The 144,179-nt window shown below is 40.6% G+C and overlaps 1 protein-coding gene across 1 annotated transcript; it reads left to right on the forward strand.

Annotated features, from left to right (window-relative positions):
* The first annotated feature begins 80,552 nt into the window (after positions 1-80,552).
* LOC126459744 (major facilitator superfamily domain-containing protein 9-like) lies at positions 80,553-120,423 on the forward strand. Its single transcript, XM_050095881.1, has 5 exons — positions 80,553-80,854; positions 80,981-81,112; positions 93,628-93,757; positions 108,196-108,405; positions 118,728-120,423. The coding sequence occupies exons 1-5, from the start codon at positions 80,807-80,809 to the stop codon at positions 119,426-119,428; spliced, it is 1,221 nt and encodes a 406-aa protein (XP_049951838.1). The 5' UTR covers positions 80,553-80,806; the 3' UTR covers positions 119,429-120,423.
* Positions 120,424-144,179: the final 23,756 nt, after the last annotated feature.

Genomic DNA, 144,179 nt, shown 5'->3' on the forward strand with positions numbered 1-144,179 from the left:
CAGTATTTGCAAGATTGTGTCCTGTCATTTCGGATTCCTGAGGCGAGCTGTTGCCGACCGATCGATCGATAATGCTTCCCTGTTCACTAATTGTTTCACTGTCTACACCATTGTTTGCAGCTCGCTCCATTTCCCTATGTACAATTACCAAATTACTACTTTGAACATTAGTTAATTCATTACTCGGTGGCGCTAACACACTGCTTTCTTCACTGTCATTTCTCAGTTTACTTTGGAGCCTAGTATTACGTTTTTCACGCGCCATTATTGTCACAATATTTCACACAACAACACAGAAAAACACAATTTGAAGATCAAAAATAAGAGAACACATTAACATAGCACTGAAAATAATATCTAGTTAATTGCAGCTGCGAAATACTTGGTGCAAATCTACATGCATACCACAACTGTTTTACTGTACAACAATGAAAGACTGCAACTACAAAGGAGATTTTCTCTACAATTACGCACTAGCAATAAACAAAATCTACACTAATTACACAAACTACAACAAAAAATCAGAAGATTCCAGTGAGGTATCCTCGGCTAAGGGTCGACATATGAAACGTCCCCTTTGAACAATTATACACGACTGTGCTTAACCTGACACACAATATTTTGTTAGCGCAACGCAATCTGACTTTCAAAATTCCCTACAAAAGAATGGACCTGACTAACATTAAACTATACCTTTCACAAATCACTTACCTCACAAAAATCTTCGCTGCTCAAGCTACTGCAATACAGCGAGCGCCACTACTGCCAGCTAAATAAAAGATTCAAACTATGGAAGGCACTAACTACTGATAGGGATAGTTAGCAAATGAAAGATATTAATAGAGAACAAACAATGTATTTACCTTGATATCATCATACATAAATATAGCAGTTCATGACAAATTTCAAAACTCCGCCATCTCTCTCCCCACATCCACCACTGCTGGCGGCTCACCTCCAACTGCGCAACGCTACGCGCTGTTCACAGCCAGCTGCCTAACACTACAATGGCGAGTATTACAACAATGCAAAGCAGCCACAGACTGCACACAGCACAGCCAGTGATTTTCATACAGAGGTGGCGTTACCAATAAAAAAACCTAAACAGCCTACTTACACAGTAAACAGAACTTGGATTCATCCGGAAAAATGACGTTTTGCCATTCGTGCACCCAGGTTCGTCGTTGAGTACACTATCGCAGTCTGATCCCAGAACAACCACCTCTGGCCGTAATAACGGCCTTGATACGCCAGGGCATTGAGTCAAACAGAGCTTGGATGGCATGTACAGGTACAGCTGCCCATGCAGCTTCAACACGATACCACAGTTCATCAAGATTAGTGACTGGTGTATTGTGACGAGCCAGTTGCTCGGCCACCATTGACCAAACGTTTTCAATTGGTGAGAGATCTGGAGAATGTGCTGGCCAGGGCAGCAGTCCATCATTTACTGTATCCAGAAAGGCCCGTACAGGACCTGTAACATGCGGTCGTGCATTATCCTGCTCAAATGTAGGGTTTCGCAGGGGATCGAATGAAGGGTAGAGCCACGGGTCGTGACATATGTGAAATGTAACGTCCACTGTTCAAAGTGTCATCAATGCGTACAAGAGGTGACCGAGACATGTAACCAATGGCACCCGATACCATCACGCCGGGTCATACGCCAGTATGACGATGACGAATACAAGCTTCCAATGTGCGTTCACCGCAATGTCACCAAACACGGATGAGACAATCATGATGCTGTAAACAGAACTTGGATTCATCCGAAAAAATGACGTTTTGCCATTCGTGCACCCAGGTTCGTCGTTGAGTACACCATCACAGGCGCACCTTTCTGTGATGCAGCGTCAAGGATAACCGCAGCCATGGTCTCCGAGCTGGTAGTCCATGCTGCTGCAAACGTCGTCGAATTGTTCGTGCAGATGGTTGTTGTCTTGCAAACGTCCCCATCGAGACGTGGCTGCACGATCCGTCACAACCATGCGGATAAGATGCCTGTCATCTCGACTGATAGTGATACGAGGCCTTTGGGATCCAGCACGTCGTTCCGTATTACCCTCCTGAACCCACCGATTCCATATTCTGCTAATAGTCATTGAATCTCGACTAACGCGAGCAGCAATGTCGCGATACCATAAACCGCAATAGCGATAGGGTACAATCCGACCTTTATCAAAGTCTGAAACGTGATGGTATACATTTCTCCTACTTACACGAAAATTTAAAATGGGAAATGGAAAGGTTAAAGTTAGATATAGTGGGAATTACTGAAGTTCGGTGGCAGGAGGAACAAGACTTTTTGTCAGGTGGTTACAGGGTTATAAATACAAAATCAAATAGGGGTAATGCAGGAGTAGGTTTAATAATGAATAAAAAATAGGAGTGCGGGTTAGCTACTACAAACAGCATAGTGAACGCATTATTGTGGCCAAGATAGACACAAAGCCCATGCCTACTACAGTAGTACAAGTTTATATGCCAACTAGCTCTGCAGATGATGAAGAAATTGATGAAATGTATGACGAGATAAAAGAAATTATTCAGGTAGTGAAGGGAGACGAAAATTTAATAGTCATGGGTGACTGGGATTCGTCAGTAGGAAAAGGGAGAGAAGGAAACATAGTAGGTGAATATGGATTGGGGGGAAGAAATGAAAGAGGAAGCCGCCTTGTAGAATTTTGCACAGAGCATGACTTAATCATAGCTAACACTTGGTTCAAGAATCATAAACGAAGGTTGTATACCTGGAAGAATCCTGGAGATACTAAAAGGTATCAGATAGATCATATAATGGTAAGACAGAGATTTAGGAACCAGGTTTTAAATTGTCAGACATTTCCAAGGGCAGGTGTGGATTCTGACCACAATCTATTGGTTATGAACTGCAGATTGAAACTGAAGAAACTGCAAAAAGGTGGGAATTTAAGGAGATGGGACCTGGATAAACTGAAAGAACCAGAGGTTGTACAAAGATTCAGGGAGAGCATAAGGGAACAATTGACAGGAATTGGGGAAAGAAATACAGCAGAAGAAGAATGGATAGCTTTGAGGAATGAAAGAGTGAAGGCAGAAGAGGATCAAGTAGGTAAAATGACGAGGGCTAGTAGAAATCCATGGGTAAGAGAAGAGATACTGAATTTAATTGATGAAAGGAGAAAATACAAAAATGCAGTAACTGAAGCAGGCAAAAAGGAATACAAACGTCTCAAAAATGAGATCGACAGGAAGTGCAAAATGGCTAAGCAGGGATGGCTAGAGGACAAATGTAAGGATGTAGAGGCCTGTCTCACTAGGGGTAAGATAGATACTGCCTACAGGAAAATTAAAGAGACCTTTGGAGAGAAGAGAACCACTTGTATGAATATCAAGAGCTCAGATGGAAACCCAGTTCTAAGCAAAGAAGGGAAGGCAGAAAGGAGGAAGGAGTATATAGAGGGTCTATACAAGGGCGATGTACTTGAGGACAATATTATGGAAATGGAAGAGGATGTAGATGAAGATGAAATGGGAGATAAGATACTGCGTGAAGAGTTTGACAAAGCACTGAAAGACCTGAGTCGAAACAAGGCCCCGGAAGTAGACAGCATTCCATTAGAACTACTGACGGCCTTGGGAGAGCCAGTCATGACAAAACTCTACCATCTGGTGAGCAAGATGTATGAGACAGGCTAAATACCCTCAGACTTCAAGAAGAATATAATAACTCCAATCCCAAAGAAAGCAGGTGTTGACAGATGTGAAAATTACCGAACTATCAGTTTAATAAGTCACAGCTGCAAAATACTAACGCGAATTCTTTACTGACGAATGGAAAAACTGTTAGACGCGGACCTCGGGGAAGATCAGTTTGGATTCCGTAGAAATGTTGGAACACGTGAGGCAATACTAACCTTACGACTTATCTTAGAAGAAAGATTAAGAAAAGGCAAACCTACGTTTCTAGCATTTGACAGTGTTAACTGGAATACTCTCTTTCAAATTCTGAAGGTGGCAGGGGTAAAATACAGGGAGCGAAAGGCTATTTACAATTTGTACAGAAACCAGATGGCAGTTATAAGAGTCGAGGGGCATGAAAGGGAAGCAGTGCTTGGGAAAGGAGTGAGACAGGGTTGTAGCCTCTCCCCGATGTTATTCAATCTATATATTGAGCAAGCAGTAAAGGAAACAAAAGAAAAATTCGGAGTAGGTATTAAAATTCATGGAGAAGAAGTAAAAACTTTGAGGTTCGCCGATGACATTGTAATTCTGTCAGAGACAGCAAAGGACTTGGGAGAGCAGTTGAACGGAATGGACAGTGTCTTGAAAGGAGGATATAAGATGAACATCAACAAAAGCAATACGAGGATAATGGAATGTAGTCAAATTAAATCGGGTGATGCTGAGGGAATTAGATTAGGAAATGAGACACTTAAAGTAGTAAAGGGGTTTTGCTATTTGGGGAGCAAAATAACTGATGATGGTCGGAGTAGAGAGGATACAAAATGTAGACTGGCAATGGCAAGGAAATCGTTTCTGAAGAAGAGAAATTTGTTAACATCGAGTATAGATTTAAGTGTCAGGAAGTCGTTTCTGAAAGTATTTGTATGGAGTGTAGCCATGTATGGAAGTGAAACATGGACGATAAATAGTTTGGACAAGAAGAGAGTAGAAGGTTTCGAAATGTGGTGCTACAGAAGAATGCTGAAGATAAGGTGGGTAGATCACGTAACTAATGAGGAGGTATTGAATAGGATTGGGGAGAAGAGAAGTTTGTGGCACAACTTGACTAGAAGAAGGGATCGGTTGGTAGGACATGTTTTGAGGCATCAAGGGATCACAAATTTAGCATTGGAGGGCAGCGTGGAGGGTAAAAATCGTAGAGGGAGACCAAGAGATGAATACACTAAGCAGATTCAGAAGGATGTAGGTTGCAGTAGGTACTGGGAGATGAAGAAGCTTGCACATGATAGAGTAGCATGGAGAGCTGCATCAAACCAGTCTCAGGACTGAAGACCACAACAACACGAGGCATCACAATAACGTTTCACCAGGCAACGCCGGTCAACTGCTGTTTGTGTATGAGAAATCGATTGGAAACCTTCCTCATGTCAGGTGTCGCCACCGGCGCCAACTTTGTGTGAATGCTCTGCAAAGCTAATCATTTGCATATCACAGCATCTTCTTCCTGTCGGTTAAATTTCTCGTCTGTAGCACGTCATCTTCGTGGTGTAGCAATTTTAATGGCCAATAGTGTAGCTCTTACTACCGATGTGAGCACCACGGACGGAAATGCGTGTTCTGCGACGTACTCTCATGCTGGTGGCACGATGGTAACGAGTTATAGGGACAGGGCTTCCCATTCCTTCTCCAGCACGGTCAAAAACTTCTGCGAAGTCGTTGTTGCATGCGGGCATGTTGCAATACGTTTCCCCAAAGCATTCCACACGCGCTCGGTGGATTTAAGTCTTGGGAACGGGCGGGCCAGTCCATTCGCCGAAATCCTCTCGTTCCGTGAGCTCCTCCACTTGCACTGTTCGATGCGGTCACTCACTGTCTTCGATGAAAATGAAGTTGGGGCAGAATGCATCCGTGGAAAGCCGCACATGAGGAAGGAGTGCAGTGTCAAAACAACAACGTTCACTGTTGGGTGTACCGCCTTCATAGATTTGGAGCTCAGTACGCCCATGCTGCAAAGTATCTCCCCGCACCATAACTCCTGGACCACCAAAACAATCAGCGTTTCTGGGGCGATTGCGTGTCTCCACCTCTCGCCATATAAGAGTACGTGTGGACCCCATTATTTGGTGGTCCAGTCCATATGCTGCCTTGCAGCCCTGTTAAATGCGGTTGCAATTGCGCCCGCCGTTTGACATGGGCCCCTTTTTGCCTGTTGCACAACCTAGCATTCATCCGCTGCCGCAGTTGACCGTGGTGGACCACCTCTTCTCCATTGGGCAACAGTACTTATGGTTCGGAACGCTCCATGTGCAAGAGAAACAATGATGTGAGCATGTTCCCCATAAACTATGTAAGAGAGTTAATCCAACAGCAATAGAGAGTTTTTTAAACATTGTCAAGGAACAAAAGTGATAGGCTGTTTATAGTGCCGATAACATAGATGATAAATTCAATGCTTTCCTTAACACATTTCTCATTCTCTTTGAGAGTTGCTTTCCATTAGAACGTTTTAAACGGGGTACTATCAGTAATAGGCAGCCCGGGTGGCTGACTAGTGGGATAAGGATATCTTGTAGAACAAAGCGGGAATTATAGCAAAATATTAGAATTAGTCACAATCAAGCTACAGTAGCCCATTGCAAACAGTATTGTAAGGTCCTTAAAAATATTATTAGGAAGGCAAAGAATATGTGGTATGCAAATAGAATAACTAATTCACAGGATAAAATTAAAACCATATGGTCAGTTGTGAAGGAATTGTCTGGTCAGCAGCACAAGGTCGACGATATAAAGTCAGTTCGCAGTAAAAATATTTCTGTTACTGATAAATCAGATATATGTACAGTATTTAACAATCATTTTCTGAGCATTGCTGGTGATTTAAATAAAAATTTAATTTCTACAGGGAATCATAAAACTTTCTTGGCAAATGTCTTTCCGAGACTGATGTCTGCAATACTCCTCTGTAATACAGACAAGAGGGAGATTGAGTCAATAATTAAATCACTGAAGATTAAGGACTCTCATGGTCATGATGGAGTGTCTAGCAGAATATTAAAGTACTGTGCTGCACATGTTAGCCCTGTATTTAGCCATATTTGTAATTTTTCCTTTAGGAATGGTCAGTTTCCTGAGAGATTAAAGCACTCAGTAGTAAATCCGCTGTATAAAAATGGAGAAAGGGATAATGTAGATAATTTTAGACCTATTTGTATGCCATCAGTGTTTGCAAAAATTATTGAGAAGGCTGTGTATGTAAGGATAATTTATTATTTTATATCACACGATTTGCTACCATATGTACAGTTCGGCTTTAGAAGTCCTTTAACAACTGAAAATGCGATATTCTCTTTTCTCTGTGTGGTACTGGATGGATTAAACAAAAGGTTTCGAACTTTAGGCAAATGTTTTGATTGAACTAACGCATTTGATAGTGTTGATCACAAAATATTGCTCCAGAAGTTGGATCATTAGGGAATACGAGGAATAACTCACAATTGGTTCACCTCTTACTTTGGCAACAGGCACCAAAAGCTCATTATTCGTAATGTTGATAACGGCTGTGATATGAGGGCTGGGTGGGGTGCTGTCAAGTGGAGGGGGGGGGGGGGTGCCCCAGAGATCAGTGTTGGGACCACTCCTGTTCCTTATTTACATAAATGATATGCCCTATGGTACTACAGGTAACTATAAAATATTTCTGTTTGCTGATGACACTAGCTTGGTAGTAAAGGCTGTTGTGTGCAACATTAGCTCGGTTTCAACCCTAGCTTGTAGAAAATAAACTAACGCTAAACCACAGTAAGACTAAGTTTTTATAGTTTCTAACACACAATACAACTAAACCTGACGTTTTAATTTCACAGAAAAGGCATATGATTAGTGAAACTGAACAGCTCAAATTTCTGGGTGTTCAGATAGATAGTAAATTGTCGTGGAAAGCCCACATTCAGGATCTTGTTCAAAGACTTAATACTGCCATTTTTACTATTCAAACGGTATCTGAAGTGAGTGATCATTCGACACGTAAATTATTCTACTTTGCTTATTTTCATTCGCTTATGTCGTATGGTATTATATTTTGGGGTAACACTTCACATTCTAAAAGGATATTTTTGGCTCAGAAACGGGCGGTTCGGGCAATAAGTGGTGTAAGTTCACGAACCTCGGTCGACCCTTTCTCACGAGTCTGGGTAATTTGACATTGGCCTCTCATTCCTTACAGTTTTCCTTGTTAACAATATTATCTTATTCCCAAGAATAAGCAGCTTTCACTCGGTTAATACTCAGCAGAAATCAAACCTACATTTGGGTCGGACTTCCTCAACTCTTGTACAGAAAGGTGTGCACTATACTGCTGCATCCATTTTCGATAAGCTACCGCTCAAATTCAAAAATCTTAGCAGTAATCCATGTGCTTTCAAATCGAAACTGAAGAGTTTTCTCATGGGCCACTCCTTCTTTTCTGTCGAGGAGTTCTTGAAAAATTAAGCTGATTCTTATTGTATTGTTGATTGCGTTTACTTAAACTTATGGATTGACTTTTTTCGGGTTCATAAACATTTATTTTTATCTGTTACTATTTTTATGTTGTAATTTCATGTACTGGCACGTTTCACGACCTTGGAGATTTGCTCCTTAATTTGGTCCCACGGAACTTGGCGTGTAAATAAAAAATAAATAAAATAAATACCAAACTCCTGGGCTACATCTTTACACCTAGCCCTCCTTCCAGTTTCCTGATGATTCTTCCCCATGTGAAGTCTTCCAAATGTTGTCTCCATGCCATATTGTAATGAAGAATGCCACCACAATGAACCGTAGCTGCTCACCAGTTGACACACACTGTCTTTTTCCGTTCCTTCAGCTGCGTCGTGTTATAGTGCCAGCCCCATTTGGCGCTATAATCTGTCTGACCTCACGCGATTTGACGTCCAACGTTCTGTGCACCACAGGGAGATCTCTGGCCACAAGCTGCTACACTTTCATGCTGTTCCACTGACTTGTTAACATGTCATGTTACGTTAACTGTCTCGTCCTTAACTCTTTGGTGGGCGCGCCTGCGGCAGATAGCCGCAAGATTTAGATTTCTGTTAGGATCACAGATAGCGTTACGGTTCCGTCCTCGTCCAGATGAATATCACCACTTACTACATTTGCGCTATTCATGCTTTCAGCAGTTTTGGTCGCTATTGTTGTTTGAAACGTGTGTTGCGTTTGCGGTGTGTTTGCCGCTACGCGCCTTGTGATGTAACCATTTTCTATAATTGTGCGTTTCTTTCGCCTCAAGGCAATCTTTCTTTTTTATTAGTATATAATGAATATTCGAATCGAATCAAAGTTCCTATATGCAATTTTCATTACTTTTTACAGTCTTGGATACTGATTTGCTGCAATATATTACTTTTACAAAAACATGTGTTTCGTTAGGTCCCATAAAAGCGTGGAAATGGAGAAAAAGAAGGTATTTGACAGGCACCGTCTAATTGCACGTCCTGAAGAATATGAGAAAGTACTACGAGAATTGTCAGAAAAAGAAATACAAGAATTGTCAGATTCGTGTGAATCTGAGTCGGAAGAGGAAGTTATTGAAGAAGAAAACCACAGCAGTGAATCCGAACAATCAACAGAGGAAACAGATGACCACCTGGTTGAAGAGGGGAGACAACAAACAGAGGATTACTGATTTTACGTGGGAAAAGATAAAGAAACTATTTGGATAAGTAAACCGCTTCCTTCTTCTCCTAAAACCAAAGCCAAGAACATCCTAAAAGTTTTGCCAGGTCCAAAAGCAAGTGCAGAAATCACGGTAAAAGAAATTGATACATTTTACCTATGGGATGATTATTTTTCGTTTGGTTAAAAATGTAAAACTAATTGCGGTGCAAAAGCAAAGTATGAAAGCCGCGCCCACCGATGGTCTAAGTTAGTAGCGTACGAGTATGTACACCATAAAATTGGATGGTGTATGTATAAGGATAACTTACTTTTGTTTTGTCGCTGTCGTGTTGTTGTTTTGGCCTTCGGGCCGAAGAGTGGTATAATGCAGCTCTACACGGTAGTCAATCTTTTGCAAGGCTCTTCATCACTGAATAACTGCTACAACCTACATCTATTTTAAACTGCTTACTCTAACCATCCCTTGCTCTCCCTCTTCAGTTTTTATCCAACACACTTCCCTTCATTACGAAACTGGCGATGCCTTGTTGATACCTTGTCATGTGTCCTACGAACCAATCCCTTTTTTTACTTAGTCTGTGTCATTAATTCATTAGTTTCTGTTTTTCCCCAATTCTATTCAGTACCTCCTCATTAGTTACTTGAGCCATCCATCTAATCTTCAGCATTCTTGTCTAGCACCGCATTTCAAAATCTTGTATTCTCTTATTGTCTGAACTGCTTCTTGTCCACATTTCGTACAAGGCTACACTGTAGACAAATCCCTTCAAAACGACTTCCTAACACTTAAATTGATATTAGATGTTAACAAACTTTATTTTTCAGAAATACTTTTCTTGCTACAGCCAATCTGTATTTTATATGCTTTCCGTTCCTGTCATCATCAATTACTTTGCTTCCAAAATATTAAAAGTCATCTACTACCTTTAGTGCCTCATTTGCTGAAAAAATTCCCTCAGCATCAACAGGCTTAATTTCTACTATATTCCAGTACCTTTGTTTTCCTTTTGTAGATGTTCATTTCATAACCTCTTTTCAAGACACTGTCCATTCAAGCACAGGATTTTCGAAACCTTTTCCTGTCTCTGATAGAATTGCGGTGTTGTCAGTAAAAACTTTTTCAATACGCATATTGGATAATATCAAGGAGAGGTTATAATCCTACCCCACTCCCTTCTCTACCACTGCTTACCATTCATGTCCTTCGACTCCTATAACTTCCAACTGGTTTCAGTACAAGTTCTAAATTACGTTTCGCTCCCTGCAATTTATCCCTGCTACTTTCGCAATTTCAAAGGGTCTATTCATGTCAACTTTGTCAAAAGCTTTCTGTAAATCTACAAACGCTATTATTATCGAAACACCAGAGCTAGTTGCCGGCCGCTGTGGCCGAGCGGTTCTAGGCGCTTCAGTCGGAAACCGTGCTGCTGCTACGGTCGCAGGTTCGAGTCCTGCCTCGGGCATGGATGTGTGTGATATCCTTAGGTTAGTTAGGTTTACGTATTTCTAAGTCTAGGGGACTGATGACCTCATATGTTAAGTCCCATAGTGCTTGGAACCATTTGAAGCAGAGCTAGTCAACAAGTGTAGCCAATTTTGTTTCATCTCCAGAAGTTGAGAGCACTGTCTCAACAATGACATGCATGAACCTCACTGGCATTTTTGTGCGTTAGCTGCGTTGATGCAGTGAATACGTCTACATGTACTCACACTGAAAACCACAGCGAAGTGCGTGACAGAGGTTACTAACCATGATGTTCTGGTTTTAAAAAAAATGGTTCAAATGGCTCTGAGCACTATAGGACTTAACATCTGAGGTCATCAGTCCCCTAGAACTTAGAACTACTTAAACCTAACTAACCTAAGGACATCACACACATCCATTCCCGAGGCAGGATTCGAACCTGCGACCGGAACGGTCGTGCGGTTCCAGACTGAATCGCCTAGAACCGCTCGGCCACACCGGCCGGCGTTCTGGTTTCTTTCTGTTACAATCGCGTATGGGGTGCAATTTAACCATCCAGGTTAATGCCGTTAGGGAATGTTAAAAGAAGCAGTATCGTTGGCAGAGGGTAAAAACTTGTGCAGGAGCGCTTTATTTGAATGCGAGTGTGACGTCAGAGCAGAGCATGCAGTATACTTACTTGGTTGTGAGACGTAAGAGAGAACACACGCAACTGACGTGCACTGCCGCACCTATGTAACGCGCAGTTGTTTCTGGCGAGGCACCAAGAGCATGACGAATGTGGGCAGATGTAAGAGGCTCCAACAGCATCAAGATCTTGACCCATAATTGGTCACTGCGAATCGAGGTGTGTCCCCAATATTACGTGGAGCAATGGGAGCATTGTAGACGACACGAAGACGTCGGCTTAACATCTGCAACGAGCTGTAAGATTGTTTCATTTTCGCTCACGTTGAAATTTTTGTGAGGCGTTACCCAGTGACATTCTCAGTGAGTTTTATTTCAATAATAAGTGTATGAGACAGGCGAAACACCCTCAGACTTCAAGAAGAATACAGTAATTCCAATCCCAAAGAAAGCAGGTGTTGACAGATGTGAAAATTACTGAACTATCAGTTTAATAAGTCACGGCTGCAAAATATTAACACGAATTCTTTACAGACGAATGGAAAAACTGGTAGAAGCCGACCTGGGGGAAGATCAGTTTGGATTCCACAGAAATGTTGGAACACGTCAGGCAATACTGACCCTACCACTTATCTTAGAAAATAGAGTAACAGAAGGCAAACCTACGTTTCTAGCATTTGTAGACTCAGAGAAAGCTTTTTACAATGTTGACTGGAATACTCTCTTTCAAATTCTGAAGGTGGCAGGGGTAAAATACAGGGAGTGAAAGTCTATTTACAATTTGGACAGAAACCAGATGGCAGTTATAAAAGTCGAGGGGCATGAAAGGGAAGCAGTGGTTGAGAAGGGAGTGAGATAGGGTTTTAGCCTATCCCCGATGTTATTCAATTTGTATATTGAGCAAGCAGGAAAGGAAACAAAAGAAAAATTCGGAGTAAGAATTAAAATCCACCGAGAAAAAATAAAAACTTTGAGGTTCGCCGATGACATTGTAATTCTGTCAGAGACAGTAAAGGACCTGAAAGAGCAGTTGAACGGAATGGACAGTGTCTTGATATAGGATGAACATCAACAAAAGCAAAACGAGGATAACGGAATGAGTCGAATTAAATCGGGCGATGCTGAGGGAATTAGATTATGAAATAAGACACTTAAAGTTGTAAAGCAGGTTTGCTATTTGGGGAGCAAAATAACTGATGATGGTCGAAGTAGAGAGGATATAAAATGTAGACTGGCAATGGCAAGGAAAGCGTTTTTGAAGAAGAGAAATTTCTTAACATCGAGTATAGATTTAAGTGTCAGGAAGTCTTTTCCGAAAGTATTTGTATGGAGTGTAGCCATGTATGGAAGTGAAACGTGGACGATAAATAGTTTAGATAAAAAGAGAATAGAAGCTTTCGAAATGTGGTGCTACAGAAGAATTCTGAAGATTAGATGGGTAGATCACATAACTAATGAGGAGGAATAGAATTGGAGAGAAGAGGAGTTTGTGGCACAACTTGACTAGAAGAAGGGATCGGTTGGTAGGACATGTTCTGAGGCATCAAGGGATAACCAATTTATTATTGGAGGGCAGCGTGGAGGCTAAAAATCGTAGATGGAGACCAAGAGATGAACACACTAAACAGATTCAGAAGGATGTAGGTTGCAGTAGGTACTGTGAGATGATGAAGCTTGCACAGGATAGAGTAGCATGGAGAGCTGCATCAAACCAGTCTCCGGGTTGAAGACCACAACAACAAATAAGTGTTGTATGTAAAATCTGTAGGTACCTGATCTTGTCATTATCCTGTCATGATTACCTACTAAAGGTTCCATTCCTCTCCAGGCATTGAATACCCGAGTGTCGTTGTTCAAACAACCAAGAGAAAAGCAACAAAAGACTGTCATCGCCAGTTTTGTTTGTTTGCTAAAGATAATTGAAAGTAGTTAATAATGAAGACTCAATAAGTTAATAGTGTTGTTCAATAATATTGAGAGACAATGCCATTCTTGCTAACTGAGTGAAGACAAAGTAAATTAAAGCAATTCTGGCAATGTCAAATCTAAGAAAAGAATAAATTAAATTCACATATTTCATATTTGTATCTATTGTAATAATGCTATTGTGTACTGGTTTGGTTGGTATTTCGGCGTTGTCAATCTGTCGATAGCCGACAGCTGCTTATTTGATCCTGTAAATTTTGATAGTAATTATAGTCGATTCGAAGTATTTAGCTTGCCACGTCCAAGAATCTCGTACTCGTTAAGTAAACGTTAGTCTTAGGTTACGTGAACTAATGGCATAACAGAAGAGCTACCTCCAGTCGATCACTTACTTTACAGTAACGAGTTGAAATTTCCTTTTTCCAAATTAACGCATCTGAGTTCTAACGATATTAAGACAATTGCTTTCTTTGTCCATTATTGTTTCGTAACGTGTTCATTGCTGTCCTCTTTACTTTTCAGATATTGGGCAGAGAGTGTTCAGTTAGACTGGCGACCTTATTAGTTAATTTCTGTATTATTTCAATTAGATATTTCTTAAAAGACATCACAGTCGCCGTTGACTGTATGAAATATTTATTATTACGATTGCAATTTCGGCCTTAGGTTCATTTTCAAGTAACACTGCAAAAGTTACCTAAAAACAAAAAACACAAAAATGAAGCACAGGGTGTATATACATAATTAAACAAACTTTCGTTAAGATAGTAGCGTAATTATAAAAATTGGTGAGAAACGTACATAACTTACATTTTATCAGAATATAAGACTATCTGACAAGAGTACATGTCGTCGTCAAAATACAGCCTTTTGACTGCGAGAGTCCCACAAGTATGACACTTATTACATCGTAAAATGTTGTTAAATATGTACTGTATTGTCAGTGTTACCATCGTTCAGATAATCTATCACAAATAAAAGCTCAGGTGCACTGACGACACGTTGAGCTATGTCTGTCGGCGCGATAATACATTTTCTAAAGATACTGCCTGTGCAGGTAGCAAAGATAATGCACACCAAGGATACAACTTATAAGCTTTATATCGTAAAGTCTTTCCAATCGGTCGACATCATACAGCTTTCTATATAGTGCTATGATTTTAAGGAGCAGCAAGACAGGATGGAAATATTTATTTATGACATAATAGAGGATAATACATGCGTTACCTGTTAAAAGGCTCTCACATTGACTTGAGCGCTCGTAAATGAGATGAAGACAGAGCTCTGATATACTGTAATACTTCGTGTGCGTATACACTTTACGAATATGAAGGCGTAAAACGCTCGCCAGCAATCCAGTTCACTGTGTGGGACTCTCGCAGCCAAAAGGTACTCATGTCAGATAGTCTTATGTTCTGACAGGATGTAAGTTATGTACATTTCTCGCCAATTTTTCTAATTACGCTAGTATCTTAATTAAATGTTTGTTTCATTTTGTGTATACACCCTGTGCTTCATTTTTGTGTTTTTTGTGTTTAGGTAACTTTTGCAGTGTTACTTGAAAATGACCCTAAGGCCGAAATTTCAATCATAATACTAAATATTTCATATAGTCAACGGCGACTTGATGTCTTTTATGAAATATTGTATGACGTGAATCCCAACCATGAGAAGTTAATCAATTAGATATGTTGTGCACTCTTTGAGTCATGTGGTACCCCTTTTCGTTTCGGGATATATGTGGGTGATGGCACTGTTTCAAGTATTAAACTAAATGAAAAAAGGTTAAAAGTGCAGGAGAGGAACAGGTTTTTCATTAGAATAACTTGTTGTACACTTCCCTCCACTAACCGATCAAAAATTGTTTCGGAGACGAAAACCTTGTACAAAATAAAATTCAATAGACGTACGCGATCACGGTCATATTATCGCAGTAACCGATTAGTAAGGGGGGAGGTGCGAGCTCTTCCTGCGGCTCCATCGCGTCTCTCACGTGCAGCCTATTTAGGCGTTCACAACAAGCAGCATCGCATTCCTGGACTGTTGCGTGTGGCGCACAGACTCGTGCGTGTTATTCGTGATTCACTCGGGCTGTGTCACCAGCAGCTGGGATCAGACCTGTTTCTGCCGACGGCTGTGTTGCTCGATCGTAAGCGTTGTTACAAGCCATTTCGAGGTATTACCAGTCCAGCAGTTGTGAATTTTCTGTCAAACAACTGATAATGGTATTTAGTGCGCCATATATCCAATAATACTCTCGTCGCTATGGAGTGGAAAGAAAGGAAATTTGAAGTGTAATAGCATTAGTCCAAGAGGTGGACTTGTGGGTAATTAAAATCACGCTCAGAGGGCAAAGAAAATCGGATTACATTGGTAGGTGCTTCCTCACTCATACGGGAACGCAGGTACATCTTCCAATGTTATTTAAATACTCAAATCCTGTGATATGTTTGTTGTTATGTGGGTAAGCAACTAAGAGACAGAGACGGATGAGAATAATCTGGTTTTTATTTCGTTCTCGATCCTCGTATTTATTGCCACCTATCTGAACTGTAGCATATAGGCGAAGCAATTTTTGCAACAGCTCGAATCCACGAACATGCCTATTCGACTTATTGTGCTGTATTAGCATCCTTATGGACGTGCAGGATGTTTTCCAAACATATCATTTCGTTAATAGAATGAGATTTTCACTCTGCAGCGGAGTGTGCGCTGATATGAAACTTCCTGGCAGATTAAAGCTGTGTGCCGGACCGAGACTGTGTCCCGAGTTAGAGTCTCGGTCCAGCACACAGTTTTAATCTGCCAGGAAGTTTCATATCATTTCGTTGCTTTCGCAAGTCTTCAAATTTTCTTCTTCCGTGTGTTTAACGTTTCTTTCATAACTGTTCTGGTGTTTTCAGTATTGATTTCTCAGTACATGATTAATATATTCACGAAATCATACCTTCGTTTTTCATACTAAACCACATATAATATCTATGTTATGTATTGCAAAATTTTCTTAAGAGAATACAATACAACGAAATGAAGCTCAGCAAAAGCAACACTTGTGTAAAGAAACGACAAAGATTAAATAACTTCCTTTTTCCAGTGGTTTGTTATTAATTGTAATTGGTCTTAAGTACAGCTACCTCATTTATTCATACTTATTTATACCTTTCAAAACACTTACCATACTTTACGAAACGCCTGATCTGTTAAAGAGAGATTAAAGATGCAAGCTAGTTGCCTACCTAGATCTCTGCCCAAGGAACCACGCTAGTTAAACTGTGTGAAACGGAATCAATAAACCAAAATTTTAGGTCTAGCATTGGCTCAATGAGTGGAAGGATTCACAAATTTTCACTAATTATGCAAAGGGATGACTAACTATGAAAGGAGACTCAAAGGTAAAATAGATCCCTGAGTTACTAACAATAATTGATTTTCAAACGTTGTCAAATTTTTGTAAAAGCTTATTGCTGATATGACGAACATGAATAATAAGATGAAGAAGAAAATTCTGAATGAATTCTGATCGGCAAAGTTTACGATGGTGAAGTTCGAATGGTTCAGATGGCTCCAAGCACTATGGGACTTAACATCTGAGGTCATCAGTACCTAGACTTAGAACTACTTAAACCTAACCTAAGGACATCACACACATCCATGCCCGAGGCAGAATTCGAACCTGCGACTGTAGTAGCATCGCGGTTCCGGACTGAAGCGCCTAGAACCACTCGGCCACAGCGGCCGGCGATGGGGAAGTATGTGATAGTAAATTCAGATTCCAAACATATTAAAACTGAATGACTAAAATCTGTGACTCGACAACAGTGATTGCTTATCATGCCCGAAACAGAAGTGAAGTTATTGTGCAATTGTGCCTCCCTAGCTGCCAGGTTACATCTAATCATCAAATCAGGGAAGGTTACTCAATTCAACACGACTTATACTGCTGGTGCCGCACCATCAATGAAGAAAATGTGTGTTGGATGTGGGTGGTGCCCCTGGCTTGCTAAGTGCGCCTGTTGGTTGCAGATGCTGCGCTGTCTTCAGACGAGGTCTGAACCAGAAGTCTGCTGCCTGAGGCCTCTGCCAGAAGCGCCCTGACTAAAGTCTAAAATCGAAACAAGTTTACTGGACTCTAAAAACTAAGAGTCTCAGATAAAAGCAGAACGCAAAGAGTATGAAGAGTGAGTCTGTTCTACAAAAGCTTTTTTGCGACTCAAGTAGCAACTGCCAGTCACAAAGATACTTTAGTGTCCCACCAATGAAAAAATTAAGCTGATACAGCTGTACTCCCTCCACAAGCAGGGCAAAAGCGACCATCCAAATCAACTATAGTACTGCCCCATTTCGAAAAACTAGCATCTAAAAAATTTACGTGGCGATGCTCCAGTCAACCCTAGTGTCTTATTTTTGGTACCTCTGGTGTGTGCCGTTTTCTGCTGCGGAAACACAAAAAGAAGCAAACATGATGGGTTAGGTGCTGAACTGGAGGCTGAACTACGAGGGTTGGAACTTAAATAGTGGCAACTATTTATTCACAACCGATACAAAAGAGTTACATGTTTGCACCTGTTACTGTCCTTCAGAGTAGTCACCAGCGTTGTGTAGAACCCGTTGCCAGCGATGTGGAAGGCGTTTTATACCGTTAGCAGAGCCTGTTCTGTTGATGGTGCGAATGGAGCGGTCTAAAGTTAAGGTGATTCCCGTGTACGACTCTGATGGTATTGTCCTAACGCATTACGTTCCTCCACGGCAGACCGTCAATGCACAGTATTACTGTTCGTTTATGTAGCATCACCTGCGACCAGCTTGGCAATAGAAGCGGCTCCACTTTCTGCGTAATCCACCCATCATTTTGCACGACAACGCGCGGGCGCATACAGCGCAAGCTGTAGCTGCTCTGTTCGGTCGATGGGAGTACTTTACCATCCAACATACCCCCCGGACTTAAGTCCTTGTGACTTTGATGTGATTCCGAAGATGAAGGAACCACTTCGTGCCATTCGCTTCAGAACTGTTCCAGAGATTCGACTGGCAGTAGACCGCTCCATTCGCACCATCAACCGAACAGGCTCTGCTAACAGTATACTACGCCTTCCACATCGCTGGCAACGGGTTCTACACAACGCTGGTGACTACTTTAAAGGACAGTAACAGGTGCAAACATGTAACTCTTTTGTATCGGTTATGAAGGCATAGTTGCCACTATTTAGGTTCCAACCCTCGTATTTGGCCTTTATTTGCAGAGACTGCAAGTGTCTTTTGTTCCAAGAACTATGTCTCCCCTAAAAAGTTCCTCTTATGAATGGCTCAAAAAGCCACACTTGCTGTTTAAGAATCCTACTTCCACCAGGGAAGCGTTTTGTGAATGTCCAGAGCAGTAAAACTTTTGGCTGATCCGCTTAACAGGCATTGTCTGCCGACTCACGAGTGTGGCCCAGCTTCTCCATCACACACTCCACCCTTTCCCTTTCTGTTTCGGCCTGGTGAAAACTGCCACGCGACTGAGCATAGGCAGGGTTTGGCATGCAGTCGCAGTGTGCCCACACACGGTCAGACGGGTTGCTGACCCGCTCAGTAGGGCATTGACCGACTCGTTGGCCTATGGATGGGTGGCTTAACTATTTAACTCTGAATGAAGAAGTGAAAAAGAGAAAATAAATCTCCCACGCAATCAATGTCGTTATAATTCAAATAGAAATAAACATGTATTTAAACAACATCCTCAATTTCGACTGGATTTAATTGAGATGTTATTACTTTGCATATCAAACTCTCTTTGATTTGCATATCGAAATTGTCCCTAATTTACATATTAAAGTAATGCAGAATTAAAAGAGATAAAGCACACGTCAACACTTTTTAACATTCGTTTGGTGGAGACAGAAATACATAAAACAGTAAACAATGAACCAGCTATAGCCGGCCGGAGTGGCCGAGAAGTTCTAGGCGCTACAGTCTGAACCGCGTGACCGCTACAGTCGCAGGTTCGAATCCTGCCTTGAGCATGGATGTGTGTGATGTCCTTAGGTTTAAGTAGTTCTAAGTTCTAGGGGACTGATGACCTCAGAAGTTAAGTCCCCTAGTGCTCAGAGCCATTTGAACCATTTCTGAACCAGCTATGTTGGTTATAAACAACTTAAAACACAAGTTGACTATAAAAAAATTGGCACATATCAGCCACAATCAAGTCCAAATCTGAAATCGTGTTGCTCTATGAAGTACAGCACTTAGCACTGAAAGCACATTTGTTACAATCACCACTGTACAGTCAGAACAGAACACAACTCCTGGACAGAGAGTGCTGCAATTTATACAAACAACGAATATTCCTGAATTTACAAACGGTCAATTTTGTAGATCATCCAGAAATGATACTGAATAAAAATTATTTACTGGCAGTCGGGTATGAACTGGCGACATTCAGCACACCAGCCAGCGACACTAACCGCCACGCCGCACTGCACGCATGACATTGCTCCTTATCCTGGAGAGACAGCGACCAATCGTTTCAGAAGTTCTCACTGGAGCCGACTACAGCGCCCTGGATCTTGTCTGTGGTCGTCTGCATGGCAACAGAAGCAGATCCTTGCGTTCTGGTCGTGTTGTCACACCCCCTTCTCATCCAAGCCTCACGATCGCGAGCTGGTCTTCAGTTTCTTTGAACTAAAAGCCTCGCCTCAGGACTGTAGCAGGATTTCACACTGTTCTTCCGCCTTCTCGATGAAGGGTCACCATTCTCGACTTCATATGTGACGGATGACAAGTGATGAAGAGGACAATATGGCCCAAAGTAGCGCTTCAGTAACTTTTCCGATCGTCCCACTTTGCAGACAGGCGTAAAATTGCATACCAAATCTGCAGGGCAGTCTCTCACCGCCCTGTCTACATCTACATCTACATGGATACTCTGCAAATCACATTTAAGTGCCTGGCAGAGGGTTCATCGAACCACCTTCACAATTCTCTATTATTGCAATCTAGTATAGCGCGCGGAAAGAATGAACACCTTTATCTTTCCGTACGAGCTCTGATTTCCCTTATTTTATCGTGGTGATCGTCCCTCCCTATGCAGGTCGGTGTCAACAAAATATTTTCGCATTCGGAGGAGGAAGATGGTGATTGGAATTTCGTGAGAAGACTCCGTCGCAACGAAATACGCCTTTCTTTTAATGATGTCCAGCCCAATTCCTGTATCATTTCTGTGACACTCTCTCCAATACTTCGCGATAATACAAAACGTGCTACCTTTTTTGAACTCTTTCGATGTACTCCTTCATTCTTATCTGGTAAGGATCCCACACCGCGCAGCAGTATTCTAAAAGAGGACGCACAAGTGTAGTGTATGCAGTCTCCGTAGTAGGTCTGTTGCATTTTCTAAGTGTCCTGCCAACAAAACGCAGTCTTTGGTCAGCCTTCCCCACAACATTTTCTATGTGTTCCTTCCAAATTAAGTTGTTCGTAATTGTAATACCTAGGTATTTAGTTGAATTTTTAGATTAGACTGATTTATCGTGTAACCGAAGTTTAACGAATTCCTTTTAGCACTCATGTGGATGACCTCACACTTTTCGTTATTCAGGGTCAACTGCCACTTTTCGCACCATTCAGATATTTTTTCTAAATCGTTTTGCAGTTCGTTTTGATCTTCTGATGACTTTATTAGTCGATAAACGACAGCGTCATCTGCAAACAACCGAAGACGGCTACTCAGATTCTCTCCCAAATCGTTTATATAGATAAGGGACAACAAAGGGCCTATAACACCACCTTGGGAAACGCCAGGCATTATAGCGCTCTTGGTCCCTCTCCAGGGCATGCAGTGTCTGCATTTGAGCCAGGTCATGCTACTTTGACGCTGGTGATGTTTCATGTAGTGATCTTGAGTATCGCTCCGATGAAATATGTATCCACTGTCTTTTTGGCCTTGTGGCAGTGGAGCAGAGACAACGGTGTAAAACCTGTAGTGTCTTGTTTCGCTGCATTATATACAAAAGTCACGATGGCTAATATAGTATCCCAATCTCTCTATTCAGCATCAACATACATTGAGAGCAGATCTGCCAATGTTTTCTGAAATCAATGAAAATGATCAGTTGTGATCGAAAATGATGTTTTATTTCATCACCGTTTGACCGATTCAGGTCACCAGAGGGTGACACCATTGGCGACCTGCATAGAGGTTGAGCAGAGTTGAGGTATATGCCGAGAGGCATATACCACAGTTCTACTTGTCGTCTACGTCGGTCACCAGTGGTGTCACCATTAGAAAAAGTCCAGTCCTTTCATGTGTACCGTTAATGTTATGCTGCTACTTATGAGTTCATGATAGAATCAGTCTCTGTAACGTGCCTCTAGTAAATATCCGTAGGAAAGATTGGATGATTTGTAAACTGTGCAATATTTCCACAAGGCATCTGCTCGTCGTCTCCATCTGCTCGTCACACTACTGTCGTATTGCTGTTGTGGTTAGCCAATTTATGCACTGGTTTGATAGATAAGTGGGCGCGGCTGTAAGGTCGCCGCCGATATCCAGAGCCATCTACCAGAAAATCGAGCCACAGTCTCTGAAACCGCGTGGCACAGCAAAACACTTGCCTCCGCACTCCTTGAGTCTACGCATACCGTGTGGCTGGCCATAGCATTCTTTCTTTTCTTTTTACGAGAGTAAGTCAATTATTATCCGCAATTTAGTTATATTTTTGTTTATTTTGGTAGTATTATCGGTTTCCGTTGATGACACATGCTTTGTTCGTTTGTTGTTATATCTTTGCAATTTTCAAGCTGCTAGGTTAGTTTCGTTATCGCTGTCATGCTGTTAATCATGGCTGCTCCGCTGTCCATTTTCACCAAAGAAGAGCAACGTTCAATGATCCGTTCTTTGTGGTCGGAAGGCGTATAAGGGGCCGAAATTCATCTAAGACTTTCGGTACAGTACGGGAACAGTGTTTTGCCACAACGGAGTTCAAATGGCTCTGAGCACAATGGGACTTAACTTCTGCGGTCGTTAGTCCCCTAGACCTTAGAACTACTTAAACCTAACTAGCCTAAGGACATCACACACATCCATGCCCGAGGCAGGATTAGAACCTGCGACCGGAGCAAGGCTTGGGAACCAGCGATCGGGTTAATCAAGAGTAAATCGAGCAGACGTATAGTTGTGACGACCACGGCGGACAGAGCCATCACACCGACGTCATCTCAGACGCCGTCGCAATCTGTTCCACCGCACGACCGTGGCGCTGGGCGCGGACGGCGGAGGGAGCGCGCCGCGGGCGGAGGGTATTTAAATCGGCCGCCGCCGCGACCGAACCCAGTTCCCTCTGAGCAGCCATAGCGTACGGATCTCCGTGCCGGCACGTTCACAGGAGCTCAGTCCGTCAGTTCACCTGATGATGGCGACATGTTTGATCGCCGAAATATTGTGCCCGTTGGACACTATAGACCGGCAGCATACCCGTGGATATTTTGATTATCAAATACGCCGGGAGAAACTCAAGCATCACAAAAAAAAAAATTGTCAACAGCATCAACAAGATCGTCCACGAGATGGTTGGTTGGTTGATTCGGGGGAGGGGACCAAACAGCGAGGTCATCAGTCCGATTGGATTGGGGAAGGATGGGGGAGGAAGTCTACCGTGCTGTTTCGCAGGATCCAAGAGACGATTCCAGGGGCAGAGAAAATTTACGTTATTCGATACTGTAACTCATGAAAATGAACTGTTTCCTACCGAATTTTTCAATTTTTTGGATGTTCCAGGAATGCCATTACACTGCCTCAAATTGAAATTAGGTTCGCCGGTCATTTTAATGGGGAATCTGAATTCGCTGAAGCTGTGTAAACGGTGTAAGACCCTGTACCAACGGTTCAAGACCCTGCACCAAATAATTGTAGAATAACATAGTCGAAGCCAGTTTAATGACTGGCAAAGAAAAAGGACAGACGGTATTTATACCGCGAAAGATTGCCTTTCAGTTTAAGGTGTTTGCAGTTTCCTCTCAAGTTGGCTAACAGTATGAGTATCAACTAAGCACAGGCCCAAAAAATTCGAAATTGTGGTGTTAACTTAAAGGAATCATGTTTTTTACGTGGCCAGTTGTAAATCGCGTGCTCAAAATTTGTTCATTTGTAGCCCGAACAGTAAAACTACAAATATTATGTACAAGCAAGCGTCGTGAAAAAATGAAACTATAAATATGTATATACAATAAAAATTAAATTTCTTATTAAATTAAATAACTTTTGAATCTGACCTGTTTTATTCCAATAATACTTCATCGCTTCGCTGATTAATTAATTTAATTTGCACTACATACTTCGTACTTTTGATAGAATATACTTTTGTATAGATCTGATAGGTTGAATGGTCATCATGCCATCAACTGTGCGATATATTCTGATCCAGGCAATGCAGTGTATTACAGCTAATACATACATAAAGCACTTGGTAAGCGCTATGCAAGTGATTTACACACTCCTTTTAACACTCTGGCAGAGGAGCAAATAGCCAGAGGCAGACTGTACTGCCACGATACAGATCAATTGTCTTTGGTAGTCTGCTGGCAGTACAGTGGACGAAGGCTCAATAGGAGCAGCTAGCCTTGGTCTGTCACTAGCCCGACACTTCGGAATTTTCAATTCAATTCAATTCTCAGATGCTCCATTTTTCAAGGTAGCGAGAGAGACTGCAGACAACTAGACTGCGATCGGCAAATAACTGTAAGAGATCAAGATTTGTGGACTTTAAGTCACTATGATAGCACGTCGGATATCTAAGGGACAACTGCTTAACTTTCATTCTATAAGATCGGGCGGACGCTCTGAATATCCAACTAATGTCAACAGGTCACAAGAAGCGTGTCCTCAGTTATAGATAGTGATAGGCACATACACATTTAATTAAGGGAAACTCCAAAGAGAAAAAATAACTAAATAAAATACGAGGGTAAGTCAATTATTATCCGCAAAGTAGTTATAAAACTTAACTGTAATCAAATAAGAAACTTACAAGAACATCACTTTTCGACATAGTCTATTTGCGTTTCAACGCACTTGGTCCATTTTTGTACAAGCTTCCTGATACCCTCATGAAAGAAGGTTCTCGGTTGAGCTGCGAGCCAGGAATGCACCGCTTCTTTCACTGCTTCGTTCGAGGCAAATCGATGGCCCCTCAACGACTGATTGAGTGGACCAAACAATTGATAGTGAGAAGGGGCAAGGTCGGGACTATATGGAGGATGATCCGGTAATTCAAATTTGAGTTTCTGGAGCGTTTCAGCATTGTGGGCAGCAGTATGCGGACGGGCATTGTCGTGCAACAACACAACACCTTTTGACAGCAATCCTCGACATTTGTTTCGAATCGCAGGCTTTAGCCTGGCAGTAAGCATCTCACTGTAACGTACACTGTTTATTGTTGTGACCCTTTCCCCATAATGTTCCAGTACTGGACCTTGAGCGTCCCAAAAAATCACGCCATGGAGTATGACCGCACGAGGATTCTGGTACAGACGTCGAGATACTGGGACAGCGTTGTTAGAGAGGCCATCGAAATTCGCACCAATGACGACCTCATAAACCGTGACTGTGGCTATAATCTTAGCAAGGCTTGGGAACCAGCGATCGGGTTAATCAAGAGTAAATCGAGCAGACGTATAGTTGTGACGACCACGGCGGACAGAGCCATCACACCGACGTCATCTCAGACGCCGTCGCAATCTGTTCCACCGCACGACCGTGGCGCTGGGCGCCGACGGCGGAGGGAGCGCGCCGCGGGCGGAGGGTATTTAAATCGGCCGCCGCCGCGACCGAACCCAGTTCCCTCTGAGCAGCCATAGCGTACGGATCTCCGTGCCGGCACGTTCACAGGAGCTCAGTCCGTCAGTTCACCTGATGATGGCGACATGTTTGATCGCCGAAATATTGTGCCCGTTGGACACTATAGACCGGCAGCATACCCGTGGATATTTTGATAATTTTTTTTTTTTGTTAGCTAGAATAACTCTCTTGGGTAACCGTTCTGAATTGGTGACACAATTCATTTGTCAGTATGACTTGACAAGAATTTTGTTCTATTGGATAGGTGCCTTCTCCTATTTGTGTAAGGTTTTCGTCTCCCTAGATTAGTGTTCTCATATTTGTTATTAGCTTGATTATTTTAACGTGCTGCAATATCAACGACTTTTTTAAACAGGCGTTTGCTTCATCCGCTGACGTCGATTTCGGAATGACAAGTAGCTTTTGACGAAAATCGCCTAACAATATTTCCCATTTCCCTTCCCCATTAAAGTCGTGTTACCTCGTAAGTCCTGGAGTGTTGTATTCAATGCATACAAACACTTTCTGTGGTCAATTGTGCTTTCGTTCCATATGATGACCTTCCAATGTTTCAACATTTCTCCACATGCTGATGATTTTGTTATGTCACGAACCGGAAGTTCATGTGTAGCTACATTTAAAGGTAATTTTAGCACAAAATGTGCTGTTCGTCCGCGATCCGTAACTGTATCAACTGTTCATAAACACAATGCGTGAGAAAACTATTTTTGCCATCCACACTCACCCACTTCCGCCCACCGCGACCAAACTCCCTTAGTAACAGCAGGTGTCCAAGGACCAACCACAACCACAACCATATAGTGCTTTCATATCAACGTTCCCTGTTGAATGGTTCTTGAATGTGAATGGTTCTTCCACGTAATATTAGCAGATATTCAGTAATGTTTATTCAGAGCTCTGAGGATTACTTTTGTTTCTTGTGTAATCTGCAGAAATCTGTTCTCATACTTTTATTATTGCTAATCGATTTCCAAGTTTAACGAAAATTGCCTTTCAGGTGTTCTATTGATCATTTACGGCCAGTTACTGTGTGAAACTGTCAAGTTTGCTAGGCAAAGTGCGCGTCCAGTGTCGGTGACAAAGAGCTTCCGACTGTAAATTGCCGGCATCAGAATAATTATTTATATACATGTGAGGTATGTGATTAATTCCTTGCATTTATTCTTAAGCCCCAAGGCTATAAATCTGCCCATAGTTCATTGTTTTGGTGCAGTACTAGCTTTCAAAATAAAATAAATTGTTTCTTAGGCTTCAATATTTTCTTTGTCTGGCATTTCCATTCCCAAATCCTCGCTTTCAGCCTTTCACCAGACAGTAAATACTTACTCGCGCACATACTCTGTGAGCCACAACTTGCTGCCGCACTTTTTCACATTGCACATACGTACACCATGGCTTATTTTCCGGCATGCGCCCCTAGATTTCGACGCTAACGTTACAGCTCCGTCCCTTGGCACCTGCACTTTTCTAGCAAACCAGCGCATAAATTGGCAAGCCACAGCAGCAGTTCGTCAATATTACCTGAAGATGACAAGCAACTGCCTTGTGGAAATATTGTACAACTAACACACCACCATCTGACAAAACGCCCATGAACCATACACGCAGTTAATACATCAGGAAAGATTAAAACAATACATTCAAAGGGAAGCTGCTTGGCTTTTAAGCAGATGTTCAGTGCCACATGATATAGAAAAAAGCAATGGTAAAAATAACAAATCTTATTGTATCACAGTGCTGCTGTTGTTAATCAACTGATGAGTCCTTATAATTCAAGCGACAGGAACTGCAAATCATCTTGCAGTGGTACACACTGTACGTGGTCAACCTGTTAGGTGGAATAAGGGGACGTTACAGTGTGGCGACCATGACAGGACCCCGACTCCATCCAATCTCTGAATATGGCTGTATGCGAAATCAATGAGTGGTAAGTGTATCAGCATTTGCATAACTGCACCTCATGTATGAAGTGGCACGATGTTGATTAGGAGTGATTCAAAATGGTTCTGAGCACTATGGGACTTAACTTCTGCGGTCGTTAGTCCCCTAGACCTTAGAACTACTTAAACCTAACTAACCTAAGGACATCACACACATCCATGCCCGAGGCAGGATTCGAACCCGCGACAGTAGCGGTCGCGCGGTTCCAGAAGGAGGCGCCTAGATCCGCTCGGCCACACCGGCCGGCGATTAGGAGTGAACTTGGAAAGGTGATAAGCACAGTATTTTTTTATGTAAACATAATGTCTGTGAAAAATAAAATAGACAGCGTAATGGCATCATAGAGTCAACAGTCAGTGAAGATGAAATAGTTAGCATGGCAGAAGACAACTGAAAACATTTTAATAAATTCTGAATTTGTTGGCCAGGTAAGGAATCAAGAATAGGAAATGATAATGTAATTAGTGAAGTGTTGAAGGTTAAAACCTCGACAATCACGAGTCAGAACTTCTGATGCAAATCTGTGGGCTGTTGAAGATAGTAACTGCAACTTGAACCAGAAATTTGAAAGTTGTTATCACAAAGTTATCCAAAGTCATTACGAATTAAAAGATTTCGTTGCGACAAGTGAGAAAAAGTCAGGGCTTGACACATGCAACTTCTTAAGAGTAGTAACAAAGTACTTTAAGAAGAATTAAGTGGAAAAAAACCAAAAGTAATCGATGACAAGGTTCAAGGACTAAAACGGTAATTTGTAGAACACAAAGTCTGTTGCGAAAAAGTAACAACAAATCTCCACATGCAGAATAACAAAAAGGCCTTCCAGGCAAAAAAAGAATCATAGCTAAAATGACCAGCGGAATGCGATGTCATTGTTGCGAGTTACAGCATTAAATTGGTCAAATTCAAGCAACCTCTGAAAACAATGTAACTACCGATTTTGCGAGGGACAAAGAGAAACTGTGCGAAGAAATTGTCATGATGCATGAATCTTAGCAGCAACACGTTACTATTACCACCACCAGAGTAGCCAGCGAAAGTTATCTAAGTGTGTGCAAATTTCGATCATTCCAAACAGCGGGCAGTACACAGGGTGGTCTATTGATAGTGACTGGGCCAAATATCTCACGAAATAAGCATCAAACGAAAAAACTACAAAGAACGAAACTCGTCTAGCTTTAAGGGGGAAACCAGATGGCGCTATGGTTGGCCGACTACATGGCGCTGCCATATGTCAATCGGATATCAACTGCGTTTCTTTAAATAGGAACACCCATTTTTATTACATATTCGTGTAGTACGTAAAGAAATATGAATGTTTTAGTTGGACCACTTTTTTCGCTTTTTAGGACGGATCCTCAAAATTACAGACCAATATCCTTAACATCGGTTTGTTGCAGGATTCTCGAAAATATTCTCATTTCGAATATAATTAATTTCCTTGAGACAGAGAAATTGCTGTCCATGCATCAGCACGGCTTTAGAAAGCATCGCTGCTGCGAAACGCAACTCGCCCCTTTTTCACATGATATCTTGCGAACCATGGATGAAGGGTATCAGACGGATGCCATATTCCTTGACTTCCGGAAAGCGTTTGACTCGGTGCCCCACTGCAGACTCCTAACTAAGGTACGAGCACATGGGATTGGTTCCCAAGTATGTGAGTGGTTAGAAGACTTCTTAAGTAATAAAACCCAGCACGTTGTCCTCGATGGTGAGTGTTCACCGGAGGTGAGGGTATCATCTGGAGTGCCCCAGGGAAGTGTGGTAGGTCCGCTGATGTTTTCTATCTACATAAATGATCTTTTGGATAGGGTGGATAGCAATGTGTGGCTGTTTGCCCATGATGCTGTGATGTACAGGAAGGTGTGGTCGTTGAGTGATACAAGATGACTTGGACAGGCTTTAGGATTGGTGTAAAGAATGGCACCTAACTCTAAATATAGATAAATGTAAATTAATGCAGATGAATAGGAAAAAGAATCCTGTGATGTTTGAATACTCCATTAGAAGTGTAGCGCTTGATACAGTCACGTCGATTAAATATTTGGGCGTAACACTGCAGAGCGATATGAAGTGGGACAAGCATGTAATGGCAGTTGTGGGGAAGGCGGATAGTCGTCTTGGGTTCAATGGTAGAATTTTGGGAAGATGTGGTTCATCTGTAAAGGAGACCGCTTATAAAACACTAATACGATCTATTCTTGAGTACTGCTCGAGCGTTTGGGATCCCTATCAGGTCGGATTGAGGGAGGACATAGAAGCAATTCAGAGGCAGGCTGCTAGATTTGTTACTGGTAGGTGTGATCATCAAGCGAGTGTTACGGAAATGCTTCAGGAACTCGGGTGGGAGTCTCTAGAGGGAAGAAGGCGTTCTTTTCGTGAATCGCTGCTGAGTAAATTTAGAGAACCAGCGTTTGAGGCTGACTGCAGTGCAATTTTACTGCCGCCAACTTACATTTCGCGGAAAGACCACAAAGATAGGATAAGAGAGATTAGGGCTCGTACAGAGGCATATAGGCAGTCATTTTTCCCTCGTTCTGTTTGGGAGTGGAACAGGGAGAGAAGATGCTAGTTGTGGTACGAGGTACCCTCCGCCACGCACCGTATGGTGGATTGCGGAGTATGTATGTATGTAGATGTAGATGTAGAAGTAGCGGCTCCGGTCTCGGAAACTGACATACGGCCGGGAGAGCAGTGTGCTGACCACATGCACCTCCATACACGCATCTAGTGACGCCTATGGGCTGAGGATGACGTGGCGGCCGGTCGGTAATGTTGGGCCTTCATGGCCTGTTTGGGAGGAGTTTTAGTTTTAGTTTATTCGACAGAGCAGTCCAAAATTAGTCTAGTGCGATATTTGTTTCATCGACGTTTATTAACAGGGACAATAAAATACGAAGAGTAACCAGTACTCCAGCAATGACAGCACCAGCCTGGCCCCTGTTGACTGCTGCCGCCATGCAGAAGTGCTGATGTCGCTGCTGTTCTGGTTATTCTTCGTGTTTCATTGTCCCTCCCTGTCAAAAACCACCAATAAAAAGAATATCGCGCTAGACTAATTTCAGACAGCTCTGTCGAACGGGCACCTAAAATTGCGATTTAAAAATGATTTTGCTTGTAATGTGAAATAAACCGACGCTTTCCGTCGATGCTGGGCGTCACATGAAAGACGTGATGAGTAGGATTAGTTCGGGCTAACTGCAGCAACGTGTTGTGAAAGCGAAATAGCGGAGAGAGTGTCACGGACATGATACATGATTCGGGATGGACACCATTAAAAAAAGGTGTTTTTCGTTGCGGCGAAATCTCCTCACGAAATTTCACTCACCAGCTTTCTGCTCCGAATGCGAAAATATTTTGTTAACGACGACCTACATCACAATAAAATAAGGAAAATCTGAGCTCTCACGGAAAGATATAGGTGTTCGTTTTTTCCGCGGGCTGTTCGAGAGTGGAACAATAAGGAATTATTGTAAAGGTGATTCGATGAACCCTGTGCCAGGCATTTTAGTGTGATTTGCAGAGTATCTCTGTAGATGTACACTATGCGATCAAAAGTATCCGGACACCTGGCTGAAAATGACTTAAAACTTCGCGGCGCCCTCCATCTGTAATGCTGTAATTCAGTATGGTGTTGGCCGAGCCTTAGCCTTGATTACAGCTTCCACTCTCGCAGATATACGTTCAATCAGGTGCTGGAAGGTTTCTTAGGGAATGGCAGCCTATTCTCCACGGAGTGCTGCACTGGGGAGAGATATCGATGTCGGTCGGTGAGGACTGGCACGAAGTCGGCGTTCAAAACGTCCGAAAGGTGTTCTATAGGATACAGATCAGGACTCTGTGCAGGCCAGTCCATTACAGGGATGTTATTGTCGTGTAACCACTCCGCCACAAGGTGCTCGGTCGTGTTGAAAGACGCAGTCGCCATCACCAAATTGCTCTTCAACAGTGGGAAGCAAGAATGTGCTGAAAACATCATTGTAGGCCTGTTCTGTGATAGTGCCACGCAAAACAACAAGGAATGCAAACCCCCTCCATGAAGAACACGACCACACCATAACACCACAGCCTCCGAATTTTACTGTTGGCACTGCACACGCTGGCATAAGATGTACACCGGGCATTAGCCATACCCAAACCCTGCCATCGGATCGCCACATTGTGTACCGTGATTCGCACTCCACGCAACGTTTTCCCACTGTTCAATCGTCCAATGTTTACGCTCCTTACAACAAGCGAGGCGTCGTTTGGCATTTACCGGTGTGATGTGTGGCTTATGAGCGGCCGCTCAACCTTGAAATCCAAGGTTTCTCACCTCCTGCCTAATTGTCATAGTACTTGCAGTGGATCCTGATGCAGTTTGGAATTCCTGTGTGAAGGTCTGGATAGATGTCTGCCTATGAAACGTCCCCTTTTTAACAATTATACATGACTGTGCTTAAACTGATGCACAATATTTTTTAGCGCAACGCAATCTGACTTTCAAAAATCCCTACAAAAGAATGGCCCTGACTAACATTAACATATACGTTTCACAAATCACTTACCTCACAAAAATCTTCGTTACTCGAACTACTGCAGTACAGCGAGCGCCACTGCTGCCAGCTAAATAAAAGATTCAAACTACGGAAGGCACTAACTACTGATAGGCATAGTTAGCAAATGAAAGATTTTAATAGAGAACAAACAATGTATTTACCTTAATATCATCAAAAGTCATAATATACACTCCTGGAAATGGAAAAAAGAACACATTGACACCGGTGTGTCAGACCCACCATACTTGCTCCGGACACTGCGAGAGGGCTGTACAAGCAATGATCACACGCACGGCACAGCGGACACACCAGGAACCGCGGTGTTGGCCGTCGAATGGCGCTAGCTGCGCAGCATTTGTGCACCGCCGCCGTCAGTGTCAGCCAGTTTGCCGTGGCATACGGAGCTCCATCGCAGTCTTTAACACTGGTAGCATGCCGCGACAGCGTGGACGTGAACCGTATGTGCAGTTGACGGACTTTGAGCGAGGGCGTATAGTGGGCATGCGGGAGGCCGGGTGGACGTACCGCCGAATTGCTCAACACGTGGGGCGTGAGGTCTCCACAGTACATCGATGTTGTCGCCAGTGGTCGGCGGAAGGTGCACGTGCCCGTCGACCTGGGACCGGACCGCAGCGACGCACGGATGCACGCCAAGACCGTAGGATCCTACGCAGTGCCGTAGGGGACCGCACCGCCACTTCCCAGCAAATTAGGGACACTGTTGCTCCTGGGGTATCGGCGAGGACCATTCGCAACCGTCTCCATGAAGCTGGGCTACGGTCCCGCACACCGTTAGGCCGTCTTCCGCTCACGCCCCAACATCGCGCAGCCCGCCTCCAGTGGTGTCGCGACAGGCGTGAATGGAGGGACGAATGGAGACGTGTCGTCTTCAGCGATGAGAGTCGCTTCTGCCTTGGTGCCAATGATGGTCGTATGCGTGTTTGGCGCCGTGCAGGTGAGCGCCACAATCAGGACTGCATACGACCGAGGCACACAGGGCCAACACCCGGCATCATGGTGTGGGGAGCGATCTCCTACACTGGCCGTACACTACTGGTGATCGTCGAGGGGACACTGAATAGTGCACGGTACATCCAAACCGTCATCGAACCCATCGTTCTACCATTCCTAGGCCGGCAAGGGAACTTGCTGTTCCAACAGGACAATGCACGTCCGCATGTATGCCGTGCCACCCAACGTGCTCTAGAAGGTGTAAGTCAACTACCCTGGCCAGCAAGATCTCCGGATCTGTCCCCCATTGAGCATGTTTGGGACTGGATGAAGCGTCGTCTCACGCGGTCTGCACGTCCAGCACGAACGCTGGTCCAACTGAGGCGCCAGGTGGAAATGGCATGGCAAGCCGTTCCACAGGACTACATCCAGCATCTCTACGATCGTCTCCATGGGAGAATAGCAGCCTGCATTGCTGCGAAAGGTGGATATACACTGTACTAGTGCCGACATTGTGCATGCTCTGTTGCCTGTGTCTATGTGCCTGTGATTCTGTCAGTGTGATCATGTGATGTATCTGGCCCCAGGAATGTGTCAATGAAGTTTCCCCTTCCTGGGACAATGAATTCACGGTGTTCTTATTTCAATTTCCAGAAGTGTATATAGGAGTTCATAACATCCATTCTTACAAATATCAAAACTCCGCCATTTCTCTCTCCACATCCACCACTGCTGGCGGCTCACCTCCAACTGCGCAATGCTACGCGCTGTTCACATCCAGCTGCCGCTGCCCAACACTACAATGGCAGACAACAATGCAAACTAGACACAGACTGCACACAGCACAGCCAGTGATTCTCACACAGACCGCTACGTAACGTTTCCAATAAGAAAACATAAACAGCCTACTTACACCTATTACACATTGCGACCCTCTTCAAGTGTAGGCGGTCTCTGTAAGTCAACAGACGAGGTCGGCCTGTACGTTTTTGTGCCGTACGTGTCCCTTCACGTTTCCACTTCACTATCACATCGGAAACAGTGGACCTAGCGATGTTTAGGAGTGTGGAAATCTCGCGTACAGATCTATGGCACAAGTGACATCGAATCACCGGACCACGATCGAAGACCGTGAGTTCCGCGGAGCGCCCCATTCTGCTCTCTCACGATGTCTAATGACTACTGAGGTCGCTGATATGGAGTACCTGGCAGTGGGTGGCAGCACAATGCACCTAATATGAAAGACGTATGTTTTGGGGGGTTCTGGATACTTTTGATCGCATAGTGTAGATGTAGGTGTAGTTGTAGATCTGCCGAAACACTAGAGAAAATGCGCCTGATGATCCATAAGAGAGGTATTATGATGAACGAATCATACTATTCTACATACATGCACACACATGGACGCACATACGCGTGCATGCACATACACGCACTCACATACGCGTGCATGCACACATACACACACACACACGCACACACACACACACACACACACACACACACGCACGCACACACATACAGTTATTTACAATGTACACATCCACTCTGTTTCACCCAAGTGTGTAGTGCGAATATGACAGGGTTCCGTTTCAGTCCTTGCGTATGACCTGACCTGCTTATCGTCATGATGTGACAATCAAGTCTTCTGCTGTGATACAGTGTATGTACTCTCGATTAAAAATAGACTTGACACACCATTCGCAGAGGAGGAAGGGGAGGAGGAACATCTGCACCGCGACTACCATACAGGCATGCCAAGCAATCTACGAACCTGAGTCCTTATGGCTGCATCTACACACATTAAGCCAGCCTTAGGATGGCACGTGTTTCTGTGTGGTACGCGTACAGTTTTGAACAGAGACCCACAAACTCCAGAATCTGTGGTCCATTCGCGACGTCTTTTATCACGCCAATATCCTTATTATCTGCTGGCTTTATGCCATAAGGTTTATCAGCTGCATATAGAGATGTGTCGAATACATAGGGATGACAGCTTGTCACTTCATATGAATTGCAAACCTGCACTCAATAATAAAGCTATCAGTATTCACATAAAGTTACTTTGGGTCTTCAAAATGAGTTTCAGCAAACTCATAATGAAAACGGTACACGCTAAGTTTTGATAGGTCCAATATACATGGACCTACTTAATAGGTTTTGTGAACTGAGCTGAAAATTCTTTGTTGTTTTCAGTCTGGCTTGGCGATCAACTGTGTTCAGCTGCAGTGGCCATCCCACAAATTAACTGAATGAATATCGTGACGGTCTCTAACATTTTGCGTTGTTTTCCCAAAAACTGAATTACTCATTAATTTTGTAAAAATCTTTCTGAAATGAGCACTTTGCGGAAGCCCTCTTTTTGGTATTTTTATCAATGTATGTCTTCAACCAGGGACGCTGTTTGAATGCAATGACATGGTCGGTTCTACTCAGCTTCAGCCCTAACCCTTGAGACATTGTTGGAGGCTTTTATAATGCAGTCAGAGTCTAGCTTTTGCCCTGCTCTGGACACAGGAGCAAATCGCCGGTCCTGTAATGTAAATTATTAGAATGTGTAAAGTCTACCTCCAAAACACATCCTACAGCAGAATCAGCAGCCACAGTTGAAAATCTAACGATTTCATCACGAGCTAGCCATCAGAACCCTCCAACAAACAGTCAAGTGCAGGTTCTACAATGTTTTAATAATAAGTTAAGAGGAGGACTGGATGGGGTAATTACAGAGAGAGATGACAATTTGTAAAATTCAATATATTCCATACTAAATTTTTGTCAATATTTCAATTAGCTTGCCAAAAAAGTTATCCTTTTAAAAAAACAACTAAGCCACACATAACCAATGAGTTTAAAATTTCTTGTAAGAGGAAAAGGAAAGTTTATATAGAAGTATTTTACAAAAAATACTTTCAGAGATTTTTACCTTGACCTGATTATTATCTCACTTACCATTCTTACAGCCCTTCTGTATGATAGTTCGAAAAACTGCAACGATTTTTTTTGCAGTTTAACCCCAAATAACAATGCCATAGCTACGAAATGATTGCAATGCGAACAGTATTCAACTACCAAGCACTTATCATTTTTCATTTCACTTCAACTGCCATCTATCTTTAAAAATTTTATATATGTTAAGCACTCTACAGAACTATCATATAATTTTTAACTGGGACTATGTAAACTGATTTTAATTGGCAATATTGAAACTGACATTCAAGGTTTATCTATTTTTTTATATTCAGTGCTAGTGTATTGTTTGTTGCCCAGTTGTAAAGATCCATCAGAACTTTTAATCTGAGTTTCCGTCCTACGAATCCTTTCCGTGCCTAAACGTTGATCATATCAGAAAAGATAATTATTTTCCATCTCCAAGGTTGTCTAGAAAGAAACTGATGTATGCCAAGAGCAATGGAGGGGGAGGGTGGGTGTAGTGGCCATGGCGAGTATACTTGTGACAGGCTGTTTTTCACTTTATATTTCTGCCACCAAGCAGCAAACATCTCAACTACTCTGTTAGTATGACATTAGTGCTGTGTTGAATTTAGAAGGTATTCCAGTTAACTATTTCTAAGTTATCCACAATGTTCAAGTGTTTCAACTTGGTGATATAACATAAGCATACTACGTGAACTGTTATAACCAAATATAAGCTTCTAGTGTATACTATTGATAATCACAACCGAAATCGATGTGGCTTAAGATTTAAAACATGTTTCAAAGTAAAAGCCAGTCTTAATTGCCAAATGTGTAGAATCGCATTTCTGTAATGGCTTCAAAGAGGGCAAAGTGCTCACAACTGAGCCTTTACCTGTCACTAAACAAGTTATATTTTTATGCAATTATATTTGTGAGAGCAAGACCAAGCTCATTTTCTACATTTAAATATCTTTTCAATTATCAAAATTTGGTATTTACATCTAGGTTATTTTTTAGTTATAGTTACTTAGCTTTATCTTTGCCAAACGAAAATGATATCTCTCTTTGAATTACTTGCAAGGATCCTACTTTTGTTTGGACGCAGTTAGGGTGTCCGTATACTAGAGGAAGAGGAAGTGTCCCAGTAGCGGTCTTGGGACTCTCAGGCGAAGGTATGTGCAAGCAAATAGCTTCTAAAATCAATATACCTATGAACACTCTACAACACCGTGCTTTAAACAAAAAGCAGGAAGTTACTGAAAACAAAAAATACAAGAATACTACTGTGCTGTTTTTAATGACGAAAAAGAATGATGGTTTGCACAACATCTTTTAGATATGGATATTTGTCTTTGTGGAATTACAGTTGCTGACTTATGTAGCCTTGCTTATCAACTGGCAGAACATAATAATATCCTTAATAACTTCAACCATGACAAAAAAATTAACTGGGAAAGATTGGGTTAGAGACTTAAGAAAGGACCATCCCGAAACTGCCTTTAGGAAACTGGAGCCCTAGCACTTAACAGAATAAATGTTACTAAATGCTTTGATATTGTAGAGAACGCCCAGAAAAGTCATTTATATGCACCTCATCGGGTTTACAACTTTCATGAAACGGGACTTTCGACTGTACAGTCTAAATCAGCTAAGGTTTTTGCACTGAAAGGTAGGCAGCAGGTTGGCTCCCTTACATCTGCCAAAAGAGGCGTTTTCTCTATGTTTTTAATTTGTTTGTCAGCAGAAGGAACTTTTATCCCTCGTTTTGTCATATTTCCTATACAGCAGATTAAAGTATAGCTTCAGGATGGTTCTCCACCTGGAACAACATCCGTTTGTCACCTGTCAGAGTGGACACAAAGTGAGATATTTACACAGTGGTTTGACCATTTATTGAAGTATGCTCAATCATCAAAAGACGACGGCGTACCATTAATACTTGATGGACATGCTACGCATATGAGGATCCTTGACGTCACTGAAAAGGGTAGGTATAACCAAATAATTGTAGTTTGCATTTTCCCATATTGCAGCCACAAGGTCCAGCCGCTGGACGTTTCTTTTACGGGGCCTTTCGACAGAAGCTATTGAGAGTTTCTTGTGAAATAACCCTGGTAGGCAAGTGACTGAATATCAGTCATCTCGTATGCCTGGGGAGTGTTTTTCAAGTGCAGCTACTTCTGATGTTGCCATAAATGAATTTCGAAGATGTGACATAGTATCAGTCAACAGGGATATATTTACTGAAGCGGAATTTGCTGCAGCTACAACCACAGAAGTTCCCAGTCCATCTGCCACTGCTGCATGCCCAGCAGCTGAGGACAGTCAGGACTCACAGGCCCTAGGACTAGAAGAAACTCGTTCTGCTGAGAATGATTACGGGTCTGCTGACGCTCAACCCAATACTGCAATACCTGCACTTTCTGGAGATGGCAGTACAGCGTTTGCTGCAGGTTCTGGAGATCCCAACACTGGATTTGTTCTCATCTCTCGAGACTCATCGAATCCTGGCACCTCATCCATATTTAAACCACCCATAAAGCCCAGCACATCTGTAGGCTCGCTCTCCATGGCGAGCAGGCCAATCTCACCAGTTCTAAGCCTACTTGATATTGTGCCAAATCCGTCAATAAACATTAACAAACGGCAAAATGAGCGAAACAAAAGTTTCAGCAGCTGTTTTAACTTCAACCCCTTTGTAAGATTGTCCTCGAAACTGCAAAGGCAGAAAAGGGAGAAAGAGAAAGACACAAAAATAAATATGCAATTAAAAAAGGAAGAGAAGGACAAAAATAAGAAGTTAATAAAGAAGAAGGAAGTTCAAGGAAAAAAATCGGAAATGGCAAAACGAGCTTTGTTTCAAGACTGGTAGTGATGTCAGTGGTGCTGACTGCCTGTATTGTGGGACAGGCACTCAGCCAAACAGGCCTTGGGTCAGGTATGAGTAAGAAGATAATGAGTTCATCTAAAAATTCTGCATATAAACTGAGAAAAGCAATTTCCAAAGAAATGTTGAAATGCCACTTCTGATAAACTGTTTGATTTAACTCAGTGCATAATTTTAAAACTATTGTAAATTGTTAAACCTTTGTATAGAACGATGAAGTTGATATTATTTGAGAAAAATACACTCTTCTCAAAATGCAATTGAGCTTTTTTTATTGGGCATAGTTCCCACCCAGTGACCATTTTACCCTACCCAGTAGGTTTCTATCAGTTTTCTTATGAAAAGAAAAAAATTCCCTTTGAGTGGCCATTATGCCCACCCTGCCAATAGTTGTGACTTTTTTAATTTCTGATAACATTACTTTAATATATTTATGACAATAGCTTGACACTTTCATATATAAACACTATGACAACACATCTGCTTCAAAGTAAGATGCACAATCAGTCTCAATTTGTATTTTGAAAGAGTCTTTCCACTTAACGTGCAATTTTTCAGTTCACAAATGAGATTATAGAAACATTAAGTGACTGAATACCGCCAACTGCTATTTTCTATTACTTGCCAAAAGAATTTGAAGTTTACAATATTCTCATGGAGCAATGTGAATATTACAATATCAGATATCTTGCTAACTTCTAGTTCTCATACTGTCTAGCTAAAGTAAGATTGTCACAGTATGACACCCAGGAATATGGCACAACGAAATGCATCTTCAGGGTTGAGAACAGTCACTACAAGTATACTGCAGGGTTTGATATTGGTTATCCATTTGTTCTTTTTTCATAGAATTAGCTATCATCATACATATTGCGAGTACATATTGCGAATACATAGAAAGAAGGATCCTTTATTGTATGATTATATGATAGCGGAACAAACACTGGTAGCAGTTACTTCTGTAAAATATCTGGGAGTATGCATGCGGAACGATTTGAAGTGGAATGATCATATAAAATTAATTGTTGGTAAGGCGGGTACCAGGCTGAGATTCATTGGGAGAGTGCTTAGAAAATGTAGTCCATCAACAAAGGAGGTGGCTTACAAAACACTCGTTCGACCTATACTTGAGTATTGCTCATCAGTGTGGGATCCGTACCAGATCGGTTTGACGGAGGAGATAGAGAAGATCCAAAGAAGAGCGGCGCGTTTCGTCACAGGGTTATTTGGTAACCGTGATAGCATTACGGAGATGTTTAATAAACTGAAGTGGCAGACTCTGCAAGAGAGGCGCTCTGCATCGCGGTGTAGCTTGCTCGCCAGGTTTCGAGAGGGTGCGTTTCTGGATGAGGTATCGAATATACTGCTTCCCCCTACTTATACCTCCCGAGGAGATCACGAATGTAAAATTAGAGAGATTAGAGCGCGCATGGAGGCTTTCAGACAGTCGTTCTTCCCGCGAACCATACGCGACTGGAACAGGAAAGGGAGGTAATGACAGTGGCACGTAAAGTGCCCTCCGCCACACACCGTTGGGTGGCTTGCGGAGTATAAATGTAGATGTAGATGTAGATGTAGATGAGATGTTCTAATAGTTCACTTTGTTAATGCAACTATTATAATCAAGCCTGATGAAGAAACTTGAGAATGTAAATAAACTGTCTTGAAAGTTACTAACTGCTTTGAAACTTCCTGGTGGGTTAAAGCTGTATGCCAGATTGGGACACAGACAGGCAGCCTTAGCATTTTTTGGGAAATTGTTCTACCCAGTGAGCTTTCCAGGCAAGACTCTCGACTCACACTTACAGCTATACTTCCATCAGTACCTCCCTCTTAACTTCTGTAATTTTTCCTCCTCTCTACGTAATTCTGTAGCTCTCAATTCGTTCGAGCAATCAATCATTCATGATAGGAAACACAGTCATAGCTCAGTCACTCAAAATGATTCTGAAATTTTACTTGTTAGAATGAAATCAGGCGATGATTCTTCTTCTCTGCAGGCTCGTGCTTTGCGGCAGTCTGCTAATCTGTAAAAATAAAATGCCTCGTAATTTTGGGAGCGTTGTATAATCAGTCGGGAAACCTCATATCAAGCGGATATTTGGCTTTGATGAAGTTTAACCTTCCAAAGAAGTAATGGAGCTCTTGGATTATTAAATGCAGGTTCGTATCCAGTCTTTCGGAAGTTCCCTTCTGATTAACAACTACGCAATATATCGATAAATATCATTAATTCTCAAATTTCCAATACACACCTTCTGTATAAAGGAGCAATATATATATATTTCCCTTTGAATCGTACAATTTCGTCGCCTCAGTTATCTTCTGTCATAAATCTCAATAATCAGTTTACAATTCTTCAAACCAAGCTCGGGCTAATCGGCACGAAGACAATCTCGGAAGCCCCTTTCTTTTTTTTTTCTAACAACCACTAGAGAGAGTACTACAAAGAATACTTATGCGCTCATGGCATAGCTATTGTATGAACTACTTTTCGCATGGATTCTGCGAGTATGAAGATAGAAAATTAGTAAACATCATTCAAGGGTAGAATTGTATCTGAATAATTCATCGAATATAAAGAGATATTACAATTGCCCCTCGCAGCGAGCAAAGTTAATGATAATACACTTTGCGAGCTAACTGAAAAAATTTGTTGGGTTGTTTATTCAAAAGAAGAATATTTTGAATTAGTAGAATTTTACTATAGAGAGTATGGGTAACATGTTAAGACAATAAGTTACGAGAATACCTAAGCTGTAGGTTTTACATGTACCGGGGTATACCCGCATCCCGAGTGCATAACCAGGGAAGATGTAGATTGGTGTAATTACGAAAATGGTCTACCCATTTGGGAACTGGCCTTCACAGGGAAACCCTGGAAAACCCGGAAGAATAGACCCCAGCTCAGGTTCAAAAAAAAAAAAATGGCTCTGAGCACTATGGAACTTAACATCTATGGTCATCAGTCCCCTAGAACTTAGAACTACTTAAACCTAACTAACCTAAGGACAGCACACAACACCCAGCCATCACGAGGCAGAGAAAATCCCTGACCCCGCCGGGAATCGAACCCGGGAACCCGGGCGTGGGAAGCGAGAACGCTACCGCACGACCACGAGATGCGGGCAGCTCAGGTATTAAAGAAGATAAGAAAGGCTAAATCCAGTAATTTTGAAATATATAGAGGCTCTATAGATTAGATCGAAGGAAAAGTGCCTCATAGCCAAAAAAAATTTTACAATATTGCTCAAAAAAAAAATTTTCAAAATTCTTCTTTCGACGATGTAGCCGGCGATCTCGTTGTGAAGTCGATGGAACAGGAACACTGGATACGGACACCGGGTAGGCGACGTACAGCGTTTGGTGGAGGCGGCACGGAGGACAGGTGATGGCTTATGGTACAGGATAGAAGCTGGTAACGTGCCGTAGAAACAGGAAGATGATCTCAGGAACAGATGGTCAGGGACGTGAACATGAAACAGGTTTAAAGTGGAATAAGAAAAGGCTCTGACTGAATAAATCCCTGGAAGAGAGTGGATTAAGGCAACGAAGTCCATATTTCATCGTTGAACTCAAAATCGGAGTGGATTCTTATATTCTTCCATCTGTACTAGACTGGAATATCCATCAGTCCTGACAATCACGAATTTTTTTGTAGTCCTCAATACCAAAGTTGTTTTGCATTACAACTGCTGATTGTCCAAAACATTGCCAAACAGACTGTGGGCAATTAAATTTTGTTGTAGCTCATATCGAATGTATTCCTCTCAAAAAAATTTTTAATCTAATCTTCGTTTTGTTATAGTGCAAGTGGAAGTAGAGCATTGAATCTGTCCGAGGTTTGCTTTCAATTACGAAATTATGGATAAAATTTAAGTTTACACCTGATGAAAAATTTTAAACATAGGCATATGACACTGACTCCACAAAAGGAATAATTTGAAAAATTTTCATTATTCTTATAATTAATTGATTTATAGATCCACTTGCAAATAAATATCATTAATGATGACGTATGTTCATTTAACAAATCATCCACTCGCAGAATCTTCTTCATCCTCTCATGAACATTTATGGAAATATATTTCAACAATTATGTCCATAATATAAAACACACAAACCGCTATTCTTAAAAAGTTAATTAAAATTCTTAAATTAATTCTCCTGGTAAAGAAGGCATAATGAAAAAATCTAAATATTATAATAATTTTCTCTCGCGCAACCAGGGAGTTTCTTCAATTGTTTGCAACAGTGACATTATCGACTGTTGCTTCATTTCACAGTTCATTTGTTTTCTTGCGCGAACAGCGCACATCATACACACAGCGTATTTACCTACATATCCCACACTGTTCAAGTTTCACACGCAATTCTCACATAAGTGCCATGTCTTGAGGAAATGTAGATGCACTTTCATTGTATATCACTGTGGCTTCTGCTCATAGTCCACACTTACAAACGCTAGTAATTAACAAATTCTTCTACCTATCTTAAAATTTTTGTGCTAAACTATCACAGGAGTAATCGCACTGTCTCTTAACCTATCACAGGAGTAATCTCACTGTCTCTTAACCTATCACAGGAGTAATCTCACTGTCTCTTAACCTATCACAGGAGCAATCTCACTGTCTCTTAACCTCTAGACAACATAAACTTCTTGATATTTATATACACATTCGACTCATAGTCAAATTCCACTCTAAATTCTTCTCCATATTTGGTATCACAGATCTACAATCCTTCAAAAAATTTCTTAATATCATTATGCGGGAATAATCCCTTTATTCTTTTCGATTCGGGATATGCCAACAAGTATGATCCAGGATTTGGCATATTTACAATAACATATGGTCCGGTATAAATAAGATTCCATTTCTGTATGTTCTTCATCAGTTTCGAGGAATGGATGTGTCGCCTCAATAAAACCTTTTCTCCAAGATGAAACGTCTGAATCCGGAGAATCCGTTTATCATATGTCAATTTCCGTTGTATTGCCTTTTTAGTTAAATTGACAAGTGCGAGTCGAATCTTTTCCTCCCATTTTAAATTCTGGTCTTCATACTTTGGCAGATGGTTTATCCAGAAGTTCTTTTCAATCTGACTAAACATAAGCTCTGTTGGAGTAAAGTTAGTTGAGGTATGTGTCAAATTATTAAATATTTGTTCAAATTCTGACAAATAATCAGCCAATGATGTTTGTTTAATGTGACAGTATGTACGCATAAATCGGTTTAATTCTCGGAAAACTTGTTCTATTGGACTACCTTGTGGATGGTAACATGATGTCAAAATTTGTCGAATACCAAGTTGTGTTAATGTTTGCTTCCATTTAAATCCAGTAATAATTCTGGCATTATCTGTAATTATGGATTTCGGTAAACCTACATGCGGAAGATAGTCACGCACCAATCTCACTACAACAGCTCTGGCAGTAGCACACTTTAATGGATATAGTTTTACATATTTTGTAAACACGTCAAAGAATCCAACAATGAATTTGACTCCTCCTCTTGATCGTGGGAGAGGGCCGCAGATATCACACGAAATTAATGCCCTTGGCTCTCGTGGAATAATTGAATGCAGAACATGCTTACTACCTCTATTATCCGGTTTTGCCTTTTGACAGAGTAAACAGTTTTATATTGTTTGGTGCACTTTTCTCGGAATATTCAGAAAATAACAGTATGCTCCTATTTTATTGGCACATTTAATTACACGAAAATGTCCCCATGATAAGTGGGTAAACCAAATTAATTTTTCCTTATATTCCTTCGGGAGACATACACACCACCGTGGATTGTTGTCCTTCCCACGTCTGAAGAATAATACTCCATTTACTAATTTATAATGATCTAAACTAGCCCTTGAATTTTGTTGTCCCTTTAGCTAAATTATCTTCTTCCATCGAGGGTCTTTTCGTTGTAAATTTCCCATATCTCTACAAAGATGTACATAATAAGTCTTGTAGATATTGTCCTGCAACAGTAAAACTGGAAAATCCGAATTATTTACTGATTCTATTTCCGGCGTTAAACCTTCTGGGGATCTTGACAGTGCATCTGCAATAATATTTTCTTTGCCAGACACATGAATAATTTTAAATTGGTACTGTTGTAGTGTCATTGTCCAACGTGACAGTCTAGGATGTAATAATTTACATGTTTGCAAAAAGGTTAGTGATTGATGGTCACAATACACAATCGTTTTCGAACCATATAAATAATAGTTAAACTTCTTGAATGCCCAGATAACCGCAAGTACTTCAAGTTCTGTGGTCGTATAGGCTCTTTCACAGGGCGATAACACTCGACTAGCAAATGCTATCGGACAGAATGTTGGTACCCCTTTTATTTTCCTTATTTGGAAGAGACAAGCACCTAATCCAAGATCCGATGAATCCGTGGACAGACAGAACTCACAATTCATATCAGGGTGATATAATAAGGATGCGTTAACGAGTTGGTCTTTAATGTCTCGAAAAGCTAGTTCACATTCTTCAGTCCATTGCCATGGCACATCCTTCCGTAGAAGCTGGTTTAATGCCTCAGAATTCATGGCTTGAGTCTTTATGAAACGACAGAAGAATGATGGCATACATATAAATCCCTTCAGCTGTCTTTTATTCCGTGGTGATGGAAAATTTCGAATTGCACTTATCTTCTTCTCTGTAGGCAGGATACCTTTCGCATCTATCATATGTCCTAAGAACTTAATTTGTGGTAAAGCAAAATGAGTCTTTTGTAAGTTTACTGTAATTCCGGTTTTCTTGAAAACAGCAAAAATCCTTTCCAAAATATGCAAATGCTCTTCCCATGTTTTCGTGGCTATTAATAAGTCGTCAACAAACACAGTTATACGACTATGCAATTCTGGTCCAAGAACATAATCCAACGCTGAAATAAATATTCCGGCACTAATATTGAGTCCGAACGGGACAACTCTAAATTGGTAACTTCTCCCAGCATAGATAAATGCGGTATATTTCCTAGATTCTTCATCCATTTGGACCTGCCAGTACGAACTTCTCAAATCAACACTAGTTAAGTATGAAACATCCTGGAAATTTTGAATTAATTCATGTATATTTTCCGGATGAGTTCTTACAGGTACTATTATTTTATTAATCTTTCTCGCATCCAGAACTAATCTAACGTTACCTCCAGGTTTTTGGACGACTAAGAGCGGAGAACAATATGGACTAGTTGACGGCTCAATCAAGTTCCATTCTAACATTCTATTTATCTCCCTTTGAACGGATTGTTTTAAACGCCAGGGGATCAGATGGTGCGTGTAACAGTAAGTGTGATGTGGCTTCACTTGTAGGTGACAAATATACCCTTTAATAATTCCTGGTTTCTCATCAAAAATCTCTTCATATGCCTCTAACAAATAATGAAGCTGCTGCCTTTGTTCTCTGGTAAGCTGATTTGATTCACTAGCTTTTATCATTGTTGTTTGGTTAAAGTCCTCTTGTTGTATCAAATCCTTTGAAAGCTCCTTCCAACGACCGTTTGTAGTGTCAATTAATTGAATTGTGGCACTGCGACAATATTTCTCATGCACCGTTTCCTTTCTATTTAAATCCAGTGCTATCTCTTCTCCATTTAATCTAAATTTAACTATTCCTTCCAAAAAATCAATCTGACAATCGTACTCCTGCATACTCCCAATACCAAGAATACAGTCCACTAATAACTTCTCCACTACAAGGAACGTGCATTTTATTGCTACATTCCCCATTTTCATCTCTAATTGTGTTTGTATTTTGACATTGGGAGAGCGTGCTCCAACAGCCCCGATGATTTTGCAGTTCTGTACTGGCAAAATTGGTACCTTCTTCTTCCTAATAATTCTCCGAAAAAGAGCGCCTGAGATGACATTGGCGGAAGCGGCGGTGTCCAATATCACATTCGTTGGAACTTCCTCTATTTCAACAAATACTTCCGATACCGGAACACTCGATCTGTCATTATGACACGTTATTAAATCCTTTGTTAACTCTTCAGTCAACAGCTCACCATCATTATATCTTAACAATTGTAATTTTACTGTTTCGCCCCTAACAGATCCCCTGACCGCTCCTCCGGGGCACGATGCGGTCACGTTTAGTTTGACTGATTGTTGGTCTGGTTGGTATTTGTCTCTTCAGCTACTTCAGTGATTATCGGTTGTGGTGGTGAATTCTGTGTATGTTGTCTTGACAATAAAGGATGGCAGCCAAAAACAGTTGCAGGATAGAATTTTTGTTTTTATTAAATTCTTGACCAAGGTTTCGGTACATATAAATATACCTTCATCAGAAGTACATTTCCTGAATAGAAAGACACATACATTAGAAAAGCCATATCAACGAAAGTGAGAAACAGAAGCTTAAATAACGGTGAAATTGCTAAAGTAATACAGGCACACAATCTTTAGTACTTACTAAAATTACATCATGCACTGGAGAATAATGAAACAATTATGCCAAAAGGCGTCGTCAGTAATTAAAATATCATCTCCATTTGTACGACATGTGTAATGGGTACAGGATCAAAGCGAACAGTTTAACAATGTTACTTCGCCTATGAACTGTTGAGACACGAGTGTGAAGGCACTAAGGTAGATTGTTTCGCCGAGAGAGGGCACTTGCATGTGCCAGACTCGCGCATATTACAATCCATAAATACATACATAAGCGCATCAAAATTATTAAAGGTTGTGTTAATTCAAACTTTGTCTTAATAAATAAAGCGTATCACGCCAATTAAAGACATTTATGTAAACTATAAATATAGAACCAAATTTATCTGTGTCCTAGTGTCAAACGGATAAAGCTTGCGCTTGGAACATCTAACGAGAGAGGGCACTACTGTAATGCGCGAGAGTCTCACGTAATGTAGGCAGTGAAATACATACTAGCGAAACAACCAAAATGTTCTAATAAAACGAAACCATCTGTCTGTATGAATAAAACATAGTAGTCATTTAACCACACATACACATTGAAATTCATAATTAACAAACATCACAATATGTAGATCCCAACAAGATAGGAAAAGCGCATTTCACCGGCATCATCAAGCAAGAAAATAACTCCTAGTCAGCCAGACTATATTACATTAAGGCAATGAGGGGTTTGAAACTGTCTAAAAAATTTTTGTTTCGAAGCTGCACCTGTTCATTAAGAACAAAACCATCTTTTAGAGACAGATGCTTGAAAATCTCTAATTCTTCGAGCAAGTCTAGTTTGTCACCTTTATCAGCTTCATGAAGCAGCTCTACGTCGTCCAGTTCTCTTGGCGTGTGCTGTAAGAGCCATAGATGTTCAGCAAAAGTGGAATTATATACGTTTTCCCCATTTTTACCTAACTTGTGTTCTTTATACCTAACTTTAATGGGTCTACCTGTCTGCCCTATGTAATAGTTTGGGCAGTCGTTACAAGTAATTTTGTATACACCAGACTTAGTGCTGAGTTCTTCTCGTGCTCCAATATTATGAATTACTCTACGTTTGAGGCTATTATTTACGGAAAAAGCAACTCTATAACCGTATTGTTTCTGTAAAAGTCTTTTAATCTTATATGAAACGTTCCCTAAAAATGGAATAGAAATGAAGTTATTACTCTCATAGTTCTTTGCCCTGTTATCTCCTAAAGTAGAAAATTTTACAGCTGTTTTTTTCTTAGCAATTTGGTCAATTAATTTAGGGTCGTATCCATTGTTAGTGGCTATTGATTTTAATAAAAATATTTCATTTTCAAAACAATTCTGTGCTAAAGGTGTGCTCACAGCGCGATGAACTGCAGAATGAAAAAAGGCGATCTTGTGAGTTTGAGGATGACAGGAATCTGCTGGAATAATATTATCAGAAAAAGTTTCTTTACGGAAAATGTCGAAGCTAATGGTGTTACCCGATAACTTAAGTTTCAAATCAAGAAAATTGAGTTCTCTCTCGTTATTTTGTATCTCTTTTGTAAATTTCATTTTCTCGTGGAAACTGTTGAAAACATGAAACAGTTGTTGTAGATCTTGGTCACAACCTTGAAATAGTATGAGTATATCATCAACATAACGAGCATAAAAAGAAATCTTATTGCCTAACGTAGGGTTGTTTTTGAAGAAATTTTCTTCTAGTGCATTCATAAAGATGTCAGCAAAGATGCCAGCTAACGGGCAACCCATGGCTAAGCCGAATGGTTGCTCATACATTTTACCATTAAACTGAAAGTAATTGTAATTTAGTACAACCTGCAGTAGTGACATAAGTTCCGACAACTGTAGCTCACTTAAAGTTTTATGTTGTCGAATGTTACCTTCAATAATCTTAAGAGTGATATCCACTGGAACATTGGTGTATAAACTTACGACGTCAAAAGAAACCAAACGAGAGGAAGAAGTGATCTCTATTGATTTTAGCTTGTTTATTACATCAGCACTATTTTTAACAGAGTAATTGTTTTCAAAAACAAAAGCTTCTTTAATTTTAGTGTGTAAAAATCTCGCTAATTTGTGATGTGGGCTCTTTATTCCATTAACAATGGGACGAACTGGGTGTTGACTTTTGTGTACCTTAAACTGACTTCTAAGCGTAGGTGCTCTAGGGTTCATGTTAATTAAGGTTTTCTTTTGAAACTCTTTCATAAGATGATTGCTTCTCCTTAACGTATCTCTAATTTGCTTTTGTAACGTAGGGGTATGATCTTGCTCAATTTCAAATATACCATTTTCTTCGAAAAAAGCCAAAGTTTTACCAATGTATTCACTTTTATAGGCTACAACAAGCGAATTTCCTTTGTCTGATTTAGTGATGAGAGCCTCATTATTTTTTAATTTACGGTTAATACTAGTAATAATGTTACCACCTCTCTGTTTTAAATCACTGTTTTTTACCGACTTGACCTCTCTTTCTATAATTGCGCTACATTCATGAGCTATCCTATTTTGTTGGGATTTTTCAGTTTTTACGGAGTCAAGACCAACTTTAAGGTCAACAATAAAATTATCTATCACTTTAGGATCGTTAATATCAGGCATGAAATTGTATTTAAAACCTCTCGCTAGCATGGCGCTTTCTTGAGGGGTAAAGCTTATAGAAGTTTTGTTTAGTACTCTGTCGAAAAATTGGTGTTCGCAATTGACAGTTCTTTTTGCATGAACAACATTAGATTTTGGGGTAACATTTTCCAGTTTATGAAGTTTAAAATCATGTCTACACTGAATTTCAACCTTACGATTGTGTAACCACTCATTAACACTATGCCAAACACTGTCTACGTGAAAGTTAAAATAATCTTGATGTTTGTTAATTATGAATTTCAATGTGTATGTGTGGTTAAATGACTACTATGTTTTATTCATACAGACAGATGGTTTCGTTTTATTAGAACATTTTGGTTGTTTCGCTAGTATGTATTTCACTGCCTACATTACGTGAGACTCTCGCGCATTACAGTAGTGCCCTCTCTCGTTAGATGTTCCAAGCGCAAGCTTTATCCGTTTGACACTAGGACACAGATAAATTTGATTCTATATTTATAGTTTACATAAATGTCTTTAATTGGCGTGATACGCTTTATTTATTAAGACAAAGTTTGAATTAACACAACCTTTAATAATTTTGATGCGCTTATGTATGTATTTATGGATTGTAATATGCGCGAGTCTGGCACATGCAAGTGCCCTCTCTCGGCGAAACAATCTACCTTAGTGCCTTCACACTCGTGTCTCAACAGTTCATAGGCGAAGTAACATTGTTAAACTGTTCGCTTTGATCCTGTACCCATTACACATGTCGTACAAATGGAGATGATATTTTAATTACTGACGACGCCTTTTGGCATAATTGTTTCATTATTCTCCAGTGCATGATGTAATTTTAGTAAGTACTAAAGATTGTGTGCCTGTATTACTTTAGCAATTTCACCGTTATTTAAGCTTCTGTTTCTCACTTTCGTTGATATGGCTTTTCTAATGTATGTGTCTTTCTATTCAGGAAATGTACTTCTGATGAAGGTATATTTATATGTACCGAAACCTTGGTCAAGAATTTAATAAAAACAAAAATTCTATCCTGCAACTGTTTTTGGCTGCCATCCTTCATTGTGAAGAATTTTAACAGTTGCTGCTGCAGCCATGTTTAAAATCTTGAAATATGTTGTCTTGCTTGATTCGTGTAATTATTATTGTTGTTGTTGTGCTGGTGTTGGTAGAACTGTCCTGTGTTGCCATACATTGGATTATATCGATTAAAATTCTTACTGTTCCTAAAATAGCCCCTCGCTGCACCATTACTAAAGTTTCCATTATGGTAATAATTATTGTTTGCATTTTGTCCATTGCTAAGTCTCCTCAGAGAGTGTAGTTGGTTATAATTATTGTTACTGCTACCATTACTGCCATTCCCACTCGAGTTGCAGCTCGGATTCGCTTCTATTGCTCTTCTTTGATATGACATTTCTCTTGCCCCTTTATTGTCCTCCCCAATTATATCAATGCGATCAAGCGTAGTCATAAATGAGTCTATATCCTTATCATTTATATATAACAGCTGATTCCTTATACTGGTGGGTAGTCTGGACTTGAGTATTCTAAGTATATCCAGCAAAGGAATCGGTACATCCCAATACAAAGATTTATTAATGTATGTCTCAAAATATCTCTTTAGAGATCCTCTAGAAAATGAGAAAGGCTCAGGATATAATACTTCCTGCCTAAGTCTTTCTTGTACTCCAGCAGACCAATATTTTGCTAGAAAAGCCTGCTCAAATTCTTTGTAACATTTACAAGAAGATGTTTGTTCGGATGCCCACAATGCTCCTGTTCCTTGTATATATCCAGATACAAAACTAATCTTTTGCCATTCTGTCCAAGATCGTGGAAATAGACCACTGAAACTTCGAATAAAGACTACAGGATGAACATTCCTTTTGTCAGGGTTAAAGATTTGAAATTGTCTCTGTTTAATCATCTTTTCCTCAACGGTACTACGATTCCAAAAATCATCCTGTTCGTACTCTTCCCTGTGGCTATCCGTTATATCAAATCTAACTTGTGACGTTCCAGTTCTGTTTACATTGGATCTTGACGTGGACGAAATGTCACGCGCAGATTGAGAATGTTGTTTCCTACTTCTCGCTGTTTCTAAATCCTCCTGCAAGAGATTTAGTGATCTTTCGATATTTTCTTTCCAACGCGAGAATTCTTCGCCAAGTTGTTCTCGAACTTCCTTTAACCCTTTGTTGAAAAAATTCTCCTCGGAACTCTCTGAAATTGACTGTAAAGCTACTTTCACAGTTTCTTCTATGGTTTCCAAAGGAAAATTTTGCCGCTCTAATGTCATTTCTGAAAACTTTCCCTCAAGTACATTCATTCTATGTTCCACTGTCTCCTGTTTTTCCTTCACTTCGTCAAATTGCTTCTTTAGATTGTCTTGGGATTCTATAATTTCTGGTATCATAGCTACGGAACACTGTATGTCCTCTTGAGCTTGTATTACTTCAGGAAACAGTTCTACCTGTTTTTGTATCGTGTCAATTTTGACGGATACATATTCAGTTAGTTCCGCTTTTAATTTACTATTGTTTTCTTGGCATTGTTGGCGGAGCTGCTCAATTTGAGCAATAAGATTCTGTTCGGTCCTTTCTGCCTGTTCTTTTATTTCCTGTGTCTGGGTATTTAATCTCTGATATAATTCGGTAAAGGTTGCTCTTAATTGATTTTGTAATTCTGTTTGATTTATGACTAATTGATTTTGGAGTTCATTTTGTATAATGGATAAGTCTCGTTTTACCTCTGCTTGGCCTTCGGCTAATAGAGACAACTGTTGCATAATAACAACTAATTTGTCAACAACAGTCTCATCAGCTGTTGTATGAATGTTTTCTGAACTAGCGGGATTATTTATTTTGCTACCACTAGCCACAACAGTCTCAGAATTGCTATCCATGGCCTCTGCTCCTGCGCAAACAGCTGAAGGCTGTTGCACTTCTTGTTGCTGATTCAATGACATTTTAAATGCCACTCTAGTCAATACCATTAAATAACTGTCAATATCAGGTTCAAATCACTAAATACAGTTTCAAATTTACTGTTGATGACACACTTAACTTTCAAATTACTTCACAGATGGTATAAAGTTCGATGTCCAGATACGAAAATCACACAATATACAGTTCTACAATCTAACTACTATCTGGAAAAAAGTTCTTTCTAAATTGATTTCGAACTATTTTAACTACAGGATAAAAAAATTAGATTTCTCTGGCCTTGTTCTGTAGTCTCGGTGTTGTCCAATAGTTGAAATCGTTTCTTGGTATCAGCAATCTTTTACTATGGGCACCGAATCTCTCTCCAGATTAGTTACCTCTCGTTCTCGTTGGTTTTCATGAAACAAAAATATACATATATAACAATCCAAGAGAGTCCTGTCACACTGTCGCCACTGTAATTTTTCCTCCTCTCTACATACGAGGGCAGTTCAATAAGTAATGCAACACATTTTTTTTCTGAAACAGGGGTTGTTTTATTCAGCATTGAAATACACCAGGTTATTCACCAATCTTTTAGCTACACAACACTATTTTTCAACGTAATCTCCATTCAAGGCTACGGCCTTACGCCACCTTGAAATGAGGGCCTGTATTCCTGCACGGTACCATTCCACTGGTCTATGTCGGAGCCAACGTCGTACTGCATCAATAACTTCTTCATCAACCGCGTAGTGCCTCCCACGGATTGCGTCCTTCATTGGGCCAAACATATGGTAATCCGACGGTGCGAGATCGGGGCTGTAGGGTGCATGAGGAAGAACAGTCCACTGAAGTTTTGTGAGCTCCTCTCGGGTGCAAAGACTTGTGTGAGGTCTTGCGTTGTCATGAAGAAGGAGAAGTTCGTTCAGATTTTTGTGCCTACGAACACGCTGAAGTCGTTTCTTCAATTTCCGAAGAGTAGCACAATACACTTCAGAGTTGATCGTTTGACCATGGGGAAGGACATCGAACAGAATAACCCCTTCAGCGTCCCAGAAGACTGTAACCATGACTTTACCGGCTGAGGGTATGGCTTTAAACTTTTTCTTGGTAGGGGAGTGGGTGTGGCGCCACTCCATTGATTGCCGTTTTGTTTCAGGTTCGAAGTGTTGAACCCATGTTTCATCGCCTGTAACAATCTTTGACAAGAAATTGTCACCCTCAGCCACATGACGAGCAAGCAATTCCGCACAGATGGTTCTCCTTTGCTCTTTATGGTGTTCGGTTAGACAACGAGGGACCCAGCGGGAACAAACCTTTGAATATCCCAACTGGTGAAGAATTGTGACAGCACTACCAACAGAGATGTCAAGTTGAGCACTGAGTTGTTTGATGGTGATCCGTCGATCATCTCGAGCAAGTGTGTTCGCATGCTCCGCCATTGCAGGAGTCACAGCTGTGCACGGCCGGCCCGCACGCGGGAGATCAGACAGTCTTGCTTGACCTTGCGGCGATGATGACACACGCTTTGCCCAACGACTCACCGTGCTTTTGTCCACTGTCAGATCACCGTAGACATTCTGCAAGCGCCTATGAATATCTGAGATGCCCTGGTTTTCGGCCAAAAGAAACTCGATCACTGCCCGTTGTTTGCAACGCACATCCGTTACAGACGCCATTTTAACAGCTCCGTACAGCGCTGCCACCTGTCGGAAGTCAATGAAACTATACGAGACGAAGCGGGAATGTTTGAAAATATTCCACAAGAAATTTCCGGTTTTTTCAACCAAAATTGGCCGAGAAAAAAAATGTGTTGCATTACTTATTGAACTGCCCTCGTAATTCTGTAGCTCTCAATTCGTTCGAGCAATCAATCATTCATGATAGGAAACACAATCATAGCTCAGTCACTCAAAATGATTCTGAAATTTTACTTGTTAGAATGAAATCAGGCGATGATTCTTCTTCTCTGCAGGCTCGTGCTTTGCGGCAGTCTGCTAATCTGTAAAAATAAAATGCCTCGTAATTTTGGGAGCGTTGTATAATCAGTCGGGAAACCTCATATCAAGCGGATATTTGGCTTTGATGAAGTTTAACCTTCCAAAGAAGTAATGGAGCTCTTGGATTATTAAATGCAGGTTCGTATCCAGTCTTTCGGAAGTTCCCTTCTGATTAACAACTATGCAATATATCGATAAATATCATTAATTCTCAAATTTCCAATACACACCTTCCGTATAAAGGAGCAATATATATATATATTTCCCTTTGAATCGTACAATTTCGTCGTCTCAGTTATCTTCTGTCATAAATCTCAATAATCAGATTACAGTTCTTCAAACCAAGCTCGGGCTAATCGGCACGAAGACAATCTTGGAAGCCCCTTTCTTTTTTTTTTTTTTCTGACAACCACCAGAGAGAGTACTACAAAGAATACTTATGCGCTCATGGCATAGCTATTGTATGAACTACTTTTCGCATGGATTCTGCGAGTATGAAGATAGAAAATTAGTAAACATCATTCAAGGGTAGAATTGTATCTGAATAATTCATCGATTATGAAGAGATATTACACTTCCAAACTTCACAATTCTCCTGTGCACCTTCCAGCAAACAGTTTCAATCTGCCATGAATCTTAAATCAACGAAAAATTTGATGTGCTGCAGAATGGAGATTAATTCTATGAACTGGTACTGTTAGTGGACTTAGTTAAAATGCAATGTGTGCCATTAAAACAAAGGAAGATTAGAGTTTAGCTTCCCATCAACAGTGAGGTCATTAGAGACAGAGCAAAAGCTCATATTATGAAAGTATGAGGAAGGAAATCGGCCCTGGTCTTCATCGAAGGATTTATCCCAGTATTTGTCTGGAATGATTTAGGGAGGTCACAAAAAACCTAAACATGGATGGCGAGACAGGGATTTGAACTGCCATCCTCCGAAATACAAGCTGTGCTGCCTCACTCAGTGATAGATGCAACTATAAGCTGCACAAAACCTGACCACAACACTAGGAATAGTGTCTGAGGGAAAATCAATAAACTAAACAGAATATTCTGAATTCCTGGACATTACTGATAAGAAACAGAACTGAAAATCATGTGTCTGCATTCTGCAACCTTTGTGTTATAGCTAATATCAGACTTTGGAGATGAAAATGTCAAACAAATACTTACTTTCCCCATTTGCACTCATTGCCATCTTATTTCCCGTCTCCGGCCATCCTGATTTAGGTTTTCCATGATTTCCCTAAATCGCCTCAGGCAAATGCCAGGATGGTTCCTTTGAAATGGCACGGCCGATTTCCTTCCCCATCCTTCCCTCACCCGAGCTTGCGCTCCATCTCTAATGACCTCATTGTCGACGGGACGTTAAACACTAATCTCCTCCTTCTATCTTATTCTGTCATATTCTGACACAGCTACTCGTTAATTAAGAAAGCATTCCATGTACGTAAGTGCTTAAGAACGATCATTTGTGATTCCACGCTAGAATTTTTTACAGAAAACTTTTGAGAAGTTGGGCACAGTAATAACACCTTCACAGTAAATTTCGTCCTTTATGATGTTAGTTATCAACAAACAATCACAGTTTAAAAATGAAATTTGTAAATATAATATTGAAGGAGAAGCGACTTACACTATCCACTGGTCAAAAGTAGTGTTGCATAGAAAGGAATGAGATGTTGTTGTTGTGGTCTTCAGTCCTGAGACTGGTTTGCTGCAGCTCTCCATGCTACTCTATCCCGTGCAAGCCTCTTCATCTCCCAGTACCTACTGCAACCTACATCCTTCTGAATCTGCTTAGTGTATTCATCTCTTGGTCTCCCTCTACGATTTTTACCCTCCACGCTGCCCTCCAGTACTAAATTGGTGATCCCTTGATGCCTCAGAACATGTCCTACCAACTGATCCCTTCTTCTGGTCAAGTTGTGCCACAAACTTCTCTTCTCCCCAATCCTATTCAATACTTCCTCATTAGTTATGTGATCTACCCATCTAATCTTCAGCATTCTTCTGTAGCACCACATTTCGAAAGATTCTATTCTCTTCTTGTCCAAACTATTTATCGTCCATGTTTCACTTCCATACATGGCTGCACTCCATACAAATACTTTCAGAAGAAATGAGATATGGAGCCTTAAAAATCTTTCACCACTTATCCAGTGATGTGGAGAATCAAATAGATACCAAAATTAACTTCAGACTCAAACTGAAGTACCTGCTTCAACCTTCTTCTATTCCATAGGTGAACCTCTAAATATGTAACATGATAATTCTCTTGTGTGTGTGTGTGTGTGTGTGTGTGAGAGAGAGAGAGACAGAGAGAGAGAGAGAGAGAGAGAGAGAGAGAGAGAGAGAGAGAGAGACAAGACTTCAGACAGTTAAGATCACTGTGAAAAATACATCATGCACATGGCCAGCAGAATGTCATACCTTCTATTGTGGAAGGATGCTAACTTTTTTTAAGTAACTGACATATTCCACACCATCGCAAGAGACCGTAATTGTGGCCCATAGAAGATGCAAGTAACTTAACAGTAAGATTAGGGTATGCAGGAGCTAAAATGCTCATTTACTTACAATTGAACTTTTTCTGAGAAGGAGATCATAGGGATTTATACAGAAAGAGAAATAATATGCCTCTTGTACACCTACTGTAAAAGAACACTGAAGGAGATGGGATACATGGGGGTGAATGACAATCATTTTTTTAACATGTCACTGAGGATTTTTGCCTCACAAGAAGGGACAGAGGTCGGTGGCTCGGACATTTGCCCCATAGAGCAGAAATTGATTGAAAACTTATAAGGGAAGGGTCCAATCCAGCATGTTGAAACCTGCTGTGAAATTTGTTGTACAGGAAGAATACACCAAAAGAAATACCGTGTCAAAATATTAGTTGCTAAAATACGCTACAAATATATATATATATATATATATATATATATATATATATATATATATATATATATATTGGAAATAGCTAAATTCTTAGCTTTCCAGGAAGCTGGGGAAATGTATGCTCTTGCTGTAGCTATAGCAGATAGTGCACTTGCAACATGCCAGGTACATAACCTTTATTGTTGGCACATCAGTAGACAGATATCACAGCACAATGCGATCGTAATTTGTAAGGCGAATTCCAGTTTTCGTTGATAATTTCTCTGTAAATTGTTCACAGTCACTGTCGTTCAGATTTGTAACTCATTTAATACGCTTAGTAAGTAGCAGTTCCCTTTGTGGTATCGTTAAGTGTTGATGATAGAATTGTTTGTATATGCTTGCTGACAACAACAGTCTTCATGCAGGTTCCAGAATTTCACAGTAATGTGGAATCCAATTAATGTTTTTACCCTTGTATAGATGACGTATGCAGAATGTGATATGCAATCGAAATCACTTATGGCCCCTGAAGACCTACATATACTTTATTTATTAGTTAATTTCTTGGACATTCATTTGAATGATGTCGATATTTCATTACAAATTGTGGGAACATTCGAATAAACAGGAAATAACTTGGACAATTCCTTTAATTGTGATTTCAACAATAATTATCGGCTGATTAAGTCCAGAACAAAAATAGAATTTCCAATGCCAAAGAAAACATTTACAGTAATAGCTCTAGGTAATGAAGACAAAGCTGTAAATCTTTTCTTTAACAATGGACGGACAAATTGTTTAAAGTTAAGCAATGAGCAAAGCTGGTTCGTTTCATGATATCTAATCGAGAAGTATAAACAGAAGAGAGATTCACATAAAGTACTAAATAAGTGCCAAAATGAAACTAGCAAAAGTGTGAAACAAAAATGTTTGAAAGGTTTAGAACCACTAGTAAGGGTCAATGCACAACTACTGAGAGAAATATACAAGACTAGGCCCTCTGAACATCAGATGGGGCCAGCCGAAGTGGCCGTGCGGTTAAAGGCGCTGCAGTCTGGAACCGCAAGACCGCTACGGTCGCAGGTTCGAATCCTACCTCGGGCATGGATGTTTGTGATGTCCTTAGGTTAGTTAGGTTTAACTAGTTCTAAGTTCTAGGGGACTAATGACCTCAGCAGTTGAGTCCCATAGTGCTCAGAGCCATTTGAACCATTTTGAACCATCAAGTGGGTTGAACATAACTGATTTCCAGGCTTATTTGACCTGTGTAAACAGATTCAGAAAACTTTATGGGAAAGGAAGTTGTAAAATGTAAACATGTAGAGGAGATCTCACAAATAATAATAATACTAAGTAGAAATTAGTAGCTGACATGAATACAAAGCTTCTTGTTATCCCCTAAAATGCTGTGAATGAAGCTAATCAGTCAGGTTTCGAGCAAGAACTGTGTGCACACCTCACTTCATCATTTTGATCGAAAAAAAGACAAGAGTTGCTTGTGCAGTCGATGAATGCTATGACTCATTCATATACAACAATGCAGTTTTATATCTATCTTCAGGAACATCACATCAAATTAAGCCTAAAAGTAAGAAAAGGAGTTATTTACTTCCAAAAATCTTGTAACTGACGTAGCAAAATCCCGAAAAATGAAAAGGATGTGCCTGGGGCAAGGAAAACGTTTGTTTTCATCATCCAGTAACACTCCACACTTTTGTGATAACTACATGGAAAAAACAAGAAACTTTCATTGTTATTCGATTATATATTATTCAAATATTATCGTAAGAAATGTGCTACATGAATTGTTACGAAATATGTAATGTCAACAGATTACAGTTCCAGTTGATAGAAGTCGTCTGTAATGTAACATCATACACTGCCTTGATTTGCTTTCCTTTGCTAGTCGCTTACGTCAAAATTACAGCTGCAGCAGTTTAGGTGTCGACATAAACTGCACGTCATTTAAAAAATTAATACTGGAGATATTTTTGGTACGGTTTAAGTGCTTAAAATTAGCGTCTGTCACTTCGGCGCACTATGCGGCGCTACATCCTCTTGTCACAGCTGCATCTGCTTATTCACCGAGTCGTCTGCTGGTCAGGAAGGCCTATACAAACTGCTGTTACAACCAGTTCTTCGTGCGACAAAAGTGAATAGTTTCAACACCTTTTTAAAAAAATACATGCAGTTCACCTTAGCAGCCAAAATTTTGACAGTGCATTTCTTTCAGTGTATTCATCCTGTGTGAAACATTTCAGGGTGGGTTTCGATATGTCGGACTGGATCATTTCCTTTTAAGTAAAGTCATGTTACAGGTTATTATATTACAGAAATAATACATGATTAAAAGCGATATCATTTTTGATATTAATATAAGGATTGTCCAAGGTCATTCAGATCATCATAAAAAGAAATCTTATCTTAAAAATATCCAGAAATGCATTGTCTGAAGTGTTCTCTACTAAAATATGGCCAAGTAGCCATCATTCAGGTGATCTGCCACTTTCTGCATCTAGATCTACATCGATAGTCGGCAATCCACCTAACGGCGCTACAGTGCGTGGTGGAGGATACCCTGTACCACTAATAGTCATTTCCTTTCCTGCTCTATTCGAAAACAGAACAAGGGAAAACTGATGGTCTGCATGCCTCTGTATGAACTCTAATTGCTAATATATTATTCTCGTGGTACTTTGAAGCAATGTGTGTTGGAGGCAACAGAATCGTTCTGCACTCAGCTTCAAATGCTGGTTCTCTGAATTTTTTCAGTATTCTTAATCGAAAAGAATGTCGCCTTCCATCCAGGGATTCCTATTTGAGTTCTCGAAGCATCTCTGTAACATTGGTGTGTTGTTCGAACCTACCAGTAACAAATCTAGAACCCAGCCACTGAACTGCTTCGATGTATACCTTTAATCTGACCAGGTACGGATCCCAAACGCTCGAGCAGAGCTGAAGAATAGGTCACACTAGCGTCCTATATGCAGCTTCCTTTACACATGAACTACACTTTCTTATAATTCCACCAATAAACCGAAGTCTACCATTCACCTTTCCTACAACAATCCTCACATGCTCATCATTTCATTTCAGTTATTTAAATGATGTGACTGTGACAGGCAGGTCATTACAAATGCTGTATCTTAGCATTAATGGTTTGTTTTTCCTACTCGTCTGTATTAACTTACGTTTTCCTATATTTATAGCTAGGTGCTATTCATCATACCAGCTACAAATTTTGTCTAAGTCATCTTGTATCCTCCCCATCATCACTCAACTTCGACGCCTTGCTGTACACCACAGCATCATCAGCAAACAACCACACCTTGCTGCCGACACTGTCTGCCAAATAATTTATGTATATAGAAAGTAATAGCAGTCCTATCACAAATGGTTCAAATGGCTCTGAGCACTATGGGACTTAACAGCTATGGTCATCAGTCCCCTAGAACTTAGAACTACTTAAACCTAACTAACCTAAGGACAGCACACAACACCCAGCCATCACGAGGCAGAGAAAATCCCTGACCCCGCCGGGAATCGAACCCGGGAACCCGGGCGTGGGAAGCGAGAACGCTACCGCACGACCACGAGATGCGGGCGGTCCTATCACACTTCCCTGGAACTCTCCCATCAATACCTTTGTCTCTGATGAACGTTCGCCCTCAGGGACAAACTACTGGGATCTGTAACTTAAGAAGTCTTCAAGCCACTCACATATCTGGGAATCTATTTCATATTCTTGTACTTTCGTTAATAGCCTGTAGTGGGCACCATCTCAAACGCTTTCTGGAAATCTAATAATACGGAATCTTCCTGTTGCCTTTAACCCATCGTTCACAGTATATCACGTGACGAAAGAGCAAGCTGAGTTTCACAGAAGCGATGCTTTCTAAAACCATGCTGATTCGTGGACATAAGCTTCTCAGTCTCAAGAGAAGTTATTAAATTCGAAATGAGAATATGCTAAAGGATTCTGCAGTAAACCTATGTTAGGGATATTGGTCTGTAATTTTGTGGATCTGTTTTTTCAACCTTCTTATGCACAGGAGTCACTTGCACCTTTTTCCAGTCACTTGAGACTTAGCACTGGCTGAGAGATTCACGATAAATACAAGCTAGGTAATGGGCCTATGCTGTGGAGTACTCTTTGTAAAAGCGAACTGGAATTTCATCAGGAGCTGGTGATTCATTTGCTTTCAAATCTTTAATTTGTTTTTCTAAACCAGGGATGCTTATTACTATGTCGTCCATATGGAAGTCCATCTGTTGCTCAAATTGCAATACGTTTATGTGATTTTCATGTTCGAATGATTTCTTAAGCGCGAAATTTAAAACTGCAGCTTTCATTTTTTTATCTTCTACTACCTCACCTTAGTGATGTAGAGATGGAATGTGTTTTTAGTTTATCCACAGATTTTAACCAGGGCAAAGTCACCACCCTGGAGATCTGTGTGTGTGTGTGTGTGTGTGTGTGTGTGTGTGTGTGTGTGTGTAGTGTCACTGTTTGTTTCATATTAGAACAAGTTTCATGGATAGTCAATGATTTCATCAAGTGACATTCTGGACTCTCACTAGAGGACTCGACTTCCACAGCAGTTTTTTTAGGACCACACATTTGGTCACAAAATATCTCAGCTTTCTTCCTACTGTCTCATCTTTTCGATTGCTCTCTTCCTTTGCCTCTACCTCAAGTCTCTCTTTATTTGGTGTGGATTTGAGGAGAGCTGATTTGAGACTCCTGCCAATACATTTAACTTGAAGTTTTGAAACTGGAATGATATCACATGGTGAAATTGTGTTGAATATCATTTGAAGGCCTACCACGAGAAAGCTTAAGTTGGTCATTGAAAGGGAAAGAGGCAGCTTCAGGGATTTCTGCAGTTGGTCCATCCTGATCACTTTCTGGATCAGAAACTCCATCACTTTCTTCAGGGAGAGTGTCATTATCATTAGCCCTTGGCCTGTCTTCATGTACAATTAGTCGTTGTACAGCGCGATCATTCATGTCAGTTACATCTGCTTTCCCTTGGTCTGTCACTTCAAGAGGCAAGAAATATTCTTCAGTGGAGATACTGGCATCAAGTGGTAAAATTCCTGTCACTCTGAACACTTCAGTGGCCTCTTCTACAACTGCAGACTTCTGAAAGCTTGATTTACCAGACCAACAACATGACAGTAAGTACCTGACCAGGGTGTGATACTATCCAGCGATCACACAAGACATCATAATAACTCTTAAAAGGTATGAAAAAGTTCGAGTCAAGTGCCTTCAGATTGTGATTGCTTTGTGGTGGTAGACTGAGCATGTAAATGTTGTATCTTGTCGAGGTGACTGCTTGCAGGGAAACATTTGAGATATGTTTGTATAATATCAGCAAGACTTTGCTGTCTTGGGTTGGATTGGTGTGCTTTCTGAAGTACTCCAGATACACAAGAAATGTATCTGTGCCCATGTAAGCTGAATCAGGCACAGTCATCCCAGATCCGGATTCTTTACTCAAAATTAGATTCTGTTTTTTCTGAGCAAATATGAAGATTGGTGTAACAAGATGTACTGTGGCAGTCATACAGCATGCAACAGTCACTGTTTTACCTTGCTCAGCTAAAACATTTTTTGACCTCTCTCTCGCCTATAGCAGCAACATGTTTAGTCATATTCTTTGGGAATGTCTGAACATCTGTTTCATCCATATGTTGTTGTTGTGGTCTTCAGTCCTGAGACTGGTTTGATCCAGCTCTCCATGCTACTCTATCCTGTGCAAGCTCCTTCATCACCCAGTACCTACTGCAGCCTACATCCTTCTGAATCTGCTTAGTGTATTCATTTCTTGGTCTCCCTCTACGATTTTTAACCTACACACTGCCCTCCAGTACTAAACTGGTGATCCCTTGATGCCTCAGAACATGTCCTACCAACCGATCCCTACTTCTGGTCAAGTTGTGCCACAAGCTCCTCTTCTCCCCAATTCTATTCAATACCTCCTCATTAGTTATGTTCTCTACCCATCTAATCTTCAGCATTCTTCTGTAGCACCACATTTCGAAAGCTTCTATTCTCTTCTTGTCCAAACTATTTATCGTCCATGTTTCACTTCCATACATGGCTACCCTCCATACAAATACTTTCAGAAACGACTTCCTGACACTTAAATCTATACTCGAGGTTAACAAATTTCTCTTCTTCAGAAACGCTTTCCTTCCCATTGCCAGTCTACATTTTATATCCTCTCTACTTCGACCATCATCAGTCATTTTGCTCCCCAAATAGCAAAACTCCTTTACTACTTTAAGTGTCTCATTTCCTAATCTTATACCCTCAGCATCACCCGACTTCATTCGACTACATTCCATTATCCTTGTTTTGCTTTTGTTGATGTTCATCTTATATCCTCCTTTCAAGACACTATCCATTCCGTTCAACTGCACTTCCAAGTCCTTTGCTGTCTTCTCCATGGATTTTAATACCTACTCCGAACTTTTCTTTTGTTTCCTTTACTGCTTGCTCAATATACAGATTGAATAGCATCGGGGAGAGACTACAACCCTGACTCACGCCCTTCCCAACCACTGCTTCCCTTTCATGTCCCTCGACTCTTATACTGCCATCTGGTTTCTGTACAAATTGTAAATAGCCTTTCGCTCCCTGTCTTTTACCCCTGCCACCTTCAGAATTTGAAAGAGAATATTCCAATTAACATTGTCAAAAGCTTTCTCTAAATCTACAAATGCTAGAAACGTAGGTTTGCCTTTCCTTAATCTTTCTTCTAAGATAAGTCGTAGGGTCAGTATTGTCTCACGTGTTCCAACATTTCTATGGAATCCAAACTGATCTTCCCCGAAGTCGGCTTCTACCAGTTTTTCTATGCGTCTGTGAAGAATTCGCGTTAGTATTTTGCAGCTGTGACTTATTAAACTATTAGTTCGGTAATTTTCACATCTGTCTTCTTGAAGTCTGAGGGAATTTCGCCTGTCACATACATCTTGCTCAACAGATGGTAGAGTTTTGTCAGGACTGGCTCTCCCAAGGCTGTCAGTATTTCTAATGGAATGTTGTCTACTCCCGGGGCGTTATTTCGACTTTGGTCTTTCAGTGCTCTTTCAACCTCTTCACGCAGTATCATATCTCCCATTTCGTCTTCATCTACCTCCTCTTCCATTTCCATAATATTGTCCTCAAGAACATCGCCCCTGTATAGAACCTCTATATACTCCTTCCATCTTCCTGCTTTCCCTTCTTTGCTTAGAACTGGGTTTCCATCTGAGCTCTTGATATTCATGCAAGTGGTTCGCTTTTCTCCAAAGGTCTCTTTAATTTTCCTGTAGGCAGTATCTATCTTACCCCTCGTGAGATAAGCCTCTACATCCTTACATTTGTCCTCGGACCATCCCTGCTTAGCCATTTTGCACTTCCTGTCGATCTCATTTTTGAGACGTTTGTATTCCTTTTTGCCTGCTTCAGTTACTGCATTTTTGTATTTTCTCCTTTCATCAATTAAATTCAGTATCTCTTCTCTTACCCATGGATTTCTACTAGCCCTCGTCATTTTACCTACTTGATCCTCTTCTGCCTTCACTCTTTCATTCCTCAAAGCTATCCATTCTTCTTCTGCTGTATTTCTTCCCCCAATTCCTGTCAATTGTTCCCTTATGCTCTCCCTGAAACTTTGTACAACCTCTGGTTCTTTCAGTTTATCCAGGTCCCATCTCCTTAAATTCCCACCATTTTGCAGTTTCTTCAGTTTTAATCGACTGTTCATAACCAATAGATTGTGGTCAAAGTCCACATCTGCCCCTGGAAATGTCTTGCAATTTAAAATCTGGTTCCTAAATCTCTGTCTTACCATTATATAATCTATCTGAAACCTTCTAGTATCTCCAGCGTTCTTCCGTTATACAACCTTCTTTCATGATTCTTGAACCAAGTGTTAGCTATCATTAAGTTATGCACTGTGCAAAATTCTACCAGACGGCTTCCTCTTTCATTTCTTATCCCCAGTCCATATTCACCTACTATGTTTCCTTCTCTCCCTTTTCCTGCTGTCGAATTCCAGTTACCCATGACTATTAAATTTTCGTCACCATTCACTATCTGAATAATTTCTTTTATTTCATCATACATTTCTTCAATTTCCTCGTCATCTGCAGAGCTAGTTGGCATATAAACTTGTACTACTATAGTAGGCGTGGGCTTCATATCTATCTTGGCCACAATAATGCCTTCACTATGCTGTTTGTAGTAGCTTACCTGCATTCCTATTTTCCTATTCATTATTAAACCTACTCCTGCATTACCCCTATTTGATTTTGTGTTTATAACCCTGTAGCCACCTGACCAGAAGTCTTGTTCCTCCTGCCACCGAACTTCACTAATTCCCACTATATCTAACTTTAACCTATCCATTTCCCTTTTTAAATTTTCTAACCTACCTGCCCGATTAAGGGATCCGACATTCCATGCTCCGATCCGTAGAACGCCAGTTTTCTTTCTCCTGATAATGACGTCCTCTTGAGTAGTCCCCCCCGGAGATCCGAATGGGGGACTATTTTACCTCCAGAATATTTTACTCAAGAGGGCGCCATCATCATTTAATCATACAGTAAAGCTGCATGCCCTCGGGGAAAATAAATTACGGCTGTAGTTTCCCCTTGCTTTCAGTCATTCACAGTACCAGCACAGCAAGGCCGTTTTGGTTAGTGTTACAAGGCCAGGTCAGTCAATCACCCAATTTGGTGGAACAGCAAACTTTCCAATTACTTTTGTCAAAGTTTGAAAATTCAGAATGTCCTTCTGTTTACTGAAATACATTGATCTAGCAATTTTGGTTTTCTTTGGACCTCTCAGGTACAAATGATTTCTCTTTATGAACTCTTTTGCCCAGTTCCTTCCAGCTAGTTTTGTTTCCTGTCTGTGTACTCAAAGGCAAGGAAGTGTAGATATTTTTTACAGTTGCTACATCATATCCAAAAATTCATCTATTGAGCAGAAGAAGGTGTCATTCAAAAATTCTTTAAATTTGTTTTTAAATGTTGGGTGGCTGTCGCCGGCCGGGGTGGCCGAGCGGTTCTAGGTGCTACATTCTACAACCGCGCGACCGCTACAGTCGCAGGTTCGAATCCTGCCTCAGGCATGGATGTGTGTAATGTCCATAGGTTAGTTAGGTTTAAGTAGTTCTAAGCTCTAGGGGACTGATGACCTCAGAAGTTTAGTCCTGTAGTGCTCAGAGCCGTTTTTTGGGTGGCTGTCTGTCAGACTTTTATGACCTAAGATTTTTGTGGCAGCATAATCCGCTCCTTTCTGTGCGATTTAACACAGAATAGTGAAGATCACCCTTTCTTCTGTTGTTGTAGCTATGTATTACACCATTATTTTTGAGCTGGGATGGGTTATTAACAACAAATTCCATAAGTGAATATATGTATTGTTAAGGTACTGTGAATATTTCGAGTTCCATAATAAATGCCTGCAAGATAATCTTGGGTTGGCTCCAGCTATTATTCTGATTGCATGCTTTTTTGCAATGTGTACTTTTTCTCTTAGTTATGAGTTACTTCAATATAGATGCCGCATGAAAGCAGTGAATGAAAATAGGCATAGGATGTTAATTTACTGATATATTTATCATCAAAATTTGCAGTAACCCTAAAAGCATAAGAAGCTGAACCTAACTGTTTCAGCACATCATCAATGTGTTTCCTCCAATTAAATTTCTCATCAATGTACACACCCAGAAATTTTGAATATTCTCCCTTAGCAACAGACTTCTGTTCAAAGTCTATATTTATCAATGGTGTTATACCATTTACTGCACAGAATTGTATGTATTGTGTTTCCTCCAAATTTAGTGAGAGTCCGTTTGCAGCGAACCACTTAATAAGTTTCTGAAAGACATTGTTTACAATTTCCTCAGCTAATTCTTATTATTTGGGTGCGATTACTACTCCTGTATCATCAGGAAAGATAACTAGCTTTGCATCTTCATGAATGTAGAGTGACAACTCTGTAATATATATTAAGAACAATAAGGGACCCAATACTGAACCCTGCGCATTACAATCCTTGATACCTCCCCAGTTAGAGACTCTGCTCATTTTTGCAGACTATCTGTATTGTTAATTTCAACTTTCTGCATTCTTCCAGTTAAATATGAATTAAACTACGAGGGTTACCCAAAAAAAAAAAAAAAAAAAAAAACCAGACTAACATTGTCATGGGTGGAGATTGTGAAGTATGCATTTTTGCCAATTGGCATGTGTAGCGCAACTCATTGCCAGTTCAGTGCCACCTCTGTTGCTAACCTGGCTTGTTCTGTTTATTTGTAGTGATTATTTTTGACAGCACTGTTTTGTTCTTGTTTAGTTTTTTACTATGGAAATTTTAAGTGAATAATGTGCAGCTGTGAAATTTTGTTTTCTACTCGATAAAAATGCTGCTGAAACTGTTTTAATGTTGAAAATAGCTTACCAAGATGACACTATGGGAAAAACTCGATTTAAAAATGGCGATATGTCGATTGATGACAAACTTCGTTTTGGACGTCCATCAACTGCCCGAATCGACGAAAATATTGAAAAACTTCCTGATATTTTCCTCACAGACCGTCGACAGATAATTGATCAACTGTCAGAGAAGTTTTAAGAAGATTGTGCAACAGTGTTAGTCAAAAACTACCCGATTTGTGGCAGACAGGAGACAGGTTCTTTCACTACAACAATGCACCTGCACACACAGCCATCTCAGTTAGACAGTTTTTGGCTAAAAATGGCATGGTTCCGCTGCCCCACGCACCTTATCGCCTGATATGGCTCTGTGCTTATTTCCACGCATGAAAAGGAGCAAGAAAGGACACCAATTTTACAACAGTGATGAAGTCAAGGAATAAATGAGGGGGGAGCTGTCACTCATTTCTAAAAGAGACTACAAAAATGTTTCAAACAGTGGAAGCACCAGTGGGACAAATGTATTAGTTGTAATGGAGAGTGTTTTGAAGAGGGTAAGGTGGTTTTGTAAACAATTTGAAAATATAAAGCTTTTAAAAAATAATTCCTCTTTTTGTGCACTTCTAACTCGTACCACAATACTTAAACTTATCTAGAAGAGTTTCATGATTCACAAAGCCAAAAGCCTTTGAGAGAAAACAAAATACCACAATGGGTGTTGTTGTTGTGGTCTTCAGTGCAGAGACTGGTTTGATGCAGCTCACCATGCTACTCTATCCTGTGCAAGCCTCTCCATCTCCAAATAACTACTGCAGCCTACATCCTTCTGAAGCTGCTAAGTGTTTCCATCTCTAGATCTCCCTCTACGATTTTTCCTCCCCCCAGGGGCTCAGCATTCATTTGCTGAGTACGGGCTTGGCGACCCTGGGGCCCTGAGCTGGGGACTGGTCAGCGCCGCCAGTCTCCTGTCACCGTAAACCCCGGACATGCTTCAGCGACCACCGCATGGCGCGGCGGTGGAATGTTGTGTGCTGCGGGGAATGGTAATCTTGGCTTGACCGCCTGGATTGCGAGGAAGGTAAACCTCTATAAAAACCCCTCAATCTTACGGTGTGCTGCGCGCCTATAAGATGCATGGCTGTTGGGGTGGAACAGTCGCAAGCGGGCAACCTCTGGGGCACCTGTCGCACCCCAGTTGTATAAGGCTTACTCAGGCACGCGGGGCTCTGTCTGAGCGGACCTTTAGTTCCTTAGCTGCTCGTGGGACCACAAAGGACCCTTCGACCTCTACGTTTCCCCCTACCAGTGGATTGGGTGGGCCACTGGTAGGAAAACACACCCAATCGAAAAAGCGACTTCGTGCTGGGAGTCCTCCAGCGCCTGGTGTTACTAGAGATTTATCAGACTGTCGTAACAGAGCACATGCTGATATCCAGAATGTGTTTTTGACTGTCAAACGGAAGGAAGGTAGCTTTGAGAGAGTTTCTCCCTTTTACATCCACAAGGGTCTTGAGGGAATTGCAAGAACACTGAAATCTGTGAAGCGTCTGCGCAATGGGACTCTGTTGGTTGAAACTTCTAGTTCCCGTCAAGTCACTTCTCTTAGGAAAGCAACCTGTCTCGGAGAGTACGCTATCGAGACCGAGCTCCACTCCACTTTGAACTATAGTAAGGGTGTTGCGACATGTAGGGACTTGGTGGATATCCCCAAGGACGAGTTGAAATCTGAGTGGGCTGACGAAGGTACTGTCGACGTGCAGCATATTATGAAACGAGCCGATGGGGACCTAGTCAAATCCGACTCGTTTATTCTCACGTTCAATTGCCCGAGACTCCCAGAGCATGTTAAAGCGGGTCTCTTACATTTGCCAGTACGGCCATATTTCCCCAACCCAATGCGCTGTTTTAAATGTCAGCACTTTGGGCATACTACGTTGGGGTGCAATGGGATAGCCACTTGTGGTAAATGTGGTCAGCCTGCCCATGAAGGAGCCGATTGTTCATTGCCTGTGAAGTGCGTGAATTGCTCTGAGAGTCACCCTGTCTGGAGCCGGGTCTGCCCCATCTATCTCGAGGAACGGAAGATACAGGAGATAAAAACATCTATGGTGAGGCCAAGTAGCTCTTTAAGGCCATGCAGCCTCCTGTGTTTACAACATCTTTCGCTTCCACTCTGCAGAAACCCGTACAGTTGGCCACTGTTGCTACACAAACGGAGGTTGCTAGTGTCAGCACTAATACCTGCATTTGCCAGTGCACTTGTGCTGCTGCGGTTGTTTTGCAACCTGCAGCTCTCCCCACAACGTCGGACCAGGCCGTGGTTGCTGACATTGGGGTACTTCCCGCCCCTCCCCATATGGCGCCTTCTGCCCAGGCGAGTAAAGCTCCAACTGTTGACAAGGTTCTGCATTCTAAGCCCCCCAAGACGAAGACGCCGAAGGTGAAGGTTTTGCCACCTGAGGAGACTAGTCAGGGTCAGTCCGATGACGATGCCATCGTACTATCTGACATCTCCCTTAGGTTGCCATCGGAGCTGATGGACATTGATGTCGACCGGGGGCGATCTTCTCGCCCCAGGAATAAATCTCCGGCCAGTACGGGCTCTCCTCCAAAGCACAGGGGCAGGATGAAAATTCAGCCACCCTGATCACTGGCTCCCATATTACAGTGGAACCTGAATGGGTTCAGGAAGCATGTGGCCGAATTACAACTCCTTGTACGAGAGCGCCCCTTGTGCTTATGTCTCCAAGAGATACATTTCTGGGCCACTGATGCTCATTTTTTACGGGGCTATACCGTGTATTGAAAAGATGATCTGATGGGGGAAAGGGCAAAGGGTGGTGTTGCGGTTTTTGTCCATGACATGCACCACTCATCTGAGCTCCCTCTCGTTACGGACTTGCAAGCAGTTGCAGTTGACCTTCTTGTGGGGCAGCGGCTCAAAATCTGTTCCGTTTACTTACCGCCTCAGGATGCAATAGACTCTGAGGCTCTCACAGACCTTATTACCCAACTCCCCCGGCCATTTCTCCTTCTGGGGGACTTCAATGCTCATAATGTCTTATGAGGCTCTATGACTACTTGCCCCAGGGGTCGCATTCTGGAAAGCCTCATGACATCCGAAGAACTGTGCATCCTCAACTCTGGTGCTCCCACTCATTTCTGTACTGCTTCTGGGTCGTCGTCAGCTATTGACCTTTCCTTTTGCTCTCCAGCACTCGCGGATTCTGCTTTGTGGGAGGTTGCCGCTGACCTCCATTCTAGTGACCACATCCCCCTTTGGATTCGCCTCCTGGATGAGACTGTGGCATTACCAGTGCCGCCCAGGTGGCACCTCTGCAGAGCTGACTGGACGCTTTTCAGCGATTTAGCTGTTTTGGAACACCGTGCCAGCGTCCACGAATGGGTCGACCATGTTACAGCCGTGATCTCCCATGCTGCTGAATTGTCGATCCCACGGACCTCAAGTCATCCCAAGAGGCGCCCTGTCCCTTGGTGGACCACTGAGTGCCGCTCAGCCATCCGAGCCCGCTGTGCAGCTCTGCGCCGCTTCAAGTGCCGTCCCTCAGCTGACAATCTTGCGGCCTTTCGGGTGACAAGGGCCAAGGCGCGGCGAGTGATTAAAGAGAGCAAACGACGGTCATGGCAATCGTTCCTGAACTCCATCTCCCACTCCACTAGTTCTACAAAAGTATGGGAAGCCATCAGGAGGATTTCTGGGAAACGCAGCCAACTACCTGTCACGGCATTGCTGCATCAGGGTAGTCTACTCACGGCGCCGAGAGACATTGCCCAGACACCGGCCATGTATTTTGCCGAATCTACTGCCACTATTAACAGTGATCCAGATTTCTGCCGCTACCGCACTGCCATCGAGAGGGATCACTTGGACTTCCGGTCTCCAAATTCTGAACCCTACAACTGCCCCTTCACAATGTGGGAACTGGATTCGGCGCTGTCTGTGGCTCATGATACTGTGCCAGGTGATGATCAAATCCTGTACAGCATGCTGCAACACTTGTTGCTGCCATCCAAAGAAGTACTCCTGAATTGTTTTAATATGATATGGTCATCCGGCACGTTCCCTGACTCGTGGAGGGAGGCGATTTTGGTTCCCCTCCTCAAACCGGGAAAGGACCGAATGCATCCCAGTAGTTATCGGAGTATTACTTTGACGAGCTGTGTCGGGAAGACATTGGAACGCATGGTCAACCGTCGCCTGGTTTGGCTGCTCGAGACCAGGCAGCTCCTTAGCCACTCTCAGTGTGGCTTTCGGAGATGTCGTTCAACTATAGACAACTTGACCCTGCTTGAGGCGGCCATCCAGCAGGCCTTCCTACGTAACCAGCATTGTCTAGGTGTATTCTTTGACATTAATAAGGCGTATGGCACTACGTGGCGCCGCCTTATCCTCAATCAACTCCATCAGTGGGGCTTTCGTGGCCATCTCCCCATCTTCATTCGGTCCTTTCTTTCCCGCCGCCTCTTTCGATATCGGGTTGGTAATGTGCTATCTGATTTGTACGTGCAGGAGAATGGTGTTCCTCAGGGAAGCGTTTTAAGTGTCACCCTCTTTGCCGTCGCCATTAACAGTATCACGTCCACTATCCGGAGTCCTGCCCAGTGCTCCTTGTTTGTGGACGATTTTGCTGTTTTCTGTTCTTCCTCCAGTCTTGTCACTGCTAGTCGGCAGCTGCAGCTTACGATAAAGCGATTAGAGGCATGGACTGCAAAGACGGGTTTTACCTTTTCTGCAGACAAATGTGTGTGTGTTCATTTTAATCGTTCTCGACGTGCTTTTACCTCCCCTGAATTGCGTCTGAGGGACACCATTCTTCCTTTTAGAGACACTGTGAGGTTCCTGGGCCTCACTTTTGATTCCAAGTTGTCGTGGTTGTCGCACCTTAAAGACCTCAAGGTGCAGGCCCTGAAGGCACTGAATATTTTGAAGTGTCTGAGCCATCGGTCCTGGGGAGCAGATCGGGAGCGTCTGCTGCAGTTTTATAGGGCTTTCGTCCGGTCGCGTCTTGACTATGGATGCACTGTGTATGGGTCAGCGAGGCCTTCGTATCTGAAGATTCTTGACGCAGTACACCATGAGGGTATCAGGCTGGCTACTGGTGCCTTCCGTACCAGTCCAATCCCCAGCCTGTGTGCTGAGGCAGGGGAACCGCCGCTCGCCATCCGGCGGAAACTCCTCACGGTGCGACGGGTGTGTCAATTCCTTGCCTGTCATACCTCCCCTGCGTACCCTACCGTTGCCCGACCGCCTATGGAACGTCTCTTTTCCAGTCGTCCCAGGGCAACGAGACCATTTGGGATTCGTGCCAAGCATTTGCTTGAGTCCCTTGGTGTGGAGCGTGTGGCACCCCAACTCCAGGGTTTTACCCGCCTGCCTCCCTGGTTGCTCCAAAGGCCCAGCGTCCTTTTAGACTTGTCAGAGTATCGGAGGAGCTGCACTCCTGCGTTTGTTTTTACCTCCTTATTTTACGATATTTTAAACCATCATGCCGACCATGTACCAGTATTTACGGATGGCTCTAAACAGGGGGACTCTGTTGGTTGTGCTGTTGTTTTCCCTGATCGAGTCGTCAAGTTACGGCTTCCTGCGGCGTTTACCATCTTTGATGCTGAATTGTTTGCGATCTTGCGGGCATTGGAGCAGATGAGATGTGTTCCCAGTCTTAAGTTTCTCATCTGTTCTGACTCCCTGAGTGCCCTTCAGACCATGCAACACTTGTACCCAGCGGATACGGTCGTCCAGAACATCCATGATGCCCTACTCCACCTGCAACGGCAAGGGAAGGAGGTTTCTTTCTGCTGGGTGCCGGGGCACGTGGGTATTAGGGGAAACGAACTGGCGGATGTGGCTGCCAAAGATGCATGCTCCCTCCCTCACGTTGTTGAATGTGCCGTCCCCCTCCATGCTGTTACCTCCCTTTTGCGTTTTCGTGTTATGCGTCAATGGGAAGAGGAGTGGCTGGCAGTCGGTGAAAGTAAGCTGCGTCTGGTCAAGGCCACCACGCGGCCGTGGCGTACGTCCTACCAGTCATGCAGGCGGGATGAGGTTCTCCTCACTCGCCTCCGCATCGGGCACAGTCCCTTAACGCACGCTTTTTAACTCCGGCGGGAGGACCCCCCAATCTGCAGTGCTTGTTGCGTCCAGATTACTGTCCGCCACATTCTACTTGACTGTCCTTTATTCTCTGACCAGAGGGCGGTGGTTTCCTTGCCACCGGATTTGCCCTCTATTTTGCAAGACGACGCAACGACTGTGGTTAAGGTTTTACGGTTTTGTGTCCTGTCCAATTTGTTGCCTCGGATTTTAGGGAGAGGATTTTAATGTGCTGCTGGGTGACTGGCTCACCCAGGTTTTAGGTAAGAGGTCCGCCAGTCATGATTACCTACTTGCTTCACTTCGATTTCCGTTCTCTTTTCCTTGTGTTTCCTTTTCTTTTTTAGTGCGTTTCTTTTCCTCTTGTTTGCCTCTGTATCTGAGGATTTGTAACTGCGTCAGGCCTGTGTCTTTTAGCCGTTCTCCTTGTTTGCTGTCCATCTTCGTCCCTTCTCTGCATGTGTTCCTGTTTCTATAAGTTTGGGCGCTGATGACCACGCTGTTTAGTGCCCAAAAACCTCAAACCACACACACACACACGATTTTTCCTCTCCATACTTACCTCCAACACTAAACTAGGGATCCCTTGATGCCTCAAAACATGTCCTACCAAGGGATCCCTTCTTATAGTCAAGTTGTGCCACAAATTCCTCTTCTCCCCAATTCTATTCAGTACCTCCTTCAGTTACATGATCTACCCATCTAATCTTCAAAATTCTTCTGGAGCACCATATTTCTGAAGTATCACTGCGGATGATGTTCAGTTATTCAGAGCATTTGGATTAGCCAAAGCATATGTAGCATTTTCTGTTAAAAAGCCGTTCTGAAAACCAAATTGACATGTTGCTAGTACTTCATTTTTAGAGATATGTGAAGCTACTCTTGAATGCATCACCTTTTCAAGAATTTAGGATAAAGTCATCAGAAGTGAGATTGGACGATAGTTGTTAACATCAGACCTATCTCCTTTTTTATGCAATGGTTTAACAGCAGCACGTTTCAGCCTGTCCAGAAAAATGCCCTGTTTCAGTGAGCTACTACATATGTGACTGAGAATCCTACTTATCTCTTGGGAACAAGCTTTTAGTACTGTATTGGAAATGCAATCAATTCCATGTGAGCTTTTACTTTTGAGTGAACTTATTATTTTCCTAATTTCAGTAGGAGAGGTGTGCTGGATTTCAATTTTATCAAACTGAAAGGTATTGCCTCATCAAGATATAGCCTTGCATTTTCTGATTAATAGCTGGACCCTATTTTCTCTACACACTTAAAAATTATTATTCAAAATATTTCCTATTTCTGACTTTTTGTTAACAACCTTTTCATTGAGTTTGATAGATATACAGTCTTCCTGTGCTCTTGGTTGCCCTGTTTCCCTTTTAACAATATTCCAAATTGTTTTAATTGTAATACCAGCAGTGCTAATCTCATCATAACACACTTACTTCTAGACTTTTTAATAACTTTTCTTGGTATAGTGTAGTAGTTTTTATAATGTTTGACTGTTTCTGGATCACTAGTCCTTCTCGCTATAAGATACATTTTCCTTTTCTGTATACAAGATATTTTTATCCTTTTAGCAAGTCATGACTTTTTAGATGGTTTCTTACTATTATGTTTTACTGTTTCGTTAGGGAAACTGATTTCAAATATACTCATGGAGGTAACATGAAATAGGTTAAATTTTAAATTATCATCAAGTTCCCTGTACACTTCATCCCAGTCTAACTGTTGCAAGCTTTCACTAAAATTTGCAATTGTTAAATTATTAATTAAATATGCTATTATTGAGGACTGTTTTGTTATATTGTATATACTGTAACTAGCTGTACATCATGATCAGACAAACTATTCTTAACAGGAAAAGTTTGTATTTGATTAAATTGATCTTGGTCTATAAAAACATTATTTATCAGGGTGCTGTTTTGATGTACCACCTGAGTAGGAAAATCAAAATAGACATCAAATTGAAAGAACCAAGTAATACTTCAAGGTCAAGCTTCCTATTGGACTCTTTCAGAAAATCTACATAGAAATCCTCACAAACAATAATTTGCTTCCCTTTGTCTGACAGATAGCACAACAAAGAATCCAAGTTTTTCAAAAATAGCCGAAAATTTTCGAATGGGGATCTATACAATGCTACAAGTAGTAAAGTACAATTATTTGGTTTAAGCTCACAGGCACATGCTTCTACATGTTAGTCTACACAAAACTTGTGGCTTCTAAATTTTTCACACTTCATAAATTTTAATGTATATGGCAACTTCTCCTCTCTCCATAGTGTCTCTATTTACTTGTGCTGAAAGCTTATATCCACATACATTTACATTTTCCATATCTGTGGCTATATGATGTTCAAACAGGCATTGTACATTTATTCCACCCTCAGTTTCTAAATCTTCTCATGTATTTTGTGTTTGAACCCCCTGATATTCTGATGCAACACACTAACATTATTGTACACTGTGTTTTTATTAGAATATTGTGACATACTAACATTAGTTTTCGCTGTGCTTTTATGAGAATCTTGTGATTTTTAACATCTCAAGTACCTGTGTGTCTGAGCTTCTCCTTAAGCTCAATTTCATACAATGTTAAATCACTGGACGCTGATCTTAGCCTAAAAAAGAGGTATTCCCATGAGTTCCAGTCTCCCCTCCCCCCTCCTTTAAGATTTTGCTATCATCATAGACAATTTATCCTTCCCTTTCCTAATGAGATGCAGGACGTGTGTTATGAAGTCCCACTTACCAATAGCATAACAGGAATCAAACCTATACCTTACAAAATAGCCACCCAAAGCAGCTGATATAGCTCCATACTGACCTTCCTGACAGAGCTGTTAAATTGGGACCAATCATACTGCATGAAAGCAGAGACCAAGCCAACATTTGTATGGTTCATTGCAGATGCTATTTTTGCCAGGTCATTCTCAGATTGTAGCCATGATACCTATCAATACTGCTTTGCACTCCACCCACTATCACAACATGATCCTGCTTTATAAAACCCTTGCACAATAATCCTGTTCTTGCTCTGTCGTGAATTCATGTTTGAAATGTCCTAGAGACTCCACACCTCTACCAGACTTCAGTCTGTTCCTCATTGTGGATTCATCATATCCAACCGATATTCTGTTGTTTATAGTTTCTAAAATAGACAGGAAAAGTATTACAGGTTCATGTAAGATGCAATTTTGTATTTTATAAAGCATTTTAAAGCTCAAGAACGATGAGGTCTCAGGTGGGGCAAAAGTCTGCAGCTGACATTTGCCCTACTAATGCCATGGACTTGCCTCAAATGCAACAGTTCAGTTTGATTAAGCATTTCCACCAAACACCAAGAAAACTGGCCTGCTGTCATACTTGCACATAATCCTGGAAGTTTATGGATATCATTACATTTAATGATTTATATTGTGGCCCTATCACATAAACTGATGAATATTGGCAAATGATACATCAACATATGTGAAGATATCCTTTACATCATAGCTCCAAGTCAAATGGTGGTAGACACACGACGTTTCCTGACTAGATCGCCATACTGACTTCTTCATCACATCGTTCAGTCGTTATCACGCTCAATGCCGTACTTTTAAAATACAATAGAAACATTACACCATGCCGATCTTTACCTCTGCATACGTTAAATCCGACACTGCCGAGGGTCAATAGATATGGGGTTCAGCAATATTCTCATCAATATAAGTTTAAATAGTTGAAATTAAACAAAAAAAAAATCTCATAAGATTGAAAGATTCTAAATTTAGCTGTCATTTCCAAATCCTGCCGGTGGGCATTGTAGGTTACACAGGTCTACGACATATAACTGTTTCAAATTTATTAAGTGATTTTTATAGTGTTTTCAATGCTGATTGCGGGAAAAATAGTGAAAAAATTCCATCATGTACAATTATTTCACAAACTGCTTGTCTAGTTTTAGCTTTTCTCGATGTTTCAACACTCTAGTGAGTTTGAACTTTGATTTTTAGGATCTCCATAAACTGGTAGTTAGCAGTTTTTATACTAGATATATGTAAAATAAAGAGTAATTAGGAGAAACCAGCAGTTTTTTCAAGTCAGTGTCTGTCTGTCGCACTGCCCCTTCCCCTGCCATCACCAAGCAGTGAACTTCTACTATTGTCCTTCAGTTCACAGTACCTCTTCCCTCTGTGCTGTTCACATGTTGTTGTTACTAGTGCTTTAAAGTAGTGACTGTTTTCTTGTATCGTGAAGTTGTTTTATGTACAATGGACAGTGGCTACCAGAGGATGTACAAACTAGCCAGAGTGCTTCTGCTACATTTATGGCAACTATACTGATAAAAAGTATATTTCGCCGATTTTGGTATAAAGTTAGGCGATCAAGATAAGTCTTGGGCCCCACACAAAGTTTGCTCAGGCAATGGTTTCAACGTAAGAAGCAGTCCTTACATTTTGGGATATGAGTGGTTTGGAGGGAGCCCAAAAATCATAGTGATTACTGCTATTTTTGTTCTTGCGTATGAGGTTTCAATTTGAAAAACAAGAAGTATATTTCTTACCCTAACGTTTAATCAGCCATTCCCCCTGTTCCTCATGGACCTGAAGTACCAATACCCTCTCCTCCAGATTCTTTGGATGATATAGATGATCACAAGCCATTGGCTCAGCAAGGTACTAGTGAAGAAGACAGAGATTTCTACGATCCTGGCACAACCGATCACATTCCATTCTCACAATCTGAACTGAACGATTTAGTTAGAGATCTAGGCCTTTCTAAAGAATCGTCAGAGGTTTTAGGATCTAGACTGAAAGATAAACATATGTTGGCTCTGGGTACATCCTTTTCTTGGTATCAATCGAGGGTAAAGGAGTTTGTATCCTTCTTCTCTCAAGAAGGTGACCTGGTATTTTGCAGTGATGTTCCTGGACTTACGACACATTTCAAAATAGAGTATACACCTGATGAATGGAGACTTTTTATTGATTCTTCAAAAAGAAGCATTAAAGCAGTACTACTACACAATGGCAATAAGTATGCTTCTATACCAGTTGGACACTCGGTCCACTTAAAAGAATGTTACGAAAACCATGAACTGGTTTAAAGCAAACCGCTATTCAGACCACAAATGGACACTATGTGGTGATTTAAAAGTGATTTCAATGCTGCTTGGTCAACAAAGTGGCTATACAAAGTTCCCTTGCTTTCTCTGTGAATGGGACAGTAGAGACAGAAAGCAACATTACATTAAAAAAAGCTTGGTTCTTGAGAAAAACCTTACAGGTAGGGGTTAAAAATGATGAGAGGAAAAGCCTTGTGGATCCCAAAAAGGTGTTACAGTAAGTTGGAGCTGATGAAACTATTTGTTAAGGCATTGCCAAAAGAAGTGAGTGTTTCAGATATGTTTGTGGACAGTATCTTGGTTTTTCAGAGGCAAAGCTAAAGGAAGGAATCTTTGTCGGACCAGACATTAGAAAACTAATGACAGATCCCAACTTTGTGGACAAAATGGAAACAAAAGAAAAGGCAGCATGGACATCTTTTAAATTAGTTGTTACCGGTTTCCTAGGAGGCAAAAGAGATCCAAACTACAAGACAATCGTCACAGACATGCTCAACAATTTTAAAAAGCTGGGCTGTAACATGAGCATTAAAGTTCATTTTCTCCACTCACATCTTGACTACTTCGCTGCAAACCTTGGTGATGTAAGTGAAGAGCAGGGCGAAAGATTCACCCAGACATCAAAGAAATGGAAAGAAGATATCAAGGAAGATGGAAAGTCAACATGATAGCAGACTACTGCTGGATGATAAAAAGAGATGATCCTCAACTAGTCTACAGCTGGAAAAGCAATAAAAGAAGCTTCAACAAAAAGCGAAAACGTAATTATAAGGACTTATGAGTTTAAAGAGAAATGGACGTGTGCTGGAAAAAGCTTAGAATATGATTTATAAATAAAATAAAAGTTTATAACGTTGGAAAAATATGATAAATTGGTTAAATTCTGTTATTATACCCAAAAATACTCCCTTTTTGTGATAAACCCTAACGTGATAGAAAAATGGATTGCATTTTTGAAATCAGTGCTGAAAAGTTCATAAAAGTAAATTATCAAATTTCAAACAACTTAAAAAAAAATCTTTTGCAGGCGTGTGTTATTAATAGAGATATATATTATCCACGTAAATTGTATTTTAAAAATTGTTTTAAAAGTACAACTCTATAACCTGGACATTCGTTCATTATTTCAAAGTGTTCTGCAGACATATCATACATGAGGAACGAGTCAATATTGCGTGTTTCATTGTAAAGTGATCAATGTTGAATAAAAATCCTTGTATTTGAATCTTAATTCTGTTCACTCAGAGACTTGTCGGGCATGCTTCATAACTCAGTTTTGAATCAGTACTACTAGTGACATGCAGACTACAGTACTACTTTTGTATTCGAACTACTTTTAAGAATTTATGGAAGATGAGGTGGAATACAATAACGCTAATAGAATGATTGCGTGATGCAGCAGTGCCGAATGCCTCAATAAACAACCTCGAACAGCTGGTATTTAAGCGTTTTGTTAGTTGACATTGTATGGTTTTTATTTGTATTATCCTAAAATAAAGGTATTGGAAGGGTTAACCTGACGACACACTTCAGAGACAAACGACAGAAAGGTTATGCTTGTATTACTCATATGTTGGTATTCCTGTGGAATGACAACCTGCACAGAAATCATGTGGTGTGCGTATGTGTTTTGTTGTTTTGGTATCAGTTCGAAAACTGTAGTGGTCTGTGAGAGACGTGGTTGTGTTATAAATAGATGTTACCGTGCAGCAGATAGGTTTTATGATGCGGTGAATTGGGTACATATCATGTGCACAGTGTATGATAAGTCGTTTCGTTCGCCCTTGAGTGGCATTATCTACCGGTCTTGAAGGACCGAATCTATGTTATGCAATCAGGAGACGAGAGCAGTCGGCGTACATCTTAAATATGTATAACAAAGATAAAATAAAATGGCTTTACGTGTCTTCATTTTTGGTAAGAAAGCCCGCCTTTTCACAAATTATTAAGAGCAGTAGTTACTGCACCTTGCTTTTAATTTTTATTAGGGACTAATGATTTTTAGTATGATTAGTAACATTGATAATGTGGCTATTTTTGCAGGACATGTTTGCAGTTGGCCTAGCCGTTCCTCTGCTATCTGCATACATGAGAAATCTAGGAGCATCGCACTTTATGATAGGAGTTAGCAGTTCGGTGTACTCTGGAATACAACTGTTGTCAGGGCCATTGGTTGTAAGTTAAAAAAAAAAAGTTAGTTAAATGGTAGTAAAGTTTACCTTCATATAACTGACTAGGCTGTGCTCAGAAGCTTTCACAGAGTGTACAGAATTAGTCCAGAATAGTACTGGCATTATTGTTTCATTGGAACACATTATGTTCTGTATGCCTCGTGTGTGGAACTGAGCCATTTCACAGAGAGAATCATTGTGTATGCCGTGTTGTTAATTATAGGTATTGTATATATAATTTTTTTTAATTGAGTATTATGACTCCTCTATATGCATGATAAATGGAGAAAGGTGCAAGAGTAACATGCAATAAGTGAACCCACCAATAAGGGCTATGTTCGTCACCAAAACTAGTTTGGATAATAAGTAAGTAAACAAATAAGTGTGTGTTGCATCAAGGTGGACTCACAGTTCCAGTTTTTTTTTTTATGCAGACCAAATGGAAGAGTTCAAAGATCAAGTTATTGTTTAGTACACAGATCGTAATTGTTAGATAGGTGGACAGTAACTGCATAGCTGAGTCTTTGGATTTGTGTGCTTTCAATTTTTTTGCGAACAGCCGTGGTTGATTAAGAGACTTTGGAAAGATATAAGAATATGCTTGTTGTCTTTATTCCTTCATCTAGAAGGATGTATACTTCATGGAGAAATTCAGTAACTGCAGTTGGTGTGCAGCAATATTTCCTAAAACATGCTGTTTTTCTGTTAAGAACTCATTTGTTTGTAAAATAAACAGAGGGCTGAAAGGAGGAGAACCATTTTAAAAACCTTACTAAAGGTAGGGGTCATTGATACCAGATGATAGTTTGAAACCTCTTTTGTACTTCATTCCTTATGCAGTGGTTTAACAATGCTTGTTTTTAGACTATTAGGATAGATGTTTTCCCTAATATTGCAGTTTACGAGGTAGGTTAGTGGTTTAACTTTCTCAATTATGCGGCATGTGACATGTGAACCTTTCCGGGTTCTTGCTTATTTCATTTTCATTAACCTCATTGATTCAAAATCCACTGTTAGTGTTGTAATTTCATATCTCTGTGTGTGTATAGTGTTTGGGTATCCTGTAGGTGATATGAAATGCTTATTGGATATATAGCTTTTGGGTCTTTTATAATAGGCCTACCATCTTGTATAATACATAAAGGTTTATTATCCCTGGTTGAGGAAGTTGTCCAATACTAACTGATCAGTTTCCAGGAGGCCTTGCGTTTAAAGTTTTCTTTTCTATGTTATATTCTTTGTTTGAAAGTGTACAGCCTTGTTGATTTGTACAAGACATCTAGGTCATGAAATATCTTGCCTAAGTTCAAAAATGTTGTCTGAAAGTCTGAAGTTATTTCTTCCACTCTGAGTGTGTGTATTGGCTCTGTCTGCATTTCTTTAATTGGGCAGCAAGAATCAAAAGTGCAAAACTCATCTCATTTGTTACCTGACCCTTCCACATGATAGATTGTGCTCTGTCTCTCCTCGGCTAGTATAATTTTAAGAGAGTTGATGTTACTATTATTCGAAGCTTGTTTCTTTTCAGAAGTTCCTATCATTCTTTTAGGAGCTGATTTTCTTTTGTGCAAGGTGGTCTTACTATTGAGTCTGTTTCTGTACTTAAGTGTCTTCAGGAGTTTTGTTAATTATTGCATAATCTACCCTGATAAACTAGAAGCAGAGACCCTGGTGTCCATGGAAACTATAGTTTTAAGATAGTTTGAAGTTAACGTCTCTAAGAGCTTCATGTAAGCTATATTGCTGGAGTTGACATCCATGTCAAGACCTCAAAGTACTGTAAGGTCATTGAGGCCAGTCTATCTATTATGGTATCGAAAGTGTTAAGAAAATTGATTACAAGATGGGCTATATGTTCCTAGTACTTTTCTTACTACATTGAGTTCATATGCTCTTTTAGTTCAGTCACAATGGCATTCATTAAAGATGAAATATAATGTTTTGTTTGTTGATGTGAACACAAGGCAACTATACATTTGGTTATAGTCACATATCAGATATGTTTCTGGAGCCTGCCATTTCCAACATCCCTGCCTCCCTTCTGTGTGGGCTGTTTTAAAATGAGAGCTATGTAAAATTAAGGAATTTTAAATGCTGGGAATATTATGTGAGTAATTCAGGAGGAAAAGCAAAACAGCAATTTTCTGTATATTTGCTGTTCAGTGTGATGGTTGATCTCCTTGCAGAATTATAAAAACTTTCCTCTTGTGAAAAATAAGATATGTGGTTCTAGATATTTCAGACTATAACCAACAGTAAACAGTTTTTATTCTTGCATAAATAACATTGTCACGTATGTGGTAAGCCATTACTTACAGACAATTCCTCAGTCCAAAATGTGCTTGTCAGACACACCTCTTCACTTTAGCATGGACAGACTGAACAAGAATGTTTTGTCCTGCTTCAAAACTTGGAAACCATGCCTAGCATACGAGTGCCTTACTCCTCATTGGCTGGAGCTTCACCACCTCAGACGATGTCTGCAGAGAAAACTACCGAATCAGATGCCCCAGCAGATATACATAGGTTGATCAGTAAGTTCAGAAATAACAGCTACAGTTGCTCACAAGTAGTCAACACATAATAAAAAAAAAGTATCTGAAAGGTGGGAAATATAGCAGACAACTTTCAGTGTTTCCTTCGAAATACCACATTACTTCATAACAGTATCCTCAGCTGGTTATGGCTAGTCCTCTGGAACTCTTTAGGGGTTACTATGTGTGATCTTCTCCCTTATTTTCAAACAATAAACTCCAAAGTTCATAGTGAGACTCTCAGGAAACTGAAGGAATGATTACATGTTTATAGCTGCAACAAGTGAATAATGCTCTTCTCCTTCACCATGATAAAACATCGTCATGCACTACTGTGTTCGCCTGATAGATTTCAAAACTTCGGTGGGTTGTTCTTCCTTATCTCTCTTACAGCCCAGATCTCATGCTTTCCAACTTCCATCTCTTTGCCCCACTGGTGGATGGACTCCTTGAGAAGCTCAACAACAATTAAGGGGAAGTTATAAATGGAGCAAAAATTTGGCTGAGACACACAGCATGATAGTAGCACCATGATGGCATACAGTCTTCACATTATGGTGTTGCAGCACATAGAATTTAATGTATATTACATTGAAAAATAGTTTTGTACCCAAAGAATTGGTGAGCAATATTGTGTATTTGTCATGAATAAAACCATCCTGTTCTGAGAAAAAATGTTGCAGTACTTGTGGAATGACCTTACGTTTTAAGAGCAAATTAGTTGTCTCTCACTGACCACTCCTTAAATAACTATCAGTGAAAGTGGGGAACTGTAATATAGATTCCAGTTAGAATTAGCTTATTTAGCTGGAATCCATTCTTTCATTCAATCAGTAATTTATAAAAGGCAACTTGAGAGGTGGCTAATAAGTCCTACACAGTCAAATGAGAACTTGTTCACTGTTCACTGCTCTCAGTTTGGCTTTGATAAAGGATTCTCTCATAAAGAGAAATAAAAAAAACTTGGAAATGGAGTGTCAGCAGGGATAGACAAAAATTATCTGCTGATGTAGTTTGCGAACTTGTCAAAATCTTTGATTTTGTGATCACAAAATTGTACCTCCCAGATTAAAGTATTATGGCATAATGGCATCCCTCATGCGTGGGTGGAATCTTACCTCCATAAGAGAAAACAGAGGGCTCTGCTTCGTGTATAGAATATATAACCAGCATAAGAAAAAGAAATATTGTAACATTCCCACCCCTCTTTAGAAAACAACTAGGTAGTTAGGACAATCATTCAGAGCGGCACATAAGGAAATAAATTTTCTTTGTGCAGAAACACTTCTGTCAACAAATCAACACTGCCAGAATGAAATCTTCACTCTGCAACAGTGTGTACGCTGATATGAAACTTCCTGGCAAATTAAAACTGTGTGCCGAGTCTCGGCCCATTACACAGTTATAATATGCCAGAAAGTTTCAAATCAACACTGACTTAGAAAGCATCACTCCTGCAAAACCCAGCTTGCCCTTTTCTCGCATAATATCCTGCAAACCATGGATGAGTCCCCTAGATTTCTGTATAGCATTTGACACAGTGCCCCATTGCAGACTGTTGATGAAGGTCAGAGCGTATTGAATAGGCTCTCAGACATGAGTGGCTTGAAGGCTTCTTAAGTATTAAAAGCCAGTACGTTGTCTGGGACGGTGTGTGTTCATCAGAGACAAGGATATAATCAGGAGTTCCCCAGGGAAGTGTGTTAAGACCTTCCTTGTTCTCTAAATACACGAATGATCTGATTGTTAGAATGAACTAAAATATGCAACTGTTTTCCGATGATAGTATAGTCAAGGGGAAAGTGTTGTTGTTGCGTGACTGTTCAAGGATACAGGATGAATGATGGAGCTTTTATTTGGTGTGATGAATGGCAGCTTGCTTTTAATGTGCAAAAATGTAAGTTAATACAGATGAGTAGGAAAAACAACCTTGAAATGTTTGAATACAGTACTGTAACAACTTTTCTATTGTAATAGATATCTCATTTTTGGCTATAAATTACTAAAAATCTGTAAGCATACTGATAATATTTGTAGCATATCAAACTCGTAAATTAAGAGCAACAGCAAGCTTAGTATGAAGCTATTTGTTTACTGCTCTGCAAAATACTGCACCAGGCATAAATTATTGACTGTTTTGTAAGATGCTGCACTGGGCATAGTGCATCCCTGCAGTGTCTGTACTGTTACCATGCAGGGGATGAGCAATTAGAAGCTGCTGCGAACGGGTGAGGTGTCAGATGTCGTAAGCACTAGTCTCTCCTGTAGGCACTGTATCTGCTGCAGGAAATCAAAGCCCCAGCATTACCCAGCCACTTGACTGTTGGTGGTGAGTCAATGTTGGGTCTAGGTGGCCTGTACAGGGTAGACAGAGATCAGGGAGGACTCGGTGTGCTGTACCGATTCCTATAACAAACAAGTTAGAGGTGCTGTGTTCCACTGAAATGGAAACTGAGCCAATGGGACACACTTTACCTGTTTTGGGGAAATCTGGTTTGTCCTGCGTCAAGAGGAAGCAAACAATGAAGGGTAGAGGTACATTAACATTGACATCTCTAATGTACAATGAATAATGGGACCCATTACAGAAATGGCAGCAAGAGATGGGAACAGACACCAGGTACACTTGGTGTGTATGCCAGGAGGCTGCATTCAACATGTCGAAGAGGCTGTTCTGGCCCTTGTTGGGAGAACAGGGTTTCCACAACTATAGATTGTGGTGCATGTTGGAACAAATGATGCCTGTTGTTGAAGATCCAAGGTCATACATGGATCATTGCAGCAACTAGCAGACAGGGTTGAGAATACCAGCGTTGCTCACAGTTTCAACAAAGCTATCAATCTGCAGCATTGTCTGCAGAGCAGGTCGTGACCCCCCTGGTTCTCTGTCAAGTAGAAGGATTAAACCAAAGATTCTAAGGGTTATGTGACAGTCTAGGCTGTGACATCCTAGACTTGAACCATGGGGCTGAGAATTGAAAGATGCCCCTAAATAGGTCAGGAGTACATTACATATCAGAGGCAGCTACCCAAGTAGATGATTGTTTGTGAGGTGCACACAATGGTTTTTTAGATTAAGACACTCTCCATCCAATCCAGATTACACTAGTTGTGGGGAATCTCAGAATTATCAGTGTAAGATTCAAAGAAATGCCTCCTGCACATGAGAGAATCAAAATTCTAGCGGTTAACCCCCAAAGCATTCGCAATGAAGTGTCGGAGCTGGAAGTGCTCCTAAAAAGCACTGAACCTCACATATTAGGCACAGAATGCTGGTTAAAACGTAAAGTTGATGTTAGTGAGATCTTTGGGTAACATTTATGCATATATGAAAAGGATAGGGGAACAGGAAATGGAGCTGGTATATTTGTCATAGTAGATGAAACTTAAATCTATAGATTTTTTAATTTTATCCATATTTTGCAGCTTCAAACGTGACTGTGTATGAATTAAAAACCACCTTCAGTCACAATTTTTCATGTTTTAGTTAGTACATGATGCATTTTGGACCCTGTGGGTCCATCTTCAGGTGTAATTCATCTTAATACATGATTTATTTGTTCTCTTGAATGAGATGAGATGCATATTCCTGTCACAAAAAGGTTTGATGTTAGGTTACAAACTTCATAAGTCATACACGAAAAATATGTGTGAAATAGTGGAAAAGATGAATAGTGTAAACTTACCACATAATTGAAGAAGAGTTTTTTTAACATTTTAGTAACAGTATATGTTTTTTCCTCCATCATTTTCAAGCATATCACTTCATTCAAGAGGCACATTTGCAAGCACATGTTTGTAAACACTTCACAGATGTTTTTGTACATTGTGTGGTCAAAGATGAATTTTTCATAGTGCTGAAGATATGATTAATAAACAATTGACATATGCAGGAAATAACTTTAGAACAGATCTTTACAATTACTGAGATAGCTATGGCTTGTGAAATTTGTTTGTTCATTTAACATCGATTCTGGTTTCTTTATTTTGTGGAGGTATATCTCCAGTTGCACTAACAGATGTAGGGTCTTACCATTGGCTTCATTATGTAATACTACCAAATTGTTTTGTAGAATTGTTTATGGCATGTTTAGTTTCCAACATATGTTGTGCAATAACTGATTTTTCAAAGTAGTTGAGGCTGAAAGCATTTACATGTTCTTGAAAATGGGTTTTGAAGTTTCTGCCTGTTTTCCCTACATAGTAGACAGGACAACTGGGGCAAGATACTTTGTACTCTCCACTGCTGCTTTATGTTTGTGTATTGTGTTGAGGGCAATAAAAGCATAATTTTCCTGGACCTTAAAATCACCAACCATCAACAGAAACATAAGTTCAGCATACACAGAAAACACACATACAGACATAACACTGAACAACTCATCATGCCATCACACCACACAAACATCCTGCATTTAGGTCCGTGCTACACAGAGTTCACTCTCTTGATCTAGAAGGAAACACCCTCAAAAATGAGATAGATACAATAAAGAGCATTGCCATAAGCAATGGCTACACAGCCAGAACTGTAGACAATTTAGACAGACAAATACACAAAAGCAAGACAAAGAATGAGAACACTATGAAAGAAGAGAAAATATTCACCAGTATCCCAGTATACCTGGGGCCATATCACAAAAAATAGCTAACCTTTTCAAAAAACAAATGTACCAATTTTATTCTCAGCTAATAATAAATTAGGAAACTTACTCGTCCATAACGTAAAATCAAAAATAAGTCGGCTACAAATGAAAAATGACAATCAATAAGTAAACCCATAGCATGTGGAATACTAGCAGCCAAAACAAACCTGCCATGAACTTTCGCACAAACATAATACTACAACCCAATACATATTGCTCCCATTTGGATCGTGAGGGATAAGGTTGGATGTGTTACTGCACACACAGAAGCATTTAAACAATTGTTTCTCTGCACTCCATGTGTGAATGGAATAGAGCCAAAAGTCCAAATAACAGGTACAATGGATGCACCCTCTGCCATACACATCACAGTAGTTTGCAGAGTGTAGTTATAGGTGCAGGTGTTCTGCCAGACACAATAAGGTGATTAAATATATAGGTGTGATGTTGCAGAGACATATGAAATGGAATGAGAATGTAAGGACAGTAAGGGGGATGGCAGATGGTCAACTTCGGTTTATTGGAAGAATTGTTGGAAAGTGTAGCTCATCTTTAAAGGAGACCTCACATGGAACACTAGTGTGACCTGTTATTGAGTACTGCTTGTGTGTTTGGGATCAGGTTGAAAGAAAGACTCACAAACAATTCGAAGGACTGCTGCTAGACGTTTTACTAGTAGTTTGTCAGCTCGTGAGTATTATGGAGATGTAACATGAATCCTAATGGGAATCAGAGGAGGGAAGATAAAGTTCTTCTCATGAAACAATGTTGAGAAAAATTAAAGAGAACCAGCATTTGCAGCTGACTGCAGAATGTTTTCTATTGCTGCCAGCAGACATTTCACACAAAGACCATGAAGACCAGAGAAATTATGGCTCACACAGAGGCATATAGACAGTTATTTGTACCTCGCTTCATTTGCGAGTGGAACAAGAAAGGAAATGAGTGGTAGTGGTCCAAGATTCTCTCTACCATGTGCTCTTCACAAAAGGTCTGTAGATGTAGAAATTAAGTTTCCTGAAATGCAAGTCAGTTGGAGGATACAGCATTCCCCTTGTTTTAGCATTATGAATTGTGGTAGATTTGTATTCACCATGTGAAGGTGGGTGTCATAGACAGGCACAGTGAGAAGTAGGGTGTTGGTTGTTTCTTAGCTGTCAGTTTGATTCATTTTATTTTAGATTCTTCAGATAAAAAGCTGTTAACAACACTTTTGAAATTGTATGGCACAGATCCTTCACATCTGATAGTGTTCTTCCAGAAACAAGCTTGTAAGGGTGAGGGTGGGGAATATTAACGATAGCCTTTTTCCTGTACAGGAATACAACATAATGGCTGTTTTAGTTCTAATGAGTTCCAGCACTATTTGAAAGATTTGATTTTTAATTTATTTTTCAATTTTTTTTATTTATTTTTTTATTTTGAGATATTTGTGCATTCCTTATTAATGCGTTATGTACAGCACAAGTGAAATGTGCAAAGTAGAATTTTATTATTCTGGGGGGGGGGGGGGTGTGATCTTAAAGATAATTTATGAAATTGTATATTTTTGGCTTAGAAACGGGCAGTTTGGGCAATAAGTGGTGTAAGTTTGCGAACCTCTTGTCGACCCCTGTTCGTCAGTCTGGATATTCTGACATTGGCCTCTCAACATATATATTCTTTACTGTTGTTTGTTATTAAAAATATCAGCTTATTCCCAAGAATTAGCAGCTTTCACTCAGTTAATACTAGGCAGAAATCCAATCTGCCTTTGGATCGCACATCCTTGACTCTTGTGCAGAAAGGTGTGCGATGTACTGCCATATCCTTATTCAGTAGGCTACCACAAGAATTCAAAAATCTTAGCAATAATCCACACACTTCCAAATCAAAGCTGAAGAGTTTCCTCGTGGGTCACTCCTCCTATTCTGTCGACGAGTTCCTTGAAAAATTAAACTGATTTCTGTGTTTATATTGATTGCGTTTGCATACACTTATGGTTTGTCTTTTGTTGAGTTCGTAAACATTTTATTTTATCTGTTACTACTTTATCATAATTTCATGTACTGACGCATTCCATGACCTTGGAGATTTGCTTCTAAATTTGGTGCTACAGAACTAGAACTGTAAAATAAAAAAGAAAGAAATAAAAGAAATACTAAGTTAGTAAGAGTGGAGCTGGTCAGAGCATGAACTCAGATTGGATAAGGAAGAGAAGGAAATCATCAGTGTTATTTCCTAAGAAAGCTGCATTAAACCTAAATGCATTCTCAATAAACTGAGAATGAAGCCCTTTGTGATGTTTTTCTGTTATTCAAATGTTTCCCCACTTTCATGGCATAACTTCTATGGTGAGCGGACATTTCATTTATCTTTAGGAAGCATCGCTGTCTGCTGAAAACTTTCACCCTCTGTGTATGTGACACAAAATTAGTAGAGAGCAAGTACTGAATATTGCTTCAGGTATCAATATTAAATAGTTCTATCTCAAAGTAAGTATTGTTTGTATTTCATGTAGCTACAGTTTCTAGTTAAGCTTTCTGTCTATTTGACAAAAAAACCCTTTTCACAACTTTGAGGAGAAATGTGCGTCTCCCACAGTGTAGTTGCTGTGCAGAGACTAGCATAGGTGTCCGCAAGGGGGCACAAGGGAGGGGGTGGGAATAAGAGGGCTTAGCCCCTCCTGGAATCTGCTCGTTATTTGTAGTTTGTTAATTTGGCATTTTCCTTCTGATTATTAGTCTTGCAGTCCAACAGGACTTTCTTCATCTTTCAGCCAGCCTCCATCCCTCTCAGATCTTTCATTCCATTGCCAACCTGTCATTATTGATATATTAATAAAATTATTTCTTGTCAATAACTCATTGAATACTGTAAAATTAAAAATAAAACATGAAATTTTGGATTGTTAAATCAAAAGGGTAGGGTTCATATTGAATATTAACTTTCACTAACAAAATATGGTTATCATTTCAGTGTTAAAAGTATGAAACCTAAATAATATTGGATGCATATCTATTAATCGTTCATGACACAATAAACTTTTGTGTAATTCCATCCAAATTTAGTTCTTGAGGTGATACATATTCTCAAACTTTATCAGTTACATGTATGAGGGGGTGATCAGTAATTAATGCAACATTCCCCCCCCCCCCCCCCCCCTGTCCCCTCCCCTCCTTTGACCTCAACCAGTTTTTATTGAAAAGTTGCGGACTGTGTTGTGGGACGTCATCAAATATTCCCCCTTCAGCCAGTGTAGTTTCATGAAGTTCAGACAGGTAGCAGTTCTATACGTAGCCTTCAAAACGGCTCTATAATGGATGTGCGTTCCAAGTGAAGAGCTACTGTTAAATTTCTTTTGGTGGAAAACCAGAACATGGGAGATATTCGTAGGCTCTTGTGCAATGTGTACTTTGACTTGGCAGTGTGTGTCATTGGGTGAGGTGTCTGTCATAGTCGCAACGAGGTTGCGCAACCCAATCCGATCTCCCACGTGCAGGCCGATTGCACGCATCTGCAAATTCTGCTGTGTTTGAATGTGCAGACACTCTCATTCAAGGTAATCACAATCAAACACCTCACTGCACAACTGGATGTTACTGTTGGTAGTGGTGACATACTCGTCCCCCCGTTGGAGTACTCGAAGGTGTGTGCATGTTGGATCCCTTGCTGCCTAATGTGTGACCATAAAGAGCAAGAAAGGACCATGTGTGCAGAACTGTTTGGACGTTATGAGGCTGATCTTAACAATTTTTTATTTAACATTGCCACAAGTGATGGATCATATGTTCATCACTTTGAACTGGAAACAAAATGGCAATCCGTGGAGTGATGCCACAACCTCTCTCCCCCAAAGAAAAAGTTCGAAGCTGGTGAAGTCAGGGTGATGGTCTTCTGGGACTCTGAAGGGGTTATTCTGTTTGATATCTTCCCTCATGGTACAACAATTGACTCTGAAGTGTGATGTGCTACCCTCAGGAAATTAAAGAAATAACTTCAGGGTGTTTGTCACCACAAAAATGCAAATGCACTTCTCCTTCTCCACGACAGTGCACAGCCTCGCAAGGGTGTGTACCTGGGAGGATGTTGCAAAACTCCATCGGACTGTTCTTTCTCATCCATGCTACAGCCCGGATCTCACACCTTCAGACTTTCATCTGTTTGCCCAGTGAAGGAAGCACTCCATGAGGAACAATACATGGATGAGGAGGAGGTTATTGATGCAGCAAGATGTTGGCTCCAACATCAACCAGTAGAGTGGTACCATGCAGGCATCCAGGCCTTAACAGTAAGGTGACATAATGCTGTCATATTGAATGTAGATTATATTTGAAAATAGGATTTTGCAGCAAAGAGTGGGGAATAATATTGTGTATTGGAATCCTGAATAAAACCAACCTGCTTTCAGAAAAAGTGCATTGCATTTCTTATTGAATGCCCCTTGTAAAAATAATTATTTTGGAATATTTAACTATCAAGGCCATTCAGGTCTTTCCATTGTTTAATTTTAGAATATTTCCCCTTCTTGCAAATATTTGTGCAGATGCCCATGTAGAATATGCTGCAAATTACATCATACACAGAGATTCAATAATGTTGTTCATTTTATTCTTCAGTTATTCTTTTCCCACTCAAATTGCTGTGGGTGTCCAGCTGGTGATAAGTGTTACTGTGTTCCCTCCCAACTTTGATTCCAGTTCTGCTGGAATCTTCTGGTTGTCATAGCACACTACCTGTGACCTCCATGTGAAACTTTAATGTTGAAATTACTATAGCTAGGTCATAAAGCACGACCATATGCTAACCTTTGGTATACACCTTTGAACTAAAAATATGTGTGTAGTTTGCTTGTCACAGGAACGGATAACCAGGAAATTATCTGTTGCGTCTACCTATGACAAACTGACTGGTTACAATAGCACTGTGTCCCAGGTAAATTATACTTGTTTCTGAGACAACATAAATGGTCCAAGTACTCTGTCTTGAGTGGAACCATATGGTAGCATCAATATGTGGTTATAATCATTTAAGTTTGTTGATCAAGCTATGAAACACCAACCTTTTTGGGCATGCTTTCTTCCTCAGTTAAAGCAACAGCTAAAAATGTGTAAGCTAGTAAGTCTTGTTATAACAGCTGAAACAAATTGGTCATCATAAGTAATATTCTCAGTAATTTTGAAACGTACATAAGCTGAATCAGTAAATGTGAGGCTGTGTGAATTTGTAAAGGTTTGTAATTGATTTTTGCTGTTGTTTTATTCACAAACTTACAGTAATGCGAAAACTGTTTGTTGTACTCTTACTTTTACATTATACCTGACATGATAATTTCTAATAAATGACCTGTGTTAAATTTTCAGGGAAGTTGGAGTGACATCTATGGAAGATATCAAATTCTCATGTTCGTCCTAGCAGTTTGTTCAGTTTGCTACAGTTTCATTGGATTGACCACTGCTCTTTCTACGATATTGTTTTTAAGGTTTGTCCTAGGTAATAAATGATAGCATTTTGTATGTGTTACATATAATTTTAAGATTTTTCAAACGTTGTTAAGAATCCCTATATGCAGGCTAAAAATTCTCGTTAAGGAACTGCATACTAGTCTGACATTGGATACGTTTGTGTTAAAACTTGAATAAATTGCTGTTAAAATATGGAAATGTAATGATGATATTGCAAAAATATAAAGCTAGATTTACAGAATAAATTGTCATCCAGAAAACTGCTTGGAAAAGTGTTTATTTTAGAAATACACAAAATCAGCTCTGTAAAAGACATATTACCAAGTGGAAACTTAGAAACAAGTGAGAGAACCTTGATATGGCTCCAGCTTAGACAAATGTAGTACCATATTTGTGACAGGTTTCAAGAACAACTAACAACTAATTTCAGCCTTTCAGCCATAAAACTGTCAAGTAAAGTTAACCTGCATCAAAACAATCAAAAATTTCCAGTATTAGGAAATATATTTACCAGCATGGGTATTATAAGAACATCATACCTGTTAGACTGGAATGCAAAATAGAAATTTTATGTTTCAAAATAATTTGTATGAGAAGTCCTGTAAAGAGTGGGGTGGTGGGATGAAATTTTGCAAAAAAGTTCTGAAGCATGTATGGGAACTCATAATTGTAGGAATTGGTTTTATTGTTGCCGTTGCATATTCAGCTGATGAAGTTGTAAAAATTATTCCTTAATCAATTACCAAATGATGCCTTCTGTAACAGAGAACTCATTTATACTTGGTAAACAAAGTCATCTGATAAATATTTCCCTCTTTCTGAAATTCCAGGGAATGCTAACACTAGAAGACTGTGAATAATGACTTCTATCAGTTTGAAGAATGTAGTGTAGGTCTCATCCCTCTGTCCCCTACTGTGAGCACCAGCATTTGATTCATTTTTACTGTCATGTTGAATTGTTTGAATTCACTGCTGCACATTTCAAGGCATGCCTATAAATTCTTGCTTAATGACAGTTTGTAGTGCATAAAAATCCTGTTATTTTCTGTTATGCAATTTGTACTTTGATGTACCATAACATGGAAAAATTGATGTCACAATTTGCTCATTTGTCGGCCATTGTCCAGTTTCAGCTCATTGGATACCCATACAGGAAAACTGTTATTCAGCCATTTATATTATGATAAGAATTTAAAACACACAGTTCACCGTCCACATATCTGTATTGTCTCGCTTGCTACTTCAGGCTGGTAATCTTTCTGGTGTTTGAATGAACTTTTGACATTAATAATATTGTGAAGGGTGTGTAGATCCAGTAGAGTATCACCTGAACTACTTACTGTCTTAGTGCCAAGGAGGGGATTTTCTCATATGTTGTTTCCAAATTTTCTGCACTATTGTTCACATGGCAGTATAAGCACTCGCTAATACTGCAATAACCTATTGTTAATAAAGCTGTTTCATTCTTCTCCCATCCACATTGGTGCAGTTTTAGCTGATTTCATTCTCTTGCAGTCATGAGAAAATAGCACTTGGACAAGATGTGATGTTTACCTCATTATGATTTGTATGGAGTTTTGTGCTAAATTGGATTCTATTTAGTACTGACTAAACTACTGCCCTGCACTTAACAAACATTCAGTGTCAGCTCATTCCAAAAATTATACTTGGGAAACCTATTAGCTTACATGGTGTAATCAGATTTTCGTGCATGTAATTCATACAGAGTCAATTAATTGTTTTCCGGTCTTGGTCTGAAGTCTCTTTTTTCACACCTCACCTCTAAACAGAATTAAAGAAAAGAGTGGTAGTACATAATTGGTGACAGCAACTGTTGTAAGTTCTTACATAACTGTGCTAAATCAAAACTAACTATGGTTAATAAACTGTCTGATAATTAGTAGTGGAAAACTATACAGATTGTCCCAACTCTTTGAGGGGCACATGTATGGCAGGGGGTGACAATTACAATGATAGAAAGATAGTGTATCATGCTAAACTGTGTACTATTAAATAAGGAACTAATGGCTGGAAACTATTTTTTTATTTTTTATTAGTGTAGACAAAACTTGCAATGTATTGCAAAAAATAAGCTCATAATAAATATTCAAAGTGACAGACACCAGTTTCAGGATATATATTACAGTAGTGCATAAAATTTTGCCGTACTCTAAAATACACTGAAGAGCCAAAGAAACTGGTACACCTGCCTAATATCGTGTAGGACCCCAGCAAGCATGTAGAAGTGCCGCAACATGATGTGGCATGGACACTGACTAATGTCTGAAGTGGAACTGGCGGTAATTGACACCATGAATCCTGTAGGGCTATCCATAAATCTGTAAGAGTATGACGGGGTGTAGATCTCTTCTGAACAGCACGTTGCAAGGCATCCCAGATACGCTCAATAATGTTCATGTCTGGGGGAGTTCAGTAGACAGTGGAAGTGTTTAAACTGAAAAGAGTGTTCCTGGAGCCACTCTGTAGCAATTGTGGATGTGTGGGGTGTTGCATTGTCCTGCGGAACTGACAAAGTTAGTCAGAATGCGTAATGGACATAAATGGATGCAGATGATTAGATAGGATGCTTATGTATGTGTCACCTGTCAGTCATGTCTAGACATATCAGGGGTCCCATATCACTCCAACTGCACAGACCCCACACCATTACAGAGCTTCCACCAACTTGAACTGTGCCCTGCTGACATATTGGTTCCATGGATTCATAAGGTTGTCTCCATCCACTCGATAGTGTGAGCTGTAAGAGGTGAGAATACTGTTGGCAAAGAGGGCAATGTCATCATAGCTGTAGTGTATGACATTGTTATATGCACAGGCTGCAGTCGCTCACACTTTTTCTTGACCTCTTGGTATGTCAGTCTGTTCAGTCTTATATTCTTGCATTTTTTTCTCTCTGAAAGACAGTGCAATATGGTTACCAGGGAGAATGGTGCACTCAACAGTTGACGTAGACAGGGAGGAGAGTGGGGGGGGGGGGGGGGGGGGGGGGGAGCACAAAGAATGTTCACGTGCACCAGTTGTCCACAATCCTTGCAGACTGGAATAGCATTACAATGTGAAGACCTGCTCGAATTTAATACTTTTGGAGCACCGCATGGGGGAGGGAGGAGAGAGGTGGGATGGGGGATGATATATGCTTTCATATCACATCATTAAACAATTACACTGACCTTTTCCAACACTGAATCGCCCTCAAAGACCAAGATTAAGGCCCCAGTAGTGACCTTATTGTCCTTTGGCCCCCACTGCAAGAGGAGGCCATTATGGAAAATGATGCCTTGCAGCATGTCTAGACTATTATGGGGAGTGATGGTCACTGGAATGTTATCCAGTTTGTCAACAGGAAGCAATGCTTGTGGCTAGGCCAAGAAAAGGGGATGATATTTTAATCAAAACTGATCCACTCTTCATTTTGGAGGCGGCTGCAACTTCCCCAAACTCGTTCTCTATAGTCTCTACAAAGAGTAATAAGTATTGGTGGGAGTATTTCTCTGCTGATCACTTAGCTGAATGTTTCTCCCCCAACGTAACCAGGGAAGAAAACATTCTGGGGTCTCACTGCATTGACGAGGTTTGTCCTTCTGAAGAGATTATTAGGGCTGTATGACCAATATCAGAAGAAAGTTTCATCCACTTCATATACGAATCATCTGTCATGGTGCCACTCCCTCCAAACGGGGGCTCTTCCCATCAGCACTTTTGCTCTGAGTCCCCATGCCCCAGTCATGATGGGCGCATACTCCTTGGCATACATGGGGAGGTTCCAGCTCAGGCAGGAACAGTGTGATTTCTGCGTGGTGAGGGGGCTACAACCATGCAAGTACTTAATGACACTACAGCTTGGTGCCAAATGATCCAGTGAAAGAAGTCAGAGTGTAACTGGCACTCCAACAGTACTCTTCACTCACTGTCCTTTGAAGTATGAATTTCCTGAGCAAGTTAATAAATACCTGTCAGTGAAATGTCTCCCACATGATCAGAATCATCTCCTCAAACTCTGAGGATTTTCTCTGCCCAGGCACTGGGTGTTTGTGTTGCCCTCATCATATTGTCATCATCATTTGTGAAAATTGGACTGTGTGAAAATTGGACTGTGTGAAAATTGGACTGTGTGAAAATTGGACTGTGTGAAAATTGGACTGTGTGAAAATTGGACTGTGTGAAAATTGGACTGTGTGAAAATTGGACTGTGTGAAAATTGGACTGTGTGAAAATTGGACTGTGTGAAAATTGGACTGTGTACAGGTGCTGATGACTGCGCAGTTGAACACCTCATAAACCAAACATCCTCAGATTCTTCTGTGCTGACAACTGTTTGTTGAGAACCTTGGTCAGTTCAGAGTAGCTTCAGGCAATCCAGTGTGTAATAGGTACTATCCATGGTGATAAATTTTCCCACTTAGGATGACACCTGTTGGAAACATCTATATTTTCATTCATTTAGCTTAATGGGCACCACATTCAGCTGCACAATAAATGAAATGAATGTTTGCTGGTTTCTGTAATGAGCAAACTCTTCTGTAGACACCTCACACAGTTGTAATTAATTAAAAAAAGGGGTAGAGCCATGATAGTCAGTGTGGCCGGCAATTGTTTTCCATGAAACACTTAGGTAACGAATATATCACACACATTTCTCCTTGAATATCTTGCATCACCTGAAAAGTAATTTCCTGCCATTGGTGCCTTATCTCAGAAGTCCCTGCTGTCTATTTCGGGGAAGGCAACACCTCTGGCAAGTGGGCACTCTTTTAGGTCTAAAAAGTCTAAGTTCAAAAATAAATCTCTTGCAATTCCTTTTGCTTTTTCCTTTTTGATGATGTCACTGGTGAAACCAGTTTTTTGTCTAGTGTGAATTTTATATTTGTTCACTGGTACACTGTCAGAATTGATTTTAGAGCATAATGATGAAATACTATTGAATGATGTAAATCTTGCTTCTACTTCACCTCTGGCAGCTGACATTTACATGAATTCACATCACGAAGGTGCATACTTGCAAGAAATTTAGTCACTGTAGTATCTTCAGTGTTACATCAGCATTTTATAGACTGAATCACTTACAACTTGCACCACTTTTGTTTGTGTACAGTTAAAGAAACTGAAACAAGGTTTTCATAATTTGAAGGTATGGAGAGCAGCATATAGATTTGTTCTGTGTTTAACCATGTAACTCTTGCATCAACAGAGGTATTGAAGCCATGTGTTCCCTTTCAGTGGAATGGTGCACTTCTAAATAGCATCAGTATTTATTAACAGGTCTCAAGAAGTCATAAATCGGAATGTTTTTCCAGTGATCAAGAGGAAGGAGAGAACCATTTGAAAGAGTGCTCCCCTCCTCTCCCCTATGTTCATAAAGTCTTGGAAGGGCTTGCTCATGCCTCAGAAACTACACTGATGGAAAAAACATCAGCACAAAGTAGTGGTGGTACAACACAAATGGAAGTTGGTAGGTGTTTCTACATCTGAAAGATTGTGGCTATTCAAATTTTGCACCATCAGGGTGGTAGTAATAGTGCCACAGTTAGGATGAGATTGGACGTGTTGAGTTGATGTGAGTCAAAAATGCCTTTAAGATGGCACACCATTATCAATACCTCACAGAGTTTGAACAAGGTGCTGTAATAGGGCTATGAGAACTGGAAGTTCCTTCTGTGATATTGCGAAAAGACTTACTAACAGGAATGTATCCACTGTACATGGTTTCTGGCAGTGGTGGTCACGAGACTGCACAGCTAGGAGATGACCAGGCTCTGGATGGCCACATGGCATTACCAAGAGCGAAGACCATTGTGTTTGGGGTATGGTACTGGCACATCATACCGTATCTGCTGCAGCAGTTTAAGGAGTAGTTGGCGTTACAGTGATGCGCTGAACTGTTAAAAATAGATTGCTTAAACCACAGCTCCAAGCCAGATGCCCTTTAGCGTGCATTCCACTGACTCCAAACCACTACCATTTGCAGCTCCAGTGGTATCAAGCAAGAGCTCATTGGACAGCTGGATAGACGTCTGTTGTGTTTTCTTACGAAATTGGTTCTGCCTTGATGACAGTGATGGCCGTGTGTTGGTTTGGAGGCCAGGCAAAGCCTGCAACTAATCTGTCTTCATGCTAGACACACTGGACCTACACCTGGGGTTAAGGTTTGGTGTGCGATTTCATATGACAGCAGTCTCGTGGTTATCCCACACAGCCGATTACAAATTAGTACATTAACCTGGTGATACGACCTGCAGTGCTGCTTTTCATGAACAACATTCCAGGGGTGTTTTCTATAGGATAATGGTCACTCTCACACCACTTTTGTAACCCAACATGCCCTGCAGTGTGTCAACATACTGCTTTGGCCCATTTGATCACCAGATCTGTCTCCAGTTGAGCACATATGGGACATCATCGGAATAAAACTCCAGCGTCACCCACAATCAGCATTTACAGTCCCTGTATTGACCGACCAAGTGGAAACAGGCATGGAACTCCATCCCACAAGCTGACATCCAGTACCTACAACACAGTGCATGCACATTTGCATTCTTGCATTCAGCATTTACAATGACTTATCTCATGCTTACTTTATCCTATGAGCTTACAGTGTTAATCACTTAAACCTGTTACCTAGACAAATGTATTCCCAAAATTTTGTTACTCTACATTAATTATTTTCTGGCATTGTGATTTTCTTCTTTCACTCTATTAAACAATTAAGAAATGGTTTCTTGGTGGTTGAAACTAACAGTGGAACATCTAAGGAAGTCAAAAAACTTTGGTGATAATGACATAGCTTTTATGAAATTAATTAATTAATTAATGCATGCACAACTTCCTCAACTCACAGAGGTTTGTGGTCAAATGCCATGATAATATGGGCTTGAGTGTCTCGGAACTGAAATGAAACTGTGTGTCACAGACAGTAATCAATGTTCAACAAAAAATGTGAAGGAATGATAGAGAGATTGAGAAGTCACCACTTTCAGGATGAACTTCAGTTCTCCACTGTTACCTGAGCACGTCATGGCAGAGTTCCCCTGACTTAGCTATAAATGCCAGTGACTTGGACTCACAGCATTAAATTGCTGAAGTGAAGCAGCTTATGGTACTGTCAGCTATCTGCATCAACTGTTGTGGAAACCATACAGTCTGTAGCTAAGACTGCCTGCTATTTGCTGAAGGACGAAAAATTCAAGAAGAGCCCCTGAGGCAGAAGCCAAGAATGAGTACGATGTCACAAAATCTCCTTTCTTTGCCATTTCTTGTGACCTTGATGAAGAAACCTGTCCTCAAGATGGATGCTTCATCAGGAATGATGTCCAGTGAAACAGTACCCATGCCTGCCCTTATACATGTCAATGCAGACAGAGTAAGGACGTAGCAACGCAGACAACCATGACCACTTTGTTCATCAATCTTGAAGAGAAAGAATCAAGACATTCAGACTGCAAACTTTCCTGAGTGCCATCAGATGTCATATTGACTGTTGAGGAGGACAGCTTGGTGTTGGCTGCCTCATCACCAGAACCCAGAAAGCCAAGCCCCTCCACTCCCCCTCACTTTACCAGTGCATCACTGTCCCAACGCAAAGGTAGTGCTAAGTTAAAAACATGTTACTAGAATGGCTTCAGTACTTCATTGCAGTGTGAATGCATACAGGCCTCATTTTGAGGAATTGAAACTGCTCGTCCAGAACAGACCTTTCTGAATCTGTTTCGAAGACATTCATTTTAAACATACTAACACACCTGCACTTGCAGGCTATCACCTCCACAGGAAAGACAACCTTACTGGTGACAGCATGAAAAGTGGTATAAGGGTGTTTGTCAAGGATGTATTCCATTTCTCGCCTGTGCCCTTAACAAAAACACTACGAACGGTGGCTGTCATGATAAAGGCTTGTGTTCTTGCCATGGTGTGGTCTGTGTATCTACTGCCCCATTAGCCCGTTGATGGTGAGAACCTGCTACTCATTTCAGCTACTGGTTTTTCCATGCCACTGACCTCTCCTGCTGCTTACTTGCCATTTCAGATGCTGATCAGTGTGAGGTGGATGATGATGATGATGATGATGATGATGATGAAAGTGACCACTATTCCATCTGGATCCATCTGCAAGATGTAGCAGATCCTGAAAGGAGGCCACTGTGATGGCTGCTCATAAAGCCAGGCTGGATACTTTACAGCCATTTAACTGTTTTCGAGCATTGTGTATGCATCCAGGAATGGGAGGATCACATTACTGCCATGATTAATCAAGGTGCTGATGTATCCATCCCCAAGTAATCAGGAGCACTTATGAGGAAGCCTTTCTCTTGATGGAATGATGAATATCGTTCTGTGATGAGGGACCGGAAGGGGGCTATGCAAGGGTCAATCAGTGCTCTACAGATGAGAATCCTGCAGCCTTTCAGCAGATGAGGAGACTAATTCAAAAGAGTAAGCCAAGGTCTTGGCAAGAGTTACTGAACTCCACCAGTAGATCCACAAGTCAAGTATGAGAGGCCATTAGGATAAGGACTGTCAGTAGCAGCTGTAGGAGAGCAGGGATGCCTCCTAATGTTAGCAGGCTGATTCTAGACAGGACCCAGCTTTTTGTCATTATCATTTAATAAAGGAAAGGTTTGATTTCTGTTCCACCAAAATGGAGGAATACAACCACCCTTTCTCCCTTTCGGAATTGGATTCTGGATCCTCAGTAGCTTGTGGTACTGCGCTCGGTCATGACTTGACAAGCTATAGCTTGTTGAAACATTTGAACATGTAGCCGAAGGAGGTCCTCCAAATCTGCAATGAAATCGGGAGCACTTCTCCACTCATGGAAAGAATCTATTTTAATCGTGATTTTTTAAAACTATGGAAGGATTGACTAACCTCAGTAGTTTTAGAGTCAATCTAACTAGTTGTGTAGGAAAGATACTGGAATGTATGGTGAGTTGGCACCAAGTGTGGGTTTCCAAAACCAGATCACTACTAAATCACTCCCATAGCAGTTTCAGGAAGTATCCCTACACACTTAATAATCTGAACCTGCTAGAAGCAGTGATTAAGCAAGATTTCCTACCTAAGCAACACCTTGTCAGTGTGTTCTTAGATTTATAAATGACTGTGATATTGCCTTGATGCATAGTATTTTGTTGCAGGTTGGGTTTCTGTAGGAGTTTCCCCATTTTTATACAGTTCTTCTCAGAAAAGTATTTCCAATACATGGTTGTGAATGTCCAGTCTTACCATTTGAAGTGGATGAATGGCATCACTCAAGGGAGTGTAATTAGTGGAATAGCATTTGCCATTGCAATAAACAGTATTATGTCTAAGGGAAGACATCTGTACATCCTTGTTTGTGAATGACTTTTTCATATTCACTGCTCTCCAACTTTGCAACAGCTACTAGGCAATTTCATTTGATGATCAGATGATAGGAGGAATGGGCAAACACCACAGGTTTCAAATTCTCTTTACAGAAAACTGTGTGTGTTGACTGTAATCATTCCCACTCTACTGTTAATTTACCTGGCCTAAAAGAAGAGGACACAATTCTCACATTTAGTAAATGGTGAAATATGTGGGTCTCACTTTAGATGAGAGGATAATGTGGCTGCCACACCTTGCAGAAATGAAGATGATTCAATGCTTCAAACGTTTTCAGATGACAGGTCTGGGGGAGCTGACAGTTTTATAAAGCCTTCATGCAAACCTGGCTTGAATATGGATGCCATATTTATGAATCGTCAAAGCTGTCATACCTGAAAATACTAGATAGAGTTCGCCGTAAGGAAAGTCCATCCCCTTATCTCTGCATGAATAGAAACTAATTGAATCAATGAAAAACAGCATTGAAGAAACCCAGACTAATACCTACCAAACAGAGGCAGCTTAACTCCAGATCGGTGACGGTAACTACAAGTTCACAACAAAATCTCAGGTGTTCGGGATTCTATCTGTGTTCATGAAAGAGGTTTTTAATTTAATTAATTCTGACTTATTGCCCTCAAACAAAATGAATGGCTATTAAGGCCTGTAGCAGTACTGGAAACTGTTACCAATGTGGATTCACTTTTGTACTCACGTGTTACAATTCTTCAGTAGCAAAGCAACCAGAATTAATGTTCAACCCAAATATGTTCCGTGACCTAAACATTTACTGACACAGCTATTAGAGAGTTACTACATCCAGGTATTCAGTGGTCTTCTTTAAAAGAAGAGCTTGCCGTAATGTTCTGTAACTTTTATGTAACGTACCATGTAATTGGTAACTTACCAGAAATTTCACATGCAGTTAAGTTTCAAATAACTCAATGTAAGAAACTAAATTTCTACAAATGATAACAAACTTAAGTCGCTTTACTTTTATAGTAAAATAACTGAAAGAACAGACAAATTTCTGTAGAGCAGCTCCACATATAACTAGCCTGTGAGACAGCTACCAAGTAACTCTGTCACTCATTAAGAAGAAGCTCAAAGCCACACTCTTAAGTGTGGGAAATGCTTAATTCTCATTGACTGATAAACTGAATGGCTGATAAGAATTGCTCCTGTTGTCAAACACTAAGGGTATTCCAGAATGAGATTTTCACTCTGCAGCGAAATGGGCTTAGTTTCACCAAGTGTTTTCCTCAACCCAACTAGGATTACAGAAATTAAAGATGAAAAAAATCTAAATTTACAACATCAAAGCTAAACAGAAACACAAAAAATCAAAATTATCCCCAGAAATAAGCTGCAGTCATTGAAACTTTGAGTGTGACAGGGACGTCTGTCCTTTCTACCATGACAGGCTGCACAAGTAGCACCTGCAAGGTTCATTGGGACATTGCCAATTGACACACGGCTTCCTTGTACATTGCAAAGAGCCATCAATCTGTTGAAGATGTGGCACACAGCAGTCATTAAGACATATTTTACTGAAGTATGTTTTATATGATGACCTCAGGGCAGACCTCTCTCTCTCATGGGATCTACCCTCTTATTTTAACAGATACTGAGGCTGGGCAATGGAGATAAATGCTGGCGACTTTTTTTTTTTTTTTAAATAGGTTTTTTGTGATACCAGGACTCTCTCTCTCAAAATATTGGGTGTGAGATTTTAGCGTGTTGCGGAGTGGTGTGGTCACCCATTATTTCTAGATAGCACCAAGCAACAATAGTCTAAGTGTGTTTCACTGTATCAATACTGATATTTTATCCTTGATTTTGTCTACTTATTCTGCTGTATTTTTTCTGGTACCATGTTTTTCTCTATTTCATTTGTGTGTGCTGATGACCTCAATGTTGAATACCCTAAATAATAATAATAATTTACATGCAACTTCAGTTTTACCAGCGCTGAAGTGTGCAAAAGTTCTCTTTGTGTGTTGTGAATTGAGTTGCCACTTTATCCCTATGCCTAGAAGATCCATATATTTCAATGTGTAATTCTAGAATTTCTCCTGTGCACATAGAATTAGTGAGTTCCAGTTCTGGGAAAAACCTTTCAACTTTCTCCTACTTGAAACAGGAAGAACTATGAAACCAAGCACCTGTAAAAATGTTACATTGTCAGTAGGGAATATATTGTTAGTAGCACAAGAAACATACTAAATTCTTCTTTACATCAATATAAGAGTATAGGTGTAATGACCCACGTAAGGTTCCACACATGTGATCCAGATGTGCAGCTGTACCACACTCCACAGAAGTCACAAGATGCTAGCACCAGCCAAGGCCTCTACTCTCAGATGAACGTGCAGCCCCTTGTAGGGCACTCGACTGACCGGCCATTGACTTAGACACAGCCAGCCTCGCTCTGTCATAAGTTGACATTCAGCCTATGTTTCTCGAACTAGTAGTGCAGCCACTCCATGGCAAGTGTTTTCCTGTTCCAGTATTCGTGAAGTGATAATGTTGTTTGTTGTTTTTCTGTGTGTTCTTGTAGTTGGAACACGTTGGTGGCGAGTAGGGTCGTTCACTTGTTTCATTGTGTGGTTGCTTTTCACATTTGGTTGTGACATTGAAGCTCTGCTTCAAACATTGTTGCAACAACAGACAGAACTGTCATGTGACAAGCTATGCTGGTGTTGCTCTCTCCCTCCTTGTTTCTGGCTGTTTCCTCCATTTCTGCCATCTGACGAGGTGGCTGAAGATTGGGAAGTGTACAGATACTGCCTAAAGCAATATTTTCACGTCTTCCACTTTACAGGTACGAAAGTATGTCATGCGCTGTTTTTGTCATGGATTTCTTCCACCTTGTACCAGGTGGTGAGGTAGTTCACCCCATTGCAGGAACCTTCATCGTTGTCTTTTGACAACTTGTGCTGTTTGTTGTCTTCCTGTTATTGCCACCACATGCATCTTTTGGCCGCCAGTGTTGAATTCAACCAGTGGATGAAACAGCCCCATCACTCGTATTGTGCCTGGGCCACGACTCTCCAAGGCCTTAGTCACTTTGCGATTTGGCCACATCCAAATCAAAAGAGTCGTTTTGTGGATGTCATGCTTCACAATGCTCTAATTCACTCTGCCCTAGATAATAAAGTCCGGCAATGGGCCCTGCAATCAGGAAACCCTTTCCTTGATGAGGTGTTGTTCATTGCACAGTTGTATGAGGTCTCACATGCCACTGGTCGGCAGCTGGAAGCGTGGTGTGATGTCATGTCAGTGCAGAGTGGACTGGCTGCACCTGCTGCATCCATGAAGGACAACACAGTGGTGGTGCAACTGGCCGACCTGGTGGCTTCTGTGCAACACACAAAGTGCATTCCAGCTGCTGCTCCTTGTTGCCATCATGTGCATCTTGTTACTCTGTGTGAAAGATCAGTGTCTCCAGTGTTGATTTGTCTGTCATTAGTGTTGCAAAACGCCACATTGCAGTAGTCTGCCACCCAAGGGCACAGAATGCAGTATCAGGGAACGTGGTTGTGGATATCCGGAAATTGTCATTGTCAGGGTCGGTTCCCTATCATGAGTCCAACAACTTTTTGTGAAGGTTTTGGTTCTCTTGTGGCAGCTGTGCCCACAGGTGGACCCAGGTGCAGCAGTTTCCCTACTTCATACCCCAACATACTTAGACCTTGCCTCTCCTCCCCTGTCGCTGGTAAATGGGCACATACTGGGGATACAGTAAACAGCAGATCCTGTTGTTCGGTCAAGTCACAGCTGGCATTACCTATAGATCAGTAAGTTGCCCTATTACTTTATTGTCATTCTCAAAGTTTGTTCAGCAAACCTTTTCAGGTTTCAAATTTTGAGACATTGGAAAAAGCTGACAGAACTCGAGTCATTTGCAACTCACTCACATACTTCAAGGAACAAATTTTTATGCATCAGAGTAGTGACTTACAAAATGTGCCAGAAAAATGAATAAATAGTTTATGACTCTGTACAACATGCTTATCAAGAGTGTGTGGAGAGCCAGAAATCTACTGCACTATATCTCTGTAAGCAAAGTTCTGAGACTTTTATTCCCTGTGTATGTGTAGAGATAGCTGAGTGCCCATTGTTACCTGGGTATGTATTTATTCCAATCTTCTTAGTCCATCTCCTCCTTCCCCCTGTCTCTTCTGTCAGTCTCCTCCTGCTCCCTCGTGGTGGTGCTTCTCACCCCACAATATTTCTTTCCAGATCATAACTAATATGTCTACCAAATTTGGTTGAAATCATTCCAGGTTGAGGATGAGGTTTTACCTATTGCTTTGCCCACGTGTACATGTCAAAAGTGTTTCATTTATATTTGACATATTTCACACGTTTGTACACACAGAGGTATTTTGTTTGTACCTCTAACATATTTTTAACTGCAGTTTCATTTTCTTGCTGTTCAATGTTTATAATACAACTCCTGAACTATGTTTCACACAGTGGTATAATTTGCTGGTATGTTTGTTGGTATCTGTGAACACTGTCTGCAAAAGGTGTTACAAATACCGTTAGTAGGAAAGGCGTAACGAATTAAAATGTCATGCTTCATGCGAAAACAGATAGTGTAGTCAGCAATAAACTTTTGTTCTTTCAACACTTTCGTGGGGGTTGCCAGTGGAAAAAGTTTTGTAAAGGTTTGATATTATCTGTAAAGTTTGTTGCAAGCCAGTAAGTGCTCTCATTCCCAAATAGTGGATGGGTAAAGATTGGCGTTTGCAGGTTGCGAGCTACACTTCTTTTTGACCCCAACCTCTTTGATATGTAAATGTATATAAGGTAGCCTGTGTGTTAATTCAGGATATAAGCTATCTCCATTCCAAATTTCATCCAAATCCATCCAGTTGCTTCAGTGTGAAGGACTAAACACACACACACACACACACACACACACACACACACACACACACAAAACATTGTAGACTGTTCAACAAGTACTGAAAAAAGTAATTTTTGTGCTAACTGTTCATATTCTGTTTACTCCTTGTAGCAATTTTAAATTTGTCTATTTTAATACATGGAGTACTTCACAGCATTCAAGCATGTTATATTTTTCACTTTCAGGTACTTTCAAACACACCCAGACATTATGCAGACCTCTTGTGGCTGAGCTGGCACCACCTGAATTCCACTCAGAAATGTATGGGAAAATGAGTGCAATGTCTGGAATTGGATTTATGGTTGGACCTGCTATTGGAGGACATCTAGCTGAATTAGATGGAGGAATGTTTCTTGCTTTTCAGTTGGCAGCATTGTTGTTCTTACTTAATACAGGTAAATAATCTTCTGTTCATCCAATAAAATCCTTGACCTATTAGATTTAGTGCAAAAAAAGTCTGGAAATAGTAACAAATCAATAATACTGTTACAGCAAACATCTAAATGATGCAAGCATTCTGATACAATGAATGGAAAGTGAGGCCAGTAAAACTGATGATCTCTTCAGTGTGATCCACACATTTCGGAGTACATACGTTTCAGGCAGCCAAATAATAAATAGTGTTCACATATTTAATTTTCAGCACCTGAAAGTAGAAATGTACTTAATTTTGTCATGTGCTCCAACGTGGACCAAATGAGGTGTAAACAACAATGCTCAAAAACAGATTGTAGTGTTCAGCATCTTCTGCTACACACTGCTTTCTGCATGTAGTGACCACCCACACGCCATTGTTTGTATTCCATCCATCATGTCCAAGTATGGTTATTCTGAGTCAGACCAAGAGGGGGATATGTGGTTTTATATATCCCCCCCTCTCCTTGCCACAGTTCTGATAGCACGTGAAACTTTCCTCACATTCCATGTATACTGTTTCTTCCACTTTTAGTTCTTTTAAACAGTTAATTTCTGGGTCCAGAACATTCTCCATTAATTATTGACACACAGGGCATTTAGCTCCAAAATCAGAAAATTTGCATGTGTGCTTTTCTGCCTCTCTTGTCCTGCAGTCATCTCTTCATGATTTTACCGCAGCTGGGAAATTGGACAAAATAAATATTTTTTTATACACTAATGCCAGGAAATCTCACTGCTTGTGCAAGTACTGTGCCTCCTTTGTTGTGAGGAAATTCTTACAAATGCAAGCCATCACTCACATTTATTTGAAATCAAAATATGGTACAAATATAAAACAACAGTATGGCTTCCCAAAGAGTTTGGATATAGTCAGAGGTAGTACATTTTTCATGGGTTATTTTATTTATGTCAATGCACCTAAAACTTGTATCTTAAGATTTCTGATGTTTAAATTATTGATTATACTTTATGTTCTATTTTATGCTACTTTCTTGCAAATATTGAGTGAAATGTATGTGGTGTACAAAAATTTCCAGCTTTCCTATTAAATCCAAAGTACGCAGTTTCCGGAAGTTATAGAATACCTTAAGATCCTCTGTTTGTGGATGAGTATCCAGTGTTTTTGTGTTTATATGACTGACTTTATGAAGAAAATTATCTTCTTAGCTCAAAACAGAAAAAATAGCATTAATATGTAGATTTGTGCATAGAAAATCGCAACAGGCACAAAAAGGCTTCACAAAACAATTGCGTGTAGTAAACTAAATCCCTTTGAACAAAGAGATCAGTGAGAACAAACTACACATCACTAGCTGGGATACCCGGCTTCACTTGGGGACTTCATACGAGATTGTGCACTGGTAGTTGGAATAAAAGGATAAACTTCAAAGTATAAGAGGTAAAAAATTTTATGGAAGACAGTTATATCTATTTAAATACTTGTTTATAAACAACTGTTTTAATCTTATTATCCAGGGTATATATGTAAAAATCCTTCAGATTTCGTACTTCAGAGCAAGCTACGTATAGAGAAGCAGGAGTCTTTGAGGTTTATGTTGCAATGTTTTAAAATTTGGCTTTGTGTTTTGTTTATTATAAGACTGTAGACTGATTTGAATGGAAATTACAGTCTTCTAAATTGGAATGGCAGTTCAGTAGAGATCAGAGGTATTCGGGAGATAATGTGTGTCTTCGTACTTTAAAGTCATAAGTTCGGCTTCGATGATGATATTAGACAGCTGTTTGGTGATCATCCTTCTTCCATTACATTGTTTTGTGGGTTGAGATTTCTGAGTAGTGTGATCAGAAATCCAATTTTAAGTTATTGTAATGGCATTCCTGGTACTTGCAAAGAGCTTAGAAATTCTGTAGGGAAGTTCACACTTTATTCAATGTTCACCATTGTGCCGATCGACTTGTATATACTCTCTCCACCAGGAATTTTCTTTTGGATATTGAATTTGACCTTTTGACAATATTACTTTGGTGATTCTTCAGTTTTTCCCAGCGCATTTGTTGCTCGAACAGTCCACGGGTATATTGCCGGTTCATAGTGTCCAACAGGCACAATATTTCAGCAATCAGACATGTCCCCATCGTCAGGAGCGCTGACGAACTGAGCTCTTGAGGGCAGGCGGCCGATTTAAATCCCCTCCCCCCGCAGGCTGCTCTCTTCGCCGTCCGCTCGCTGGCGGTCGCGAAGACATGGGCATCGGAACATGTCGTAGCGTCGATGTGCTTGCTACACCCGCCCTGATCGCCAGTTCGTACTTCTTGCTGAGAGTCTTCTTAATTACATTCAGTGCCGGGTCCCAAGCCTTGCTGAGAGTGTAGCTGCAATCTCAGTTAAGATCTTTCCTGGTGTGAATTTCGATAGCCTCCCTATATTTAGAGGTCTGAGCCAGGATCTTGGTACGCTCATAATCCTTATCATGTTTCTTGGACAAACAGTGCTCTGCTACCACCGACTTATTTGGATATTTCAGTTGAGTGTGCCTTTGATGTTCTCGGCAATGATCTTCGATGGTGCGTACTGTTTGTCCGATATAAGTCTTCCCACACTCACAGGGAATTTGGTATATGCCAGCCTTCCTCAAACTGAGGTCATCTTTCACACCTCCCAATAATGCCCGTGTTTTATTGGGCGGGCAGAAGACGGTTTTAACTCGGTGTTTCTTTAAAACACGGGCGGTTTTCCCCGATAGTGCACCGTTGTACAGAATAAAGGTAGTGGCTACCTCTTCTACCGTGACTTCATCCGTCTCCACAGGTTGTGCTGTGATGGTGGGACGGAGAGCGCGTCTAATCTGTCATTCCTTGTATCCTTTTTTTCGGAACATGGTTTTGAGGTGTTCCAATACCTGAGGCAGATTCTCTGCGCCTGAGATGCTGCGCGCCCTGTGTACTAGTGTTTTTAGTACTCCATTCCTGTGAGAAGGGTGGTGGCAGCTGTCTGCATGCAGGTACAGGTCAGTGTGCGTTTTCTTCAGCACACCGTGGCTCAGGGTACCATCAGCTCTTCTCTTGACCATGACGTCTAGGAATGGTAATATTCCTACTGCTTCGGTCTCCATAGTGAATTTTTGTTTGGATGTATGGAGTTTAGGTGTGTAAGGAAATCCAGGAGCTTGTCCCTACCATGGGGCCAGATGACGAACTTATCGACATAACGGAAGAAACAAGTAGGTTTCCAATTGGATGATGCCAGGGCTTCCCACTCGAAGTGCTCCATGTACAAATTCGCGACCACTGCCGAGAGTGGGCTGCCCACTGTGACTCCATCCGTTTGCTCATAGTATTCCCCATTAAACAGAAAATACGTTGAGGTCAAGACATGCCTAAAGAATTTGGTGGTCTTCTCGTCAAATTTCTTCCCAATAAGCTCGACTGACTCTCGTAGAGGCACCCTGGTGAATAGTGAAACCGTGTCGAAGCTCACTAGAATATCAGTGCCTTTCAGTCTGAAGTTGACATTTCACGAAATGTACGGAATTACGGATATGGTGAGGGCATTTACATACATGGGGGCTAAGTAATTCAGCCAGATATTTTGCCAGCAAGTAAGTAGGTGCCCTAACTTTGCTGACAATCGGGTGCATAGGTACCCCCTCTTGAGGACCTTAGGGAGTCCATAGTCAGCTTTGATCTTCCTATAGGAGTCATCATCTAGCAGGTGCTGCATCTTCTCAATGTAGTACTTGTAGGAAAGAACAACAGTGGCATTACATTTGTCAGCAGGTAAGATAACAATCTCAGAGCACTCTCTTAGGTCCCGAATGGCCGCCCTCTCTCTACTGGTAATGTTAGTATTAGTAGGTTTAGTTCTAGTCAGAGCCCGTCGGGTTTCCCGACGCACTTCTTCTGCTGCTTCAGGTGGTAATCGCGCTGCAACCTGTTCCACTGCACTGACGATGTCTGCGACCGTAAAGGGAGAACAAGACCAGGGCTCTACTCAAGGACACGGATCTACCAGGGGGGACATCAAGAAATTGTTACCTCGAGGACCTCTACCACCAAGACTTTATGCACTCCCTAAGGTCCTCAAAGAGGGGGTACCTATGCGCCCAATTGTCAGCAACATTAGGGCACCTACTTGCTTGCTGGCAAAATATCTGGCTGAATTACTTAGCCCCTATGTACGTAAATGCCCTCACCATATCCGTAATTCCGTGCATTTCGTGAAACATCTCGACAACTTCAGACTGAAAGACACTGATATCCTAGTGAGCTTCGATACGGTTTTACTATTCACCAGGGTGCCTCTACGAGAGTCAGTCGAGCTTATTGGGCAGAAATTTGACGAGAAGACCACCGAACTCTTTAGGCATGTCTTGACCTCAATGTATTTTCTGTTTAATGGGGAATACTGTGAGCAAACAATTAGTCACAGTGGGCATCCCACTCTCGTCGGTGGTCGCGAATTTGTACATGGAGCACTTAGAGTGGGAAGCCCTGGCGTCATCCAATTGGAAACCTACTTGTTTCTTCCATTATGTCGATGACAAGTTCGTCATCTGGCCTCATGGTATGGACAAGCTCCTGGATTTCCTTACACACCTAAACTCCATACATCCAAAGATCAAATTCACTATGGAGACCGAAGCAGTAGGAAGATTACCATTCCTGGACATCATGGTCAAGAGAAGAGCTGATGGTACCCTGAGCCACGGTGTGTACAGGAAGAAAACGCACACTGACCTGTACCTGCATGCAGACAGCTGCCACCACCCTTCTCAGAGGAATGGAGTACTAAAAACACTAGTACACAGGGCGCGCAGCATCTCAGGCGCAGAGAATCTGCCCCAGGAATTGGAACACCTCGAAACCGTGTTCCGAAAAAACAGGTACAAGGAGTGGCAGATCAGACGCGCTCTCCGTCCCACCACCACAGCACAACCTGTCGAGACGGATGAAGTCACGGAATAAGAGGTAGCCACTACCTTTATTCCGTACAATGGTGCACTATCGGAGAAAATCAGCCATATATTAAAGAAACACCAAGTTAAAACCGTCTTCTGCCCGCCCAATAAAACACGGGCATTATTGGGAAGTGTGAAAGATGACCTTGGTTTGAGGAAGGCCGGCATATACCAAATTCCCTGTGAGCGTGGGAAGACTTATATCGGTCAAACAGTACGCACCATTGAAGATCGTTGCCGAGAACATCAAAGGCACACTCCACTGAAATATCCAAATAAGTCGACGGTAGCAGAGCACTGTTTGTCCGAAAAACACGAGATGGATTATAAACATACCAAGATCCTGGCTCAGACCTCTAAATATTGGGACAGCGTTATGAGGGAGGCTATCGAAATTCGCACCTAGGAAGATTTTATCAACCGAGGTTGTAACTACATTCTCAGCAAGGCTAGGGACCCGGCATTGAATGTAATTAGGAAGACTCTCAGCAAGAAGTACAAACTGGCGACCAGGGCGGACGTAGCAAGCACATCGACGCTATGACAGATTCCGATGCCCATGTCTTCGCGTCCAGTGGCGCGCGGGTGTGGATGACGAAGAGAGCGACCCGCAGGGGAGGGGATTTAAATCGGCCCTCCGCCATCAGGACTCAGTTCATCAGCGCATCTGACGATGGGGACATGTCTGATCGCCGAAATATTGTGCCCGTTGGACGCCAAGAACCGGCAGTATACTGTTCGAGCAATATTACTTTTAGTTCCAAAATTATCCTTTCAAACAGCCAGTCTGGACTGGTATATTGCGAACAATGTTGGGATAAATTTGGTCGATTAGTTGGTTTTCAGCAGTGGCTATGTTGCAGAAATCACTGTTGAGTTTGAGGCTGGTCATCTGCTCAGTAGGATATGTCTTTTTAAAAGTTGAGCAAAATCTGCTGTTACGTCTTTCAATAGTTCAGCTCCCATATTTTGATAGTCACAGTGTTTGTATGTGTGGCCAGAGATGTGATTTTTAAAAAATGCATTGATCTTGTCTGCTTGTGTTGACTTTGGGATAACTGGAAGTGCTCATCAAAAATCTCCTGAGAGTATGAATAGAACTCCTCCCATCACATCAGAGTTTCCTTGCAAGTCTTGTAAAGTTCTATCCATGGCTTTCAGTGATTTTTTTGTTTTAATGAGCAATTGTGCATTCGGCCCAGAAGATAATTTTGAACTGCTTTAGAAGTTCACCCCATCCAGATGCTCTTGAGTTTTTACATACTGGAAATTGTTCTTCGGTTGTATTCAATGTTAGCTATAGGGGAGAATGGGCAGTTCGTCCTCCTTCCATAAGTATGGCTGCAATGCCAGATGGTGCTTGTGCAAGTGTGATGTGTTGTTGAGCACATATTTCTGCCAGCAATAGATTATTAGAACTGTTTTCCTAGTGGTCCCTGGTGTGTCCAGGTAAAAAATTCCCCAGTGTTGTTTTTGATGCGGTCCATGGTAACATTGTAAATTTCCTTTCAGTTGTCATTGAGGAGTGGTTTGTTGTCAGCAGTGTATTGAAGTAGTTTGTTGATGTTGTAGCTTTTTTCCCTTGTGATTCCGAAGTTAAGCACACTGATAACATCTTTTCATGGTGCTATCATCGCAAGTTGTACTAAGGTCTGGTTGTTTATTGTTAATCTTTTATCTTCTTAGCAAATGAATGATTCATTGAAGATGTCTTTGGATTCGGTGATCAGCTCAGGATAGCTTGTCGGATTTGGTACAATATATCATAACTCATACTCTCTTTGAGGGAGTCCCATAGCTGTTTAGGAATTAAATGGGTGTCATGTTATAATTCTGCCAAATAACTCTCATTTGTTCAGCAAAGGCTGTGACTGAGGCTTCTTGTAGTGTTAATTCCCAGTGGTTGTCATTTTCATAAGAGTGTGAGGGGGACGAGATCTCTTCTGAACAGCAAGTACCAAGGCATCCCAGATACGTTCAGTAATGTTCATGTCTGAGGAGTTCAGTGACCAGCAGAAGTATTTAAACTCAGTGGAGTGTTGCTGGAGCTTCTCTATAGCAAATCTGGACATGGGGGGAGGGGGGGGGGGTGTTGCATGGTCCTGTTGGAAATGCAGAAGTTTCCGAAGACCATCGCACAATGGACATGAATGGATGCAGGTGATCAGACAGGATGTTTACATATGTGTCACCTGCCAGACTTGTATCTAGACGTATCAGTGGTCTGTCATCACTCCACCTGCACACATCCCACGCCATTACAGAGCCTCCACCAGTTTGAACAGTCCTCTGCTGACATGCAGGGTCCATGGATTCATGACGATGTTTCCGTACCTGTACATGTCCATTCGCTCAATACAATTTGAAACGAGACTCGTCTGACCAGGCAACATGTTTCCAGTCATCAACAGTCCAATGTCAGTGTTGACAGGCCCATGTGAGGTGTAAAGCTTTGTGCCGTGCAGCCTTCAAGAGTACAGAAGTGGGCCGTCAGCTCTGAAAGCCCATATCGATGATGTTTCATTGAATGGTTCACACGCTGACACTTGTTGATGGCCCAGCATTGAAATCTGCAACAATTTGTGGAAGGATTGCACTTATGTCACGTTGAACGATTGTCTTCAGTTGTCATTGGTCCTGTTCCTGCAGGATCTTTTTCCGGCCGCAGCGATGTCAGAGATTTGATGTTTTGCCGAATTCCTGATATTCACAGTACACTTATTAAATGGTTATACAGGAAAATCCCCACATCGTTGCTACTTCGGATATGCTGTGTACCATCGCTCGTACACCGACTATAACACCACGTTCAAAATCACTTAAATCTTGATAATCTGCCATTTCAGCAGCAGTAACCAATCTAGCTACTATGTCACACTCTTCTCGTCTTTTATAGGCATTGCTGACCGCATCACCTTACTCTGCCTGTTTATGTATCTATGTATTTGAATATGCATGCCTATACCAGTTTAAATTTGGAGTATGAATTAAAATCCATGGAGAAGAAATAAAAACTTTCAGGTTTGCTGACAACGTTGTAATTCTGTCAGTCATCAAAGGACCTGGAAGAGCAGTTTAACAGAATGGACAAGCCTTGCAAGGAGGATATAAGATGAACATCAAGAAAAGCAAAACGAGGATAATAGAATGCATATGAATTAAATCAGGTGACAATGAGGAACTAGATTAGGAAATGAGACTACTTAAAGTATTAGATGAGTGTTGCTGTTTGGGAAGCAAAATAACTGATGATGGTCAAAGTAGAGGATATAAAATATAGACTGGCAGTGACAAGGAAAGCGTTGCTGAAGAGGAGAAATTTTTAACATTGAATACAGATTTGTGTCATGAAGTACTTTCTGGAAGTATTTGTATGGAGTGTAGCCACATATGGAGTGGAAACATGGATGATAAATAGTTTAAACAAGATAAGAATATAAGCTTCCTGGAGTGGGGGATAAAAACATGTTCTTTTATGAAATCCCACAGTTAAATCTCTAAGTGTGAGGCCTGGAGACTTGTGAGGCCACCAGTCATGAATTTCATCTTTTGCTCCTCCTCGAATGCTGTCATTCGGGTAACATAGGACATGCTTAGAGAAATTCTCTAAGCATATCCAGGGTTACCTGAATGATAAGATTCAGAATGATAAGATTTCAGATTGGGAGAGGAGTAGAAGGTGAACTTGATCACCAGTGGCCTCACAGGTCTCCAGACCTCACACCTTGTGTAACACATGGTGCTCTCATTGAGTGCATAAAAATTTGAACTTTTGTCTTTCCAGGAATGTTGGACTTGCGTTCTTATCTTTTGTAGTTTTGAAGCAATAAATGTTTGAAATCTGTCCCTCCTTTTTGAATAGCCTTGTATTAGCAACTGTTCTAACTGCTATCTTTTGAGGCCTAAGTACACTCCAATTTTAGTTGCATATTGTAAATGCAAGTGAATTAGTCCATGGGGCACTTGTTTAAGGACAGGAGAATCTATTGTATTTGAAATATGCTTTAATAAGTAAACATTGCAGCTAATATTTTTACAGATGTAGCGCATATGCTCTTCCATGTAAGATGTTCTTCGATCGCAGTGACTAAAAACTTATTTTTATTGGATGTTTCGACTATAGACAATGATTCAGTATGAGGTTGGTTATATTTCAACAAGAATTTCAATACAACAGTCTTTTCCTTGTTTATAGTAAATTTATTCACTGTTAGATGTTCTGTGATCAGTTCAGAATTCTCTTTATTGCTTTGTAATGCTAGCTGATCAGTGCGGCCCCAGCTAATAAAGTAATGATGTTTAAGCATCATGGACAAATTCAGTGTGTGTTGCCCACTCCAAAATCCTTAAGACACTACCAAGTTATCATGTTAGGAGCAACGGTGCTTGAATTATTTAGAAAATAATTTCTGGGCTTATTAGTGTGTGTTTTTTGTGTACTTTTGCCTGTGACTAGTTTTGTGTAAATACTGTGTGGCAGTACACATCATCTGTTACTACATTGTATTCTGCCAGAAGACAAAAAGACTGAACTTGTGTGCAGACTTATAAAATGCTATGCAAAAATGTTTTGAGCAGTGTAAGGAATGCGTACAGGTGTGTGTATCCAAATATATCCTACATTAAAGGGACAATCGCTAATTATGAACATGTTTTAGTACATTTGCAAATCTGGATCTCAAGTATAATTTCTTCTGAACCATATCTCTTGCTTGGACTTTCCTAATGGAGTACAATGACATACATAAAGTATAGATTTTCATATTTCCTGTCACAGTGTAAGGTCACAGTTAAAGCCAGGAAAACAGTCACAATAATATAACATGACAAATAGTCTCTTAGTAATGCTAGCAACATATGCGTGTGTGTCTAGGTATTGTATTGACCTATTACTCCTCTTGCAATTATTTAAGGCCTAAAGGTAATTGCTCACCTAATAGGAGAGTTGAAAGGCAATTTAGACAACTCAACACCTCTATTATTAAGCAAGTTGTTAAATTTCACCAGAGCTTAGCATTATCTTCAGTACTGCTCTCTTTGGGTCCAGGGGATCGAGAATTAGATTCAACACCGGCCATCACATAAGGATGCTCAGAGATGGGCTAAAATAATTGCATTACTATGATGGCTGCCAACAACAATGTGTTTCATTAATTCACTCTTTACGTGGCAAATATCAACTATTAACATCCAGGCAGTAACTATCTATCGAAATTTTCCTCACTGCAGTCCAGTCTCCAAAAAAATGCGCACTCTCATCCCTTCCATATGTTGTGTGTAAAGGCATTTCATACATACTATGCAGCTATTTGTTAGATAATTTTTGTTGTCTGTGATTGTTTAAACTTAAACTGAAATTCTATATTTGTGCTTTTTTCCAGGCATAGTATACAAATACCTGTGGACTGCAGAAAAATCTAATTCTGCACCAGTGTTGGAGACACAAGTTAAGCCTACAAAAACTGGAGTGTTAAAAATAGTAGCAGAACTTACAGAAGTAGATTGGTCTTTTTACTGGGATTTATTTATTATAAAATTTCTTTTATCTTTTGCACAAAAAGTATTCTACTCCAATTATTCTAGCACTGTACAAGAAAAATTTGATCTTACTCCAAAATGGGTAGGGTATACCATATCATTTCAAGGTATGATTGGTGCCATTTGTGCATTTTCAGTGAGTTGGATTGAAGGGTTTCTTTTCAGAAACTGGAAAACCAAGTCTCTTGTACTGCTTGGTTTCTTGTTGCTGTCTTTTGCATTTTTTGCTGTAAGTGTTGTAGAGCAGTTAAATATTTTTGTTTTCTTTCTTATACCATTAAGTTTTTCATTTTCTTTGCTACGGATTCTTAGTACGAAAATGATCATAAACAGAACAGATCCCAATAAGAGGGGTTCTGTTACTGGAGCCAGTAACAGCATTTCGTCAATTGCTCGCTTAATTGCTCCACTATGTTCAGGTGCAGTGCTTGAATACTTAGGACCTTCATCTGTACCATTATTATCTGTGGCGAGTTCTTTTTGTGGAGTATTGCTGGCTGCAGCATTTCCACTTAATGTTGTGCCTCAAAAGAAATATAGTTGACGCCGTTATCATTTACGGTGAAGCTTACCTGTTTCACACTCCAGTGTTGCTGTTCGTGTGTGATGGTATTACTGATCAGTAATTAATTGTCAGAATTTGTTAAACCTTGTATTCCACAAAACATGTGATTGACAGGGTGTCAGTTGTGAAATTATTAAAAACACTGACTTCATATGTAGCTAGTGCAGAGAGAGAGTAAGTTAAAGATTGTGTGTGCCAAAGTATCTATATACTGACATGCATTTAAAAATTTTAATCCGGTTGCTGACATTTTATCATTCTCGCTGTGTGCATGAGAGCTACAGATGTCACTGAAGAATATTACTCTAGTTTTGTTTTATTTTAAACATTTTATGTTTGTTACTGATGGTATTCAAGTTCTGTTTATTATTATTGTGCATAAAGTAAATGGATTGGATATAATTTAGAAATCAATTTTTAAAATTTTGTAATCATTTTTATTGTCTTTATCAAATTTCAAAACTAGAAGTACTTTAACACAGGATGAATTGAAGCTTTAATATATTGTTAATTTTGCCAGTACCTTTCTCGAAATGTGGGCTGGTGACAGTTGATAAAATTAGATTTTAAAAAGACCTGCATGTGAAAAACATGGTATTGTCACAATGTTCCTATCAGTATTTATTGTTTTTAATGGCTTGGAAGTGACTGTGATGTGCTAAAGTGATTGTGGCCATATTATTTGATGGAGATATTTGCATTGTTTTACCTTCTGATCAATGTATGTGGCATTTCTGTTTATAACACCATTGATAATTCTTTAATATAAGGTCCAGTATAGATTTTGGACTGCATTTCCAGGGGACCAAAGTTTGGACTGAATTTCCAGGAGACCAAAGAAATAATGCATGTTGTTTATGTAAACTCTGTAATTTCAAAAAGATAGTTCCTGTGACAAGTACTCCATATATGTTCAATATTTTTTATAAGTTAATATACTGAATATACTGTTATTAAAAAATTACAAATACTTATATTATGTTGGCATAAATTATCAAGTCTCCTAACAGCGACACAACTCCCACACTTCCCCAGCTCCATGCCCACTTTTTCAAGGATGCTAACAATCCATTTTGGGGTAATTTGAGACCAAAAATAAAAATTTGTGTTCTGCATGAAGCTAAATATTGAAGTAAATGTATGTGGTAGATTACCTCCTAAGAAAAAATGCAAAATTGTTATGGTACTAAATGGAATATTGCACATCATTGGTGTAATGGAATGAGACAAAGGCTTTAGAAATTGGATAAGCATATAAATTCTCCAATCTGGCTGTGTGTCAAGAATGACTTAGGAGGAAAAATTATTAAGATATTACGTAGACTTGATCATAGAATACTTTCACATGTGCTGGAATTAGGGGAAAAAGCTCAGCAGCAGTTCATGGAGGCAGAAGACTGGCCTCCAGTGCAAGCCAATATGAAAGGGGTTTTATCTGACCGGGGGGGGGGTGGTATGTAAAGTGCGGGTGCCAAGACATCTGTGCTGGGTCTATTGCATTTCTTGATAGATATCAACTGTGTGCCATTAAATATGACAAATGATCCAAAAATTCTTTTCTTTGCAAATGGTAAAGTATTATTATAAAAGATGCAAAATGTAGTACAAATGATGTAGCTAATAGGGTATTCAGCAACTGCAACTTTCAGGCAACAGATTAATGCATATTTGTTACCAAACTTGATCCCTGTGCTTTCTGAGAAGTTATTGTAAAAGTGAAATTGTATTGCCTGAGTGTTGCCTGCGAGTGACATCCACCATTCAAAATTCTTAGGAGTGGAGGGTAGATGGAAGGCTATCTTGGGGGGTATCACTTTCAAGTGCATAAATTGAATGCTGTTATCTTCACTGTAAGAATGATCTCCACTGTCTGACATCAAAACACAATTTGTTTACTTTCCTTACTTTGTCTATTCCCATGTATGGTGTTAGATTATGGGGAAACACTGTTCACTCACCAAGAACATATTTAGCCCAGAAATTGTCGGTCATTGATCTGTTGTCAGTTAGCATCCGTCATATAATCCACTGTGTAGGTGTTTCAGAATTCTAACTCTGCAATCCTTATGCGTACATATTCCATGGGATTTGCTGTTGACCTATTGATTCATTCATTAGGAACTGCAACATTCATTCAGTGAACAGTAGACAGAAAATTATGTCCACCTGCATAACACTTGACTGAACATTGTACAGAAAAGTGTGCTCTCTTCAGCAGGTTTAATTTTCAATAGGCTCCCAGCAGAATTGGAGGAGATGAATGACCAATCCCACGTACATTCTCAAATCAAGTTTAAAGATTTCCCTGTACACTCCTTTTCTGCACAAGAGTTTCTCACTGTTGTTCAAAACTTTTCTCTGTGAAGTGTTATTCGCACTTATACTCTTTTTTTTTGTGTACTATTAGTCTCTGTTTATAGATTTTTAACCATTTTTCTGTAAACTATGCTCTGACTCACTCTGTTACAAAATAGCTTTGGATCACTTGGTAGCTGGTAAATAAATAAATAATAAATTGTAGAACCTCAGAAAAACTAGGTGACTTCCTTGTAAATATTTATTTTATATTTCAGCCTCAGGTCAATAAATGCTCTCATTAACAGTTTGGTCTTGTTACCAGTTTAGTATCCCTCAAACAACAATGAGTTGGATCCAGGTGGCTGGCAACTGCCACTGAGGGCATGCACGAGGCAGTGCACGGCAGAGCCATTGACACAGATGTTTGCCTGCTGCTGGCAATAGGCCTACCCCAGCAGTTCTTTTACATACATAAATTACCTCAGACCTGGGTTTCACCTCACACCATGCTTTAAATTGCTTCTGCTTCATTACTCAGTCACTTGTGCTGGTTGCATTGTTTGCTGTGCACTCATCTCTATGCAGTCCTTGGGCACTCTGCTCCCCCGTGGATTGCCTTACACGCAGTTTCATTTCTCTTCCCAGTTTCTGACTAAACTACAAATGAAATGTAAGTTCTTTACACAACTACTAGTATTTGAGTGCAGTCATCTGAACAGACTTGAAGAGATGGTCATAATGTAAGCATTTCTACACGATGACCATTGGAATGGAGGGCTGCAGTTAACCAAATAACAGTGCTAATATCACACAGTTATGTATACTGTTACACAGTTAACTGTAGCCTTCAGTTCAAACAGTCGCAGTGCAGATATATTCACATAATGAGCACCTCTTCATGCCTATTGAGTTGACCAGTTATTACATAATGCATACATTTATATATTGTATATAAAAGTCAATTTAATTTATAATTTAGTCTCCATCAGTTCATCTGATAACTTAGTAACATGGTGAAACTGGTAATGGTACCATTTGCATGGCCTGATGCTTAAATATATAATACAAAAAGTTGAAGATTAAATAAGATGTGTCTTGACAACTGTAGAACAGACTGCTGAAAAATATAACTGAAAATACCTAATCGGTTGAAAAATCACAATTACTGCTCTTTGCTATTGGTTTGGGTTGTCACAGCATATAACTTCAGATCATATTAGTGCAAAGACACCGTTAACAAATTATTGCATGTTCAGCTATATTATTATTACTACTACTACTACTACTACTACTTTAAAATACTCCATTTCATAATATTACATATGTGTTCCAACTACACGGGACTTCAAAATCGTTACTTTGACTTCACATGTAGTTGAACTAGCAGTAATTTATTAATGTATTGTCACAGTAGTAGGATAGAGTTTCTGTGACAGCTGAAATTAGCAATTGAATAAGCACTTTATTTTTTATGTCACAGACTTCTCCACTGCAATAAATTGTTGTGCTCTAAGATGTATAAAAAAACTAATTTTAAATGGATAGTTCAGTTGATCTCATGTTTACCTCTTTATCTTTTAGACCTGTGAAATGTAGCTAAATCAGTGATCAGTAAAATTTGTGTCCGAATATATTCCACTCTCCCTTAAAAATAGTTCATAAATGTATTTCAGTGAACTTAGAAATCGAGTGGTTGGGGCTCTTACTATTCTGAGAGGATTGTTGTTGACTTATTGTGCCATGTGGTGAATGAAATACTGACTGAAGCGTGAGGAGTCTCAATCAAATTAAATGAAGAATTAATTGAAATTACTACCCTATCAGTTTCCACTTCCCTGATTCCAAATAAGAGAAAGCTAGCTTACTTGAAGACCTTATGTCTCCAGCAATGGGGATCGAACTTACAGCAGGTGTTACAGAACAATGGGCAGGGGAAATATGCAAACATGTAACAGAAATTCAGAAAATATACATTGACCATTTAAAACACAATAGAATGCAAAAAAATGGCTCTGAGCACTACGAGACTAACTAACCTATGGACATCACACACATCCATACTGTCCCTGTAGTCAGTCTTCCACAGGACAAGAGAAAAATAATCAAACAAGAAATGAATATTCATCCAGCCCTAGAATCCTAACTATTTAAGTTTACTGAACAGCCGTGAGAGGAAGAGGGAAGATTTTGTTGACCATGAGAAATGAGGGATTTGAATGTGAAGGTCAGCAAGTGTGGTAACTCTCACAGTCAGCATTGGTGAGTGCTGTGGAGTCAGCTCACAGTGCAAGCTCTGTGTACAGATAATTACTGCAGTAGAAGTAGGCCTGCTTTTTATCCACAGTGGTGGTGGGAGACTCCCTAGTGAGTAGGTTGGGCATTCTGGGGTTGCGTGTCTGCGTCTCCAATTTGGACACAACTCCTTCTTTCTTTAACAAGCTACACAATGTTGTGAATATATTAAATATATTCAGCAGATGCTAAAATTACTTGGACCTCACAGTCCAAAGGTCCTGGATCCAAGCCACACTTCAGTGGATCCAGAATACTGAGAAAAATCGATACTGTAATAGAAATTCATGTATTAAGTTTTCTTACTTATTAGATATTCATGCAGTCAACATGTGTCTGTGATTGTTGGATTTGTGATTTTACCTCTTGCATGAATCTGACTGGAATTCTTACTAAGCAAATAATTGAATTTCCTTGTAAGGGCTGGACAAAAGTAATTGAGGGATTTGCACATATGCATGAAATATTGGGGCAGAGTCTTAGGTCTACGTTACATCAGACAGAATAGCAAAACTTTTCATGAAGAAAGCAAACAGTATACCACGAAAATTTAAGCTGTGCAGAAATGTGATTACTGTGTGATGCGGAGGAATTCTATGAAGTTACAGAAAGTGGCAAATGGTTGTGAATCGTATTACAAGTTGGTAATGAGAATTTTAAAGCAAAAGTAGGATGGAAACTATAGTAGGGTTTGCTAGCAGACATAAGAGCTCATAAATTAATAGTACAGCTGGTCAGCAATTCTGGTTGATTGGCAAGACAGTTTCGAAAGGGGGTGCTTCCTCTGGTTAGCTGTGATAGAGCTGTAGGGTGCCATGAGCCAGTTTCAAGATGGCAAAGCAGAGGTGATGATAATTTGATCAGAATACAGATGGGCATTGGCTGTGAGATTACTAACCAATGCACTCCAAACGGGTATTTCCAGTTCAGTCTTTGTCAGCTGAGAACACGAAGATACTCATTTGACAATAAAAGAATGAACTTTACCACTGTGTTGAGATACATTTCAATTCCTACATAAAACAGCATTTTTCCCTGAGAATACTGCTGCATTTGCAGTCAGAAAATGTAATATTTTTTTGATAGATGCAAGCAATGTGGCTTGTTCACTGCAAAAGTGTAGTAATTAGCTCACATGTTCCTCAAGCCAACGTAACTATCAGGCTGCCTAATGGTTTCTCCAAAAGAGCAAAATGTTATCTATCCCATGTAAAATCCTACAACTTTGAGTTTAAAGTTAGTGGATATTAGGAAAAAAATCCAGGGCTCTTTTCATGAAAAAATTGTCACTGAAATTATGCATCAAAACTAAACAATTAGAGAAACAGGATTGCAGAGGGAAGAACTCCCAATTGACAAGAGGAGTGTAAGATCCCACCTGCCACATTCTGAAAGCTATTTATAGAATTCAGCCCTGCATATAAAATCAAAAACCGAAAACCTCAAGGTCACAGCCAAAAACCTGTGCACTGCAATACGACTGAATCGATATAAAATGCAAAATGTACACAAAAATAGAAATTGGGAACAACCGGGCTTAAAATTAACAACCCATTCACCTATTGTAAAACTTGCTTGGTGTTGCGAGTGATGTGTAGAAAGATAACACTTTCCAAACTCTTTGAATAGGACCTAGTTTCTCACCACTGTGTCCACCACACAGCTGGCAAGACACCATAGAAAACACTTAACAAGCCTGCTTACAAATATGTAATAAAGAAATGTGGTTGGCAGAACCACATTTCCTTATTACATATTAGGATGCAAATGTGGCTAAGGAAAGAGCTTCAGCTACAATATGATTACCTGCTTAAAAAGTTTCATGAACCAGGTTTAAATAAAGAACCTAGGAAGTTGCTTAAACGTCCTATGTATTGCTTCTGCGGGTATTGCAAGGACAAGGTAAGAATAATTACAGTGCACACAGAGGCATTCTTCCCATATGAATGGAAGAGAAAGGAGCCCTAATAACTGGTACAGAGGGAAGTGCTCTCTACCACACACTTTGCAGAGTACGGGTGCAGATGTAGACTAGTTTTAAAACATAGGCTTTGACTGTGTTTTAAATCTGAGGTTTTGCAGTCAATACATGGTACAAGTTTTTATTGATGGCAGTAAGATATGAACTTCTAATGTGAAAACTTTTTGAAACTATAAGTGTGATTAATGATCAGTGGTGAAATTCGTAACAAGAGTTATTAGAAGACAGGAAAATAACGCAAATGGGTGATGGAACAGACTGGAGCAGAAGACATAACAGTGAATGCAATGGAAATCTGTGGGACATGTAGCCAAGCATATTGATGGTAGCTGAAACAAGGAAATTCTTTGCTGGATTCCAATAGAGAACAAAGAGCTAGACAACGGCATAATTGAATGTGGGGTAGGTGCTGGTAGTAAAGTTACAGTATCGACGTGGATGCATGAGCTATAGACTGAAATGCATGTGAAACTCTGAATGAGGGCTTTGTATGTGGTTGGTCTTGTATGACTAATGAGGTTGATGGTTAAGCACAAAAAATTGATAGCTAAATCATCAATTACTATAAATGGTTCAGAACAAATTGATTCATGAGGTAAAGCAGTTTTTTGTTTGGAGATGACCATGATTTCTGCGTGTTTTAAAATGGTTTTCTTAGCAGTCACAATTGCATTTATGTCTCCAATCATTTCGAGTCTCGAAAGGTCATTCTTAGAATGAAGTGATGCACAGGAAAACCGTACATTGTCACACGGTGGTCTTGTGCAGCAAATTGACATGAATATGACCATTTGAGACAGTCAGAACCGATGATGTAAAAAATAAATGTGACTGTGTGTGGCAGTAAAAGCTATTTTAAAGGAACAATAGCATTACTACTACATTTTTGGTTGGTTATTAAAGTACACTAGTGAATCCACAGAATGATGCACCACTGAGTGTCACTTATATTTCTCACCATGGCTCATAATATAAATTCTTTCCTGAGTTTTGAGAGTTTATCTTCCTGAATGTGAAGCTCTTCTAGTTGTATGCGACTTGCGCCATACAAAGGTGCTTGTAAGCATTGGCTCCATCTCATGGGTTCACGACAGAGACACGTCCTTACTGCATGTAAGTCTGTTGATATTTGTATATTATAAGAATTTTTGATAAGTTGGCAGTGTGTTTGAGTTCTCCACAAACAAAGAAAAATTTTTGTACTCCAATAAGACACAAAAAGAGCTTGAGTGCTGCAGGAAGTCAAATGGTGTGAAACACCAACAAACCCAGTATCTGACAACATGCAGAAATGCCTGTTTTGTCTTGTTCGTAGATACATTTGGAAAATTTGTAACAGGATGCCTATACTATTAACTGCAGGGAAGTGATAATTGTCTTCGGCATGCCGGGAAGTAGCCAGATCACACTGACTAGGGAAGACTGTAGAAATTAATTCTCTGAAATACAGATTGGTAAGTTGGATGATAGATGTTAAATCATAGTTTCAATTATAATGTTAAATCATAGTTGCAATGCGTTTATCACCCAAGAGAAGGTGATCTAAGTAGGGAAAGAGCTGGAAGAGAATCCAAGATATAAATTACTTAGAAATTAAACACAACTATGTTGCTAAAAATAGACAAATGAAACCTGGCAATAGTTACTAAAAAGTGTATTTAGAAAAAAAAAATATTCTTGTGTAAACTTTGATAAAGATGCTCTGAATCATTTGGTGACAATCAAGAGCTGAAACTGACTTTGTTTTTTAGATAATGTGATTGATGCTACTACACAGTTGCACCTATTTACAGATTTCTATTAGTAAAGAAAATTACTCATTGTGACCAGATAGCATATTTTCCTTATAAATAGAATTAGTGTTCCAATATTATATTTAATGGTTTTGCCTTTTATTTATTTTGATTTCACTTTTTTCAGTATGGTCACCTTTTTACCGCACATTTCACTTTTTCAGTAGTTTCTTTGTTTTGTGAGTTCCTCCTTTTCCTCTTACACCAAGCAAAGAAGTGCATTGGATATTTGAATAAGCTCGTATTTATGAAGAGTGGAGCTGAATCCCTGTCTGGTTAGCCTTTCTTAGGTTTTGCGTCATTTCCATAAATCAATGACAAATGTCAGCATTGTGCTCTAAATAATACCCCTATCAGTTTCTTTCTTCTGGCAGAAGGTTTCAGGGGGAAGGAATAGGGGTGAAGGAAAAGAACTGGAGACGTTTGGGAACAACAGGCAGAGTTCAGAAATTTCACTCAGAACCCTGGGTCATGGGAGACTTACCAAATGGGATGAAATGGAAAGACTGATAGTTGAGGACTGCACCATGTAAGATTTGAAAACCTGAGAGTTTCAGGTGTTGATCAACTAAGGCAGATATGCTATTGGTAGGTGGTTTGAAGCCAGTAACTATAGGAGAGGCAGGATGATTGGGTTTGTGGATCTTAGGAAGAAGGTAAAATATGGGGGCATATAGTTTGGGTGGGGTAAGAAGTTCTATGGATTGAGGGGTCTAAGGTTTTAAGGAGGGACTACAGGTCACTTTAAATCACAGGGATGGGATCTTGATGGCAGATGCTGTATATAGAGGTGTCAGACAGCTGATGTAGACATTCACTAACACACTCCTGTAGGCCAAGTGTGACAGCAGTAGATCCTTTGTCTGCTGAGGGGATAATGATGGAGTCATCTGCTTTTAGGGAATGCAGAGCCTTGAGTTCTGCAGAGGACAGGTTACGACCATGTAGGGACCTGAGGAAGTGTTGTGAAGCAATGCTGGATGTCTTTTGGAGGGCTTGTAAGGGATGATTTTGAGGTAGTGGTGTTGGATCAAGTTATCACAGTCAGAACTGTTCACGGCAGGGTTCATTATGAGGTTTGCTGTTGGAAAGGTTTTGTGATTGGGTTACAAAGTGATATTTCCAGTTGACATTACGTATGAAGGAAAGTAGGTCCTTCACCAAAGCAGCGTGATTTAATGCAAGTTTGGGGCTGAAAGTGAGACCCCTTGGATAATATAGATAATTCAGGAGGGGGGAGAGCTTTAGATGAGTGTTTGAGAGCAGTGTACTGTTGTGACTGGTTCTCATGATTATGAGCTGTTATTAGTCTGGGGGGGGGGGGGGGGGCAGTGGTGAAGATAGTGGGTTGTTAAGTGGGTTGGCCAAGCTCAGTTTGTAGGAGAAGAATCATGGTTGATGGTGTGGCTATCTATGTTGCTGAAAAGGGATAGGAAGGGAAACACCATTGTTGATGTAGTTTAGAAGTAGGTGGGATAGCTTTTTGAGGTGAAGTCTGTCATGTTGTTGCAGTTTGAAGTTGCCTTGGCAGATGATACCAGCCAGGTGTAGAAGGAGATGAGGCATATAGGTCACAGATTAGCTGGGAAAGTGCAAGAGATTGCTGTATTTGAAACTGTAAAAGAAACCAGTGTAGATAGGATTACATCCAGACACTAGGACTTTCAATGTTGGGCCTTTGGGAGTAACTCCAAGGGACAAGCAGGTTCCAAAAAACAGGATGTGGTACCTTAGTTTTGATAGCGCAAAAGCATGTTTTCAAAAGAACGGGTGTAATATGTGACGGGGTTCACAATGGCCAGAGAGAATAGTGTGGAGTGTTAGAAATGGTTGGAGTGGCAAAAAAGAGAAGCAGAGGATGTGAAAAGATAGAAAAATGGAAGAAAAGCAAGGAAAAATTTGGAAAAATCAGAAAATTCCTATGAAAATAGTGGGAAGTTAAATAGTGAGAGGTAATGAGTGGGGGAGAATTTCTCCACAGAAAGTGGTCTGTATGATACAACAAAATGATTGGAAAAGAAGAAAATCAATAGGGAGGGTCACGAAAATTGGCAAAATTTAAAAAACTGGGCTAAGAGAAAGTCGTTGAAGAAAATGTAAAGTAAAGTAGAAGACAGCAGTAAAAGTTAATCAGAACAGTTTGGTGAAAAACAAACGCACAAAAATGTGAAATAATTACATATAAACAAGGTAAGTGGAGGGTGGGAAAGAAAATAGCTGTCAAATGTGTAAATAAATCAACGAAAGACTATCAGGAGAAAGCCCTGCAGTGCAGTGAACTGTAATTAAATTGTTATATGCAAATTCATAAATAACAATGGTTCTGTTCTCATGTACAGAAGTCAGTACTAGAAAAGTGGTAGGGGCAACATGTTGATTAATGTGGGTGGTACAGATAAATAAACGAATGGACTAGTACATAAGGTAGAAAACAGACAACAGTCTGAACAAGACAGATGACAACAAGGACTAACAAGAGGGTTGCATAAGAAGGAATGGTAGCCACATAGGCTAATGTAACAGTGAAAATAATTTTTGACAGTATTATGTCATTGGATAGATAAAAAAATCTACTAACCAAGCGGTAGCAGGAGAACACACACACAAAAAAAGGTTTTACGTATGCAAGCTTTTGGAGTCAGTGGCTCCTCCTCCTGGCAGATGGGTTGAAGGGGAATAGATATGGAGAGGTTTAGGGAAAAGGGATAGAGATCAGAAAAGTCACTGAGAACTGTGGGTCAGGGGAAACTTGCCCGATGGGGTAGAAGGAAAGACTGATTGTTGGGGACTGCACCAGACAAGAACTGAAAACCTGAGAGTTTAAAAATACAAGACAGGGTAACATGCAAGACAGAGATCACTGCTAAATCATCGTACGTGAGCTAGTAAGAGTTTGCTGTCTTCACACCTCTACATACAGCATCTGCCATCAAAATCGCATCCCTGTGATTCAAGCTGACCTGCAGTCCCTCTTTAAAACCTCAGGCCCCTCACAAAGACTAGCACCTCAATCTGTACTTCTTACCCCACCCAAACCATACACCACCACCTTTTTACCTTCTTCCTAAGATCCACAAACCCCATCGTCCTGACCGTTCTATAGTTGCTGGCTTCAAACCACCAACTGAATGTATATCTGTCTTAGTCGATCAGCACCTGGAACCGATAGTACAAAGACTTCCCTCCAATATTAAAGACACCAACCATTTGCTAGATCATCTGTAATCTGTGCCTGTCCTGCTCCCACCACATACCTTGCTTGTCACCATTGATGCCACCTCCCTTTACACCAACATTCCCCATGTACATTGTCTGTTTGCTGCTGAATATTTCCACAGTCAGCACCTAGATGATTCCAAACCTGCGACAGCCTTCCTGCTCACCTTAACCAACTTTATACTTACCAACAACTACTTCACTTTTGTGGTACTGACATACAAACGGATCAGGGGTACAGGCATGGGTACCAGGATGGCTCCTTCTCATGCCAACCTTTTCATGGAGCACTTGGAGGGGGCTTTCCTGAAATCCATCAGCCTTCAGCCCCTAGTTTGGTTTAGATTCATTGATGAGATCTTTGCCATATGGACTGATAGTGAGGCTGACCTGTTACAATTCCTTGAATCTCTCAATACCTTCTCCCAAAATTAAATTTCACATGGTCCTATTTATCGTATCCCATGCTACTTTCCTCAATGCTGATCTCACTCTGACCAGAGGCTAGCTACATACTTCTGTCCTCATTAAACCTCCTAACAAATAACAGTACTTACATTTATGCAGACTCTTTACGGTAATACACTGTCATTCTCACCTCAGCCTTCACTGGATACAATTACACCACCAGCCTAGTTCAAAACAGATTTCCTAAGCCATCACATCCAATCCTGATCCTGCCTATCCCTCCAAAAAACAACTTCAGAGCACACCATTTATCGCTCAGTATTACCCTGGTCTTGAATGTATTAATCATCTACTTCAACAAGGCCATGACTTCCTAAAATCATGCCTGAAATGAGATCCAATTTGTCTGAGATTGTGCCCACCACACCTAGAACAGCTTTCTGTTGCCCTCCTAATCTCTGCAGTGTCTTTGTCAGACCCTATACTCCTTCTGCACCCATCTCCCTACCCTATTGCTCCTATCTCTGTGAATTTTCCTGCTTCAAGACTTGCCTATGAACCCTCCTACCACTACCTACACCAGCCCTGTAATTGGCAAAACATATATTATCAAAGGGAGAGCCACCTGCGAAACAACATGTCTTATGCCAGCTGTTACGTAAACACTATTCAGCCTTTTACATTTGCATGACTACCACCAAGTTATCAATTAGGATGAATGGGCATAGGCAGAGGGTGTATACCAGCAACACACAATATCCTGTTGTAGAGTGTGCTCTGTGACATGAGAGTCACGACCTTGGTGCCTGTTTCACATTGAAAAATTTGCCGACACGGCACTTCTTGCTGTAGAAAAGAGCTATCACACCTGTGTGTTCAGGGAACCCATGGAAATACACATTAATGACAAAAGCTTCAACAAGAAATAAGAAAGTCTCAAGGTGAACAGATCCTGGATTCCTGTGCCACAGTGAATGATTATTACAGGTAACAAGGGAGGACCACAACAATAATGAACATGGAAGAGCCCTTGAACGTTGGTGTGCCAGGTACATATCATCTGTAGCTGTGAACTCAACTACAGTCCACAAACAGCGGTAGAGGGTGAAGCTTGGACAATACCAGCGATCATACTGGTGAAACATCAGAAAAATCATCAAACTGTAGAGGGCTGAGTGGAGACATCCATGTGTAAAGTCAGGATAACTGTTGGGAAACTGTGAAGCATAGAGTTCAGTTTTGTTTTGTCAGTGTTTACACATTGTCATCCATCTGCACCATCCTTGGCTGCTGTTCATTCAACTGCATGTTGGATTCTAGCTGATATCCATTGAGTCAGCTCAGTGTTTGCACAACCAGGAGAAGATATCAGCGACCCTGGCATCATAACAGCCTTGCCGGCAAGCTGGAGTATTTAAATGGAGCAAGTGTGAGGCTATAATGCAAGGCTCAGTTAGTAATGACCACATGTGTACACCGTATTTTGCTATATTCACTTAACAAGCCGTTAAGTGCTGTATCAGTTCCTCACTATGTGCTCTTCTGAAAGAGAGAGAGTTCCTTGTAACATGTCTTACGAGCCAGAGAATGGGCTTGTCTCACTTCCTTTGGTTTTCTGTTGCAGCCTCCTTGCTGAATGTGTATCTTCACTTTGCAGGCAGTGTTGTGATGTGTTGGCGACCTGACCCACTTGTGACAAACTCACTCACTTCCTGCTTCTGCCTCTCTTTCTGGCATGACTCAAGTTTGCCTGTTTTAACAAATTTTTTGTTATTTCTACTCCTTAAAATTCTGTGGCATAACAAAACATATGTTGGCTGAAGAAACCAAGACAGAAGCCAATAGGTATTTTGTCAATAAGTGCCCATGAAAGCATTAACAAGTTTGTATTGTTATTCGAAATTATAAACCAATCAGTGTCACATGTTTGATAATGCAGTGTTACGTAAGTCCTTATTAACATTATTTTGGATTAAAGAAGTCACCATGTGAGGCACTTATAGAGTAGTTTGTTGTAGGTTAGTCTCTGTGGACTGCACTTGTACTAGTCAATAGTAGATTGCTTCAACCTTATTCCAACAAGTTGAAAACATCAAGGCTGTGAAGGTTTTAAATGCAGAGAAGCTGGATTCTCTCCCACTGATGAAAAGCTAAAGTTATCTAATTACAGGAGAGTTAGAGCGTACTCAATAATTCCAAAGTAACTGCTGCTGAATCATTGAGCACAGTGTTTGCGTACGATAGAAACAAATACGATAGAAACAAATTCTGTCTTAAGTGTTTAAGAGGTTAGGAGAGAGAGGAGCCATCTGCTGAGTACACTTACATTCCTTATGAGATGCCATGAAGACCATGTTGTACCAAACTTCAACAAGATAACACATCACATCGACTCGTCAGCAGCCACAAGAATCAGTGAATATGCCAGCCAAGCCATGGTAAGGGGGCAAGTATGCTTTACTCACATGTGGCTGGACTTGACTAACAAAGAACTTCTCAAATTACATCTACAGCTGACCAACCATTTTCATTCTTGGACACAGGATGATGTCTGATTGGCCACAGTGGACACCGCACAAAGAAAGGCCACTGGATGTCAAATATAAAAAAAAATTGGATGCAAATTAGAGTGTCAACCTTCTGATGCTTCCTGCTAGACAATCATGAGTCTCAAGGCCAAGCAACTGGATGAGGATGTGGTTCCAGTTCTTAAGATAGGAATCAAATTTGCACCCATCCATAAATCTGTACCTATCATGAACACCATGAGTGCAACTGCACAACTTCCTCCTGAAGCAGCTCAAGCAGCATGCTGTGTGACCTTTTGTGCTCTCATGTGAACAAGACTCTTTAAACTGGACATCTTTAGCAGGGGAGGGCAGCCATATGGGATCTAAGTGAAGATCCAGATGTTGCAATCTTACCATTCAACAAAGGTAATGCAACTGTGGTCCTATCTCACTGCGATTACAGTGAGAAACTGCGAAGCCTACCAGAAGACAGTGCATACCCTCTTATGAGAGTGAAGAAGACCATGGTTCTTCTAAAACAAAACCTGACATGCCAGATGAGGTCATTAAGATGCTACAACAGAGAGCATCAGTTCCACTGAGTCTTTATGGGCTACCAAAAGTTCACATGGGCAGCACATTGGGCCACATTGTGCACCAGAAGAAACACATGAACCTATATTTACATACAGACAGCTGACACCAGCTGATGCAGAAGAATGGCATGCTCAAAACATTGGTACAAGGAGCTCACACTCTTTCTGATAATGAAAGTCTCAACCAAGAACTTCAACATCTGAGGATGATGTTCCAGAAAAACAGCTACAAGAAGTGGCAAATTTGGAGAGCCCCATGTCCAACAGCCTCTGTACAACCAGTGGAAATAGAAGAAGGAGCCCAGGAGGATGCAGCCATTGCATGTATTCCTTTTTGTGGCATATTACACAGAAAGATAGGATGAATTCTCTGGAAACACCAAGTGAAGACAGTCTTCTGTCCGCTAGCTAAAACATGGGCACTGATTGGTAGTGTCAAAGACTACCTCAGACTACATAACTCCGGGATGCATCAGATACTCTGCCAATGTGGCAAGACGTATGTTGGCCAGACAGTGCGTAGTGTTGAAGATTGTTGTTGAGAACACCAGTGGCACGCCAGATTGCAGCAGCCTAGTAAGTCAGCGGTCATGGAACATTGGCTATCAGAATCACAAGGAGTGGGTTTTCATCATCCTGAGATTCTGATACAAACGTTTACCTTCTGGGACTGTGCCGTCAAAGAATCTATTGAGATTCAGGTAAGGAAACCACTGATCAATCATTATAGCAGTTACATCCTTCATAAGGTCTTGGAACCCACAGTTAGTCTGATTAAGAAGAGGAAGGAGACACCCCACAATAAACTGACTTCATGGGCTGGTCAAGGAGCAGCAGAGGTGCTGCCAGCAGTCGTACCTGGGGGCAAACCTAGGATGCTGCAGTGTGTTCGTGGAAAGAGTGGTGGAGGAGATACTACATGTGGACAGTGAATAGAACAGCACATCTGATGGTGGGAGAGAAGAGATAAAAATGTTGCACTGGCTCCCAAGCAGTTACTTCATCAGTGCAACTGGTTATAGCAATGTGGTTGCTCGCTGAAATATTGTAGCTCTTGGGCAGTGATGCCCCACTGTGCAGCCATGAACTATTTCATCATGGAGTTTGCTGTGAGAAGCTAAAGAATCACATATAAAGTTCCTGTGCATGAAATTTTACACTTGGTACCAGAAATTATGCAGGAGACAACGTTTTCCATTTCTTGAGAAGAAGAAAATAGAGAGCTTAAATATATTCTTAAAATAAAAATATGTCTAAAAACATAATTAGACAAATAGATTGAGAATGGACTATGCAGTATCTCAGGTTTATTTTAAAGACTTCATTGTAGGAACAGTAAATGTATTACGATGTATTTTGAAATGCTGCCCTCTTCAGTTCTTAGTGAGGCAACAATTGCATTTTTAACTCTCTGATCAAGCAGTTATCTTCCTCTCCATACAGATGCAGACATCATCAGAGATTAATTCTGGTTAGTAGTTCATAATAGATTGATGCTTCTTGTAATAAGCTCAGCCACTATTTTGTGACAGCATAATATGATTACTTATTACTGTGGCTTTTAATGTATTTAGCACTTAGAAGTAACTCACAAGAGTGCATGTTGGCAGCTGACAATGTACAGTGCTCTAAGGAAAATTAAGGAAAAGGTAAATGAAGCTTACTCTTTATCATTTGGTAGTCACTACTAATCCACCCTGGTTTCCATGTTTGAAGAATAAGTTGCCAGACAATAGCAATGTTGTGGAGAAAGCAAATTGCTCTCATATCTCATAATGTCAACAGCCTTGATGAAAATAATAACATCAAACGGATCTTAAATTTAACATAATATTCATTTATAAAATCTCAAACTTTATACTTAATGAGATACAAGAACTGGATCATAAAGATTGATAGGGACTAATTGTATTGTATCAGGCAGTAAATAAGAGTCAGATGCAATAGTTTTAAATTGATTTAAGATCTTAAGATATAGAGTAAAATCAGAGACTAGGTTACAAGGAAATATGCATATGGGTAATAAATTTGGATCCAATGACTAAGAGAGGAAAAAATCTAATGTAAAATAGAATTAACAAACTGTAATGTAATTGGATAGACAAAAAATCTACTTACCAAGTGGTGGCAGAGCACACACAAAAAATGTTCCCCTACGATTGCTTGATGAGTAGATTTTTTTATTTATCCAATTACATTATATTTTCAAAAATTGATTATTTTTGTTGATATTGAATTAACAAACTGATTCAGTGGAATAGGAAATGGAAAAATTGTAAGCGATGTATGCTAAATGACATTAAATCTAACAATACTTTGGATACTGAGATAAAGTGTTCATACCAAGGACATAAACTAAACAAAATTTCTATGAGCACTCATTAGTTGAGGAATAGGTAAAAGATATTGAAATTACATAACAGAAATACCATATAATTTACAGATTTTACTCATTTATATAGTGATTTTAATAAAATTACTTCAGGTACTTTCAAAAGAAAACAGTAAGAAAGGCAGTTGATGTGTGGAGAAAAAAAAAACATACTACTTTTGCTGGGAGAATCTCAGATGTCATCATTCATGATGTGAGATGCCAACATGGAGACCCTACCAAAGATTTCTGTAAAACCTTGTCTATTTCAGATAAGGAAAATGGAAATCAGGTACTACTAGACTGTAAGAATGACTATGTTACTGAAATATTGTCAGAAGTAGGTAGAGCCATTTAATACTTATATAAAAGTAAAACACATGAAAATTTTGAGATCAAAAGGAGAATATGTAGAGAAAGTGAAACTCATTTTCTGTAAAATAAGGAAGCCGACCAAAATTTCCCAGTAAGTTTCAAAGGACATTAGTGCCCATAAGATTAGGTTCTACTATTAAAAAAATATTTTATATATTATACATTCGTATTCATGACTTATTAATTTCTAACATCAGAATGTTAGAAGTATTCTAGGTCCCCCCACGCAACTAACAATTCTGACATTTTGTTTTTATGGGATAAACTTTGAAGCCATGGTTAGTATCATAGATAATGGCTTAATACAACTATCGATTATAATCATATTTGAGAATTTCTAAATACCTATAATGTGATTTTCTTTCCAGAATGTACTTTAACCGGTTACTGGAGGGGAATTTTTTTAAGAGAGACATGTTCATATGTTTTTGGGGGTGAAGTTGATAAAACATTAAATGTGTTCATTTTATTTGTTACAGTACCATGGTAATTAAGTGCACTTTTAAAGTTAACAATTCCTATTGTGAATATTGTACCAGGGGATTACAAGTTGTTTACATGCACCTAAAAGCACACAAAATTATAAGTATTCTCGTCAAGGTTTAAAAGATGCACTACAAGACTATTTGAGTGATGAACGGAACATGAAACAACTTTGTCAAAAGTGCCATGTTCCAAAATGCGCACTTTTCAACGTGGATTGGAAAGAATATTGTATGTTTGCTGAACACATACTTAAAATATAATAAAACAACAAAAACAATCATTTTTTTGACCAAATAATTTAATTGTATGAATATAATAGAGGGAAACATTCCACGTGGGAAAAATATATCTAAAAAGAAAGATGATGAAACTTACCAAACAAAAGCGCTGGCAGGTCGATAGACACACAAACAAACACAAACATACACACAAAATTCTAGCTTTCGCAACCAATGGTTGCCTCGTCAGGAAAGAGGGAAGGAGAAGGAAAGACAAAAGGATATGGGTTTTAAGGGAGAGGGTAAGGAGTCATTCCAATCCCGGGAGCGGAAAGACTTACCTTAGGGGGAAAAAAGGACAGGTATACACTCGCACACACACACATATCCATCCACACATACACAGACACAAGCAGACATTTGTAAAGGCAAAGAGTTTGGCCAAACAAATGTCTGCTTGTGTCTGTGTATGTGTGGATGGATATGTGTGTGTGTGCGAGTGTATACCTGTCCTTTTTTCCCCCTAAGGTAAGTCTTTCCGCTCCCGGGATTGGAATGACTCCTTACCCTCTCCCTTAAAACCCATATCCTTTTGTCTTTCCTTCTCCTTCCCTCTTTCCTGACGAGGCAACCATTGGTTGCGAAAGCTAGAATTTTGTGTGTATGTTTGTGTTTGTTTGTGTGTCTATCGACCTGCCAGCACTTTTGTTTGGTAAGTTTCATCATCTTTCTTTTTAGGAATAATTTAATTGGATTGATAAAAAACCTGCTCATTAAGCTGCAGCAGAACACACACATAAAAGAAAATTATAATTAGGCAAGCTTTCAGAGCCTGTGGCTCCTTCTTCAGGTAGAAGGGTTAAAGGAGAGGAAGAGGGATGAAGGAAAAGGACTGGAGAGGTTTAGGAAAAAGAGGTAGAGATTGGAAAAGTCACCCTGAACTGCGGGTCAGGTGAGATTTACCAGACAGGTGAGAATAATAATAATAATAATAATAATAATAATAATAATAATAATAATAATAATGGTTTATTTGTCCATAATAACTTTTACAGTCGTGGACATAGTCAGTCAGTACATACATGAACAATGATAATAGTTTAGTAGTAGAAATAAAGTACATACAACATTAAAAGTCCTTGATGGAGTACAAATATTTAGCAATTAACAGCTGCTTTAATTTTATTTTAAATATGTTTCTTTTTAACATTTTTATGGTATTTGGCAGTCTGTTGTAAAAAAAAATCTTCCAGCAGAAAATGGATTATGATTGGTTGCTTTTTTATTTCTGAATTTTATGTGGCAATCCTCTTTCTTCCTTGTATTATAACTATGGATATCACTACAGGGTTATTACAAATGATTGAAGTGATTTCACAGCTCTACAATTACTTTATTATTTGAGATATTTTCACAATGCTTTGCACACACATACAAAAACACAAAAAGTTTTTTTAGGCATTCACAAATGTTCGATATGTGCCCCTTTAGTGATTCGGCAGACATCAAGCCGATAATCAAGTTCGTCCCACACTCGGCGCAGCATGTCCGCATCAATGAGTTCGAAAGCATCATTGATTCGAGCTCGCAGTTCTGGCACGTTTCTTGGTAGAGGAGGTTTAAACACTGAATCTTTCACATAACCCCACAGAAAGAAATCGCATGGGGTTAAGTCGGGAGAGCATGGAGGCCATGACATGAATTGTTGATCATGATCTCCACCACGACCGATCCATCGGCTTTCCAATCTCCTGTTTAAGAAATGCTTCTGCTTTAGCCTTTTCTGTAAGATTTTCCAAACCGTCGGCTGTTGTACGTTGAGCTCCCTGCTTGCTTTATTCGTCGACTTCCGCGGGCTACGCATGAAACTTGCCCGCACGCGTTCAACCGTTTCTTCGCTCACTGCAGGCCGACCCGTTGATTTCCCCTTACAGGGGCATCCAGAAGCTTTAAAACTGCGCATACCATCGCCAAATGGAGTTAGCAGGTGGTGGATCTTTGTTGAACTTCGTCTTGAAGTGTCGTTGCACTGTTATGATTGACTGATGTGAGTGCATTTCAAGCACGACATACGCTTTCTCGGCTCCTGTCGCCATTTTGTCTCACTGCGCTCTTGAGCACTCTAGCGGCAGAAACCTGAAGTGCGGCTTCAGCCGAACAAAACTTTATGAGTTTTTCTACGTATCTGTAGTGTGTCGTGACCATATGTCAATGAATAGAGCTACAGTGAATATATGAAATCGCTTCAGTCATTTGTAATAGCCCTGTATTTATTATACTGTGCTCTATATTTTCTTTTACAAACAGTATAGTCCTTAGAGCATATGATGAATGCACTGTTAGTATATTATACTTAATGAAGTATTCTCTACAGCACGGCTTCCCAACCTTTTCAGCTGGCGGGCCCCTTCTTCAGTCGATAATCCATGGCGGACCCCTAGTCAGTCAAGAGCACAGTAACTTCAGATTTCAGAGCGAAACCCATGGGAACTGAAAGCTTCTTAATGCAGGTGCCATGTTCCCAATGACCCTCCGCCCCTCCCCCCGAAGTATCAATTGTCTTTGATTTAGGGATGAATGAAAACAACCTGAAATTAACGATCCAGTTGGAATTCTCACTGTATCCAGACACTTACTAGTGGATTTACTCCCTTTGTTCAACACACTATAGCCTGATTAAAATTACTTGGTAATTGAAATTTCATACGATGGACCTGTCTTCCTCCAAGAACAATCAACGTCATGCCCAAACTGTTCGCTGTTGGCAAGCCGTCGCTTATGGTCTGTTCACTTCCACTATTTAGCTACTGTTATGGAAGGAGCATGCATATTTCGTAACAGTTGTGTGTGTGAGTGGGGGGGGGGGGGGGGGGGTCTTTCGTGAAATCCGAAGAAAAATGTTAAAATGTATGTAAAGTCTTCCTTTGATCTTCCTCCCTCCTCATTCATTTCAACTGGAAACTTCTGTTGTTGTGAAGGCGATGGAGAAACTGCAGCCTTCTTCAATGATCCTGACTTCAGCCACCGGTCCATGTTAGAAGTAATAAACTGGTCAAAAATCGGCTTATGAAATAGGTAGTGCACTGACAAGGCAAGTTTAACATTTAATGATGCCTGGGGCCACATACGTGCCAGTGAGCGCTGTGATTGGTCGACAAAGCTCGCTCCGCGCATGCGTAAAAGGTTTCAGCGCATCTAACGCGGTGAGCCAGCGCACAAACGACCCCCGTATTGTTGCTAAACAGTCGTTCAGAGAAGCCGCATTCTCCGGCACGAAACTGTGTATACGTTCTCACTTAGTAACGGCAAAGACTGCTTGGTGATATGACCTGAAGTAAAAGTACACATGTTTCTCAAAAAAAAAAAGGATGAATTTGATTTTCTCATTTTTATTCAATAATTTTACTCATTATTTGACACGATTTGGTGAAGGGCGACTGCGGACCCCGTAGAAAGAGGTTGGGAAGCCCTGCTTTACAGGATTGATGTCAGACGTCAGAAGGAAAGACTGATTGCTGGGCACTGCATCAGATGAGATTTGAAAACCTGAGAGTGTGAAGGTGGAAGACAGGGTGGTATGCAAGACAGAGATTACTGCTTAAACATTGTGGATGAGTTAATAAAAGTGAAAAGTTAAGTCTCACCTGACCCATAGTTCTGAGTGACTCTGCCAAAATCTCCTTTTCCTAGACCACTCCAGTCATTTTCTTTCACCCCTCTTTCTTCCCCTTCAACCCTCCTGCCTGAAGAAGGAGACACTGCCTCAGAAAGCTTGCCAGTCACATCAGTCTTTTAAATGTGTGTTCTGCTGCCGCTTGGTGAATAGTTTTTTTATCTATCCAATTAAGTAATTTTATCAATAATTGACTGTTTTCATTCACACACACAAAATGACAAACTGCATATTATGTTGTGTATTTATGCTTGGAATTAAAAGGGATTATGTAAGCGCTTATGGGAAGTGGGGTACCAGTGGTGCGTTAGCAGAATAGTGACACAACATAGAGACACAATTTTCACACTGTTTATCGATAAGAACAATATACATAATTTGTATAATTGTTACAAGCATACAGAGTATACTAACTCTCACTTCACTGCATCACGGGGCAATGATCCTCCTTTTACCAAGTCAGAGATGTTACACCCCCCCCCCCCCCCAAAATCATAGTGCGGTGCACCTGAGGAGAGGCAGTGGTGGGGCGTTCTCTGTCAGAAGTGATGTAGGTGGCTGTGTGATGACGGATGCAATAGAAGACATATCAAAGTCAGCAAGGTGTGCCTGGGAGCCATAGGGCACACCCAAAGTGCAATGTCAGTGGTGCAACTGCCAGGTGCTGCCAGCAATATTTACAGATGAGGACGTAGTCTCGTTGATATTTTTAATTATTGCTGGCACAGCAGCAGTATTTGAAGAGGGAGGCATGTTGGCAACATTGCCTTGCGTTGTTGCATCCACAGGAGTTGTTGCCAGGCCTTTGGCAATGTAAACTAGGGCAGTGATGGTGAGTGTACCTACACCGCAAAACGGGATGTGAGTCCTGCGATGTCAACTTATGGTGGAACAGGAAAGGTGTGCATGAAACTATGTATGACAGTGCTTGAACCCTAATGCATGCCCATGTAGACAGCAGTAATCACATGGTCAGTATTGCGTAAATGTGATGGATATGTCATCAGGCCAAAAATTGTGGAGATTCTCACACACTTGGAAACTGGCTAATGGGTGTACGGGAGGTGGTGGGGTGAGGAGTGTCTGTTGTGACAGGTCTGTTAAAGTCCACGCCGGTTTAAGCCAGTTCACTGACACTGTTGTGTGTTTTTCAGCAATTTTGATAGCAAAAGTGTTTGTATCACATTTCAACACTGGGTATAGCCCTGTAAATTGTGGTTGTAGGACGGGTTTTACTGTGTCTGTACATAGCATCACATGAGAACATGTGGTCATGTTTTTTTGAATAAAAATTTGTTGTGTCATGTGATGGGAAGGGGATGGCACACTAATGTTTTGTGTATATGTGCACACACACATGACAAACTGGTAAGTCTTGGTCTGTGGGTACCATTTCATGCTCTAGAGATTGTGGAGGTAGTGTGAGGGGCTCACCATATAGTATTTCAGTGAGAAACACATTGAGGTCAGGCCGGCCAGAGTGGCCAAGCGGTTCTAGGCACTACAGTTTGGAACTGTCGCAGGTTCAAATCCTGCCTTGGGCATTGATGTGTGTGATGTCCTTAGGTTAGTTAGAGGGACTGATGACCTCAGAAGTTAAGTCCCATAGTGCTCAGAGCCATTTGAACCATTTGAGCCACATCGAGGTCATCTTCATGTGCTATGCGAATGCCCAAGAGAACTCATGGAAGGGCCTCCATTCACAATTCTGAGTGGCACATGAGAGCAACTTTCATGATCCAATGCCATCATTATACGAGGCCACACAAGGTACCACGCATTGTTGCAATTGGAGTCCATTGTCTGGTTTGTTAAACAAGCTATGGAGATCCGTATCTGTCACTTGTGTATCTGCAATCATATTGAAGTCCAACTGGGTGGAGGTAACTGCAATACATGAAAGATAGTCTGCCACAATATTACCGGCACCTTTAACATATCGCACATTGGTGGTGAGCTGTACTACGAAATCTAGGAGGCAGAATCTCCTGGGTGCATAATCTGCTGATGGGTTGTGGAATGTGTGTGCCAATGGGCAGTGGGCAATTTATATGGTGAGGCGTTTCTCCTCAACATTGTCTTGAAAGGGATGAACTTACACAGCCAATGTGGAGCATTTTCTCTGGGTGTAAGTAAATCTGCACGAAAAAAACCTGAGCGGATGGGTGATTCCACTCATCTCTTTTTGTAAAGCATGATCTCTAGCATCGATGCAATACAGGTAATTAGGTGTGTGTCAGGTGATGGGTGGTTGAGGGTTGTGGTATGTAACAAGTGTTCTTTTATTTTGTCAAAGGTCATCTACATTTGTGGCATCCAAATGAGGCATCATTTACCAGATGTATTCTTGCCACACAATGCTTGGGTGAGTGGTAGCAAAGTCTCAGTGGCATGTGGCAGTTGGTTCCTGTAGAAATTTATGACCTCCAAAAACCTACACTGACCTTGGTAAAATGATTGGAACATGGGAGAAGGCATATCTTGTCGGTTTTCTCAGGAGTAGGACGCACCCC

The sequence above is a fragment of the Schistocerca serialis genome, chromosome 1, assembly GCF_023864345.2.
Source record: "Schistocerca serialis cubense isolate TAMUIC-IGC-003099 chromosome 1, iqSchSeri2.2, whole genome shotgun sequence".
Lineage (NCBI taxonomy): Eukaryota > Metazoa > Arthropoda > Insecta > Orthoptera > Acrididae > Schistocerca > Schistocerca serialis.

Coding starts and splice junctions, on each gene's coding strand:
- LOC126459744 (XM_050095881.1), top strand. CDS start 80,807: ATGTATAACAAAGATAAAATAAAATGGCTTTACGTGTCTTCATTTTTG. Junction 93,758..108,195: donor GTTTTTAAGGTTTGTCCTAG/GTAATAAATGAT, acceptor TTTCACTTTCAG/GTACTTTCAAACACACCCAG. Junction 108,406..118,727: donor GTTGTTCTTACTTAATACAG/GTAAATAATCTT, acceptor GCTTTTTTCCAG/GCATAGTATACAAATACCTG.